Source organism: Vanessa atalanta, chromosome 11 (assembly GCF_905147765.1).
Source record: "Vanessa atalanta chromosome 11, ilVanAtal1.2, whole genome shotgun sequence".
Classification (NCBI taxonomy): domain Eukaryota; kingdom Metazoa; phylum Arthropoda; class Insecta; order Lepidoptera; family Nymphalidae; genus Vanessa; species Vanessa atalanta.
The window spans coordinates 5,050,943-5,195,121 of record NC_061881.1 but is presented as its reverse complement, the minus strand read 5'-3'; the positions used below and the strand labels follow the sequence as shown (position 1 = coordinate 5,195,121).

The window sequence follows — 144,179 nt, the reverse complement described above, 5'->3', positions numbered from 1 at the left end:
AGACGTGATGTTTCATAAAAATATATATGACGGTTTGTCCTCAAATTCTGACTAAGAAGAACTGAAGCAAAAGAATGGTAGGACAGAAATACATCCCGTGCCGGCCAAAAATAAACATTTTCATAAACCAGATCATTTCATTGTGTTCTCGACTACGAGACTCGATCTTGAAAAAAAAGAAATAATAATTGCAATATGTTTACAACAGAATATAGCGTCAAACGTAAAATATATTTGTAAAGGTGTTCAGGAAATGCAATTGTTTCTTACAATTTCATGAGAAGAATTGAGTTAAGTATTTAGTTTTATTCTATTCGTCTCTTTATTTTATTTTATGACTTTAACAAGTATTTTTTGTACTGACTGATTTAAAATATTCCTTTATTATGATTGATGATTATGTAATTTAAATTATAAATTAAAACATAATTGCAATAATTATTCTACTTATTGTGATCATTACATAGTATAAGACAAAGTCGCTTACCGCTGTCTGTCCCTGTGTATGCTTAAACCTTTAAAATTACACAACGGATTTTGATGCGGGTTTTTGTTTTTTTAATGGATAGATTGATTCAAGAGGAAGGTTTATGTATAATACATGCACAATATAGTAGAGAAACACTGATAATTTTAGAGATATCTAAAGTGATATAGAACGAGAGCATGTAATTTAAATGAATATTTTCGAAGATATTATTTAAAACGCAGGGACATGGCGGTTTGTATTGTCTAATGACTGAAAAACTGTGGACGTAGATATACTTTAGTATATTTAGTATAAGCATTTTACCCGTGCGAAGCCGGAGCGGGTCGCTATTAAAAAAGAAAAAGTAAAAATTGGAAGTCTCAAGCGAATCTGCTGAGTGTGATTTTTATTAATATTAAATTAAAAAAGGGTTATTTGTAATATATATATTTTTAATATAGTATTCTATTAATCTCAAATGAAAACTACTACTACCAACAAATAATACTTATTACTAACAGTATTTAAAACGGGATATTTACCACGAGACAGTCTCGTGAACAAGACATTCGTAGATAATGTCGAAATATCGAGCTCCAACAAATAAAAATAAAAAACATGGTAAATATCCCGTTCTAAATCCTGTTAGTAATAAAAAAAAAATAACCATGTTAATTTAAAATCTTAAATAATACTTATTTTTCATTTTTTTAGTTTATTAACGAAAATTGGTAGATTTCACAGGACAATTAAATTAATGGTAATAAACTGGCAAGTATAAGTGATTAATATTATCAAGGGAGGAGTGATAATCGACAAAGTTTTATCAAAAATAAGGTTTAAACAATTGTTTGAAAATAGATATAGACATGCTCGAAGCGTCAATAGAGCAATGGTTTATGGGCTGCCTAGCTAAATAAAAAGTCGCAGGATCGATGTTGACCCCTTGAGGGGTAAATTGGAATTAATTCATTTGGAGCATTGCTACTATTCTTTAAAAAAAAGGTGATAAATGTGATAAATCGAGAATTTGAGAGAAACAGGACGATCGCTATTAAGACAAAGGAATGTTTTGTCGTAATAGCATCTTGTATTTACAAATAACATCCCAACATTTCGACATTTATAATATTTTACAATTCTATGTATCTCCTTCGGTAGCCTCGAAACGACTAAATGAGACGAACGTAAGGTCAGTTCAAACGCATGTGAGGCGACACATGCCGCGTGCTAAAGACATATCCGAGATTTTAACCGTTCAAGGTCGGAACAATACATAGGTCAAAATATGTTAAGCGATATATATTTTTATTTCTTTTTATTTGATGACATACGTTGGCGAACGAGTAAATGGGCCACCTGTGGTAAGAGGTCACCATCACCCATAGACAACGGCGCTGTAAGTAATATTAACCATTCCTTATATCGCCAATACGCCACCGACCTTGGGAACTAAGATGTTATGTCCCTTGTGCCTGTAGTCACACTGGCTCACTTACCATTCAAACCGGAACACAACAATACTGAGTATTGCTGTTTGGCGGTATTTAAATTTAGTATGTTATGTTTTTAGTTAATGAAAAATGATCGAAACAAGTGTAGATAATTATAAATAAAATATATGACTAAATATTTCACTGTATTTTGTAGGAGGAAAAAAAATTCTATTTTATGAATCAAACAACTGGGACTTTTAAGAATATATTTTATTTAGTAAATAAAAATTTAAGTAGATAAGAAAAAGTATTGTAAATAAAGTACTCAGTGAAAATAAATAATATTATAAATTATTCAGATCTCCAAATATCGTTGAAAAATCTCCAAATCGCTATAAAACACGTGATCCAAATTTGTATCAAACAACAAAAGTTATATCGAATAGAAAACGGTAAAAAAACTTTATTCAAGATTACACTTTGCTCTTATTAAATTATGCCAATAACACAATTGAATGAATTTACCGGGATAATCGTTAAACAAGTAGAAATGCACCACATAACGTATTCATTTCATACATGGGCTACATAAATATGATCACGTATTTCAACATCGGAAGCAGTTGGGTTGGTTTTACTTATACTTTGACGTAGGAATCTGAATGCTTTTCTCTACTTTGTACGACTAACGGGATTTATTTATTTTGGTTCTTATAACGGAAATATTTAAATACATTCACAAACTATGATTTTTTTACAACATTATTCATTTTGTTTTCATACTCATAAATCTTGTTAATCCCAAAGAAAATTACTTTCATACATAATAATACAGCATTTTTTTTAATAATTACAATCTTTATACATAATATTGTTATTTTTTAACACAAAAAAGATCCAACCAATCAATAACGACGCGTCAATAGCGAAACGGCTTGTAGGCCGTCTATGCAATGTGCAAGTCGCTGGTTCGATACCTTTCCTTATTATCTTGTCTACTCTCAGCATTAGCTGTACTCTTGTACGGTGAGTAGGAATATTTGTAATTCCTTCCATAAATAAATTGCTAAATAGTAATTAGTAAAAACAAATTTTCATAATTATAGAGGTAAGTGTAGTAATCGCTACACTTATATAATTATGTAAATTTACTTAATGTAAATAGAATAACAGAATTGTGTGCTGGCTCTAAAATAAAAGAATAAGGTTTATATCATGAAATGCAATAAAACTTATTCGATTTTTGACTTTTAATTTTTCTGGCTTAAAAATGTAATTATTTTAATAATTATTAAATTCAATGATCAATGGAACTTTTATACCTATCAATAATAATGAGAAGAAATATTGCATTGTATTTACAGTAATTTTGATATAAAGTGTATTTGTCGGGACCGTAACCGTAAAGTGATGCCAATTAAAATTTTCCATTTGGTACGCGTTCAAATTTCGCGAAATGTCAACCTTCCGTGATAATGTTTGGTTCATCCGACGATGATGTTTGTACACACGTAACGATTGTTTGTTTCTTTGATTAAAATGTTATCGAAACAACACATAATTGCGTGTTCCTAATTATTTTTGTGCATTTATGTAGGTATTTGGTAATTTTCTTATGAAAACGGAAATGTTGATAAACAAATATTAGGGATGAGTTATTTATACAAACACATTTAAACTTTATAATTAAAAAGCTGCCAACTATATGGAATAACCAAAGTTAAATTTAAAAAAAAGTTTAATATTTACCTGAATTTTATTTTGTCTGCCTGCAATATCTGATACCAATCATCAACACAACCGTTGATGTTTTGGTAGTAATGTAAATAGGTAATAATATTTTTATTGCAATAATTACTAATTATCGTATATAAAAATAGCACATTATGACGTATGTAAGTTTGTAATAAAATCTTTATTTATTTACAGTAAATTCTAAACTAGTTTTTCGTTGTTTGTATTTAATCTATCCTCCGAATTAAAAACAGCTAAGCGTTGTCTAAAAGCGTTATAGGCTATAACACTTATAACCTACCTACGAGTTTATCATCTGTTTCAAATCAACGAGAAATAATAAATATTGTGCTAATTTTTATCTTGTAACTTTTTTTAAAAGTTGATATATGATTGAAATAATTCATACAACTTTTTTAATTTAATAGTTTTTGAACATAACCCAACTTTATATGAGAGTAATAAATTCTTAGATTTCAAATTTTGTTTTGTAAAGCGAGATACATTTGCGTTGTCAGAGAAAATGGTTCTGAAACTTTAAAGATTTAAAGGCCGTTTGTTCAGCAGACAAAAGAAAGAACAGCAAGATTTAGTGCCAGCAAGAGAGACGGTTGCAGCAAATGGTACCTTATAACTATCTAAGTCGGCACGATAACTTTTATGCTTACCTATTCTTCTTGGAAATACCACCGGGAATAGTCATAATAATAACCAAATTAATAATTACTTTTATATTTATTTTTTCAAATATCTAGAAGAAGACTTTCAAGATGACAAATCAGTACCTATAGATTTTTTGCGCTAAAAACTGATCATGAAATATAACACTAATTACAACTATTTAAAATTAATTAATTTTTAATAATAATTCTAATATATATTTACAGAAAGATTTATGCAAGTGTTTTTTAAGTAAATGTTTGAATTTGCCAGACATTACGATATCTACGCGTTGTGCAGTCACAAAATGAATCAGCAGCCCAGTGGTTGTACAAACGGCACGCAGCGGACCATAAATGTGGGCACCAGAACATTATCGCTTCCAACTGGATCGGCGCGAACACAAACTGTTAATAAACGTTTGGCTTTAACGCCTGCAAACATTGCAACAGAGCCGACAAACTCCCGATGGGCTCGAGAATACAGCTCCGTAAGATTTAAACGTTAACATATTTTCTAGTTTCTGAACCATTTAGCAAAAATATATATAAAACAGGATTGTGTGAAAGACGATATGGTTAGAAAGAATGTTACTTGTGAGATGACGTCTGACAGAGAAGTATGGAAGAAGAAGACATGCTGCGCCGACCCCAAGTAAAATTGGGATAAGGGCAGGAGGATGATGATGATATATAAAACAGTATAGACGTGAAACTATGGGTAATTTTTATAAATTTTTTTACACAATTGTATTAAAAACTGTAACAAACTGTTGTTTGGTTGACTAGTTCAAAATTGTGTAATTTTTTTGGAAAAGAGGTTTAAAATTAATTTACAATTAGTCCGAAGACTCATTGGACTCGTTTATATATATATATGTATTTAGAAAAATGTAGAAGAATCTGAAACCAATATTTTTTAACGTTTTTTTTTCAACTAAATAATTTAAACTAAAAACTTAAAAAGGGTTATAGTTTTTCCAAATAAATTAATATCTATTGACGTAAATATAAAAAACGCTATTTTAAAAAATGATTTTGTAAATGAGTTTTAATTATTATACTATTTTTATAAAACTTTATGAGATGTTCATTTTTTCAATGGTAATATTATAGTCAAAAAATATTTCAATGATTTTACTCTCGCCTTAAATCCATAATAGAAAAAAATCAAATCTTTAAAAAAAACTACTAAAATAACATGAATCAAACTTACACAAATATTAAACGACCAGTTAATATTAATAAATTATTGATTTAATGAATTATTAATTTACATAAAATTATTCTCACGTCAATTTTAATAAAGCCATTAAAGGATTAAAAGCACAAGAACAAAATATATAATAATAATAATAAGTTATTACTTACATACAAAATATCATAAATATGCGTTACGTTCAACTTCAACTAAATTTGCTATTAATACCCGTAAAAGTTCAACTAGTTAGCCTGCTATTGTATATATTTAATAAACTCCAATTCAAATCGGCTAATCTGACCCTTTTGAAGAAAAAGTATGTATTGGTATAAAATAAACATTAAAATAAATTTTAGGATATGTTTTCAAGAATCATTTAAATTTTACATATTAATTATTATAATATTTCGCGATAATATCTTGTTATTTGTTTATTTATATGAATAATATAAGTAGTTTTCCCGTTTGCGTTCAGTTTCAGTTAATAGTAATAGTTATAGAAACAATAATGAATCTAGATAACCTACCTGAATAGAACATGTCAATCTAAATCGAGTATTTCATGTACAAATTAGGACAAACACCACTGATACTTAAAATAAACTAGCTTCCAGTCTGTTAGGATTATATCATATTAGCACAACGAGTAAAAGTGTCTACGTCGAAATCTCATTGACTCTGGTTAGAGGCTATGTTGCATTTGGGTATATGCCGGGATCTGAAAATCTGGGTATACGTGTTTAATATGTGATTAAAATTTTACTGTCGCTTAATGGTAAACGAAAACATCCGTGAAGAATCTTCCATTCTGCTAAGTGTGTATAATATAACAACCGGCTCAAACCAGCTTTTTCTTCTCAAACTTTTGCCCAGCTCACAAAAATTGACTTATTTATCCCAGTTTATCCCCATTGCACAAAAAGTCGTTCCACGTGCATAAATATCGCAACTCTTTCCAGTAAAGCCGCTACACGACCAGTTAAGCTGTGTCCATGTCAGCCATGTACTAACACGATCCTACATGATAACAAAGTCTATCACATGTTTGCTTTCGCCAATGTTTTAGATGATTGCGTTTACAAACCAATTCCATTTTAAGTCTCCAGTTTACTTTTATCTGATTTTCCAGATTGATTATTATTATTTTCTTAGTTTTAGCAATTTATTACATATTTTATAGATATGGCAAGCTTACGAGGTTATATTCGCTCGGAATTTATCTAATCTGCTTTTTTGTAGGTATAATTTTATAAATAAACGCTGGTTTTTGTTATGTTCGTTAAACGGAAAACAGATACTCTCGATATTTAAATAAAGCGTCACTAGAACTTTTATAAATGTTCTAAAAAAGTATAACCGTACAAATCACAGTGCTGCTTTTATATTATACTTTAGTATTTTTAAATAAAGACTTTTACAAAAAAATAAGTTTCCAACAGATCCTACTAACAAACATCCAATAATCGAGCCGTTTTTGCTTTGTAGCTTAACAATGCAACCGGGATCGCAGGGTAAATGTACCCTCGGCACAAACTCGCTGACGCACGATTAATAACAACCGAGTTCTGTATGCACAAATCTGTGCAACTTGGCTTGTTAAGCCTTTGTGCTGAATACACGCCATCCACTCCATCATAATACCGTGCAGCTCCACAAAATGACTTGACTTACACGCTCAAAAGCACAAACGTTTTCTTAGTGTAAATATAATGTGATGTAAATAGGAGGAGAGAATCATCTGCCCAATTACGGAATACTCTTTATGATTTACTTTGCCATTATCCGTACAAGCAATATATAAGTGAATTGATCTTCTGAACTATTAGTTTCAAAGTCGTAAGTTAGTTGCTTCCATTTGCATAAGTTACACGTTTCATCTCGGTAATTACCAATTCGATCATTACCATTAATCTCGTGAATAAATTCAAGGCGGACGTCAGTCGCCTCTAATCACTGGATTTGCTTTGAATGTTCACATTCTTGAAGACCTTTTAGCGAATCCTTTGTAGAAAAAATGTAAAAATTAGGGACAAAAACAAAAGGAAATAGTCGGGGCGGTCTCCTGGGAGCCGTTGTTAACCCTGGGACGGTACTTAAATCAAATGTTCGCCATTCAAGGAAATTATAAGAACAGAGCACGGATTCGTCTTACCCTCTGAGTGTCTTGTAGGATAAAAAGCTTAAGTTTCATATAATTGTTTTTGCAAACAATTCCATTGCGAAACAAAATAACTATCTAATAAAAAAGGTAAAAACTTAAATAAAATTTATGAAGTATTTGCTATAACTAAAATAACAGTGAGTATAAAAAGAAAACTTTGTTTTCGGAATCGACGTAAATTTTTTAATATTCAGAAGGAAGTGCACGGTTAAAGATTTTTGTTTTTTGTTCCCTCGCGAATATTACTTGCTTCGCAACAAACTTAACGGACCTAATCCGCTTTTCAACTTCAGTTTTAACTTGCCTTATGACAACGAGCTTATAGATTCGGGCAACGGTAAAATGTTATTAATAAATACTTTTTTTTATGAACCTTTAAAAATAGGAAGATAGGCATATCACAAGTACAAGAAATGAAAATAACAAGTGAAGCTTACGAGTTTCCAACATATGTCCATGTGTTGAGATCTACTGAAACGGTCCCCTCTTTCCGGATATGAATAAAATTCTTAGATAAATTGAGAGTTCGTGAAAACGTGTCGATATCTTTATTTATTCAATACTTTTCTCCTTTGAACGTTTGCATGGATTTTCTATACTTATATTTATAATATTTGTTATCTACATCATCAATACATGAATTATTGTCAATCGTAATATTTTTATTTTATATGTGATTGGAATGTGATTCACTTCATCTTCATTCAATTCATGATTACTTAAATATACTAACGAGTGATACAAAATAAAATTTGATGTTAAATACTCACACAGTTTTAAATACTTCGTTAAGAATAATTTTTAGCGGTTATTTTATTGAGTCTCGTAATAAGTCACTGTAATATGTTTGTACCCCACCGTGTGTTAACCAAACCTCTAATGTGCCATATTACCAAATATCGAAAAGTTATTTTGATCCGTATGCTAACATGTTAAGGGATACATTCGGCTGTAAGTGTCTGAGATTAGCAAGCGACTATATGTATATAGGCGCTCTGCTATGCACTTGCTTAACCACAGCTACAGATTTACGACAGCCACAATTTCAGTTATCGCTCTACACACAGATTAAACAACAGATATATGTTAATATTTAAACAAAATAGTTTTAATATATTGCTCTTTGGTAGAATTTATTTCAGTGACAGTATTCCAATTATAAAAATTACCATTCGCGTAACTCGTGTTTCTAGTTTCTTTGAAAAGTAATGTTCGCATGGACACGTTTCCTTTCAAAAGCTTCTCAGGAGTTTTAAGTTGATGTAGCGCCACGAAGGAATTCAAGGAAGGCAGTAACACATACCATCCGCTTTGTATTTTCTTCACGGTTCCGTAAATTTGTCTCTTAAATGACATAAACAAGACAATAGACAAAGTATCTTAAAATACGTATATTTTGGAATATAGCCAAAAGATTTTTACAGATTCGAAACTATAAATTCGGCGTTGGAAACAGTTTTATTTACTAACAAGGAACTGATCGTTATCTCTGCGCCGATACTGGGTCAAGCACTTCACAGAGTATAAAGGCCAGAGCTTTTGCGGTACTAGTTACCTCTCGAGAGATATCTAGACACTTACCTCAAAAACATATTCATTCGCCAAAAGAGTATTTTATGAGATTAAATGTAGATACTACCTAAACAACTTTACAATTAGCTATTAGGTAAATGAAAAAAGAAATCCCATTTCGGTACAAATTAAAATTTTAATATAACTAATTAAATTGTCCGTGAAATTATGTACATACCGGATAAATACAGACGTTGTTACCAATTCCTGACATTTATAAATTCGATTAACATTCTAAAATTAAGATAAAGAGATTTGTAATTGTACAGGTTCAATACCACTGTTATTAGTAAGTTTATAATGTTTTTTCGATTAGCGCAACCGCTTATCAACCTTTTTCACGAGTTACTAATAAAAGTCTCACTGCTGAGCGAAGACCACCTCTATTCTCAAGAAAATAGTTTAATAATAATTCCATAACGATGCTTCAACGCGTTTTGGTAGATACACATTTGGCAGAATTTCCTTAACAACCGCGCACGAGATGGATTCTATAAACACAAGCAAATGAAACTAGGGAGTTATTTCAGCTTTATATTACACTATTCTATACTAAGTTTGCATGTCGTAAAATAGGAATTAAAAAAAAACATTGTATGCATATACTGACAGAGTATTAAATAAGCAGATTTAATATTTACTATATTACACAAATCAATACTGGCCAGTAATAGAAGAACTAAAAAAAAATATATTTATTTTTACACACATCTGCAAAAAAACATATATTTTTTAATATTTACACAATATGCTGATTCAAACTCTACACTTAACTAATTGCTGTCGGTACAAGTATTTATGTAGGTATGTTTTGCTTGGACTTTTAGTGGCCTATGTTTTTACAAAGCGAAAAATATAAATAAAATATTTTTTGTATAAACTATGTATAAATTACGTCCATCATTGTATAAATGTAAGAAATGCATCATTGTATAAATAAAATTTAACTACTAGATGTAATAAGTGTTTTTGCTAATGTTACATATGAAAACTAGCTGAATTAAAGTTACTTATGAAAACGCTTTTGGCTTTTGTATAGTCTGTTTATTTACATTTAACAAAATATATTTTTATAGTATTAATTATACGTCAAATGGGCGAAGGAAAATGTTAATAATAACATTTAAAAAATACAATTAATATATTTGTGATTTAATTACATAATTACATTAGAAAATATGTTAAGAATAAGTACTCAAACAAGCATAAATGTATTCCATATGTACAAACTCAATTAAAGTCCACTAGATTATATTGTCACCAGCACCAAAAGTGTGTGCAAAATTTGGGCTCAATTGGTTGGATTAACGGAGCTTAAAATTCAATTATAAGATTTGACACATACTAACAAATTCAGTTAAATAAAAGAAGCCACTTACAATATCCTATTCGTTTGTCAGCGTACGTTTAATAAACCCTGGAGTTAGGGCTTTGCACAAGCCCGTCTGGGTAGGTACCACCCACTCATCAGATATTCTACCGCCAAACAACAGTACTCAGTATTGTTGTGTTCCAGTTTGAAGGGTGAGTGAGTCAGTGTAACTAAAGCACAAGGGACATAACGTCTTAGTTCCCAAGGTTGGTGACGAATAGGCGATGTTGTTATAATATAATATTTCTTATAGCGCCATTGTCTATAGGCGGTGGTGACCACTTACCATCAATTGGCCCATTTACTACTACTACTACTACTACTACTACTACTACTACTACTACTACTACTACTACTACTACTACTACTACTACTACTACTACTACTTTGTAAACCTTCTCTTCAAAAGGCGAGGAGGCCTTAGTTACTTAGCTTTTACTAAACTACTAGTAATCGCCTACAACTTCGCCTGTGTGTGAATGGAGGATAAATTAGTTATTAGATCCTATATTTCTAACAACGTGCATGCAAAATTTCATGGTAATCAAATCAAATCAAATCATAATACTCTTTATTGTACACTAGTAAACACATAGTTTAGTCACTTTTAAGAAAGATAGCTTTTAAGATAAGAAGCACAAGAAGCGGCCTTATCGCTAAAACAGCGATCTCTTTCAGGCAACCTTAAGGTAGAAGAAAGAAACAGAGATAGAAAGAGGTAGGGATTTACAAAGCAGATATAAACATAATATATAAATCCATTACAGTGAAATAATAATATATTTAAAATAAAGTAGTGTACAGTACTTGATACTTGTTAGTAACATGCATACACATATGTATGTATATAATTAGATATAAATTATATATACAATTATACTCTTATACAGCATTAAAGTGCAAGACAGTATTGTTTCAAGATGGTTCTAAATGAAACAAGTGATTGTGCACGTCTAACTTCAATAGGAAGAAGGTTCCACAGACGAACAGCCTGTACAGTAAAATAATTTGTATAGAATGAAGTCGAATGAGGAGAAATTTATAAAAGTAAATTATCTTTAGAACGAAGAGTTCGATCATGAGTAGAACATAAAAATTTAAAACGCTCCTTTTAATAGAGCGGAGTTGAAGGATAAAAAGTATTAAGTAAAGTAGATGGAGAATATGAGTATTCCTGCGATAGTGAATTGGGAGCCACTTGAGCTTTTTGCGAAAGTCGGAGATGTGATCATATTTACGCAGACCAAATATGAATCGAATGCAAAGATTTTAAATATGTCAACATAGCAAGTGTCAGCATAATCGAGAATTGGTAATAGAAGCTCTGTTCAAGCGGAATTTTCGTGGGAATTGGTAGAAAGTTTCGCAACATTCGGAGCGATCCTACAGCAGAAAACATTTTTTTACTAACGTTACTTATCTGTGGTTCCCACGATAAATGTTGATGAAAAATAATCGCCAAATTCTTACAATTTGTACTAAACGGTATGTTAACACCATCCAAGCGAACAGTTGGTAATCAGAAAAAGAAATGCGCGATATTAATTTAGAACTCCCGATGGTTAAAACTTGACTTTTTGTAGGGTTTATTTTTAATCCAAAAGATTTTAACCATTCAGCAATTTTATCTAAATTGTCATTCACTGAATATACAGTTTTAGCTAAATCCGAAACTTTACTTAGTGAGTAGATTGGAAGATCGTCCACATACAAGTGGTAGGGAGATGTAATATGAAAGGAGATAGAATTGATAAATTTTGAAAACAAGAGAGGGGATAACACGCCACTCTGCGGGATGCCAGCAGTTATAGGAGACCAATTAGAGAAAGAACCGTTAACTCCAACACGCTGCCAACGCCCACGCAAATAAGAATGAAACCAATCAATTACTTATGGAGATATGTTAAGAGAACCAAAGACAGCAAGAAGGACATCAAAGTCCACGGTGTTGAAAGCATTACTAAATTCTAATAGTGTCATGTACACCGTAACCTGTTGATTATCCATTCCTAGCCTAATATCATCAGAAACCTTGATCAGAGCAGAAGTCGTACTGTGACCAGGTCGGAAGCCAGATTGTAAAGGATTCAGAAGGATATTTCTGGAAAGTAAATAATTTAATTGAGTATGGATGAGACGTTGAAGTACTTTCGAAAGAAAGGGAAGGATAGAAATGGGACGATAATCAAAAAAAAGAAGAAAGATTTGTTTTTTTTGGAAGTGGTATAATTTGACCGACCTTCTAGGAATCAGGATATTTACTAATCAATTGAATTTACAATATTAGTTATGTTAATTAATGCTTATGCCATCCTACGCAACCAAGCTTGCAGATGCTTGCAGTCAAAAATAAAAATAAAATAAACCTTTAACAAAAACAAAAAAGATAAAGATCAAAACACTTTTATTCCGAAAGCAATATATGACCTTTTAAAACAACACCTATCCGTGAGCGAAATTGTCTTCATAATGTGTGTTAGTGTTCAAAGATTCATGGTTCAGGTACGTAATATCATTTGTTTATACTTATATTATTTGCTTAGTGAGATATATAAAGGGAAAACGTTTCATATTCCATATGCGAACTTAGAAAATCCTTTGATAAAAAGCTTTTGAATATTTACTCTTCGTTACTAGAATTAATTAGTAGATAGTCTTTCTATGTCCGAGACTACGTTGGCAAAATTATTGTTTGGTTTATTATTACATATTAATTAACGAAAATGCGATAATGATTTATATTAGTCAACGAGCTGCTCTATCTATTTTCGCGTGGGAGTTGTTTACAAAAGTTGTTTTTTGTCGTCTCTCTTTAATTTTCAGGATAACAAAACATCTCTATCAGAAAGTTTCATTTAATAATATCTTGTATATTTAGGAAAATATATATATTGTGCTTGTAAACTTTTGGCAATGATAGAGTTATATACAGTTTTCCGAGCTTTCATTTATAGTCCGAATGATAACATAAAATTAAAGCTCATTTAATGTGACTCGAAGTAATTACTTAAGGAGCAACAGCTTTGATTTAATATGATATATTAATGTTTTTTTTATGTAGGGCGTCAAGTAGAAAATTAATAAAATGAGTAGACCAAAACGCATCACAAGAAGTAAATTCTTAAATATTGCATAAATGTACGTAAATATATCTATATATTATAAATTGGGGTCTCACCACCCAGTCTACTACTAATACTACTAAACTCAGAAACTACTTTAGGGATTTCCTGAGAGATTTCCGTTATATTTCAACCATTAGATAGGCTTAGGTATACTATTTGTAAATATTTTCTTCAATTGTTATTATAAAATTAGTCTTGTAAGTTGAAAATAACGTACTTCCTGTGAGCTTTCAAAACAAAGTCTGTTTAGTTTTGGCCGTACGGAGAAGAGTCTAGTTACATATAAAAGTAAAGGTAAAACATTCCAGCTTTCCTAATACAAATAAATTATATTTACCTATTTAGTATGCAAGTGTAGACATTGAGTATAAATTTTTTGATAAAACCACAATTAATACTCAATGTCTACACTTGCTTTGCTACTTATATCTCAATGAATTATAGTATGCAATCCTTATACATATTTTTCCATTTTATACATATAGACAATTAGAAAGATCTTTCGATCCTAATAAAGCCTCCTAAAGCTAAGGAGCAGAAAGCTATTCACTTTTTTGCGTCGCGTTCTCTCAAATTGGCTCCGGATCCATTCCTGTTGACAACTTTATCGAGCGGTTTTCGATAAATTGCGGCGAGGGAAAACTAAATAAATCCGAGAAGGACTTTAGATAAGGTAATGGCTTCAGTAATGTCTAGCGACTGCCGTCGCCATAATGCAATCGGAAACCAAGCGAACCGTGCACTACACACTGCTAAAACGTATCGAACTACGCTTGAGTTTTTCTTGACCCCGAACAAATAAAGTAGCTTGCCATTAACCCTCATTACCAAAATCACACAAAATAATTCAGAGACCGGTTCAGTAAGTAACAACTTGCAAACACAAAATCTTCTACCTCATTTTTCACAGAGGTATTGCTTGGATTAATATCAGCTGCTGAATTCACCTCTGGACACTGCGTCAGAATCCCAAATTTTATCCACACGACCTTGATGTCTAGAGAAATCCACGTCAGTCACGTCAAATATACACAGCTAACGTTAAAGTTTAGAAAACAAAATCCCCCAAATAATCGCATATAATCGAATAATGTTTAATCTAAAAATTCAAATCGGTAGCTTAATTTATCGTGTTTTTTTTTTACTAGTAGTAACATTTACATTATATTTCAAAAACACGGACACCTTTTAATTCATTATTTAACTCAAAAAACATTATTAAACTCATAAAAAGATATTTAAACGACAATTTCCATATATGAATAGAATAAAAAAGGTAAAATCTTTATCCCCAATTTTGAAAAATCATTTGTATCTCACTTCCGTTTAGAATTCGTGCGCAAAACTTCCATCATTTTACACCGACTGGCTTAAGCTGTGCGTTGTATTGTAGGTAGATAATTTGTATGAAACAAATCGCTATATATGCCTCTGTCTGTACCTCCACTTTTCTTATTTTCTTTTTCTTATTAGTCGTGTTGATATCAGTCAACTAATTTCAAATGGTATAATGGTTTAAAGAGCCGAGATGGCCAAGAGCCGAGATGGCCCAGTGGTTAGAACGCGTGCATCTTAACTGATGATTTCGGGTTCAAACCCAGGCAGGCACCACTGAATTTTCATGTGCTTAATTTGTGTTTATAATTCATCTCGTGCTCGGCGGTGAAGGAAAACATCGTGAGGAAACCTGCATGTGTCTAATTTCAACGAAATTCTGCCACATGTGTATTCCGCCAACCCGCATTGGAGCAGCGTGGTGGAATATGCTCCAAACCTTCTCCTCAAAGGGAGAGGAGGCCTTTATCCCAGCAGTGGGACATTTACGGGCTGCTAATGTAAAAAATGTAATGTAATGGTTTAAGCACCCATTATTTTATTATATTTGTTTTTAATAGCGAAATCTGTTCCTGTTGCTATACACACATGCTTAAATCTTAATTTAATATTGTATGCACATGTGTGCAATGAATTTGAATTATGTCAAATTCATTTTATATTTAAACCCTAATGTTAAACTATGTTAGTGCTATTTGTGTACCATATAGGAAGGTTATATTAAAAAAGTTTTGTTTTTTTACGTTGCTCGAGTGGTCTCTCACTTAAGAAGGAAAATTTATTCATACCATTTTATAAATATTTTATATAAAATAGCTTAACGATGGGGATGTTTATTCAATAACCTGTTTACTTGTTGTTTTCGTACGCATGTATGGCTAACACTGGCTAATTCTTGGGAGATGCATAAAACATTGTAGTAAAAAATGGTAAGTCTTATCGTAAGACATGTGTACAAAAAACTTTTCTATAGCATATACCTATCCGCTCATAATAACAATTATTATTATTAAAAACTATAAGTTATTTGCGAAGCAATTTTACTCGATTAATTATTGATCCTTCTTCAGATAAATATGTTTGTGACATTTAATATAGAAGAATATTATATAAAACACTATATCATTTAAATTAATACTTAAGAACAGTGTTATTCAAACGGTGCATCCCCTAAGGAACCGCGAAGCGTTACTCGGGGCGTCACGGGTTAAGAAACAGGCAAGTCTGTAGGTCCCATACCGCAATAAAAAATACAATCATATTGTGAACCTTATGTCTGCTTATTGTTAAATAATTTACCTTGAATATGATATGACATAAGACATAGATTTTTACAAACTTTTATGAACAGTTAAGTTTAAAAACCGTTCTTTAATAGATAGCACAATTTGATCTCCTTTTTTTAGAACGTCATCATCATCATCAGAAGCCTTGGTTTCCATATCTTGTAAAGAGAGGTGTCAACAGTAAGAAAATATGTCTCATTTATAACATACATATTAAAACTTATCTGTAAATAACCAATAAAAATAAATATTGATGATTTTTCCTTTTTTTTCACTCAACTATTTCCAGAAAACTTAATCAAGGTTTAGTTTAATAATGATGCCCAAATGAAGTTGATCACATATCGATAATATTATCTGAACACACAGATCGACATCCGTCTAAAAATCATTGCACTCATTCCAAACTCTAGAACTTAAAACATAGAAATACTTTAAAGTTGGGAGTAGAGAAAATCAGGGTAATGACATTAACTTCCTACTAAAAGGTTAAAAAATGATAATTTTTATTAATTAACAGAACACCATATTCCATTAACAAAACCTGTTTTCTACAAATAATAATCATACATTCCATACGTTACCTTCACATATCTATATACATATATATACTACTGTATATATGTGTCTAGATATATATCAAAACAACAACATTATGAACAATATAAAAAACAGCTAAACTCATATATATGTAATATATATATTTAATAATAACCGCATCGAACGAAAAAATGTGGCAACCACAAAAATTGAACTTTATAACTGGAAATGAAAAAAAAACCACGTACAGTTTACTGCACACGATTAGCAACCGGTATAAAAACGTTGATTTTTGAAGTTCCAAGCGGAATGAAACTGAACACATAACCAACACACGATCTTAAATCTTTATGATGTGAGTATGCCTTGTCTACGCTTCATGAAGCGCAGACAAGGCATACTATATATACCGCTATAATTTGTTTCTGCATTATACATATATTATATTATACATTATTTATATAAATAATGTATAATATAATATATATATATAATATTATTATATTATATATTATACATGTATAACTATACTGTATACATGTAAAACAAAGGATTCATCCTCTGATTGGACAAACCTTACTGCCGGTGTTCCTCAAGGTGGCGTTCTCTCACCTCTGCTCTTCTCTATTTTTATTAATAATATATCGCGTGTTATTTCTTCTCCCTTTCATCTGTATGCAGATGATTTGCAGTTGTATCGTCATTTTGAGTTGAGTGAGCTGTCTGACACTGTTAATTGCCTTAATGAAGATCTTTCGGCTGTTCAGTCCTGGGCTAAATCCTTTGGTTTATTGGTTAACCCCGACAAATCTCAGGCCATGATTGTTGGTAGCAGTAGATTAAGAAGTAAAATAGACTGGTCGTCTGTACCCTGTGTCATGTATGCTGGGGTTCCAATAGCATACCATGACAAAGTAAAAAATTTGGGCCTGATCATAGACTGCAACATGTCTTGGACTGCTCACCTCAACGATATCAGTAAGCGTTTTCATTACACTTTTCACTCTCTCAAACGTCTCCAATATTTTCTCCCCTTCAATACCAAAATTATGCTCGCTCAATCACTTCTTCTCCCAATTATTGACTACGCCGATGCCTGCTTTCTAGATGTGACGGAGGAGCAACTTAATAAGTTAGAGCGCCTACAAAACCTCGCTATTCGTTTTATTTTCGGGCTACGTAAGTATGACCATGTTTCTCATTTCCGCGCTCAACTTAAATGGCTCCCTATCTGATTTCGCCGAGATATGCACATCCTTTCAGTCCTTATCAACATACTCAATAACCCGCATACTCCTTCGTACCTTAGCTCCCGGATCAACCTCCTACCCACTCCCATACGCTCCAGGCGCTCTTGCATCACTTCGATGCTTGATGTGCCTAGGAGTAATACAAAATTTCGACTGCAATCGTTTACAGTACGAGCTCCGATACTGTGGAATAACCTGCCGAAATCCATCCAAAACAGTAGTAGTATTGATTTATTTAAAAGCCGCTTGAAACATTATTTTCTCTCACAAGCTAACCCTTCATCTTAACCTTACTTCTCCCCATGTCTTTTCTGTTTTATTTTGCATATTAAATTAACACTGATTTGTAAATATGTATGTATATGTATTTATATAGTATATATAAATAATATACGTAGTATATGTATTTTGTGTATTGTATTTTTATGTATGTTTATGTATTATATTTTTATTTATGTAAGTATTTATATTTTCATATTATTTTTTTTTATACTACAGTATGCACTATTTTGCCCGCTACATCACCCTGTCACTCACCTCCATAGGTTGACTGGAAGAAATCTCTTTTAGAGATAAGTCCACCTTTGCCTGTACATATATTACTGTACCATCTTTGTAACATTTTTTAGTGCAATAAAGAATATAATAATACTTGGTGGTAGGGCTTTATGCAGACCCGTCTACTCATATATAAATATATTTTACCGACAAACAGCAAAACTTAGTATTCCTGTGTTCTGGTTTAAAGGGTCAGTGAGCCAGTGTAACTTCAGGCACCAGGAACACAAGATCTTAGTTCCCAAGGCCGGTGACATATTGGCGATTTATAGGATGGCTCATATTTCTTAAAATGCCAATATATATGAGCGTTGGTTAACACTTACAATCAGGTGTGTCCCGTTTGCTAGGCTATCTACCCATTTAAAATTTTATAAAAATGCAGATTCAAAACTATAAAACTCTAGAAACGTCAAATTATGTTTATTTCAAATTGAAAATAAATGCGTTAAGACGAACATCTCATGGCCGTTTAAGCAGGCTAATTCGACGGCAATGCAGGCAGCTTGCCGGGATGAAGGTATATGGAGTCCGCGGCAAGTCGGATTAAACTTGTTTTTAAGTTTATCGTGGCTTTAATATTGTTCGCAAGGACTTAACGCTACGTCTAAGCTTTACTTTCCAGAACTTACAGAAAGACTATGACTCCACGATGGTAATACGAATTTTATCGCTCACGATGCAGTGAAACATTTTATAGTCTCGAGATTAACGCCGTTTTTTAAATTCCAATTCTAAACGAAATAGAATTACATATTTCATGTCTTATATTACTATTTGAAATATATATTATTATGGTTTTTAAAATTTACAGACTCAATAAAACATATATATACCTTAGCTTTAATCTATTATATATTATATGTATTTGTACATTCAATTTTGATACTTTACATAATCAATAAATAAATTCGTGTTAATATAAGATTCATACATTTATGCCTATATATGATGCGATTTTTTGTGTCCTGTATCCTCCATACCATCATTTCTTAGTCTGCTAACAAAAAAACATATTGGATGTCAACACATTATTACTAACGGAAAACATACAATACATACGTATAACTAAATTTTCGTTTGAAATTCACAAATTGCTGTAAAATATTTTTGTAATCAATTGAGTGATTAAGGAACACACATCAATGAATTGACGCGATCTTTTAATGCTAGGCTGTAAGAAATGCTCTCAACAAAAATAAAACAAAATTAACGAAGCCATTTCTAAAAATGGTCTCATATGTTATAGAATTAATAATATATTTATAAAATACTAATACTTCAGCCTAATTATTAAATTCATCTTCTTTTATTTGATAAATAACTAATAACCATACAAATGCTCAACGCATATTCAAAACTCTCAGTTAAAGGTTTTTTTTTTAATATCTATATTTTGTAGGGTTGAAGTGGCACGAAAGAGCCAGGTTTTGAAAAGCCACTTGCATTATTTTGGTAGTTTATCAACGGATTTGGTTGGTAATTTATTTTATAAGTGGTAATACTGATTTCCCGTCACCTACAAACATTTAATAGTCCGCAGAAACCAACTTTGATGCCGGCACATCCATTCAAAGTTTTTGGTACTGAAAAGAAAGTATTTTACTTCATTTAACTTGTTTTTGGATTAATTTTGTGAACAATTATATGTAAATGGATTATAGATTGAGTTGGTGCATATGTCTGGCCTTGCAGATGCGTAAAAACTGAGCCGCGAAAGTTATACAGATATTGTTATTATTTTAAGGGTTATATTTTTTTAAAGCATAAGTTATGAAAGAGCCGGGCTATGATTGGGCTTTGAAAGAGCTCTGGACTGGCTCTTTGATAACCAGCTCTTTCATAGCCTTGCATTTAATTTTGTAAATAAAATAAAATAATGATAATTATACTCTTTTCATATAAATATTAATTTATTTGCTTCAGATATTGCATTATGGAAATGATAAGACCGTTTACTTAAGCGGGGGCCAAGACAAAACACGACACACAATAATAGAAAATGTCATCTGACATCGGGACTGACATTCCCGAAAAGAAAAAATAGAAGAAAAAGATGTTAATATAAAGAAATCATTAAGAAAATGACCACAAAATAGTCCAAAAAATCCTAAATAGAAAATCATTTATTCAATAATATTACTATTTTAAAGTAATACTGCATGATCACTCTTTTTTTATAATTGTGTCGTATTGGCTGAAGTAAAAAAAAGGTTCGAAAACAAACTCCAAAATAAAAATAAAATTGTGATGATTACTTAGTTTGCAAAAGTCATATGAAAACAGCGATCAAGATTGGTTTCTTTACTATTAGAAGAATTACATCATGTATTCCAAAGTTCCTAAAATTAATTATTTGACTCATAATGTGTCAAAATTAAAGCGTTAGTTTGACTTTAAATAAATGACACGATTAAAAATTTCTTAAAAATATTACTTATAATATAGTTTAAAATTAAAGTTTCTAAAATAGATAGTCTTTATATAGATAATCTTTTGGTTTTTTTTTTAAATTGTCCTTATATTTTATTATTATTTTGCATTATTCACTATTGTTACTAGGCCTTTAGTTTTAACAAAAGCAGAAATACTGATTAACTTATTACTAACATCAAAAATGGTAAACTTTCTTCAACCTCTCATCTTCACTTACAACACCTTAAGTGATGAATTTATTAAAACGCTGTAACAGCTTTCCTTTACTAATAAACCTAATCATCAAATTCCATATTTCTTCTATTACTTTCAAAAATGACGAAGTGTTATGCTAAATTTTATCCTTAATTTCACGCAAATCAAAAATTCTTTATCAACTCTCTTTAAGTCATTAACAGAAGCCATACATACAGATATCCCTATTCCCAATAAAAGAAATGATGAATTTGCATTCATAATTTTCATCCCACATTTAACTCTCTTAGGAGCGTTCATATACGTTCCATAAGTTCAATTTCTGTGCAAAATTTCATCCCATTGGAGCAACCTGCACCGGCTAAGACTGTGCGCTGCATATATAGAAACTAATCCAAATAATATGTCTGTATAAAAATATGGATGTATGTAGGTATGAAAGTTTGTCCGTTTGTTAGATTTTTGTTCAATCAAAAAGTTGTGCAAAACATTTGAACGGATTTAAATAAAATTTGGAATAAACCTTAACCCTGCCTTAATGCATAATCTGACTAACATCAGTCGCTCAAGTGAAGGCGAAGCCGTAAGAATATTACATATTTTCAATTAGGATAGCGTATTAAAGCTTATTTGATTTATTTATAAAAATAAGTATTGTACAATTTATTTCATACGTAAAATAAAATATTGTTTAACCGAGACTAACTATCTGATAAAATATTTATCCTCTCAGGAATTTATCAATTTCACCAATTTGATTGACTAATATAAACAAACATGGTATGACAAAGAGAATATAATATTTTTTTCGCAGCAACAAATTTAATTGAGATGGAATTTTTCCATATTCGAAACCACGCCAGGATTACTTATACTATTTTATGAGTTTTGTATTGTTTCATAAAAAAAATTATAATAAAAATTCAGTTAGCGCTAGTTGATTCATGCTTGTCAACGGTATTAATGATTAAAATGGAAATAATAGAGTGACACTAACGCGCAAAGTACACAAACAATTCTTTTATATCATACTTTTTTTTTTAAACTAAGTAGTATATGTAATATAAAAATTACCAATTTATTTGACACACATATAGAACCTGTAACTTAGAATAATGTTCTTTATATAACCATCGACAGTATATATTGCGATATAATTTTAATTTTAAAGAAATGGCAAAATTCTTTCGGTTCGTAATTAACTTTTCACCTGTTTGTATTTCCCCTCTAAATTTGGGAAACGTCAGCGTGGACCGTAATTTGCTAAGACATATAACGTTTGATTTAATCCGGCACGCTGAACGGGCCCGGTCGGGGCCGTCGATTTACTTTTATTGCTATTTCGTTTTATTCACCAGTCCGATGCTGTCTGATGTGGTCCTGTTTTCGGGATCGTTAACGGCAAATGTGCTAATCTTTTTTACACAGTCGTAGAACACAATAATCGACTTTGATGGTTCCGACCAGCGCAAGTCGTAACTCTCGCTAATGGCACCGATTAAGCTTCAGTTTTTTATTACCATAGAGATTTATTCAGAACGTCCCGCTTAGGTCATAACGGAGACTGAAGTTATACAAAACGACTTTATACGTTGTGGGTGAAATCACACTTCGTTATCTTTTCATTTGGTTTGAAATAACTTAGTAACTGCTACTGGAACAATGGGGCGCGGAGCAAATGTTTATTCTCCATACAATCAAACTTCGTCATAACTAACTTTCACGTTAGCTGCGAGTAAATCTAAGAAGGACATTCGCCGACCCGCAATAAGTTTTTAACTTATGTATTTAAATGAATTAATGTAAGAGTACTTTTACTATTTATGAATAGCTGTTTAATATATTTTATCGCATATGGATTGGTGTGAAATTGTAAATTAGTTATTCTTAAATTTAAATTAAATTATATACAATGATACAATAAAGTTCCTTGAAAATTTTGTAGGTTTCCTCGTTTATAAGCTGACATAAAAAATCAGCTTATGACTACGAAAGATGCAATTCTGGAGAAAGGTAAGAATATAAAAAGGCACGTTTGTAATGGCTTACTAAAAAAGATTATAATATATAAAATGAATAAAACAATTTATATCTGAAAACTTTACATATACTAAGGGGTCTTTCTCGTCAGCGGATGTTAGCGCACAGAACAAAGTTGTGTCAGTGAGCGTTCAGTACAAAGTCCTTACCCGTCCATCATTCTGAACAGTTCATATCTTCACACTTGATCTAAAGACTGACGGGGGTCGCTTTGACATGTTTCTCTTTTTGCATTTGAAATGCATTTCATGCGGGTCTGGACATATAGAAATGGGAACACTATTATATTCCTTTTGTTAGACACGTACAATGCTTCGTTATCTAGCATTTTCGTGAACCAAATAACAAGAATCCCTTATCCTTTTATTTATCCTAAATCTCATTCAAAAGTGCTATTTCTATTATTTGATATGTAGGATGTAATTTTCATTCAGATTGCATTACTTTTTTCTTTTAATTACTTTGAATTAGGAATCGTTGTGCTAATTAAATGTCATATTCATTGTCAAAAGAAGGCAGTGAGCCGGGCAAACGGCCGAATTATATTAATGGATGATGTTCCAGCTCCTCTAGGGATAAATCTTTCGTGAATTTTGATAAATAGAATACCATTCAAGTTATAATTTAATGCTATGTGTATAAGTAATAATTGTACTGGCGACCCACCCCGGCTTCACCCGTATGCAATTCATTTGCAATGAAGAAAATGAGAAGTGGGCCTAAAATATTAATTTAAAGCGGATATGAATAATATGAAAACTAGATTGAATCGTTGTGAAATATAGCATAAAGTATATCCACGGCTCATACAGATTTAGGTCATTTTAACTGCCAAGGTCAAAATGTATTGTTACAGCCAGACCACCGAAATCCGACCACCCGTTTCGCAGCGAACGATTTCTTTGTACTATAATTTGAAATCGATGATATCTTCTAAAGTATTCATTCTGATGATATAGTATAACTTGACTATTTTAATATATATTAAATATCCACGGTGACTATCATTTTTATCTGAATAAGGATTAATAATGTATTGGAAAAAATTGCTTCGCATATCACCTGCTGCAGCCAATCTAAAGGAAGGCAGGCAAACTACGCATGACTGATTATATTGCACTCTCTGTCCTTTCGGTCTCATAATCCGCCACGTCCGGAAAGAGTTCAGGCGCAGGACGCACGACCAACGATTTACGTGTTTCCCGAGTCACGGGAGTGTACATATTTGCAATATACAGACTGTTGACTGCTATGAAGAATTTTTCGACATAAAAACTTAGTAACTTTTTATAGGCCCGACCTGAGGCTTAAGAACAGTACATCGGAATCGGCAGCCTTCTATCTAGCCAATAGACGAACGGAGCAGTCAATTGAAAGTAAGTAAATTTTGTCATATGTACATGAACTTATCATTGAGATTAAAATACATACTATATCTCTTAATATTTTAGTCATTCAAACTTCAACATTTGAATTTTTATAAAATATGTTATGTCACTTTTTATAAATAAAGTTACACGTATTATTATTTGCAGCAAGGCATAATTTATATTTAATCTCGAAAATCTAGTGATAACTATTGATACATTTACAGCTATTATTTTATTATTAGTACACTTATACTGCCTAATTATTGTTACCTTGACCGTTTTTTTTTTTAATATTTCACTAATGGCCGATTTCTGTGTGCAAGAGGACCATTCAGAAACGCATTTAGAGTTAACAGACATTTACCTATTACACAAATTTATTAAACCAATAGATAATAATAGCCAATGACATAGATAACTGTTTTAAGTACTAACTTTTAATAATTGAACCGTGTTTATCATTTAGATTTTATCTTCATATGAAATAAAATAAACTTATTCTTTAGCGACGGATTTATTGTACGTCCAAAAAAATTCAACATGAATTGCCTATTCTAACCTTCAACTTGACTTCGGTGAATCGAAGAAGTAAAGAATTGAGATGAAAATTGTATGGAGTATCGAAAACACACGTAACGATGAAGGTAGTGTAACAAAGGCCCGAAAATCGACAAACCGACTGTTTCATTTTGGTTATGGAAGCAATTTCGTTCTTTTGTGCGATAGTATTGCCCTTAAGTAGGCGGATTCCGGCGTCTCACTTCCCTATATAGGAAACTCTTCAGCTCACGCAAAATTCATGTGACGATTTGACGATAGGATGTTTGTACATAGTACGTATACAACTTTAATTTATTTGTTATATCTACGGCTGGATTTGTGCAATGTTTAAATATTTTTAGATATATCAAATAGTCTGTAGCTTGAGGTTACAACAGACAGTTTTCAAGAATTAATTCGTATAAAAACATTGAATGCATTGTATTTTGAAACATTAGTATGCTATCAGAGTAAATGCTCTTACTGAACATTAATTGTTTCTTTTGCCTTAAATGTTTAAAAAGGTATGGATTTTAGTCTGTGGCAATATAATTAAAAAAAATATATAATACCTTCGAGTTTAATTAGTATGTAACAATGTTTTTGCTTAGAACAAATTCAATGGTAAATTAATATCACTTCACAAATACTACAAAGTATGTATTCATCTTAAATAATTATATTTAAAGTTTTCTTCGTTTTTTACCTAGTATAGAAGATAAACTGATACCACTCATTATCGTTAATATTTTGCAGTAATCGTTGACCATAGATTGGTTTTGTATTCTAACCCATTGTTTAATAAAAATTGTATCCGTTAAATGAAAACCCGGTACGCGAAGCATACGTGGAAACGCTATATCTGATTAGTTTTGTTTTATATAATATGTAAAATAAGTTAAACGTATATAGTAAACATTTATTTCCTATAAATAAAATTTTATTCAATAGAAAAGATTGCTAAACAATTTTATGTTTTAAAATTACAATGAAAACTACAGAAAATACTTTTATTAGTTTTGCTATATGAAGTAATTTTATTCCATTCGATTACGCTCTCTAAACTCAGCAAAATGTGAACGAGTATCTACTTCCCATTCTATTTACATTGCACGGGCCGACGTTGTATATTTTACCATTCATTTAGTTTCATTCATTATATTTTATTGATTTACTTTACGGACACAAAATTAGTTATTATTTCATGTTATGTCATTTTACTTGATGGTAAGGCTTTATGCAAGCCAGTCTGGGTATGTACTCACTCATCAGATATTCTATCGCCAAACAACAGTACTCAGTATTGTTGTTGTCCAATTTAGAGGGTAAGTGAGGCAATGTACCTACAGGCACATGGGACAAACATCTTAGTTCCCAGGGTTGGTGGCACATTGCGAATGTAAGAAATGGTAAATATTTTTTATTACAGCGCCATTGTCTATGGGCGATGGTGACCACATACCATCAGGTAGACTATGTGCTCGTGCGCCAAACTACATCATTAAAAAAAAATTCAATTAAATTTCAATTCTTAAAACACCAAATAACATTGTAATAGAAAACAAACATAGCAATCGGCTGATACAACATTCAGATGCAAACTAACACGAATAAACTAGAGATGTTTGTTCGATTGAAACATACAATAGGCTCATCACTGTCCGGGTGACGGCGAAGCGTACCCTGTTTCGAGTTTATGTGATAGGAATTTATATTAATTTCCTGTGTCAGTCCGGCAACCAGTTGGTTGCAGTCGATGCAGCCAGCGCAAACTGCGGTTAGCCGGCTGTCCTGACCTGTTCCAGACACTGCAATGGACAAGCACGTATAAACTCACACGCTAATTTTACCTCAACCTCGGAATTTATATTCGCACTTTGAACTGGACATTGATAAAACAGAAATAGATCAAATATCAAATAGAACTTCTGACACAACAAACAAAGCTGATTTTCCATTCTATATTAAGATACGACTCTTCAAATATTGGATTTTCGCAAACAAATTGTCATTGTATTTAAACTATAAAGGACCGTAATGAATCGTCCCAATGAAACAATGTCCGTTAATCACCTGAATGTAGAGGCAACAGAGAGAGACATTGTATTATTGTACTATTATATAGTACGGCTTGTGATTTTATATTGGAAGATAATTATCATGTAATTTTCAGGTCAGTTTTTTCTTATTAATTGAACAATGTTTTTATATTATCTGACAAAATAAATTAAATATTATGTTATTATTTAATAGATAATTAAATAGTAAAAATAATATCGACGTAAAAGTTATCGGGTCTCAAGCTACGTGTTGATTTTATTTTTCTTATAATAATAATCGGACCATGAGCCATTTAATACAGGAACACGAAGAAACAAACAAGTTTTAACGCGTCGAAAGTTGCCGCGCACCTTTATCCTTCACGTGCCCTACCTTATAACAATAAAGTTATACTAACCCATCGGATTATTTCTTACATAATATTCGGAAAACATCATAATCGATATTACAAGTATAAAATTATAAAATGGAATATTAATTTAAGCTTTTATTTATTTATGTAATATTATAAATACATTTTTAGGCATTCTACGCATCGCTCGTAGCTCGAATGTAATTTAAGAAAAGAAGCATTATGAACAGAAAATTTGACGAAGCGAGAGTTTCATTACTAAAATTAAGCAAATAATTTAAAATTGAATGAATTTCACGCAATTTAATAAACAGTAATGTAATAAGTGAAATAAAATAAAATTTTAACTATCCAAAAAACATTAAAGTAAATCTCACGTTAAGTGTAGTAATCCCTATTAGCCGACACTTTATAGTGCAATGGGACGGTCCGGTGTTGCAGAGCCATTGAGGTTTACGACCAATGAAAACGGAGCCTGAACTGAGGTAATTATAGGATTACTTACACACTTATACATTACACGGTACGGTAAAGCATAATGTTGTATAACCTGCGGATCGTTACACGGGCCGAATTAACGCAAGACCCAGATGGTCCGAGGCACTATTTGTTTAAGTCGAACAAATTAGGTTTAAGTTTGTTACAGTTTTAATTTTTTGTTTTTTAAGAAATAAATATATTTTCAATTCATTTTTATCTTACTTAAATTAGTGATATTAAGATGTTTGTTTATAAGATCGATAAAGATAGAACTACGGAGAACCTATATTATAAATAAAGTTATGTATTTGCATAAAAACAACACGATTGCTTCAGATACGTAAAAGTAATAAATATCATACTGTATGTCGATCTTGTATCGCTGTAAAGTATATCTAATTGACGAGAATTCTCATTCCCTCGTACGGGTTTGTGAAAACGAAACAACACCGTCAAAATTAACAAATATGGTTCTCGTAAAACTGAAACTTTTATTAAATTTTAGAAAAAAGTCAAGATCTTGAATTTTAATATCCGGTAATTTGTACCCTTGTAAGGTAGCCCGATTAAGCTTAGCTCGAGCAATTAATCAAAATTAGTGCAGTAGACGCATTATCCCTGGGTGATATATTAATTAGGTCAAAACAGCGCAACAGAACCGTCTTCCCAGGCACATTGTAACGTAATATCACCAGTTAATGAAACTTCCCCAGGGACGCGATAATACCTACAGCCGTGAAACAGTCAAATCGCGTTTCTATCTATAGGTCCACTACTACGCTTTCAACTCACTAAGCTGATTATATTTATACTGAAACGCTTACAAGTTAATTGCACAGAAGATATATAAGCTTAAAATTTGATACCATAGAGACGATTTAGGTATAATGTTACAGTTATTTTATGTTAATAATTTTTTTTTTTTTTTTTTTTTATGTCATAAGGTGGCAAACGAGCAGGAGGCTCACCTGATGGAAAGTGACTACCACCGCCCATGGACATCTGCAACACCGGGGGGCTTGCAGGTGCGTTGCCGGCCTTTCAGGAAAGAGTACGCTCTTTTCTTGAAGGTTCCCAAGTCGTATCGGTTCGGAAAAACCGCCGGCGAAAGCTGGTTCCACAGAGTGGTTGTGCGAGGCAGAAAATGTCTTAAAAATCGCGCTGTTGTGGATTTTCGGACATCTAGGTGGTGCGGGTGATATTTGGAATTTTGACGAGATGTCCGAAGGTGAAATTCAGCAGCCGGGATTAATTCGAACAATTCCTCGGAACATTCCCCGTGATAAATTCTGTAGAAGATGCAGAGCGATCCAACATCTCTACGCAAAGCCAAAGGATCAAGCAGATCGGAAAGGGCTTGATCGTCGATAATTCGAGCCGCTCTACGTTGGATACGGTCAAATGGAAGGAGCTGGTACTGGGGAGCACCCGCCCAGAGGTGAGAGCAGTATTCCATGTGAGGCCGAATTTGCGCCTTGTATAGTCTTAGACGATGGGCCGACATGAAATACTGTCTTGCCTTGCTGAGCACACCAAGCTTTTTTGATGCCAATTTGGCTTTGCCTTCCAATTGACCGCGGAACTGAACGAGACTCGAAATATCAACGCCAAGTATTCCGATACTAGCTGTAGCGGCTAACGGAATGTTCTCGAATCGTGGAGATACGACAAATGGTGTTTTTTTAGCAGTTAACGCGCAAACTTGCGTCTTTTTGGGGTTGAAGTGAACTAGGTTTAGCCGACCCCAGTTCGAGACTTTGTTTAACGAAGACTCGATTTCAGATACAAGTTTGTTCCGGTTTTCTTCGACGTTTTCCCGAGAAATATTAGCACGGCCGGTGTATGAGGTGTCTACGGTGCTGTCGTCTGCATAGCAATGAATGTTACTGATTTGCAACAAGTCATTGATATGCAGAAGAAACAGAGTGGGTGATAGAACGCAGCCTTGTGGAACACCAGCATTGACGAATTTTAAGTCAGAGCATGCACCGTCGACAACGACCTTGATGCTCCGATCTGCCAAAAAACTGGTAATCCAATTGCATAATTTTCCGGGAAGCCCATAGGAAGGAAGCTTCGAAAGAAGCGCTTTGTGCCACACGCGATCGAAGGCCTTCGCTATGTCCAGACTGGCTGCTAATGCCTCCCCTTTGCTCTCAACTGCTTCCGCCCATCTATGAGTAAGGTAAACTAGAAGATCACCGGCTGAGCGACCCCGACGGAAACCGTACTGGCGGTCGCTAATCAGCTGGTACTCCTCTAGGTACCGCAGGAGCTGGCAGTTTATAATGGACTCCATTACCTTGGAGAACAAGGAGGTGATGGCTATAGGCCTATAATTGGACGGGTCTGAGCGGTTGCCCTTTTTAGGGATCGGATGCACCAAAGCAGTCTTCCAGGAGTTCGGGACGACGCCGAATGCATAGGATTGCCGGAAAAGACGCGTTAAGACCGGCGCCAACTCGGGAGCACAAGTCCGTAGCACGATTGGAGGGATGCCATCGGGTCCACTCGACTTATGAATATCCAAGGAAAGAAGTGCTTTACGAACTGCACTTTGCCGGAATTTAACCTCCGGCATCGTGGTATCACACCGCGGGATTGTTGGTGGTGACTTTCCTCGGTCATCCAGAGTCGAGTTCGCTGCGAAGAGAGAGCCTAAAAGATCAGCCTTCTCCTTCGCTGTATGGGCCAATGACTCACCGTCCTTGTGCAGAGATGGTAAGGAAGGCTGACAGAAATTCCCTAAGACAGCCTTGGCGAGAGACCAGAACGCACGTGTTCCTGAAGGGAGGCGCACCAGTCTCTCGCCAATTCTGCCAATGTACTCCGTCTTCGCCTTAGCAATCACGTTTTTGAAGGACCTAGAGGCAGAGTTATATTCCTTTCTGATTGCGCTGGTATTTACATCACGAGACGCTGATGCGTTAGCCCAGTCTTGGTAGCGTTCCCATTTTCTGCGTGAAGCCGTTTTGCAGAAACGACCAAACCAGGGCTGGGACTTGCCACCGATGGGGACCGCAGAATACGGAATGAATAGTTCCATACCCTGAAGTACCACATCGGCAACAGAGTCAGCAACAACACTCGGATCATCCGGCGAGAAACAAACCTGCCCCCATGGGTAGGATGCAAAGAAGGACCGCATCCCATCCCAATCTGCTGACCTGTAGTGCCACACTCGGCGGCAGCCCACGAAACGAGGTCATGAGTAACGCGCAACCGGCACTGTACTTCGGACGAGACAGTGGTCCGACGAGCCCAGAGGGGGTTCGACGATAACCTGGTAGCCATCCGGATGGGAAGTCAGCAGAAGGTCCAACAGGGAAGGTGTATGATCCTCCACGTCTGGTATTCGCGTTGGCGAGGGGACTAGTTGTGTCAAATCATATGCTAAAGCGAAGTCGAGAACAGATCTACCCGCATGATCGGTAGTGCGCGATCCAAGCCATTCGGCATGGTGGGCATTAAAATCGCCAAGAATAACGATCTCTGCGGATGGGATCTGCTGCAGTACGGAATCTGTAGCCATTTGGACGTGCTCAACCAGTCGGTCGGTTTCGGCATTACCGCTATGGGACCTATAAAGGCAAGCGTAGATTCGCGGATGGTCGTCACAATCTACACGCAGCCAGATAATTGATAGGTCCTGTCCTTCAAGGCTGCCGAGGCGTCGAGAGCAGATATCATCTCTGACGTAAACGCACACCCCAGCTCGTGGTACAAAGGAATGTTCCAATTTATACCCGGGGTAGGAAAGAAAAGTCGTATCGGCAGGAGAAGATATCTGAGTCTCGGTAAGAAAGAGCAAGGCCGGCTTCGCCGTCTCAAGGTGAAAGTGGACGGCGTTCAAGTTCGAGTTGAGTCCCCTTATGTTGCAGAAGTCCACAGTGAGGGTGGTAGGGGTTGCCTTATGATGCCTGCTCCGCTTGCCCCGAACAGTGGCGAGCGCAAAATTGCCCCCCCCAGAATTCGGAGGGCAGCCTGGGCATCCCTGCTCAGGTGGTGTATGTCCTGAGCATGGATGCCCAGAGAGGGATTCTCCACCGCAGTCGCTGATGGTACCCTCCTGGGGTAATGTAACCAAATTCTGCACAACCATCATGTTTAAGGGGGGGGGGGGGGGGGGTATCGGGCCTCCGGGACTCTCACATACCAGACGAAACGCGGTAACATAGCTACCACTTCACGCCGATTTTAAGTGAGAGAGTGGTACTTCCCCGGGCGTGCCGGCCCATTCGGCTGCAACCCGAAGGTATGCAGTGTGGCACTACCACTTACAATAATTAATTACATACATAATAATACAATAATTAATTATTTGTGTAACAAACTCATCTACTCCGGGTACTTAGGGCCAAAAATATTTTTATGTATGTTTTTTTTTAAATTAAAATAAATATACCCCATTCAATTTTATGATTATACTTTACTTTTTTATATGATAACCTTCACAATCACAATATATGTTTTTTGAATTGCGTTTTTATAGCGCTAACTATATAGACGCGATTTAGGGTATCCAGATAGAGCTAGATATAATAAACTTTCCTTAAATTTGTTATAATTGTATAATAAGTTCTTATTTTATGAAATTCTTATAGTAGTATCAACTTACCCCTTACTCAATTTCCAATGCATCAATAAAATGTCAGTACAATCTGTACTCTTCTAAGTGGCAAGATTAAGTTGAAAATGCCATTTAATCGACGTTTTCTTTGATAGTGAAGAGTATTTATACGGGAACTCGTATTTCCGAAGCAACTATTAATCCTTTGTGTTCGTTTACAATTCTTGTAAATTATTACTTTAATACTCGATAGATAAATCTCATTCTAAAATAAACCAAAACAAAATTAATTATTTTATCTGTAAAGATGGGATGAAATAAATTACATGAATTTTATTCTACAAATATAATATAGGCATAGTGACGTCAGATTATTAATTCGTAAAACCAAATGTGTTATGATAATTCATACATAAACCTCTGAGCATTACGTTTGAATTGACAAAATTTAATTCATGTACATTTATAGACGCATCAATTGTAACTCATTCATCTGTTAACGTGCTAATCTTATAAAGCGATGTCCATTTATAAATAAACTATAACCAACGTCGTATATCAGTTTCAGTAACCATGTGCCAACTGTACCGAGTGTGGAGTGTTCGATAAGCTGAGACCAGACTGACGAGACGAATTGCTACACCTCGCCTACCCCCACCATTTAAACTTGAACCCTCTACCACCCCTCTCATATGCCGACCTAAGTAATTCAATGCGAGTACGGAAGCTCTATTGACGTCCACCGGTCTCATTCAACTGGTCGTTTTAACTGTATAATGTGCACGTAATTTATACCTTTTCGTATGCGCATAAAATATCCTGCAGTGCCAGAAAACTTTTTGATACTCTGTAAAGTTATATTGACGTATAAAAATTAACTGCAATTTAACAATAAAAGTATTTTAGCTTCTTATTATACAAATTAACAAAGAAGTTGTAATGTATGGACCGGAACATAAAAACTCACAATCATTTAGTCACTTGATTAAAAATTTGATTGTAAAATTTTTCTCGAATTCGAGATCAAAATTTAAAGGCGAAATGGATTTAAGAAACTCGAGAAATCAAAATCTAGTTAGACGTACAAATTCGGTTTTAGTTCGAATAGTTCAGTAGTCAAATGACTCAATGCTGAAACTAGAGCAATACTGACTGTAATCGAACGTAAAATTGTTGCTAACAACTCCTCTTTGTGCTCGAAATCAAACTATATTGAATCTCAATTAATAGCAATCTTAATTCCAATATAAGCCCGGTGATTACTAGACAATATGTTTGTAATGAACATCATATTCTTGAAAGTATTCTAAATACTTTTAAGAATATGATGTTTTTGACAGCTTTAATTTTACTTAAAGTAACGAACCAATTAATACAATAATTAAAATATTCTAGGAGAGGCCAGCAGTGGACAACAAACATAAACATAAATATTGTAATAATTTAGAATACTTCAATATGGCAAGTATAATGTTTTAGTTATATTATTTTGAATACAAGAGCTTTACAATGATAATGAGATGCATTTTTGATAACATAGAATTGAATCAGTTCGCTTGAAGTGCATCGAGTACTGTACTGATGAGCGCAATGGGCTGTGGAAAACAACGATAGAGCTATAAAACAGAGTCGGACATGTGGCACAGATAAATCAGATACATTTGTACACGCGTGCCGACAGCCAGGCTTCACCAATTCACTGTTTTCATCATGTCCTCGTGAATTATGCTTTTAGTTTCTGAATATTTTAACGTGACGTACATATATATCATTTTATGATTTTAGTTTTTAAATATAGATTGCTTATTTTCCATATTTCAAATAAAATATTTTATTCATTAAAATTTCAAGCCCTTCAAATTTATTGTTATGTTGAAAATAAAATTTTGATTTATTATTTATTAAATATTGATAAATATACTCTGTTTATTTGAATTGTCGACCTTAATTGAAGATTTGATAAACTTCGTTTTTCTAAAATATTATTATTATTCTTGATATTAAAATGATATACTACTGCAATATAGAATACGTTCATTAATTTAAATGATTTAAATTACTATCTAGTTTGTAAAGCTATAATACATAGATCAGATACGCTTTATTGTGGTGTATAGAGAAATAGTAGTTGATATTGTGAATGTCGATAATCGGCGTAACTAACAAGGAGCCGTAGTATGAACTGATGAACTAACAATAGATTTGATTCTGACATATTGCGCTCGGCGTCAGTCGTTAGCCGACTCCATTATTTATAGGCAATCTTCGTCAACGTCAATGCTCCGTTCAAGCACCGCGTTTATTCAATGATGCCATATTGTGTTCGGAACTTGTGACATAATTTGAAATTAACTCCATGAAACTGAAAGGACGTACACTGCTGTGATAGTTTAATAGCTATATTTTTTGCTATAGCAACCTTTACAGAATTTTTATAATATTACTTAAAATTACTAAAATATGAGGTCAATCAGGAACTGTGCAGATGATACAATATAATATACGATAATTACACATCAAAGTAGGTAACCTAAATTAAAGGGACTTTACCGGCTAAATGATTCTAAATAAGAAAAAAATCCTTCACTATTTTTTTAAACATAATCGATCTCGTCAAATGATTTAATGCGACTGCGTAGGCCTTTTTGTCCTTTTTTAAATATATATCCGAAACTAATTGTAAAGTTTGAAAAGTGACATTTTCATAAGTTTTTAATCCATTTTAAAATCGATCGATAGTTTTACAACTTTCCATCTATTACTTAATACAATAAAGACTCAATTTATAAATTACGCGAAAAGCCTTTTTATTTATTAATATAAAGGCTTCGTATACATTCTTCCTGTTACTTCTTTCAGGCTTTTAAAATATTTTTGTTGAGCGCAAGAGTAATACCGTGTCTATAGAACTCTTGATGTTATTGTTTAGTATGGTTTAATTTAGATTTTGCTATTTTTGCACACTGTATTCAATCTCAAAAGCTTAAAATGTATATAAAATCTGTCCTTTCAGTCTCTTGTCCCATTTCAATGTCCCGAAGTTTCTTTGACCGGGGGATTAGCTAGCCAAAATAGATTTGAGTCGAGCATATTTACAGTATTTTTTTTTTATCATTTTGGTAGGCAAGTTCGCCATCTGATGGTAAGTGGTTACCACCGCCTATAGACATTGGCACTGTAAGAAATATTAACCAATCCTTACATCGCCAATGCGTCGTCAACCTTTTGAACTGAAATGTTACGTCCCTTGTGCAAATAATTGCACAGGGTCACTCTCACTCTAAACGAAAATACAACAATATCAAGTACTGCTTTTTGGCGGTACCTGCTAAGACAGGTTTGCATCAAGACTAGTGGTTTTCTCGGATTCCTTCGTCTAGCTATGGTATCGTGAGCTACCGAGTTTATGTGAAAATTTTCGCATGTCTAATAAGTTTTTTTTGCAATTGATCTAAAATAAAGAGGAATATGTTTAATTTATATTTAAGACGATTATTGAATAGCTCAGTAGACAAAATATATTTTAGAAAGTCATCTAAAAAGTTGTACACTTGTTGAATTACCTCGGTTGGAACTAGATACACAATAAATCAATTTTAAAAAACCAACAACAGAACTCAAATTCTTAGGTGTTTTTGGAATACAATCAACAATCAAAATTTTTTAAAAGATTCAAAAATATCGTGATTTACAATTTACAATGATGAATAAAACATCTGACCAGAAAAAGCAGAGATTCATCTTTTCGATCATTTCGAACTTTTTGATAAAATCAATCAACCAATTTCGGCTCAGTTGAACGTACTATTTTTATTTGGAGGTAGATTATAATGCCCGAAAAGCTGGCATACAAACCAATAAGAGATTCATGCAATCTACTGTGCCTCTATCAAATGCCATTTAAATTTTAATTCAGTCATAAAATCACTCATCAAGTACGACAGAAGAATCTGGGCAAAAGAACTGTGGAAACCAAGAAAATATTATTATTCACTTCATAACCCAACAGTACCTTGACCTTTAGATACGATAGCAGCGATTTCAACCCCAGAGAAAGCTCTTCCCGAATGACATTTGTTACCAGAGGCCTTTCTTTGACTCATGAGATATACCCGACTGACCGACGAGATCGATCGTTTCGCTGCCGATCAAGGTCTGATCCGACGAGCTATCCACTCTAAAGTATCAAGATCAAAGTGCAATTCACTACAATATCTTGAAAATATCACCTGAATATTTCCTCCACCATTATAATAATAATAATGTATCTTCAGGAAAGTAAATTGTAAGCTCATTGAAAGACCCGAGGTGAGAGAAAGCATGTTCTGGAGTGACTTGCACACACGATTCCTAAACAACCGCTGGTAACCCAAGATCTTCATCTCTATTTAATGGACACTAGAATAGGGTGACCTTTTCCAATCGATTAGTTCTGGTTCTACAAGACGTTTTTGAAATCAAGCTGAAGAAAAAATATTCTATCTTCCTATCGAATCTCTCTTGGTGTACATTAAATAGCATATCTTCACACAAGCCCAACCTTCTATATGACTTTCTTAGCTCATTTATATTCTAAAGAAAATCAATAGCATATTATATACAATAGCTAGAGTCAGATGTTTCCACTTTTTATGAATCTACGTACGAAAGAACCTTAACATGGATATTTTTGTTACACACGTTGAAGACAATTTCAAATGAGAAAACAAATATTTCAAAACACAAAGTTTTCTGATAATTGAATTCTTTAAGGCCGTACTTTTAACATCAGGCCGTATAGTTTACAAACTTACACTTTTGGGTTATATAATCTGATAAACGTTTAAATAATGATAGAACAAATATTATTTTCCCTTTATTTAGCCTGGAAAATTAAAGACTTTCCGTATAATCAAATTAATCAAGTTTTCAGCCAAGACTGCTACTCATATCATTATCAGTTCATAGATTGAATCTGTTCTCTAAGAGTCTGGTATAGCGATTAGGTACTCCGGGAAGAACAGGACGTGCGGTTCCTTCCTTTAATTGGATTCAAAATGTACATATTTGATATAATATTTTTATTAAATATATCATGTCTTACCGTATAGTCGAATGCGAATAAAATTATTTATTATAGTTTTGTTTTTGCGTAGTTTTATATACATATGTATTTGAAAAAAGTAGCTAATTTTTTTAAGTCTATTTGTTTTTTTTTTTTATGTGACTATAAATAATACCAAATAATATAATCTACAAGTAAAGTTAAATTGTTACCTTGTATTTTTCTCTTTTATAATTTATAAATAATCTCATATTATTTACTAAAACAATCGGATAATCCGAAATAATTTCGTATCCGTAACCGTACCTGAATCCAGTAAAATATTATTCCTATATCCGTATCTATATCCAGATTGAAAATTACATATCCATAACACAGCGAATAGTGATGTTCTGAATATGTAATTTATGATATGAATCGAAGTACTATTTAATTCAAAATTTAAATAAAATTACGGTATATCATTAAATCAAGAAACGCGATAGTGAGATTACAATTATTAAACATTGTTAAACACCGATATAGAATATTTTCATCCAAAAACTATATAGTACAGTAACGTTTATATGTATGTCTATATTATGCCAATCAGTTTATAGGTAGTGTAAATTAAAAAAATAAATAAAAATAAAAGTTACTTCTTTAAAATATTAGTATAATACACAACGTGTCATATATATGTGGGTAAGCGTTCAAAATACAAATGTTAAGCCACAAAATTATAGGAAGCTGTATTTACTGCAGATAGAAAAATGTTTCTGCTAGAAGATATTTTCTAAAAATGATAAAGTAATATTACAGAGTAAACAAATAACTATATATGCAAAAGCGAATTTCACATCGAATGATTTTATTACTGTATATTTAAAAAAATATATCAAAAATCAAAAAAAAAGAATATAGTTCTTATTTTTTATACGTAGATTATGTAATTTTAATAAATGTGGTAGACAATCTACTAATAGGCATTGTTTTAAGTAGCGTAATAGGTATTATACAAACAGAGAACCTCTATAATAATATACTAGATCACCCTTTCACCCGTTATAACCTTTAAAACAAAAATATTTAAAGGAATATTGTACATAATATACCTAATCAGTATCATTTCAAGCCATCTACCCGCACCGTGGTAATACATTTAACCGCAGGCCGCGCTTTTTCGTTCTTTGTATAGAAATATCTTGTCTTGTAAAAACTGGTCCAAAATGCAAACGGTAAAAGTCATTCCTTTTTTCGAGTTTGATTCTTTATATAAAATAAATTGAAGTAAGGTTTCAATTTATTTTGCTCCTTTTTTTAAACTCATTTTAGATACTTTTACTTCTTTATTGAAGAAAGATTCATCGCGGACTTCTCGGTAGACATTTCAAGGCCTACAATGCCGCAGAATATTAATTTGTTGTATATACATTTTATAAAAATGACCAAATATTTATAATATGTATTTTAAGCTACTTAACAATATTACGTAGATTATTCTCTATTATTTATAAATCGAATGTTTTAAACAATATGTATGTTATATATAATTTCTTCCATGAAATTACATAAATGGAGCAAAACCGCATTAAATTCTTATGCGTAGCTTAGAAGAACAAAGTGGACCCAACCAACGCGAATAGCACTTTATTTATGCGATATATGAATTATTAAAACATTTTTCTTTTTAATAAGTTGTTTTTGTTGCTTAAATGATTAATAATTAGTTTTTATTTAATATTAAAATGATAATAATCCTTGTCCATTTGTCTTTTTTCAATTATTAAAACTTTCCCAAACATTTATGGATATTAAAAAATATTCTTACACGATTTTACAAATATTTCTATAAATTAACTATTAATTTAAAACAATGTTTGTTTAACTTACAATTTGTTTATGGAATATTCTTTTCTTCCTTTTATTATGTATATTATGCATGAAATGGCTACAAAACAGAACCTCGGAACCTTTATAAGCTAACCGCTAGAACAAAGAGTTAGTTATGTAGAAAGGAATTGTACAGTAACAACTGCATTAAAAGTTTATAAAATAGAAGTAGAATAATACACATCATACTATGAATAACAAATTATTTATTGTTTAAAAGAAATATAATTTTATTACATTTTTAAATAAGGAGTTGTTAAAAAAATAGTGAGTAAAATTTTTAGCTTAACATGTATTTTTCATTTTCATTTCTTCCCATGCAGTAGAAATAACACAGATTTTTCTTTTATGGAAAATATGCTCGTCAAAGAGCCAATATTTTATAAAAGGTTTTTTACAAGCCAATGGTATTAATATCTACTTTAAAATATTAATCTCTTCAGCGCCGACATATGCATGGATTTGCCTATTCGATTTATTGCACCTGCCCTCGCTTTTTCATTTGCTCGGAAAAATTTGCTAAAAACAATAAATTAATGAAAAATAATCATTATGAATTTTAATCTGTATACCTTATCGTTTTGCGATTAAAAATATTGATAGACATTATTAATTAAGTGAAGGTTGAATAGAAACTTTAGATATATTGAGCCGATTTCACATAAAGTATAGTTGAGATCCTTTTTCGTTTATACTTGTACGCGATTTTATTATTTATTTTAATATAAATTAACTTAAAGCTCTAGTACGGTTAAATCTGAAGGGAAAATTCTACCTCCAGGGGTAGAAGACAGGTAGAAAAAGAAGATATTCGCGAAATATTGTTTTGAAACATTTGTAACGACACGTTATATTCTAAGCCGAGCCGAGTCCAACCGAGCCTATCCAAGCCAACCCAAGTCAAGTCAAGCCAATCCAAAGCCAAAGCCAACCCAAAGCCAAAATTGGCCTCCAAAGCCAAATCCAAGTCAAAGCTATGCCACGACAGTGGTAGTGCTAGAACTGTCCGCCAAGCCCGGCTGTGACTATCAGTGATGTCACATCCGATTATGCAGTAATAGGAATTGAATACCCGAATCATTATTTTCGGAACGTCATTCGCTAGTTTACCCAAGAGAGACTGTTGCGATTAGCAACCGAAGTAACAAAAAAGATAACAGAGTTGTAAAAATATAAACGATGAATAATAAAAAAATATATAACATAGTAGTTGTTATAGCCTTTTCGTTTCACACGTCAAAGTAAAGTTGAACATAGCAAATATAAAAACTTAACCATGTAGATTATCATTTATTACAGTCAACTAAGGAAATTATTTTACAAAACAATTATAAATAGAAAGCAACAAACTTTGACCTCACAATGTGTTTTCGACAGATATCTATGGCACACATTGGTTGCATTTACGGCGTCCCGAAGACATTACAAAAGCCATTCCCTTATCTAATGTTCTTCTTAAATTTATTTAACTTTTCCACGCCCTCACATCTTAGAAATCGTCCGATAAATATGTCAACAAGAAAAGGTCACCAAATCATGAGGGAATCGATTCCTATTCAGCTCCTTATTATGTAAACGAAAGTTTTGTGTTTATTTTGTATACTCAGAATTTCTCAGAATTTGCTTATTTATCTAATTCATTACGTGATTTTAATTCATTTATACGTAATAATATTCGATCATTACAACAGAGTCCAATATTTTTTTTTTTTAATTATGGTTATATTTTCGAATAAATACAATTAGGTCAAAAAACTATTCACGGTGAGTATCCACAAAGTCAATAGCAAGATATGAAATAATAAAAAGCCTTTATATAAGCCAAAAAGACAACGCAATACAAATCCATAAATTTAATATTATTTTCACATATTTTATACTTACCCAAAAAATAATATTTTACACTGTTCGGTTATTTTAAAATAATGAAATGATGAAAATTTTAATAAAACCACAACTCAATTGTTTTTAGTATAGGTACATTAAATATATTTATTTAATTTGAAAACTCAAGAACATAAGTTGAAAAAATATAAAAAATCGGACCATACAGTCGCGACGACAAAGGGCACAGCACAAATTTCCGAAATTAAATATCTAATTCAGTAAGTCCAGTCCATTAACTATGAAAAAATGGACGAATGAACAGTTAAAGAAAGAATAAAATTTTGTTGAGCTATAAATTAACCGGCCCCGAGGGTGAGCTTCGCAATCTGCATTAGCCGAGACGCACTTCTTTCCAGCGATTAAATGAAATTTCATGCCCGGTTGCCTACGGAAACTCACTGGACAAAGGTCCGAGATATTTAAATTGAATGCTTTTAATCCGACAAGATATCCTACTTTTTCTAGAATTACCTTCGCTAAGTCTATGATTGGATTCATATCGAACACTTTTATTGGAGTTAGAAACTATCGACTGTTCAGGAATTTAATCCTAGAATTTTCTAATTAACGTTTTCTCTATAAAGGTAAAAATTATGTTTATATTAATATGATTTTCACTTCATTTATAAAAGGAATTATGTCTGTATTAACTTAAATACCAATGTATGATTGTATTTAAACAGTAAAAATACATTTGGAACTGATATTTTGTAGCTCTTTTGTAATAGTGATTGTTCTGGCTATAGTAAATGAGAAGACCCAATCAAACCGTTATAATATTTGGTCTAACAAATATTATAAGGTTTCTATAAAATATCAAGTATCGAAGATTTACAATGGAGTTTCCTATAATAATATATATATCACTCAATCACTTCCTATATAACTCGTGTTATGTTGAAAACCGACTTATTCGAACGGTGATATGAGGGCTATTTGAATGCGCGAGACCCTTATAGGTTATAATTATCATAGTAAATCCTGACATGTCACGATCGTGATCGTGATTTTCGAGTCTGCTCTTACAGAATACCTCTACTTTTCTTTATATTATTAACCCTAACCCTAAGTTTGAACGCAATTTATATTTTGGAAAAGGATTATTATCTCCATTACTGACAATTGTTTGATATAATTACTTCCGAAACAAATCTAATTACCCATACAATATGTCAAATTTAATATTTAAAATCGATCCATGTAACTATGTAAGCTAAAATTAAGTTATTCTAGTAATCATTGCACAAGTAATCACAAAATCAAATAAAAGTTTCATAACTATATTAACCGCATTTTATTCTTAACCCTTGGCACTCCTGGTTGGATCTAATTACATAAATAATTTGTACAAAGCGCTTAGTACGTTGCATTACTTAACTCAGAGGTAACTTCCGAGGTAACTTTGCTTTCTAAGAAATCTCACGCTAAGAAAACGTGTGTAATGTGTGCCGCAATTCTGATAGACCCGACCAGGCATACGACATGACAGTTAATGTGTAAATATATTGCAACTACGTACTTGTTTAGTGATGTTAAATAATTAACGAACAAATTATATTTTTAAATAATATTGAATATAAATTTCTATTTACAGAAAATTGCCCTGTGCTGATATAAGCAGTGTTTTGGAATAGTCTTACGAATGATACATTGAGTTGAGTTTCTTCATTTCAATGTTAAAAGCTAAAAGAAGTAAACGAATTGGACAATCTTGGCTTCAGATATTATAGAAAAAATAAATCAGCCATTAGCAAATTTTGCTACAAGGACCATTTATGAAGGAAAAGGTAATGTGATATAACCACAGAACCTCGTTCACAAAAGAAGGAACTATATTGTCTTTGGCACACCTCAAAATATTAACTCTTTTTTTTTATCTAATTAATGTTGTTTATGTAATCTTCATATCTTTTTAAGCTTTAAGTACAAAAAAAACGTATTGTTATCATACACAATCAGTGTAAACCAATAATTGTTTTAAAATGTACAATGTACATAACATATGCTTAGCTAACCAAAAATCTTAACGTAGATATTTGCAATATTTGACAGATAATTAATTATTGAGAAATAATTCCAAAAACCCATGCAATCTTTGAAATACTATTACGCCTTTGGAACACTTTAGTCTGTGGAAAAAGAAAGAGTTTAATTTTACTACACTTTAATAAATCACATAATTATAATAAGCTGTGATTTGTATTACCTTTAAGCTCACATTAAATACTGCAAAATCATTAAACCAAATATAGTTCAGAAAAGGGAAATGTATCGTCACATTGATGGATTTAAATTTTTAAAGAGAACTCGAAAGCTTGTTGAGCACTCCATTTCTGTGAGATGCTTCCTTTTTTTCCGAATTTTAAATTTCTTTATGTACTCCGATTTGAAAACGGAACACAAATTTAGTGCTAAGTAATTACAATTACGTATTTAGAAATAAAAAGTCTTATCACATTTTATTTATCACTGTATTTGTGGCTCTGTGCATGTCGATCTGGAAAAATTATAATTAAAAATATCCGATTAAAAGTATACACTGTTAGCGCATTTAAATGTACAAGGTATAGAATCCTTTGGCCAAATCCTTTGGCGCAATTAGTGTAAGGTGTGGTTTATGTTCTTGCTGTGTTCTACGGGGTATTTCCACTATTCCACTACTATTAGGTAGACTAATTGTACTATCCTAATATAAAAATAGGTTGTATATTTCTTTATTATAGCGGATTCATAAAAACAAAAACTATAGTAAGTAATATGAAGAAAATAAGATTAAACTAAAAATACCTGAGCACGCTTAGCCCGGATTTACGTATCGCAATCGAAAGCTCGGATCTATCCCCTTCTGCACTAATCGAGCAATTTCTCCCATGTTATTAAGGGAAAATGGGAATATTTGCAGGCCGTTGCGTTCTTAAAACGAGTTCCTTATAGGCGGCATTGAATCTTTAAACAAATTTTTCGACCTACCAACCCGAGAAGCCACTTTATGGTATGGGATAAAAACGCTTTTTACACCATTCAACTTTGCATTAGTTATTTTTACATGAAATTTAGGAATTTAATTACTTGTGGCTCATAAATTACGTTAAATTGACCTATCAGATTACTAAGATGGAAACGTAAGTGATAATTTAAAATACTATGAAACACAAACGATATTTCCCCGGGGCAACGTTAATGTTCCGGTGGTAGCGTTCGTCCATTCGACCGAATCTCTGGAAATTAAGGCAGGAAAAAAGTCAATAAATCCAAGCAAGCTGGGGCAGATAACGAATGTCTCTAGAGCGACACAACTCGGCTGGAAAATCGTAGGAGCTCGCTTGCGTTAATGTGACCTTAAGACCTTCAATATTCTACTTTATTTTAACTACGAACCAAGGTATTGATCTACTATCATTTCTAAATTTTAAGATCTATTTTCTAATAAATATGTAAGTTATTAAAAGTTTGAGTACCTTCACTCATGATTCATAACTTCTTGAAGATTTTCAAATGTTATAAAGTAATTAAATTGTAGAGCAAAGTTAGCGCGTCGCGAATGCCGACCGGACCACTAGTAGAAGTTGGTCAACTAATCCAAGTTTTCCCGTACGGACTAATGAGACGAGTTTGATTTGAATTCCCTGCACACTAAGAATATAGGCACTCACCTTTAATGGTGTTTTCTTACTATTCTTTTTAGATGCCTTAAGTATAAAAGATTGCTAAATAGTTCTTGATAATTTATCTTATCGAATTTAATATTTTTTCTCGTTTCTAATTTCTTGTTTGCAATTCATGGTTCATGGGCGGTAGAAGGTCATTTCCATTAGGTGAGCCTCAAGCGCGTTTGCCACATGTACCGTAAAAAAAATATTTATGCAATACATTTTAGTAACACAACAATTACGTTGATGACATATTAAGATTTAATATTTATTTAAATAAGTACTGATACAAGCAAACACTACTTTTTAAATCAATTTAAGAAAATTATGACACTTTGTTGATTTAGGTTAAATAATATGTTTATTGTAAAATCGCAAGAAAATTAGATATCTAAACGCGTGAGGGTTCGCCTGAAGCGTTATTTAGATACTGAAACTAAGAACGGAGTTTGAAAATTATCGTAGAGGCATGTTATCTCTTATGTTAGTAATAGTGAACATACAAACTTACTAGTGCTTGGAACCTGTGATGAATATTACAGAATATAAACATAATTTAACGTTTGGGTGATTTCTCTTATCAATGAATATATAATACTGTATTAAAATCCAATTAAACGCAATTATTGAAACAATACATTCACATAAAAATGATATAGAATGTCTCGTTGCTTAAAAATATTAGTTTAAAATGCATAATACATACATTAAAATCATAATGAAAACATTTAAATTTATAAACTTCCTAGGGAAATCAATGAACTCATTTTCTCTTAAAGGGAATTCAGGAAGTTTCTTAACTAATTGATATAACAGTTCTACGAGCTTTATTGCTCCTCACGTCGACAAACAAAGCGTTTTGCCTTCGTAATGGAAATTACATACCCTGAGGTCGGAAATCAAATTGACAGAAGAGGTTAAACAAACGATGTGGTCAGGGAGCCCAGACCGTGGTCCGCCGAATATTAATCGGTTGGTAAATGCGCTTTTATTTGTTTTTCCTTTACCGCGTTAGCACGCCAGACGTCTGGCCAATGGATCAAGCCAACACTCCCGACTCGGGTAATCGAATGGCGGCAAATCGAATTGATGCCCCTAATACTGAATCTCGAAATTAAGAAATTCTTCAGTTTTCTTATATATTTTTGTGCTTTTGAACATTAATGAAAATATTCAATCTTAAAAAGCTTTTATTTTATGTAATACAACTGAACAGAGTTTTTTGAAAATCTTCGTATTATTAATATTTACTTGTAAAGCTGCTGGCATCCTCGTCTTTGAGAGATTGATTAATGATGTTCTCGTGCAGAATTTTTTTACAGTGTGATATCATCTAAAATGTAGTGAAATAAACAGAAATTATTATAATTTCGGTAGATACATATTGAACTATTTGCTCACAATCATTATTTAATAGTATACATAGTATCATTATTACATAGCATCTATAATTCTATAATTACCAAGTAATAAAAAAAGAAGTATAAGAAAAATATATATATAAAAAAAATAGACTTATATTACGAAGATAATAATTAAATTTATTAAAATTATTCATTCAAGTAAATTCATAGGATAACATTTGCATCAATAAAATAAATCATAGCTCGTTTGATTTACTTATAAAGTTCTAAGTAAAACTGAGGATTTAAGTTTTGTAATGTATACGACTTCTTCTAGACAAAATTATTGCCAATGTTCTAAGCGTGACATGATTTCAATGACTTTTTAACTACCTAGTTTTGCAAAAGTAGTTAAAACTAGTATTGGTAACAAAAATTTTTATAAACACTGTTGAAATTGCTGGATATTATATTAATTTATAAATATTCTTTAATAAAATTGACTTAAAAGAGTATAAGCGTTTGTTGGTCGTAACCCAATAGGCACGCTTAATCTGTCTTATGTACATTAAAAAAACATATCACAAAATGACAAATCTTTAATGACTAAGAAATCTTGAGAGATAAAGTCGACTTTTAAAGTAATTAATCATATAATAATAACCTCCCGATGGCGTTTTGTGACTTCTTGATTCATTCTTTTTATTTCCTGCTTCAGATGAATATCATTTTCAAATTGCTTATTAACCGACCAGGAGCCATTGCTAAATACCACTGGCAAAACATAGGCATATCCTGTAAGGATGATAAATTCTTATTGCTGTTCGGACATATTTATCAACATATTCGTATAGAAAAACATTTTAAATAAGTACTTATAGAATATGATTCTATCAATGTGTGTATAATTTCAGCTCAACCAGCATAGAACTTGACCATAGAATTTGAACCACACATACTAACAGGACCAACCAAGCAGCTAGTTTTCATGTAAGACATAATTTATTTTCAGAAAAGGAAATAAAAAAGCTTTTATTACAGTAAACATGAATAGGCGTTCGTTAAAATAATACAAGTATTCTTGAAAAAAATAATAAAGTAAGTCTTGAAAAAAATAATAAATTATCGTGTTTATAATAATATGTGAATAAGTTCTTCTAATCCTTCTAGTAACTCTTCTCCGTTCTTCTAGAGAGAAACTACATTCTAAACCGTCGATAGTTTTGCGTTTATGTCCGTTTTCTGAAGTTCCCAGTTATATTGTCATTAGCTATCGGTTTAATAAAGTTGTTTGTCGGTTAACGATAATTGTGTTTCTGATTACATATCTTGCCGTTTAATATTAGATGGACTTGTAAAAAAAAAAATCTGTCTGAAATTCATTTTATTTTCTTATTAAATATAAGCTTGTACTATTCTTTTTTCGAATCAACTTATTAAAAGTTGCCAAAAATAATTATAATATTAAATTACCACTTAACTCAAATCAACTATTTCTTTCTTCTATTTATAAAATTTATAAAAAATATATAATATTATTTGTTATTCTTTAGCGGGTTGTGTTGCATAGTATACTTATCAAGAAATATCTCGTATTTCAGGGTACTAATACATTAGAAATAAACTCTGATACTTTAGAATCAGACTCTGATGAGTTATACTCACACACACTCGTAATATGAATATTGAGTTTTTACTGTTAATTTACTGAGAATATAAACAAAGAGCGCGCATATATCTAAGAGTTCATTTAGTTTGACATAAAATAAAACGTTTAATAAAGTTATTGAATCGATAAACGTAGAATATCTTACGTAGAGTTGCTCGGAAACGCACTTTTAAAAGTTATCAAACCGATAGCGCTAACGAATGGATAGACTATCAATATAAATAATTGACAACCGGAAATTACCACGTATTATGACCATTCAAAGGTAATTTATTAGAGTCTACTTAAATAAAGCATATAATATCTCCAAAGGTCTTAAGTACAGAGATAAAAGTGGATCAGGTAAATACCATATAAGTGGGAGTATTGCAGCAGCGAGTTACAATATAGCGAGTAAAAATTATTTACTTCTCCGTGAATGATTACATACTCACATATGCCAACTTTCATAGCAATCACATAAACAATCTTAATAAAAGCACAGTAAAACGCTAAACAATAAGCCAGCTGAAACTCGAATTTCGACAAATCGCTATTCAAATAGACGTAATTTCTTCCGCGTTACCTTTAATAGTTCCAAGTGAGCCGTCACTAATGACGCCCATGTTGTTATAAACTTTCTTGCCATCGTCGTGGATACGCGTTAACCAAATGTCTCTCAAAGTTTTGCTGAATTCCACAGCCCTATAAATACATCCATACGGATTCTTCGACGCAGATGACGCCACCTTTTTACATAACTTTATTGAGATATTAACCTTGCTTTATAATTTAATGTCTTACATTATTAAAAAGTTAATAATTGTCTCCTTTATATTATTTAGTGCAAAAAATCTGAACTTTAAATCAGTCAACTCAAGGTATGTAGTTTCTGTAATATACGTAATGCTTTATAAAAATAATAAATTATTCATATACCTTTTCTATGAGTTCTTTCTTCAACCATGAGGCGCTAAACTGGGTCGAATCTAAGTTTAATGATTCCAAAAGATCTTTTCCAATTATATTATTCTCATTACAATGCGAGCCACCATCAACCTCATCATGGATAATTAAAGGCCTCTCAACTTCAATATGAAACACATCATCATTCGCAGCCCAAACAAGCACGTCATTAATGACGTTACAATGCACCTAAGAGTTTATTTTGTATTTACATTTTATTTACTTTATATTAAACTTGGAGCCTTTGACTTAGTTGGAGTATTAAATTAATTAGTATTACATTAAAGTTAAGAATATTTATAAGGTATACAAAACAAGATGAAAGTAAAATTAATCATACGATATTTATTTTATACTATTAATTCTTTTAAAATAATTAATTCGAATTAAACGAAAATTAATTTAAGGAGGAGGAAGTGGCAATAAGAATATTTTATCAAAGCAATACATTAATTGTTGTCAAGTTTGTTTACATTAAAATGATTCCCTCGTTTTAATTATTGCCTATTTCGATACAGGGTGACAATATTATTATGATTTAATATACCCATATAATTATATGGGTCATAATATATCCACTAGTATCTAATGATGATGTCGTATTGACCGATTTCAGCTCTAAAGCCTATTTCAAGAGAGGCCAGCCAACTACATAAGACATATTATAGTGTGTACACAAACACAGGGACACTGTCAAATCGGACACGACCGGAAAGAATTCAGGGGCATGACTAACGTATTTAAGTGCTTTCAAAAGCAAAGGCGTGTACACATTTCCATCTTCCAGACTCCGGGCTATTATTGAAATTCTTTCGACAGATAAACCCAATAACTTTTCATAGGCCCGATTCGAGGTTTGAACCCAGAACCTCGAAATCTGCGGCCTTATATTTAGCCACTAGACCAAGAAGTCAATCAGTTAACCAAATATACATCCATTGTTAACCCCGTGATGCGCTAACAATGTTAAAAATAATATATATGTTATCAAAAACAATTACGTTTAAGTAATCACCCAATACAGACTTTGCAATAGCCGTAATGGGAGTTGGACAAAAATATATATCCGAGGGCATATTTGACGACATTGAATAAAGAATATCAATAGCCACAAGACCATCAGTTAAAAATATAGGCTTTCTCTCTTTAGCGGGTAGAGCTTTTTCTGTTTTTGCATGTTTAATATTTTTTTTCTCATGATTAATTTTTTTTATTGTTTCTTCTTCTTTATCTAGTTCACTGGGCCAACTAAAACTATTTGCCAATTTTATTATTAAATATAAAGCATTAAATTGATCTTCTACATTTTCCTCATTAAATAAAATTAAGTTTGGATTGTCAAAATCAGTCATGAAACAAAAAACATCACCGTCTGTTACTCTGCAACAAAATCAATTACAATATATGAATAGTAAAGTACGACAATCATAAATCTACTTGATACAATTGTAAAATAAGTGACTGGCATACAACCCACCGCCTAAACCGGTGAATCTAAAAAGATTTTTGAATAACCTCACTTAAGGAAGTGAAACTTATGACGTATGTTTATAAGGGAATTCGCCATGTTTTAATAGTCGTACATATATAAATCGTTAATTAGGATCACGCTTATGAAAAATGTGAAAAAATATTTATTAAGGAGTTAAGTTGAAAATCAAAGATTATATGGAAGTTCGTCATTTTATAAGTTATAAACATGGTTAGGTTTCTGTTTATCAGAAAAAAAACCAATACTGTATCCGTAAATTCACTTACACAAGGCCAAAGAATCAAGGATTTAATTATACAAGTTACAGAAATTTTACTAATTATACTCTCAAGAAATCATAATTTTCATACTGCGTACCTAAGCAAAATGATGCAATAGCTATTTCAACTGAACTGAATAGAACTATTAAAAGGACTTGTCATTTATATTACCTCGGTATATCTGAGGACACTTTGATGGAATTATTGCATGAAAAGGCACAGGATTCTATCTCCAATATAAAAGCTTCTGCAGCCCTGATATTATTAGTATACACTATTAGATACATATCGATCAATTGATTTTCACCAAACACGACACCAGACATCATTTTCACTATAAACAATTGTGACGCCGGTGCAAGTGGATTTACCACAAAAACTTTTAAAGGTTCTAACAAAGGCTGACTGATTTCCGATGAAGTCATTTAGTTAATTTATTTGTTCCGTATAATAAAAAATCTTGAGAATATTTTGCTATGTAATTCCTTCCTCTTGGAATACGTATTTATTTTTTTAAATTATGAAACTTCATGCAGATAACTAAAATAAATGAACATACATGAAAGGAGTATATACTAACGCAGTTCTAATTAAAAATAAAAATAAATGACCTTCTTACTGAATGATACAACTTCAAGAAAAACCCCGGAGGTTTTCTTTATTAGTTGCATATTTAATATACTAAAAGCAGTTATAAAAAAAACTTGCGACCCGCTCCGGCTCCGCACGAGTGCAATGCTGATACTAAATATACTACAGTATATCTTACAACGTGAAATGGTGGCAAGAATGCTAGCAGCATTTCCCCGTTGAATCGCAAATAGGTACTTAATTGGATAATGATTAATGCTGTATTGCTTAATCTCGCTTCGAAAATAAGCTATCATTTCTCGTAGAAAGTAAGGGATAAAAAAAGGTTAATAGCGAGATAATTCCTAAGAGATAGGCAAACCGCATCAAAATCCATTGTGTAATTTGAAAGATCTAAGCATACATAGGGGCAGACAGCGGTAAGCGACTTTGTTTTATACTATGTAATAATAATGATGATTACGTAATGATATTGATAAGAAAAATAATAGAAAAGCTGTCTATGCTAAAGTAAACATGTAAGCTTTGTGTTGTTGACAAAAGTTTGTCTAACTATCTTATGACAACATCATATCAATTTCTTATACAATAAGAATTTCCAAAATTTTAAGACGTTATTTGCAAAATTGACGTGATGGAGTAAGCTCTAAAATCCTTCTCTGTAAAAAAAGACCTTTGCCCAGTTTTGAGCCAAACAATGGCAATAGTGAAAAACCTAAATAAATATTCCAAACCTATTTATAAGTCCAAAAAGTAGGTACGGGCCTCCTCTCCATATAGCAGAGATAGACCACCAAGCTGGGCCCGTAGGTACCTTTAGAAAACGGTGAAAGTTTGCTAACAACATTTTTTTTATTTTAACAACAGAGCGCTAGCGATACTTTTTAACAAAATGATATGTCGATGTTGATCATTTTGAAAACGAAGAAAAACCAAGAAAGTAATAGGTAAATCGATAAAAATAAAATCCTATTAAATAAATACCCTATTTCTTGCTCTAGTTGCGCTCATTTGATTCATATGACAATCTGATTCTCTTGTGATTCTGAGTTGAACTACTTTTTAAAATTCGTAAGATTAGACTTGGTTTATGAATCCATATCGAAATTATATCATTACTACCTACTACCCATCCCGGTTTCTCACGAATCCTTATTTCGTCATATTCAAAATCATCGCGATATGAATCCATAGGAACATTTACATTTACCTTCTGAAAATCCATTCTGTACTTTTTGTCCCGTTCCAACAAACAGTTACACATAACAGACAGATAGTAATATTTGCTAATCCGACGGATGTGGAACTTTCATATAATTTTCATTTATATCGAGCCAGATATAGAACATAATACATTAATATGTTATTTTTTTTTAGTTATGCTTAGCTTAATTTCCGAAAGCTGACGAAGATAAATTTGATGATCTAGTATTTTTGAAACGTACGCTACCAAAACTATAATAGATAATAAAAACTTAATACATATGTGATATTTGTAGTTCTTCAAATTTTGTTTAAATTCTGGATGGAATCGTTCCGTTCTCAAGATAGATCTGTCAAGTCATTAGTTTTATTGATTAACAGCTTTACCATTCGATTATAAAACAAATGTTTTATAATATAAGGTTATTAGGTTCATAAACATGTAAAATCACAATAAACTTAATAACTATATTCTATACGTTGCTTAAGGATAGGAGAGCTGATCCATGCTTCACTCAGAGAATAGGAATTCGGCAATTCAACAGAAAAATTCGGCTAACAGTCACGATCTCACGTGGTCATGATTTGTAAAATATTTATTTGAAATTTGATTTTTATATTATAATTATATTGAGTACTTAACTGAATAAATATCTGTACTTATTATTGTAGTGATATTTACAAATGCACAAGATGACTGACATTCTTCATGACAACGTTATAGTGACAGTTGCTGATAACGGACGACACTTTGACACGTCAATTGTCAATAATTTGTTTGGAAAAAGAAATGTTTCGTTTAATAATTAATAGATAATATTAGCCATGGCCTCATCAAAAGATAAACACTCTGAAGTGTCCCCAGCCACTTCAACAACATCAGTTAGATCTCAGATCCTTGAACGATCTCCATCGGTTTCGTCGAATAGAGAGGACAAATGGCCGGAACTATTGTTATCCAGACCAGAGAAATCTTATTTTTACAGTACAAAATGTAAGTAAAATTATTCATATATTCGTAATTTATAAACATATGTAAGGTATCATCAAGAAGTATATTAGAGGAAGGAAAAAAATCTATCTTTGATAATTTTAAACATATTCATATCAATAATTCTTTTTGTGTTGTTGTTTGTTTATCAAAGTAAAGTATTTAAACAGCTCGTAACTTTTCCAATGTTAGTATAAAATGGAAATGCTTGTGGAAACTGCAATGATCTCCTTCTTCGGATATTAAATTTACCGTGGGGTGGACCATGTGAAGTCTACTTTAATAAAATTATTATATGTGTTCAATATTTTTATCCAACAATTTATTGTTGAAATAAATTTTAAAAAATGTAATAAACATAGGTTTAGATTACATCTTCCTTAAATGACAAAAAATGTTCTATTTTATTGCATTAGGTACCATTTTAAAAAAAAAAATTGTATTCTGACAAAACTTTTTTTTGTATTCTGACAAACTGTTGTGCTCAAAAATAGTAAACTCATTTTATTCATTATATTTAAATTAGGTTACTTATCATTCTTAAATAACTAATGAATTTGTCTTACATAAAAAGTATTATGATGTAATATATTAATTAAATTGTAAGACAGTGAATTGCACAACTTATTTTTCTTTTAAAACTAAATTTTCTTAAAATATATCTGCAAATTTGAATGATATTGTTGTTAAAGAATATTTCTAATGAATACCTATGATGCAGCTATATTTGTATGTGGAAGACTTATTTCTTAATGTTGTAGTGCTTCTTTAGTAATTTTAGCCTTGGAAGTGTATCTCTACTTTTGAGAAATAAGTCCTTTTATATAATAATACACATTTTGATACCTATTGGATTATCTGTGTTTGTAATTTTTAGATAAAAAAATGGATAACACTTTTCTAAACTTGTCCTTATTTTTGCCAACAGTTTTTTTTTAATTGTTTCTTGTCACTCTTTTAAATGACACTCAGATCATACATGGCTGGAAACACAGAAAATGAATATATTCACTTGGTGGTAGGACTTTGTGCTAGCCCATCTGGATAGGTACCACCCAGATAGGTACCATCAGATATTCTATGACTAAACAGCACTACCCAGTGGTTAGTTCCCGTTTGAAGGGTGAGCGAGCCAATGTAACTACAGGCACAAGGGACATAACATCTTAGTTCCCTAGGTTGGTGACACATTGGCTATGTAAGGAATGGTTAATATTTCTTACAGCACCATTATCTATGCAGTGGCTACCACTTACCATCAGATGGCCCATTTGCTAGCCCGCCCACCCATTTCAAAATGAAAGAAAAAAAACTCTAAATATAAATGAAATACCACTGACTGATAGATAGATACTCTTTTTGCGACATAGATGCTCACTAAAAATTTTTAGGGAAGACATGGAGGGAATGGAACTTTGTATGGATTTTATTCATACCAAGATAGGACAGACAACTAATATACCATATGCATATTTCTAAAGTATTTTTTTGTTATAGTGATTCCAATTCTTGGATTGAATTCCAATACAACTTGTAAAGATTGATGTCAACTTCCGAAAAATCTTAACACTATATAAACATATTTTAGAGAGCAAAGTTCCAACCACAGAAACTGAAAACTGTAACTCATGGTTCCGGTTGAATCCTGCCTTCTCCATTTATTTTATTTTATTTAACTTACATCAAATAGGCATAATAATTTTATAATACAGCTAAATTCAAGTTTAAAATATTTATTTGTGGCACTTTCTTTGTTTCATTCTTTCCGCCTATTTTAAAGTTAACCTAGGATTAACTGGAACAGTATTTTTGCATTAGGTGTATCTTAATTAGTGTGAATTTACTTCAGATATCAAAAGTAATTTCTGCGTAAAGTAAATAGACAATGTAATCTAATGTTTTTAGAATGATCACTCTTATTTAACTTTTATAAACTTCGAAAAAATTCAAACAACACTGGAAAATAATAATTTATCAAATTTAGGGTCACAATTATCTTTTATTATTATACAAAAATAAATTTTATTTACTGTGAGAAAAAATACATTTCGTTTTATTATGCAGATAAAATATTATTCGTTTAAATAAACAACATTACATGTAAATTGCATATATAATAAAAAAACTCCATCTCTGAAATGTTTAGTGTATGAAACTGAAATTAATCAGCATTTGTATTTGGGTCTATGAAACCGAAAATTCTCTTATAAAACGTTGTCTACGTTTCGAAACAGATGGCAGCACTGTTACGAAGTATTGATTTTCTCCGCAACACATGCTTCGTGCGAAATCAATATACTTTCTGAGCTCACTGGAAAAACCATTCGAGTGACATTATCCTTCGAGGTGCTTTCTTGTGATCAAAATAAATAATCTTCTGCGATCTCTAATCAGTTCTTAGATACAACAGTAGTATATTCATCAATATTTCTATTAAAAACTGGTTAAAATGTACATAAAAGAGTGATCAAGATTCTCGCGTCTGTGTTAATTGTTTTGCTTCATAGTTTTTTTGCTGCATTATTATGCGTTCTTTAACCGCGGTCCATGGGGTGGATCCCTTGCCTGATTTAGGCATAACATCTCGAATACAAGGTGACGATAATCCCGATGCCGACATGGCCGGAGCGCAGGACACAATTTACCTTTGCAATTTTCGCGTTTCTGTCGATGGAGAGTGGCTTTGTTTAAAAGAATTGCACGACATGGAAATGCAAGATTCCTTTACTCGACAATCTGATAACGGTGCCGTAACATCGCCGGACGATCCGATGCATTCTTTAATGGGTAATAATTGCGTTTCTTATAAAGATATTTGAGTTTCGAGTTTTTATAACGTTTACATATGTGTAAGTTACAACGATCAATGCAATCGGTATACAAAATTTAGATTGCGAATTCATCACCTACACAAGTAATCATAATTTAACGTTAATTTTATTGCTCTTAAATTATGATACATATAAAATAATATGTTTTCTTATTGTAATTTCAATTATTATGATTAGTTACGATTTTTCTTGTAGCTCGAGACCCCGTAGTGATAGAACGCAGCAATCTCGTGAACATCTCGAAACTAATCGTTAAGGAGTTGATTGAGCAATCTCTTCGTTTTGGCCGGATGCTAGACAGTGACCACTTGCCGTTACATCATTTCTTCATTGTTCTCGAACATGTCATGCGTCATGGACTTAAACCCAAGAAGGTAAGTTTAGTGCCTACATCATGTGAAGATTGTTCTACATTTAAAAAAAGATATTACATAACTTAACATTTTGATCAGGGTCTTCTTGGTCCGAAAAAGGAATTATGGGATATACTTCAGATGGTTGAGAAGTATTCACCGGAGGCTGCTGACATAACAGCCAGTATCAGGGATTTGCCGACTGTCAAGTAAGTTTATTAAGTGAAGGTCAAGGCCGCTAGAGTTCATACGAGCAGAATTACTACTCGCGAGATTGTATTACATAATTAACCGGAAACTGTTAACATTGACAATTTTCATTGTAAATATACTATGAACGTCCATCTTTGTTGTGTTGTGTTAGTTATTGTTGTTAGTTTATTAATACTAACTCCCATTATTTTGTAATGACCGACATTCGCAGCTCACACCCACATACTTTTTACAGTTTCGAATTAATCTTTATAAAAATAGAAAATACAATTCAGATAACGTTTATATTAAATTATTAATCTGTGGTTTTACCAGATTTAAATGTGGAGTGTTTTATTTAGTATTTTCTTTCATTTATATAAGTTAGTAAATTGCACCGGCTAATAGTAAAATTAAGTATTATCAAAATACTATATTTAATATTTTGAATTTATTTACAATAAGGACTGCCATGGGACGCGCACGGGCTTGGCTTCGATTAGCACTAATGCAAAAGAGACTCGCAGACTACCTCAGAATTTTATTAGAGCATCGTGAAGAAACTCTTGAAGAATATTTTGAACCGCATGCATTAATGTTAAACGAGGAAGCTGTTATTATTACTGGATTGTTAGTGGGCCTCAATGTTGTTGACTGCAATTTGTGTGTGAAGGTAATTTACGTCAGACTTTTAAAACGACTTAAACTTAACGGCTTTGTTGCGGGTCCGAAAACACTTAATATAACAGAACTATCAAACCCAGAACAAACTTACGTTTGACTGGTGCATAAGAAAATTGTAGTAATCTAAAATAAAGAAATCAAAGATCATAATGATAGCCAAATAAATAAATAAATGGATCTTTGAAGATCTTTATCAATTGTTCAAAATAATATCAATGTTCAATTTGAACTCAACAAATCATTACACTAGGATAAACCGTGACTATTTTCATAAATCGAACATACTTTGAATCTACGTCAAAAGTGTGAAGATGATTTACAGAATCTATCTTCAAAAGATTTAGATAAGGAAAATATAGAATATGCGTTCCAACTAAAACATCGTATTTTTCTCCATTTATGAGTCATTTTAAACCGATGTTATGATATTTTTAAACGATTTTAAAAAGGAAAATGTCGCAAAGTATTTTTTAAATTGAAAGAAAGATAACATACAACAACTTCGGGGTGGTCCCATATAAAGTCAAGATATGATAATAGGAATCTTAAGAAAATCAAACTTAACAAAGGCATCTGCGTAACATATGGGCAAATTATTTACCACCTCAACCGATTTCTATTATTGTATTTTTATTGAAAAAAGAGATAGAGGTTTTGTCAAGATCTAACGACGTCCATTTTCCTTATATACTCAAGTTGAATATTTTTAGGAGGAAGACTTGGATAGCCAACAAGGCGTGATCGATTTCTCGTTATATCTCCGTGGCAGTAATTCCTCAAACGATCTGTCCGGCAACGGTAATGGTAATAATGAACCGAAACAACGTCACATCAACACAATGTTGGACCAGAAGAACTACATCGAAGAGTTGAATAGACACCTCAAGTGAGTGCTTTTGTTATTGTTATAAGATTCACACGAGTTCAACAATGGCAACTTTGTTTTATTTTCACATTTTATAATTCATTTAAACAGATAATACAAGATGCATAACCAAAAATATAAGTCACCGAACTACTGATGAAATTCTTTCTGTTTGTTCTTATAATATATTTTAAACAAATTCTTGTAATTGCCTTGTTAGCATATTTTTCTTGTTAACCTCGAGTGCTATTGATATTAAAGTTTATTTTAACTTCATCTGTGCTTGTGTGCGACAAATTGAACAATTCGATTTTTATTAATAACATGTATTAAAATAAAATATATGAGATAAAAATTGGTACAATGGATAAAACTATTCAACCAAAACCAGGGTTGAATTTAAATATTTAGCTAAGATATTGCACAAACTTAACGAGTGCCATCGACAATACAATTTTATTTGTTTTAATACATGTTTTTTTTGTTAATAAAGTTGCTTAGGCATATTTTTTTTTAATGTAGCATTTTTTAACTTGTCTTAACATCTTATGTTAGTGCCACGGTCGCGAACCTTCAATCGAAAGTGGAAAGTTTGACCACAACAAACGCCCTAATGAAGGAAGACTTGGCGATCGCCAAGAACACAATGATTCAACTGGTCGAAGAAAACAATCAACTTAAACATGCTCTAGGTAATTCCCCCGTTAATATTCTAATGACCTACATATTTTTTAAATATTATAATATGAATAGTCGTTAAAATGATTAACAGTCATCTTCAATATTAAATAATTGAAATACAATTAAATCGATTTCATATTGTTTTGTTTATATAAAACTTGAGGATAAAAGATTTCATACGATAGTAACGATAAGCTTAAAACACTCGTGTGAAAATTCTTCGCAATACTAGAGTCTGCATTAGATAAGACACCTTGCAATGAGTCACTGTCTTTTGTATCGCTTAGTAGGCATTAGTATGCCGGTAACGTCGCACGTCGTTATATTGTCCAAATAATATATATTTATATATTAACAAAAACCGTTATGCGCTATCGAACGATGGGTAATTCTACAGCAAAGAGTCAAAGGAAAACGTACTGGATGAAAAACTGTGAGCTATTCCGAGATCTGTCTATTTGTGTGCATGTTTATTTATAACGAAATGTAGACGTCTGTTTTTATTATGTTCAGGTCAGGACATTACCAAAGATAGCAGGATGAAAGTGATGGAGATGCAAGCTGAGGAGGAGGTGAGTTTGATTGTCTTCTTATATAGGGTGTTGCGGAAATGTTAATTATATTTTTGTTACGAAAAATTGATTCCTTTATTTTATTTTTTTTTTCGATTTTCTAATTGGTTGCTAGTTTCAGTGTTTTTATGTACACTATAGTTTCAATGTGTTGTGCGTAATATGTAAATATATTAATTTTATTGATTCGTAACCGGTTTTACAACTGTTTAATGACAATCGTACAGTTAGTATAGGTTTCCTCTAATACATTTGTGCTATCGAGTTAATGTTAAAACATTATAGTGTCATTATTTCGTTATGACATCATCGAAAATATTGTATACTATCTTAGATTATTTCTGTTGAAAAATACGTCGCAATCAAAATTTATTTTTAATTAACCTTAATTTGTGAGTGTACAAAATTGAATGATGATTGGTTGAGTAGTTACGTGAAAGCACAATAAACGAATAAAATAACTATCTTTAGCATTTTTCATATGAATTATGTATTTTATTATTTGTTAATTATACATTAATATATTGAATGTTTCCTTGATAATTAACGTACGAAAAAAGTAGATTTCCCAAAAAAAGGTTTTATGTTGTAATTATAAAATGTATCATAATATTATATATATAAGTGTATTAATAAGACAGAAACACGGCATATATGACTTATAAACATGAATACGTCATAAAGAAAAAAATATTTACATAGATCATTGACTTCTAGGAGAAGAGAAGTGTCAAGAGTAACACTTCCGATAAATTTAAGAATGAGAAGGATTCGGAAATTGGTAAGGTACTGGAGGAGGAAAGGAAGAAGAATGCTGAGCTACAAAAAGAACTTGATTTGCAGGTATTTAAATTGTGTTTTTATTGGATGATATTGTTTGTTACAAAGCAGATAAAAAGATTAATGAAATGGCGAAACAAATTTGGTTGGCCTTCTGTAATACGTCAACTTTCTAAACAGTTAAACCTTCAATAGACTATCTTTGATTAATAACTGCTCTATTACAATTTTAATTTTTAAAGATATTTAGAGTTTTGTTAAATTATATTACATATACTAAACTAATATGATGTTAAATTAAAATTATACACAATATTAAGTAAAATGATAACGATACATGTACAACTTAAATAGAAACCTTTTCTCTTATACATGTAAACGTCTATGTTGTTCTCAGAAATACCATAATAAAAACATGAGTGAAACCAAAATCATAAGCAATTAATTTGCAATTATATCTAAAGAGCCGATATAGCTTAGTAGACAAAACAAGCACGTCTGAACAGATTTTACAAAGTTCAAATCCTGGCCACCACCATCGAAGTCTCACTCTATTGATGATTTGTGTTTACGATCAATTACACAATACAGAAAGGCGTTACGTATGAAAATTACAAGTTACTTTACTTGTTTTTAAAATATATTAACAGATATCGTTGAAAGCGGAAATGGAAGTTGCTATGAAGCTGCTCGAAAAAGATATCCACGACAAGCAAGACACTATTATATCACTGAGGCGTCAGTTGGACGATATTAAACTGATCAACCTGGAAATGTACAAAAAGTTGCAGGTAAGGCTTACATGTGGCATGCTTGTGTGTGATTTTGTACCCTTTACAGTCGAAACACGTTGTGTCACACCTTGAAACTTCGATGACCTTGAACCGGTTGTAATTTTTCATTGAGCCTCTTTTCATGGTTCGTATCTTTTTATAACATTGGCGACCAAAGTACTAGTCAAACCAGTTAATAGTTGACCTGTGACTACTTGACTACTCGAAAAGGTCGCAAAAAGACTGACCTAGAACTTAATATAAAATAATTAGCTGTCACCCGCTCATTATAACTTTAAAATATCTCCCATCTCGTCTATTTCGAAATTTAAAATATCGTCCAACTACAATTTTCTACTAAATATATTAATGAATTCGTTTGTTGATACGATTTCGTGATGCATTGCCCATATTTATAATCTCTAATTTTGGATCCAATCGATCAAATCGTCTTCAGTTTTTATTGAGTTTCATTCCGCAAGTCATTTAATATGCACGTCGTTTATTTTATTGAAAATGATCTTTGTATTAAAAGTCATTGGCCCATGAAGGTCTGCTACACGGCGTGGGTGCCAAATTATTATTACCCGCCCATGCATTTTCGTTACCTCTTCGCCTTATATCATTTCGTTTGACCTTTTTGCATTGTTTTATTTGCTCTAATACAATGTTCTGTACCTTTGAGGCTTTTTGACCCAGCGCATTCTGTCTCGGCACATTCGTAGTGTAGTAGTAAATGTCGTCAGTGAGTTACGCTTGATCATTTAGCTAGTCATAATATATCTATTACTAACTTAATGCTGTATTCGTCAATGCCGCATTTATCGTATGGAAGGAATGCGAGATGGAACTGACGCAGAAAGGCGAAATGGTCTCCAGGCTCCAAGGGAAAGCTGAGCAAATTGGCAAAATTCTTCACAACCTCGAAAAATATAACCACTTCCTAGGACCGGACCATGACTTAGTCAAAGCTTTAAAGTCACCCTCTAATGATAATTTAGGAGAGAAATTAGAAATGCTTAAAGCACATAGTAGCCACCAAAAGGGTACAAAGTCGAAAGACGAAGGTCCACCGAATAAAAAGTTGAACTTGCAGGAAATACCACCGTTCCGTAAAACTAACAGCACCGACAAAACCGTAGCGCACTCGGGAAATTGATACTGTTCCTTTTAGACGATTGTAAATAACGTTCTAACAAAGTCCACGAGGTGGTGTTTCCTCTTAGCGAATAGATTCTCATGATAATAACTAACACTTATTCCTCTAATGTTTCCATAAATTCTACATTATAAATAAGAAAAAAATAATATCATTAAATTAATATCATAAATAGCCCTCTTAACCAGCACCCATCTAATTCTCAGGTGACATTTAGTACAACATAATTACGCTTAGTGAAATGCGCATTTATGCTTACTAACGTTATTGTAACTTTTTCAAGACCCGAGTTGTAAATTCCGGCTTTGTTTTAGGAATGTGAAAGTTCCTTGAAACATAAAACAGAGCTAATTGCCAAATTGGAAGCAAAGACTGAGTCAATGGGCAGCACGATACATCAGCTCGATGAGAAGTAGGTTTTATATGTTTTCTTAAGCCTCAAATCGCTCGACGAACAGTGCCTACTTTAATTATATGTTTAATGGGGTAATTGACTTTTGTTAATTTACGTGAAAAGTTATCCCGTTGATACAGTATCAGCTGAAATATAAAAGTAATTGACCTCGTTGTTTTACAATTTCTAGTCAGAGTTCAATTATTATAAATCAACAAAATTTTCGACGATTTTTACTACTTCAAATGAATTTCACGAAAAAATTCACATTCGACTTTTCTAAGAATTCTCATTTTTATATGCGAAGACAAAAATAGTCAATTACCCCGTTCAAAATAAAGTGTATTGCTTGACATATCAATTTATCGGAAACGCACTTAGGTGTGAGCGATGCACCGCTTGCTGGGATTTGTAACGAAACCATCTTGATATTTATTCGATATTGGCAAACCCTCACAATGAAACAGCGATATTTTGATAAAATATATTTTTCGACATATAATAGACCACAAAATGAACAAGGCAAGGCGCTACTGTTGCTTTAGCTTGACTTTGCTGTGGTTTTTATTATTAAAATACTAGTTATAATATTTATTGGATTATGTTAAGTTTACGTCAGGTTTATTTAGCTTTTACTGAAATCAAATATTGTCATTTATAGAAATATTTTTTTCCAAATATAATCGATATGGAAAAATGGACATGTTATATTTTTTGTCATAGCTTTAACGAATAGTACATTCGAATCATATTCTTATATCGATAGAAAGATTATTTCTTAAGATCTTTAGCAATTAAAACACAATGTATTCTGGAAATTTTTAGATGATACTACAAAGATTCTTAGATGTTTTATATTTTTCAATGATATTAAAATATTATAGCAATGCATGTGATAAAATCCATAGACTTGTATTATTTGAAAATAATATTATTTATTGATCTCAATTGATGTATTCTATATTTAAAATTATAAAAATAAATTATATCTTATTGATTATAATGCGCAATAAAGTTTTATCTGTAATAGCATTTAAAACCAAATGTATTAAACGTAAATATTTGTCGTTTTTTTTTTATAGTTTTGTAATTTTAAAGCTCTAGTTGTAAAGCCTTCTTTGTAATAAATGATATTCAGTCGCATACCGTATTTTATTTATAAAACCACAGTTTATTTTTTTTAATTTAATTTTATGTTTATTGTGCAGGTTTGCCATTATCAATTTAAATTATGTTTGCATGTTTTACTAATATCTTTTTTACTAACAAACAGCAATGATGCTTCTCATAATAATATTATAGAACACTTTTTTCATAATATTTTTTTTTATATAGATAATGATACTAGAGACAAAAAATAAACAACGAAAAAAAAATGCTTTGAAAAAATTACTATTTTTATTTATTTATTTTATTTAAAAAAAAATTAAACAATATAATAATCAAAATGAAAATAAACGATGAAATACAACATAAGGTTTTTAGGCTATAATAGGATAATAGATTACAGGAAGATAAGTCAGCTCGAAAGAATTTAGAAGAAAGTTCAAGATGTCTGGGGCAGAAAACAGCTGCCGCAGAAACTCGGGCCGTAGCTGCGGAGAGCGATCTTAGGATAGAACGGGAATGGAGGGTATCTTTACAGGTAAATACTTGAAAAGTTCATAGATAATAAATATTTAAAAAATTACTTTATTACCTGCAATCATAATCCATTACATTATATTTAAAAAAAGAATGAACGAAGTTGCAAAATGGTTTTTAAAAATTCCGTGTAAATTCAAAAAAAAATAGATTTAAATAAAATTCTACAAAACCATATAAAATTGAAAGAGAAAAAGATGGAGTTGTCGTGTGGATGGGGCATAACGCTTTTTCCTTACGTCACGATTTCTGCCAGTTCACTGTAAACCGTGTAAAGAATTTTGGGTCCAAAAAGTAATCAGTATTAATTATCTTTTAAATCTTAGAACTTTTATCAATGTTTCTTCAATATATATTTAGCTTGTGTGTATATAAAGTATAATACACAACAACATTATATAATGAGGAATAAGTTACGTCTTACAGGAACGTTATGCTGCTTCGGTAGTGAGTAGTTGGAAATTATGATATGGTTTTAAAGCCCGTTACACAATTTTCGAGCGAACAAACACGCAGCTATGATTGTATTAGTGACATCACCAATCTATACCATAATTTATATTGCATTTTACTATATACTATATTACGGTCTAACTACTCTTATTGAAATCATAATAACTGTATTTTGAAATCAAAACACCTTTATTACCAGATACGTCCTAACTCTAGGTCGACCGTCAATGGAATAAAGTCACTATATTATAGCATCGTCTCCGTCTGTGGTAGGTCGTCTGCTATTATTTATATTCAAGTATGTATGTAAATTAAAAATAAAAAAGTTTTTGGTATAAGATTTAGCATTTAAAGTCTTTAGCATTGTTAAACATTAATTAAATTTTTATAGAAACAAAAAACTCCTACAACAAACAATAGTATCTGATAAACAAATGATTAATCGTTCATCTTGATCAATTTACTACAATGGTATTGTAACAGGCCATTTTATATATAGCCTACATAGGATATAACTATTTTTGTATACCGTTTAGTCCTGTTACCTACTCTAGAATCAGAAGGCATAACATCTGTGGTCTAAATAAAGATTATTATTATACATATTACATTAAAATTAAATTAAAAAACATGTAAAGAGGTTGTGATATCAAAGATAACTTTGGTTTTAGTATAATATCTGTTTTGAAAACGTTGTTAGCAAAAAATTTTTTGTGCCAGATTTGGGAGTCAGTCCGTTATTGTATAACGGAAACTAACAAAAAAGTTTACTAAAATCCCATACCAAAGTTCGCAAATAGTCATTCACATTTACGGGAAAATTTGTTAATCAAATAATAAAAGAAACACTATTTCATAACAGTTTACTTTGATACTAATTTAAATATTTAGAAATAGTACCAAAAGTTTAATAGTTTACAAATTATTGCAAACTATATAAATAGTTCAAAACATGGGTATATACCCAGGTGTTACCCGTGTGATTAAGCAAACCGGCCTTAAACAAAATATATCATACAATTTTGGAATAACAGTAAATGTATTTAATATAAATAAACATAATTTGTTCATCACTCATTTAAGCATCGTAAGGCCTGTATTTTCAAAAACACTATGCTATCATTAGTTTAAAAATAGGTGCCTAAACACCGATTTTCATGTTTCAAACATCGAAAAAAGGCGAACATCTATACAAATGTTCATCCCCATTTTCACCCTCTTGGGTAGTAAATATTCAAAACGTTATATCTCTTCTCCTGTCTTCCTCTCATTAGCGTAAGCCTAAATAATGTTTTGCCATATTTTTAACATCAGAAATGACGATTTTCTATTTAAATAATCATCTCCTCTTTAACCTTCTTTGGAGATGAATTTTGAAGCCGTTCATAGTGCTCACCAAGGTTACATAAAAAAATCCTTCAGAAGCCCATTACATCTTATAAATTATAAATGACATAATACAAACTCACTGACATTGCCTCTAATCAGAGATAGTTTAACATTAGACAACTTTCTCCTTGAGAATATAAAACTACATATAGAAAAGACATTTGACCTTGAAATTGTTCTCTAATCAATACCATTTTTGTACAGGAATCAATGATGCGGGATCGAGACAAAATATCAATTCTGACTCAAGAAGTGGAGTCTCTAAAAGCAATCGGACAGGTATTTAAAAAATATATATATATATATATACAGTTAAACGTAAACTAATATCATGTCAACATAAAACTTGTATTTAGTGTGTTAATACAGATATTTGTTATTATAACTTATGTGTAGTCTTTAAATACTTCTAGTATTTATGTTTAAAACGTTTCAGAAATATATGGCATTACAAGAAGAACAGCACCAACTCAAAATCCAATACAATGAAGCTCAAAAAACCTTAGAAGAAGTTGGAGCGACACTTAGCGAAAATAAATTGCAGCTCGCAGAGTTGTTAGAGAAAGAAGCTAGAACGTCAGATGATACTCCAAACTGGACGAGCGATAAAGATGCGGTAGCCTGTGCTGCTTGTGCTAAAGAATTTACTATCGCGAGACGAAAGGTAGATAAATACATTTGGTCGTTTGTTTCCTCATACCTATTTATTTATGTATTGATTGACTGATTTCTGTTATGGTGGCTAATTTCAAAAGACTGTATTCTGCTGACTGTGTGTGCAGGAGATATTAATATGCACAAATGTGTGGGCAAACACAAGTGTACTCTCCATTTTTCTAAATATGAAATCGTATATGTTTCTCATCACACTCTTGCGAATTAATTTAATATTTATTTGCAAAAGCAGTTATGCATATTTCAACTGTTCTAATTCAATAAGATTACCGTAATAACCATGTTCCAACTTCTTTAAAAAAATATTAAGAATATTTTATTTTACAAACTATTTTACTCTTGCAGCACCATTGCCGAAGATGTGGTCACATATTCTGCGGAGCGTGCAGTGAAAAAACAGTCGCTTTAGCTGGCAACACCAAACCTGTTCGTGTGTGTGACGCCTGTTTCACAGAAGTTAGACTAACGTAACACTGAATATAATATATTCAAGACTGAACCATGTTGACTATGTTTATTAAATAAATGAAATTCAATTTTTATCCCGTATCTTAAAATTGTTTTTGAACAAACTTACAAAACTATGTAACTACTACGTAAGTTAATGCCTAAGATGTTGTATAGTTCATGTTTTTAGGAAAAAGTTCTAAGTGATCTTGTAGTTGTGAATTACATGATTTACACAATCTCCAAACTAATTTAACAGGATTTAAAAACATTTATTTGGCACATATAATTAATTACAAGTCTTTAAAAACAATACATTATGATACAAAAACAAAACTAGGAGTATAATATTTCACAATACGTGCACAGACAGCGTAAGTAGACAACATTAACTGGTTACTTAGACTCTTTAAATTAAAAAATAAATATAGATTTCGTGAGTAATTCAGAAAACAAAAATGAAAAATATTCATGAATATTTATATATTAAAAATGGCTCCAATGTTCTTTTTAAAACCGTAATAATTACATCCCATTCTTATTGTTAAAAGGATAACGAGTCGTTTAATCATCTTAAATTAGTTTAGTGATTGTTTATATAACAATCAGCACCAATATAGACATTGCTTTTAGTTTTAGTAGTGTTATATAATGTATTAAGTTTTATTTCATAACTAAATATTTTTAAATCACATAAAATGTTGCGTTAGGCCCATTTATTATACCTTATATTTATAAAGTTACGGTTTCAAATATGAAATAGACATCGAATATCAAACGGTTAATAAGGTGTTTCGGGGATCAAATGACAATTATTTTTATCGCAAAAATTAATTTATTATTAATTAACGCCTACTTTCCACTAGTCTGTATATAATGTCGATAGATTGGAGCATCTATCGTTTCACAGGTTGCCTCACAAAACATATAAATGGTATGAAAAATAAAGTGAAGCTATACTCTACTTCAGAGCAACCTCTCATTTTATACCGAAGCTCAGAGTAATCTTTGCAAAATATCAGCTTGAATTCACGACAATCCATTGTGGATTGTCGTGCCATAAGAGTCATCCTCGATATATCGTTACCCCAGGCTATGATCTTTATAATGAGTATCGTAAGATAGTTGGTGCTCATGTATTACTTTATATCCTTAACCGTTTTATCATCGGACCTGCTGAGAATTTACTAACCTTCGCGTTAATGACATTTAGAATGAAGCTATTTAAATTCCGAATGTCGGATACGAAAAGCCAAAGTGTAGAACACTCGTCCGGCGTCTGCTGGTTTTCCTAAGTTATACGAACCGGCTATATTAAAGGAATGAGTAAATAAATATGTTCTGCCTAATAGCGTTAACAATATACTGTTAAAAAAAATGCGATGGCATTTTATTCCTTGTCCTTTTTGTGTCGTATTATTGTTGTGTCATCGTAATATTAAAGCTTGTTTCTGTATATTTATTAAATGATATGTCTAATTTATTCTACAATATTTAATGATTTTCCATTAAACTAAAAACATCATTAAGATTGTGTTCAAAATTATATCAATTTAATAAAATGTTTATTGATGAAAACGCAATATTCACTCATACATCAACATTCTATTGATTCAATGAAAAATAAATAACTACATTTGTCTCGATAATATAGTGGAAAAATTAAAACAAATGAGAAATCGGAAGTGCATTGTACCCCCTCAATTTAGACGGCAGCGATGTTATCAATTCTCAGCGTTACAGCCTTGCGTAATGTATTGGAAAGCGAATCGGGAGATAGCAGGAAACTAAACATACCGGCAAAACTTTAGTGCAAATATTCATGTAAATGTTCGTGAATCGATATGAATCTTTGCCCTTTTACGTTGTCGTTGCCTTTATCGTATATTAGCGTTGTGTTTGCAGTTTCGTGATTACTATCGGGGTTATTTTTAACAATATTTTAGCGCGTTCATATAAAACAGTATGTATATAAAGTAATACAAAAAGATGGCCCTTTCAAACTGTGGCAAGTATGAGTTCCAAATAATTAATGTATGCTTGTCTAAATATGGTCTCGAACTTATTTCTATTTGATAATAGATTCGCTATATAATTAATTAAAAACTGTATAGTTTATCAATTTTAAATTTTTACGTTGATTTGACGTACTGAATCTAATCTCTATTGTATTTTTTTATTAGTTTTGTTTTAATTTACTAATTACAATACGTTTTAAAATAATCTATACTTGCAACATAATAAATTAATTATGATTATCGTTTTAATTATGTTAATTATGATTCTTAATTTATCTATTTAATGTATATTTAAATTAATATAAATAAAAGATACTTATATTTCATTTCGTAATAATATATTTTATAAAATAAAAAAACATTAAATACTCTTATCTTATAGATTGATTGCAATCGAATTTCGAATCTATAACATTCGTTAAGGCGCTCTTCGGGACGATCTATATTATAATTTATGACTGTATAATATAATTTATAAACAATTTAAGATTAAACTTTGGACCATACAATTTAATAGCAAAATCCACATGATTTTTTCGATAAAGAAATATATTGGTGCTTCAAAACGATGATTTTGTAATTTGTTATTCAATTATTATTAATGTAAATAAATATTTTTTCTTTTGTATATCAACTATTATGTAAAGAATTATACTTGTCTTGAACATATACTTGTAGTTTTACTTAATCCCTATATGTAACTGTATCTTATGTAAAAATATTTATTGCTATAAAAACATTAATCAGTCTTACAAAACAAATAACTACCAATGCAAGTTGAGATTCAAATTGTCATCGTCCATCATATACTGCAAAATATGCTCCATTGCCTCAGGATTGTCTTCTGGGACCTATTAGATGAAAATTATTGAACATAAATATAGAGAGTTTATAATTATCTTATGATTGAGGCCGTCATATATATTCGTTTGGTACATAATAATAAGTATAGACTGATGAAACAAAATAAGAATCCGGTGTACTGTCTATCGTAAATGTTAGATAAAATCAGTTTCAAGTAGATAACAGTAATATTTTGTTCTTAAAATATACTAGACAAAATCATAACAAGTAAATAATACGATGGTAGATATAAACACATACCTACGAAAACCTAATAAAAGTTTTGGTAGCTCTAAAAATAAATAAGGCGTAAGTAATAAATAAATAATTATTATATACCATAAAATTTAGAAGCAATATTCATACCTAAATATTTCGGTTTCAACTTATTAATTTTCTTTTACTAAAACGTTAAATTTTCAAATTATGCACTCACCCAATGTCCTGAGCCGAAAACTGCCCAAAAACTGAGCTGTTTTGCGACTTTGAAAAACCCATTTCTATTTCCTCGAATAGGTACACGTTTAGCATTCATGAATTCTTGAGCGCCGTGCCACCTAAGCGCGTGCACCCAATTTGTAGCACCTAAACAAAAAAATATATAAAAACTGCTATCATTATACTAGTTCCATATTGTTTAATTATAACTGTATAATTTTCACTATTGAGTTCTTGTTTAGTTATTATTTACACTATGTACTGATTATTACTACAGAGCCCTCCGGCATAGGCTCTATTAGAGTAATCAAAGACAATGCGATTTAGACATAAACTATTTATATATAAAATGATTAATTTTTGCTAATATGATAAATTCTTACCAAAAATTTCTTGTAAAGACCTATTAAAATTAGCTTTAAGATATTTTTATAATAAGAAGATCATTTATAGGTATATTTATAGGTAGGTACTGCTTAGACACCGATAAGTTTCAAATTTGTATTAATATTAATAAATAATCAATTTATTTATTTAGTAGGAATTGATCGTAATAAACATCGCTATACATGCAAATATTCGAAATTAAATCACAACCATATCATATCCAGGTTCTTGGTCCTTTATTATTTAAGATGTACGCCTGCATAGTACAAATAGTCAGAAACAAAATATTATATACCTATCTTTTGAATATTAATTAACATTAATAAATATTTTTTTAAGATTAAATTATTTTTTTCATCACTAAAAAGATCTTTATTATTGAGGAAACTATGTTCAGATACTTAATACATTAATAAATATTATTATCCTATGTATATTTTTATTCTTATATAAATATACCCAAAGAAGTGGTTTCTCTCCTCTTACGTGGAACATAAAAGGTCATTTGACTCAATGATTCAACCACACGAAATGGCCCGGTTTCCACTGTCGTAAACATAATTACACGCAAGAAATGAATGTAACAAAGTTTAATATTTTTGACGTACCTAATTGTATTTTCCATGCCGTAAATAAATCCTAGAAGTATTATTTTTCCTTATATTTCAAGCGTATACATCAAAACAAAATGAAAAATAAGGTAACAATTTGCGATGAAAAAATCAGGACTATGCATGCAATGCAGAGTAATTGACTAAATATAGTCATAAGAATACATGGATCTAATGTAAAAATATAAAGTAATTAAAATAGGGGTTTATCACTGCTGCACATGCATCCAGTATTATGGATACTTACCAGCGAGTGGAGTAACAACGTCCAAATTTCCATTATATACAGCGATTTTGAGACTTGTATGATTCAGGAGTGTTTCTACTGAAAAATAAGTATCAATTAATTTTATTATTATTATGATCTACAGGGATGAATTATGCATTAGTCAGTGCAGCCAACTGCCTAGATTCCCCGCAGCGATTACGAGCCTAGAGGCAGGCTTAAATTGGGGAATAAGGATTTAAAATTAACTTTCAATGAAATTACTGAGGAAAATTGTTTTTCATGGATAATAAATGTGTGATATATACATATAATTTTTTTTAATACTACGCACAGTTTTGAAAATGTCTTTATGTCAATATTAAATTTTTTTTTTAAATATATTTAATCAAATAATCCTAAATTTATTTTAAACTAAAATATAGTCAATAATTATATAAAAAATATAACTTACAAAATTTAGTAGACGGAACCAAGAAACTATCATTCAAACTTTGGAAAACATCATCCGAAATATAATTCCAGTCGAAAGTCTGATTAACTTCCAACAACGTTGGTTTTACATATTTGTTAACTTTCGTTACCAACTCGTCTAACGCTCTGTACGGGCTCGGTTGGTTGATGTTATTGAAGTTAATCTCCATCCCAGCTTCAACATTCAAAATGTTAAACATCAGGGCATCCAGTTTTCCAGCGGTAATGTATTCTCGTTTCTCTATTAAGTAACTCATTTTTTTCGCAATTTTCATTGTTTTTGCATATGTGTGAAGATCGATAACGCCCTTAAATTTAAAATATTAAACAGTATTTTAATTATTGTGACGTATATACATAAAACGAAATTGATCAAATTATATTTATATTCCGTGTATCTAGTGTAGTCACAATGACTTTCGTGCGTAATATTAATGGTGCTTTTGTAAACAGTTTTAATGTAAACGACATAAGTCGTATGCTAATTCAATGTATTTATAAAGTAAAAACAAGGATTTTTTGTGTTACTAATATTATGAATTATTATTTAAAAAAAAAAACAGTTTTGTAAAGATACTCCGTCATTTGTTATCAAAAAAATATTCGCTGATTTTTTTTCCAAGTAGGTACAATAACTGCTAGTATATTTTAAATTTTAATGATGATTATTCCAAACCACAACCAAACCACAATCTCAAAAACTTCACAAAAGATTTTTCATAATTTTACAAAGATGTGCTTAAGCATAATTGCAATTTTTATTCCCTTTTTCTTATAGACCCATAAGGTTTAGACGAATTCGACACGATCAAGAGACAAAAGACGCATTACTAAAGGCTTTCTGAGGTAGGGAAATGGACCGCTACCTATTTATATATCTACATATAAATATATACACTTGATTGCTATGGAAAATTTGTGACAGGAATACCCAACGTTTTTTTATTTATCCAACACGTGATTTATACCCATGGTCTCGGAATTTGGAGCCTTGCATGCTCGACTACGAGGATAATAAGGCCAGATATAAAAATATCCATAGTAAAAACAAAATTAATGACAAAAAACAACATAATTTCTACTAATAACATCAAAAGAATCAAGTAACATATTCGTTTAAGCCTTTTTAAATTAGATATAGTATTTTTCAATATATGCATATTACTATCTTCAAGCTTTATTAAGGTTGAGTGTCGGAATTTAGAACCGTCAGATGTGCTAAATTCAATACATTATGTACGTATATGTTGTACTGACCATATTATATAAAAACTCTGGTTGTACTAAGGAACTATGTTTTGGGTCGACCCATCCACTTCCAATTCCAATGCCTTTAAAGTTCATTTTCAAACGTTTATTTTTTATTGCCTGAAATAAAAAAAGTTTTTAGTAATATACTGAAAAAAGTATACTAAAAGACTAAAATTTGCTAAATTTAGTTTTTTTTTAATTCTCTCGAAAATATTATGACAATCTGAAAAATATTTGCTTCATCGAAGAAAAACTCTTAACCTCCAAGTTTAAATGAAGAATTCTTAATAGAGTATGAAATGAACGTATTACTTACCGTCTGTAAATAATAACCCAATCTTGGACATAATTTACCTCCATAACTCTGACCAAATAGATACGTCGGTGTCTTGCGAAACTCTTTATGTTTTTTAAAAAAATCTTTTATAACTCGTAAGAGATCTTTCGCTGAAATTTGAAACGATAGTTATTAAAATTATAGTTATTTATTTAAAAATTCTCGTATTTTTACTTAAAAGTCATAAAAATGTCACATTCCCAACTCTGATAGCCAAAATTCTCACGTATTTAATTTCTATACAATAGTAATATTTCGATTGTACATTTTTACAATGGTTTCTGTCTACCTTGAGGCGACTAAATAACAAGTCAAAACATTTGATATGCAAACAATACATCATAATTATGCAATTAAGTGCATGATAATTTTACTGATGTATTTAATTGTACCTCATATTAAAATTATGTTACGTTAAGTATACATAAAGAATATATTCGTTACTTTGTTGTACTAGACATAGTATTAATACAATATATTGTATTTACTAATAATATAAACGCGAAAGTAACTCTTTCTGTCTGTTTTTTATCTCATCACGACTAAACGTGGAATTTAACTTAAGCTGTATCTTATATACGTACCCTGGATCTTAGATAGGAAGTTTAATCATTACCGAATTGAGAAAAATATGAGATCTAAATAGGTATATGAAAAATAAACTAGACGCAGACAAAGTCAAAGGTACAATTAGTAACTAATAAATAATTAAACTAAATATAGTGTCTAATAAATAGCCAATTATACCAAGAAAAAATTATAAGAAAAATAAATAAAAGAAAATACTAACCGGCATCCTTATCTGTTTTTACAAGTAACGATTTATTCAACGCATAACTAAACCCAGTACCGACTGGATGATCTATTAGCAATAAGTTTCTTCCATTTACCTTAAAAAGAAAATTGTTTAATATAATACGAACAAAACAAACTATGAAATACTAACAGTATACTTCTAAAGATATTTTCAACGGACAAGTAAACTTACCTACCCATGTATGGTTTCGAGGCCTCATATCCATAGTTAGCGGTCCAATTTCAGCGAAATTAGCTATTCCAGTAGCCGCAAGCCCTGGTCCGCCCTGAATCCATATAATAAGTGGTTTTTGGTAAGCCTCAACTATGCTACCATCGGCGTAATAAAACCAATAAAAAAGATGCGCACCAGGACGAACTTCAACATATTTATGAATACTTTTCCAAGATTTATTTCGGAGAGCTTCTAAGTACGGATTTTGTCCTAAAAAGACTTATGTAGGTAATGTTACACTATTATTACAAGTAAAATAATATTATGAAAAAAAAAACACAAATATTTGACATGCGAAAATACTGGCTCTAATTAACGATTTAAATTAAACCTACACTTATGTCGAAACTGCAAAACTTACCTTCACATTTCATTTGTTTCAAAGAAAACAACAACGTGAAAAAATAAATAGAAAATAAATTCATTTTAAATAAGATTAAATTCACTTCGCACTAATGTCTAATGGCACAATAACCGAATTCACATGTGTGCTTTGGAGTCGCTCCAAATCATTTAACCGCACGTCTAGTAAAACACCATACGCTGATGTCATCACATATTTAATTAAATGTGTAAATTAGATAAACGAACAAAAAATATGTCCATATATCCAGAAGCTCATTAAACTAATGTTTGTCACGCGCTACCTATTACAGGATAAGTACCTACGTAGGTGGATATCCCATTCAGAATAATTCACTTCACTTGTCAACATGTGCAGTACGTTCCAATTGTATTGTCGTCTTTTATATTTTTATTTTTATTTTAAAGACATGAGGAGACACCACAATGTAAAGAGTTACAGATTAAAGCGCGACGTTTCAATAGTAAACATCAACTACCAAGGCTATGGAATCTAGGTGGAGCACGAATGAATGACGACACAAAAGAAACAAAAGGTCTTTACACCTTTCACATAATCTTATATTAAGCTCAACATATAAATAAAATAGGTTTAATTTAAAAATAATATATTTGATTACAGTAACAAATCGATAAAAGATCTTATTATTCCACCGTCAGCGTTCCTCGGTCTGTGTGACTTATAAGTATTCATATAGGATTGCGTACTCGTTCGTATATGACTATGATTTACGATGTTTGATTTTTTATGTGTCGTTGACTCTGAATAATGCCTCGTGGGCTTAACTTGGGGTAATCCCACTACATGACCGATCGGAGCCCCAACCAAACCAGGTCGATACGTCACGTGCGGCTCATGCCCATCTTCATGAACCGGCTTTACGTAATCTGCAAAAAATATAATAGTTTGATATTGCAGCGGAAGTTTTAACATTTTTCGCATTTAAGTATACTTGTTTATATAATATGAACCTTTTTAATTAACTTAAGTTTTTAAAAAATAAACTTTTCGTCAGTAAAATAATTCTTTTACCATTGCAATATTTATTTATAAAATAGTTTGTTACGTTATATTTTATATAAATATCTAGACAACTTCCAAAGACAATAGATTGTTATTTAATGTGTTATTACAAATTCAAAGGCAACTACTATAGACCCAGATATACCTTGAAAGTTTCAGTTCCGGAATTATAAATACACTATGACCAGGTCAGAGAATATTAATATATCCGGACACCTGTAGTTAGTTTTACTAATGTCAATTATACAAAAACCTGTGGGTTCCAAGGGTTTTGGCTGCCTATATGGGTTGTGTCCAAAATATCCTCCAGCTGGCGGACGGGTAGGTCTTTGGGAAGGTATCATAGGTCTAATAACACCATGATTAAAACCAAACAGCTGTTGATTAAACAGGTGTTGTGAACTGTGCAAACGATTGCTTTTGTGTCCTTGCCTTCTTAATGAATGTGGCGTGACTGTACAAATAAAATAATAACGTATTAGTAAGTTATTCTCACAGATATTGATATATATCACTCAAATAAAGTGCTTTAATAACTCTAACTTAAGAGCTGGATTTACAATGGCTCTAAATAAATATTACTATATTATAAAAATAAACATGCTTCCGTATTAACATTTAATTGAAATTGTGTTTTTTTTTAAGGACCATAAAGGATGTTTAGATTTTTTGCACGTTATTTTTACTTGAAATAATAACGTCATAGCATTATTTTACAGTCTTTTACAATTTAAAGTTAAGACGACTTAATTAAATATTCTGACTCGTAATATTGCGAAATACATTAATAAAATATATTACGATAAACTAGTAGATGAAGTACCTATATTTGTATGGAGACGAAAGCACAATAGTTGGTTTACGATAACTTTTAAAAAATCTTATATCGAAAATAATAACCATGTATAGAAATTATATAATTATGTGTGTAAAAAATCGTGTAAAAATTTAATTTTAATGCCATAATTCTCATTGTATTGTTTGGGGTGTTTCGTAATTAAAGCAGAGTATTGCTGGCTCTTCTCGATAGAATCCATATTCGAAAACAGTGATAGGTCTACCGTTAATTTAATCTTGTAATTTTGGTATGTTTAAATTCAACACTTTTATTTGAAACTCCGTTACCCATTTTATGTCGTTAATGAAATAAATAATAATCATTCCAACTTTACATGAAGCGAACAAACCTAAACACATATAATATTTCCTTTATATAATTAAAACAACTCATTAAAAATTATCATATAAAATTACAACACGAAACAAATTCAAGAATTGTGATAGACAATTAAAATTTAAAAGAATATCTTGATATTAAAAGGTACAAAAAAAAACCTACAAAAAATTAAATAATAAGTGTTGTAAAATTACATAATTATTAAAAAAAAATCTATCCAAAAAAAATTAAAAATACCTGAACTAAGATCGTTTTCATCATAATCTTCGATTTCACCACAATCAGCGGGGTCATCTTCTTGCGGTTTTTCCTGAAGACCGCTAGGCGCATCATACAAGTTGTCAGGCTTTAACAAATTATAAAATTCGCCGAAGGTTCGCGGGTTACTGTTATCATAGCGAGCAACCCTTTTATGAGGAGCGATTTTATTCGTTGGACACAATGGATTCACTGTTACTGCTTTCGTTTGTAAAGCAAAACTTATAACCTGAACAAAAATTGGAAATCAATCAATTTTCACTGGAAAACATACTATATATTTATTCAAAAAGTATTCCACTTACAAAAATCAGACCGGTTATTAAATAATACGAAGATTTTAACATTTTTCTTTTATATCTATAACAACTACACTAACAACGACGTTTGTTTAATACGAATGTCCTGTTGTTATCTGAACGTAAAGTTATAAGGTATCTGTTGCTAAAGCTCGAGGTCTCCCACGCGCCCGAAATGAATGTGTAAATCCTTGGGCAATGACCGCTTATACGACAAATGACCAAATGAAACTAAACTGACCTAAACAGAAAACTTCCAATTAATGAATGATTATTGATGGAAAATTAACACTTAATATCATCCATAATTAGCCTGGAAGGGACACAATGTGTTAATTTCGTTCTGGCTTGTTTTAAAAAGAAATTAAAATTAAAATACAGATATCATGCATAGTAATGCTATGTACATATAAGCGTTTTCTTTTACCCCCAAAAATAATTTAATTTTAAATATAATTACTATGCATTGATCGAAGCTACAAAAAGTTTCCATATAAAATTTAATATTAAGCAATTGTATCCTTAATATACATTTAATCCGCTAAAAAGGTTTGTTTTCGTAATATATCTTTAAAATTAAAATAACGTGGGACGTAAATTTGGTGGTACGAAGCATCCTAAAATAAATGTTAAAAGAGTATTACCTAATATTCATATTATTTGGAGAAGATTGCATAATTTACGTTTGTCTAATTCAAGTTATAATAGCGTATAGTCTGTCTAAGTTCAATTTAATTTATATGCTTTACTTTGAGTCCAAGATCCCAAAGCCCCTAGACCTACGTAATTTTAGCAAAGCTGATATTTTGAGCATTTCTAGTCTACTATGTAGTAACTAACTACTTGTTTTTTTAAGAATATTATCAAACTTGATATTTATTATTGCCAGACCATTTCTGTGGGCCATTACTTCCGCCAGACGTATTTCCATGTATTCGACGATGTACCCAATTTCATAAGTGTATATAATTTATTACCCTAAACTATAAACTATTCCTACATATAAATAGGTACCATAAACAATTTAAACCATTCTTGACATCGCCAATGCGCCATCAACCTTGAAATTGTGCCATGAAGGCAGTAAAACTACAGGCACAACGCCTGTAGTTTTACTGCCTTCAAACCGGAACACAACAATACCAAGTATTACTGCTTTTCTTTTTTGTGCATTATAACTAGGAACTACACCCTTTTTTTCACATCTTTATATATTCGTACTGCATAATAAGATTTAACTAAAAAACAAATCATTTTTTAAACAATTTATTAACGGAGAAGGTTAAAAATATTTGCGGAATTATATTTTACGAACGATACGTAGCCCCAGGTATTAAATTTGTAAAGTCGGAAACTTGGTGTTCTAAGTTTATCAATATATTCAAAATATTTCCTTTGAGAAACAGCATATCGAAATATTGAAATGAGTTATTCTCGTTATATTCACAGCTTCTTGTGAAATTATATGATAATATATGTATATCTGCAAGCGAACCATTTCCTTTATCTACACAACAGGATGACTCAACTTTTACCAGTAATGAAAAACTAATACTATTGACGTTTTATTATATACCTATGTATGGTCTCTATCGCAGTTTTACAAATAACTTTAAATAAATTTGTTAGCATTTAGCAAAAACTTTTAATACATATTAGTGGTCATACTATTGCCACCAAAGACTTGCTTTTTCACACTTTATAATACGCCTAATTAGCTATTACCACATATCGCTTATTGGATTATTATTTATTATTTTTATAAATTGTTTGGCGTTTTAATTTACAAGTTGACAGTCTTAATTAAATATCCTACATTGTAGTCACCAACTGCGAGACTGGTATACAAAGTCAAGGTCGCTCAACATGCTATAGAATAGAATATGCTCGGAGTATTTGTGAAGGCTAAAATCTGAATTGAGATTTTTCGGAAAAGAACCGGAGTTACAGTAATGCCTAGTCATGTATGTGAAAGAACTAACGGCAGTTGGAGCAGACAAATCGAGACGGCAGAGCAAGAGCAGTGTAAAGTTCTCAAACCTAGCTAAGGGGAACGATGACCTGAAGAATAATGTTTGTGGACACCATCTTCTTCCACAGAATGTGAACGGAGATTTGGTGCACCATGTCATGTTAAAGGTAATGATGATGATGAATTTTTGCATTGTCAAACTACTCGAGTTTCAATTGTCTGGAAGAGATGGCTAATTAGCCATAAGTCCGCCCATTGTACAACACTCGTAATCAACATTTATTTTACGTTTTTTTTTTTTTTTGCTAATTTTGTTTTTCTTTTTTTCTGTGTGTTTCGTGTTGTTTGTGGTATACAATAAAGTAAATTTCAATTCAATATTTTATGTTAAATTTCAAATTCATTTACTCTGTAAGAAATATTTATCAACCCGTACATCGCTAATGCGCCTGGCTCATTCGCTCTTAAAACACAACAATGCTGAATATTGCTGTATGGCGGTAAAATATATATCTGTCGGACGTCCTATATATATCTGTTGTTATACGATGACGTCCTATGAAAATATTTTTGAAATATAGCCATGAAATGAAAATGTGCACAGTCTAAGTAAATCTGATTTTAACAATACTTTTTCTTTAATATAGTTTTAATGAAATTATTTTGTTAGTCTAGTTAGATCAAAACATTTTTTTATGAATTAATAGTCATTTTATAATTATGGAACTAAAATAGGTAGAAACTGTTATTCACAAATATTGTTTTGGACTAGAGAGAGTCTATAACATAAAATCTCTTGCATGAAACGATTTTATATATCATCGGTCGTTCGTCATGGCTGCCATAATTCCGAAGAGTACTTCCTGACCATGTTCAGGGTACACCACCAGGAATTGAATCCTCGCCCACAAATATTGACTCAATGTGTAATGGATACTTTATAGCCATATGTCAAATACAATTGCTAGACTGCAAGTGGCAAATGTCTAATGTCAAATTGTCAATTGAACACGGTTAAGTTGACTGTTGAACAATTTCCACAAAAAAATCAATTGAATATTTTTTGAATGTGCGAAAAGTGAAATGTTAATGAAAAATACCCTAGATTATAATAAATAATTTATGTTAAAATGGCGAAAAGCCAAAGCAAAGTCTACCTTGGTTACGAAGAAGAAATAATCAATGAAAGGAATAAATTGCAGTTAAACTATACAATTAATAAAATTGGTGGACTGCCTGTACGGATACTTTTTTGTTTAAATTAAATAATAAACAATAATATTACTAATACTTTAAAAAAAATTAACTAGTTATTTAATATATATAAAGTAAATTAATATTATATATTAAGGAAATAGATATTGTAAACGAGTTTTATGTAATAAATTTAATATTGTGTCAGATAATTGAAAAGCCTTTATTTTTCAGAATTGGCCCCCGTTAGAAAACATTCAGTTTTCTACTAAATGTCCACTGTGCAATTTACACAGACTTTTGGTAGTTCAATGCTATGCCCCCTTAGATGACTCTGTTTATCATCGTACATTATATGTATTTGCCTGTATAAATCCTTCCTGTTGGGTTCAGTCTGAAAGGTAACTCATTAAAAGAAAAACAGAATGTTTTTTTTTAAATCAAATTTACAAAGTAACGTGTCAGATATGGTACCATTTATTTGAAATGTTTTAATTTAGTGTCTGTTAATAAATTTTGTGCAAGTTGACTTTTAATTTACTAAATTTATATTTTATTTATTTTACGAAAAGTACAATCATTAAATTTTTTATTAATTTTTTTAGTTGGACATGTGTACGAAGTCAGATGCAAGATGCACCGAGTAAGACTAGTTCAGTTGTAGTTATGCCAAATGCAGAAACAAACTTGAGCTGGTGCAGGGGCTCAGATGATTGGGAGGAAAATGACAATGGTGATTCGTCAAATGGAAATGTTATGAATATTGATAATAATGGCATGCAAAGGTGAAACAACACATATTATTTATATTTTAAAAAGGAATCTGTTTGCTTTATAAAAATTAAAACAAATTAAATTGTAAAAAAAATCCAAATTTTGCTGAAATTATATATTTATAAATATTCTTGTTTATAGTGTGAATCCTACAAGGAAACAATAAGTGATTTAAAGAGTTATTTTTTAATATATATCTTTATTGTCGACTAGCCATGTACCTGATAGGATATCCCATCGCAAGACACTGCAACATTGATCTCATACATATAATCTTCTGATTAACACGGATTTCTGTACTACTAACTTTCAAAAATGATAAACTTCCATACAAAATTTCATCCTAAGTTTCAAAATCTTAATCTATTTTTATATGCTTTTAAATATTTAAACCCCCTAGGAGACAATTTTTTGAAATTCTTTCTCAGTCCTGCAATATATGCAATCTATTAGGAATACCTAAAAATTTCATTCGAGTAGACTCTTTAGTTTAGGTTGTGCATTCTATGTTAGTCAGTCATTTTAAAATTATAGTAATGTAGAAAGACATTGATCTATAAATTTATATTAAGTGTTCACCTCCACCATAGATATTGGAATGACCATAATTATCTAAATCACATGTGATTTGACCTACTGCTCAAACTAGGACTCAATAATACAAAGTATGTTTAGCAGGAGAATAAATTATTATTAAATTATACTTCTATCCAGACAGACTTACACCAAGTTCTACCACCACATATATTTATAAATATTCTTTATACACAAATGAGCTATTAACTAGAGTCTATGCAAAAATTGATAACATTAATCTTATTCTTACTGGTACAGAAATTCTGATGAGGAAGATGAAAGCAATTCATTTGAATTGGAAACAGTTGAACAAGGTCTTGAAAATTTGCAAATTGATTCAAATAATGCTAATATGTCTCCAGTTCAAGGTAATTTTCAAAAAACATGGTATTTTTAATTTATAATAAAAAGTTATATATGAGCATATTTGGACTTCTTTTTTATAAATAATGTCGAGTTAAATTACTTTATGGGTAGTTTTACTTATTTCTTAAGTATTTTTTTTATTTTTAACTATATTTTGTAAATATATCATACTACTACAATATTAGGTGCTGTCGGTGAAGTGGCAGCCCCGGTTCCGGCTGCTGAGCTGGAAGAGGAAGATGAATCAGGTCTTGTTATTGCAGAAACACCTACTGTACCAATGAACAATATGGCATCTCTGTTTACCCAGGTTAGTTGAGATATTTAACACTAACTTCACTGTGGCTACTATTAAGACAAGAAAACAAATTTTGAAACACAACAATTTGAGTTTACCAAAAGCAACCAAATATACAGATTTTTCTAGTCTTACTAGATTTGATATTTGTCTCATTTTTATTAAAAACAGTTAACAATTACTTTCAAAAACTTTTTGACTTGGTCCAATATCTGAAGGTTAAATAATATTTTAGTTTGTTGACAAGAATTCTCTTGTAAGTCATCTTAATATATGTATATATATTTGAAATCAAATAAATCTTGATTTTAATATAACAGACGGCAGAACTACCATCAGATATTCGAAGTCGCCTTGTAAGTGGCCCACTGCAATTTGTTTCTAAATATATTTATGTAGAAGAAGAATGGAACAAGGCATCAAATGATGATGATAAAGTAACTGAATTGCTCAACAAATACAAACGTGACAACGGTAATAACCATTTAATGCAAATTTATAATATTAAAAAATTTACTGTAAGTTTTTAACTAAAATTATTATGAAAATTATAAACTGTTATTTAACTATGAGTATGTGTGGGTAAAATCTTACAACTTAAAACTAAACCAGTTCCATCGAACCAATTAAACTGAAATTTTGCATACTCTATTTCCAAGATACAAAATCTTGTTACACAATAGTATTGATTTAGTTTTAATAATAATAATTGTTGATTTTTTTATTACATTAAATAATTTAAAATATTAAATGAATCCATCCAGTAATCTTTTCTAATGCATTATGGGTATTGACACATGACATGAAAATTTATTTCTTATTAAATTAACAGAAATAGAAGTCGGCAGTGTAGCTGATCGTGTGGCTGGTGCACCAAGTGAAGATGAAGCATACGAAGACGCGACGCCTCTTCATGGTGACCGGCTGTTCCACGCCTTTCTTACACGTCTCCACGCACAGCCGGGACAGATTCTACGGTATGTATCTAATATTAAAAATCATTTTAATATTTACTTGGTCCATCTTTGATTACGAAAGCCAATTTCAGAGTAGTAGCCATCTTCGGGGGACATATATATTATAGTTGGGCAAAAACAAGAATTAGTCCATTGTACTAATGGCTGTATGTGCTTTACAACTTCCCAAAAAAATATAAAAATTACTTTAATATACATACTACTAGTATAACTGTAATTTGTAAATTTTAGAAAGTCATTTTAATTCAAGTTTATTTCCTAAATCTTCAATAAATTGCATCCGAAGTGAGTTGCTAATATACTAAATAGTTAAATAATGTTATATTTTCAGATACACCCGAGATGCACCGCCCCTTCTGGGAGCACCATTACCAATATCAGAAAATGCGTCGAATTCTCCATACAAACCAAGTATTTGTACGCGCTGCGGTTCAAGACTGATCTGCGAACTTCAACTCGTTCCTGGATTTGCAGATACATTATGCTTATTTCCAAACCATGTAACCCTGTCACACCTACACTTTCTATCTGTACTGATATTTACATGTTCCCAAAGTTGCTGGCAACAAAATGATAGATTAGTTGAAGAGATGGTCATATTACAACCAGAAGTCATTTAAATATTGCAACTGTTTCTCTCTAAGCCAAACCTTAGTATGAGCATGTTCTTTACAAGCATTTATGACATCTTAAATAATATTTTGAAGGATAGAGACTGCTACAATCATAGCCCTCCTTTGGCTTTGCCGTAGTTATAAATAAGACTTAAGAGTAATTATCTTATTTTATTATGATAATTATAATTATAAATAGCATTTATCTTTCAATAGTCTCTACAAATTATATTCAAATGTGTATCATAACTATGCACAATATTACGTAGTAAACATTTAACGTCCTCAAGTTAAGCCTTATATTATTAGTGTGTCCTGTAAATTAATCTTTTTTTTTATTTTGTTTCACTCTTGTTAATGTAATATTATATTGTTATTTTTTTACAAATTTCATCTGTGATTTTAATATCTTATTATATATTACTTTATTGTTGTATATAAATCATAGTTTGATCAGTCTTACATGGAAAGGCAGCACATATCTTGACTTAATTTTTTGCCTTTGATATCGACGTAACAATCGAAAGGTAGACGAAGACATGAATTTGCATTATTTGCCATATTTGTGCCAAAAATGGGACAATAGCCCAAAGGCACGAACACGCTACGCCAAGTGCAGTGCCACCATAAGAGTAAGGCGATGATCTTATAGCAAATATATTTACATGTTAAAAATATCGTGAAAGAAGGTTCGATATCCATTAAAAACTGGTGTAGTATAAATAAGTACCATGTATGTGATGTGAAACATTGTCTATGCATTTAATAATATTACATTTTGTCCATAGATCTTAGATTTAAAGAAATACATAATTATAATAGATATGCTATCTATTTATATTGAACAAACTTCAGCTTATTTTATGAAACAACATTATATTTTCTTGCATATTTAAATAATTAAATTTTTAATATATTGTGCAAAAATTGCTTAGAATTTTCTGATTACATGATACCATAATTTAAGCCGTTCCATTTAGAAATATAAATATTCATAATTAAAAACATGAAATACATCAATAAATGAATATTATTAGACCTAATATTTTTTTATCCCAATAATGCATAGTCATACTATTTACCCTTTACTGAAGTTACTGCAAATGACGTCACAGTAAATACTATCTTATATATTAATAGCGTAAGCCTATTTTTGTCCCTGTGGTTATAGGACTGCATATAAAAAATCGGTTATAGTCTCATTTTGAAGAGCTCCAGTCGTAGATGTTCAGAAAATTAAAGAGGATTCTTGATTGTAATTTACTAAATTGTTACGATTTAAAAATAATTAATTTTAGAATTTTAGAGAGCGGAAAAATGTTACTGGCCGGCTAGAGAGCGGTACTACGGCTACATAAGAAAAAAATGAAAAACATAATCAATATTAAAGTTCATTGTTTTCGACATACTTCAATTCTAACTGAACTAATGATTTTTAATACTATTTGGTATAAAAAAATTAATTTAAAAGTTTTGCTCATTTTGACGCCAAATGTAGATGAGTGACTTGCAGTTTATAATGAAAGAAAATCGAAACAAAACCTAAAATCATAGGTTTCGAATTTACTATAAACAATACTTGGTGTATTGTATTATTTGCTGATCATGTATACATACTTGACAGACATTCTCAAAACTAAGAACGAAGTAAATAATACAGTATTAAAAGCAGAAGTTTATTAGGTAGCAATTTAGTACAATATACATTTTTTTTTTATAATATTTACGATGACAAGAAAAAAAAATCGCTTTAATTTGCAAAATAATGATATATAACTCCAACCAAATTTTTGGGAGTAATCTTGGATACTAAAGTCCAGTTCTCGGTATCAGGTAGAATAATTGTTTTTTTTTTTTACTTAATAATATTTAAAAAAAAAACGAAATAATTATCAATAAAGGAGTGATCTTTAAAATATTGAAGTTTAAAGTTAAATATAGTGTTTTATAATATTAGTACCGCAATTTTCGCACTTGGTAAATACTGCCTTAGTTTTTTTTGTATGAAAAAATTTTCATTTAGGCTTTTTAAGACAAAGCATTTAATCAATTTATTTTTTAAACGTCTGTGTTAAGCCTACACATTATTATTTTAAAGCTATTGCATTATTATTATCTAAATATCTTTGAGACGTTAGTAGTGTTGCTAGATATAATTTAATAAATACATTATAAAAAAAAAACAAAAAGAAGATTCTAGTAACTTTGGTAATTTAAAATTTTAAAACGTAATTCAGTCTGTGGTTTAATGTTGTCTTAGATTTTCGCGATTATTACACATTGAAATAAAACTAGTTTTTAACGGATTTAATCGCGTATATTAATTGCAGTGTTATAATTTGCACGAACACTGCAAAGTGTCCGTGCAAATTATAACACTGCAATCCTTTAAAAACTAGTTTAATTTCAGTCTGTGGTTTGTTTTATACAATTTAACGACGTTGTGTATAATGAATAATATTTTTAGTAATAATTAAATTAGCATTACAATTGAATACATTTTTCTAACGGAAATTAAATTGTAATGACATTATAATGGTATTATTTTTTATTTTTTCTATGGTAACCCTGTTTTCCATAAATGAATCGGCGAGTCTGTGACTGGTCCTTAGAATTTCAATCATCGCAATTTGAATCGTGATATCTAGTGTAGTTCGCGTTTGATCAATTTTTCACGTGGTGAATATTTTGTGAGCTTTAATTTGTGTGGGTTAAAAATGTCGGGAGATACACCAGTTCCTCCACCTGTATTATGGGCACAACGAAAGGAAGACATTTTACTCACATTTAGCGTCGAATCCAAAGACCCAGCTATTAAAATAGAAAAAGACTCTGTTTATTTTAAAGGCATTAATGTCCCAGATAAAAAGGTCCACGAGGTAACAATTCCATTATTCGATGCCGTGGTTCCTGAAAACAGCGGCTTTGAAAATAAAGGTCGCTGTATAGAAATGGTGCTGCGAAAAGAAAAGAAGGATGCTCCTTATTGGCCTTCATTAACGAAAGACAAGAAAAAACCACATTACCTTAAAATAGACTTTAACAAATGGAAAGATGAAGATGACGAAAACGAGGATGGCGGTGGTAACGCTCATGATATTGAGGAAATGCTGCGGTCAATGGGTGGCGGCGCCGGCGATAAAGGCGATAAGCCCTCATTTGACGATCTAGAAAGCGATTCAGATGATGAAAACCTGCCTGATCTTGAATGAGAACTATTGTAGTGCTAATGATTATGTTTAAATATTCAGTACATTATGTACCTATATTAAGATTTTTACAGTTATAATAAAATCATAAAAAAAATATACTTTTTCATTTATAGTAATGATTGTATAGAATTAAAAAAAAATACGTCAATGATAAAATGAATTATAATTTTCCATTTTTGAACACTTAAGAATGTTTAGGTATACTTAATTTAATAGGTTAACCTTAGTTGTGTTGTAGATGACTTAAATATATTATTGCATACTGTTTCTTTTAAACAAGATTTTTAATGATGTTTTATTTTAATATAATTGTCATTTAAGCATAGTTGACTAATATTATGTGCCTTTAAATAATTTACTGGTAGATAATATCAAATTATTGAGCTGTTTCACTGCATATAGTGACTAAATACCGTTTAATATATGCGATTCTCTTAATAATCTTTTGCTTAAATTAAATATAAATGCATAATAAATAGCATTTATATTTGTACAAAAGAGGTGATCGCAGACTGATAGATAATAAGAATTCTTATATTATTTTTAAAAAAAAATTGTCGAATATAAAGTTAAATAAAAAAAATATGGTGGACTTATCAGAAAGTAAACTTTTATTAAATTACATTTCCAATTTAATAAATTAGTACTTCATAAAAAATCAATCAATTCTTTTCCAACTTTTTAGTTAAAATGTATATGTACAATATAACATTATATTATACATTGCTTGCTTCTTGAATATGTTGTGTAACAAATTAAAATACTAAAAATTCATATTTTTATAATCAGTAACTATCCCTAACAGATTAATGTGACGACACCACGGTTTCTAAGAAAATAACTCGCTCATGTTATTTTTTGGAGTAAAAAATACAAAATTAACTTTAAAAATTAATGATATTGTTTAATAGAACCAACAGTTTTCAGCAAATTTAAACATTTCATAATCTTGAGTATCTAAAACAAGTAAATAATATAAGAAAAACTCTAGAGGGACTTAGTTTTTTTTTATTTTAACAGAATGCTGTGTAATTGTAAAGTGTGGTTCAATGTATACAAATAATGATATATATAATATTAGATATTAACTCCAAAATAATTTAATCTGATGCAAAACAGTGTACAGTTGGACAGAGAAAGATTTAAGTATTTATAAAATTAGATTCAATTCAATAGTTTTTTAAAAGACTTTTACTGCTTTATTATTGTAAAACTAAAAACCTAGTTGAAAGTATTTTTGCTAAGGTCTACCTTCCTTTTGAGGAAAATATTTATTACACCATGCTGCATCAATATGAATTGATGAATACAAATGTAACAGAATATATTTTTTAACTCATGCAGGTTCCCTCATGACGTTATCCCTTTTGATGTGAATAATTATAAACACAAACACATGCAGATTAAATTATGTTTGCTCAGATTTGCAGTTTTGAACTAGCTACCTCTGGTTAAGATACACGTGTTTTAACCACTGAATCCTAAAACTTAAAAAAACACGAGTTTTTATTAGGTACAACTAAATAAATTGTGACCATTGTGCACATCACGAGATCCATCTACTTTCGAGTTACTCAAAATCATGCCAATATTTCTAGAGGTAAAGTTAGTTTTTTTTTTTTATAAAATCTACTAATCTCATTGTAATTGAACTTTAATTTTATTTTTATAGTACTAAGATATTGACATGGGCTTAAAAGTATGTTTATATCATTTACTTATATGTATCATATAAGTCATACAAAATATGAACCATGTGGTGTAGTTCATTATGTTAACGTACTCGCAATATCTTTTTTTTGGTATTATTAGGGTCCTATGCGCTTTCGAAGCGAATACTGCCCTAACTCAGGGCCGCCGTAAGCGGGCGTGCAAAGCGTGCACCGCACACGGGCAGCACGCCCAGGGGGCGGCAAACTGAGCAATATATCACGTACCTAAATTAAGTCATTGTCATAATACCCACCAATCCTTAAGTATAAAAATTTATTCATAGCATGGAAAAATACCGTACCGAATGAAGTTAACACACCCACCTATTGGCAACCGTTGAAATTAAGACGCATTCGTAAACGTCCGGCGTCTGTTATCCTATGAAAAATAGTACTGGCGAAGTTAGGGGAATCCCCTATAAGCTTCCTTCTTGATTGGTAGGTACCCAGTTACTAGTACGCATTCTGACAGTGTTTTGGTACATAAACAGTAACGATGACAAATTGAATTGCAATTATTTTGTTCATAGTTATTTTGACGTGTGTTTCGGGTATAATTATAATTCAATCATAATAATCATAATAAGTACTTAATAATTGTTTATCTTCGTTAATTTTTATTTTATTCCCCACCATAATAAGGAAACATTATTTATCCTTTTTTTTTGACAAAACTCAATGCAGTCGTAGGGCGGCTTATCGCGGCGGGTATCGCGCAGTCAGGTATACTGGTGGTGGTGGTGGTCGTCCGAAATAGCAGAGCTAAGGGCGACGTCAAACCGGACGCAGAGGGCATACGTTCGCTGTCGCAGGCGAAGCGGCCTCAACGCAAACTTAGAGGGACAGCTGTGGGCCACATATCGCCAGTGGAAAAAGGAGTTACAAAAGGCGATAAGTTGTATCAAACAGAGAGCAACGGTCCTCCTTTCAGGCCCATTAGAAGCTCCTGCTTCTAATGGGCCTGAACAGGGATCCGTGGGGGCACGTACCTATCGTGGTTTGCAAGGGAAGCTCTGGACACACGGAGCTCCTGTTATGGAATCGCTACCACCAGATCTCCTCCTGCGACTGATCGAGGAACTATTTCCTCACTCAGCATGTGCGCATGCCCCATCAAATATGGCCATTCGCTCCGTGCCGGTTAACAATGTTACTCCACCACATATCACGGAGTAAGAGATTGAGATGACCCTGGATCGATTGAGGGCCAGAACTACAGGTCCAGACGGAGTTCTAAGACGTGTTCTGCGTGACGCCCTGAAACACCTAGGAAGGAGGCTTTGGGAACAGTGGACAGTTCCCGAAGCCTTGGAAAGAGGGAAAGTTGGTCCTGTTGCCGAGGGTGGGGCGTCCACAACTCTTCTTCGGTATACAGGCCGATTGTGCTGCTGAATGGGACGGGCAAACTCGGCCTGACACACCCTGATTGAGTGTGCAGCATGGGGGCCTCAGCGTCATTACCTGGCGGCCATTGTATGATAAACGCTATGATCGACAGCGAATGTTGCTGGAAGGAAATCTGGAAAGGTCTCGTTCTGTGAAATCGTTATGGCACAGATGGAGGCCACGAAGCGGGAGCGTGACAACAGTGCTGCTGACCCGTTCCGCCGAAGAAGACCGGGAAGAAGGCGTCTTCGCTATGGACGTCTTCTCCTCCCGCCATAAGTGTCGCCGGGGCTTGAGATCTCTGTACCCTGAGAACCCCCTAGGATGTGGAGGCCCGCAGAGGTGAGGTATGCGCAAGCAATCCCGTGACGTCCCCCGAAAAGATGGAGTGGGTACCGTTGGTTTTACAGTGAGTATTCCGGCGCCTTCAGCGCCGGCCAGCCCCACATACACCCCACATCATGTGCGGGAAACGCGTTACGCGTTTTACCAGCGAAAAAAAAACAAGGGCGGCATAATCGGTATTGCACGCGGGCGACGAAACAGCTAGCGGCGGGCCTGCCCTAACTGTTATCGATACATGAAAAACACAAGAAAAATTTGTAAATCTCTAAAATCGCTATAGTCGGCGATGTTTTACACATATGCATGTGTTTACAGTATGATGTACTGAACATACTTGATAGATCAATTAACGAATATTTATGTCTCCGTTTCAATTTTCATGCCATTTTTGAGTTTTCAGAGAATCTAAATTTATCGTGTAAATGTGCATGAGCAAATACACGTAACTTAGTAAAAGTATGTACTACATACGTGTTTTATTCGACATTTTCACATAGATTTACTTCTTTTTAAGATACTTTCAGTCATGCTATTTCTAGACTAAACGAGCAAATATATTTTACAAATTATATTCAATAACTTTCTTAAAAGTTTATTAAATTGACACACCAATGATGATGGGGCGAAATGTTTTATGTTTTGAAATTAACTTAAAAAATGTGACTACAACTGGCTCGGAATAATTCCCATTTAATGTTTTATAATTTCTTGGTCCTAGCATAATTAACACAAATAGAATGATTTACAAGTACCTATAAGTCCAGAACATAAAAGATCCATTTCTAAATTTTATATTGACAAAGTAAATAAAAACAAAATTCAATAATTTTATGTTTATTTCGATTTTTCAGCAAGGGTCACGTTTACACTAAACAAATGGAATTGCTGACCGTGTCGCCTAATGTTCAAGGTTACAGCAATGCAGTATATCAATCTGTTGAGGCTTTCACATTTTAATATATACGAGGCGCCTTGGCTCGGACTGAATATTGGTAGTCCGTAGCTTTGACAATCGAACATAAAATACGATTGATTTGTCTTCCCGAACGCTAAGTTTTTCGCGGGGCTCACTAGTATGCCTAAAGTATTTTTCTCGAAGAAGAAAATTAAAGCCTTGCTTAGATTGAATCTATCAGGATAAATATTATACACGAAACCAAATATAACTTTATCGAATTTAACTGTGAACGAATACGGATACATGTCATATTGGGATTCCAAGTCATCGAGACTAATTTCGTGATTTTGGTTTCCACCAATTTTATCGTGACATTTTATATGATAACTATTACCTGCTTCGACAATGCCATCTAAAAAGCTACTAGTCCAGGCACTTAGGTCACACGCTCTTGTCATAACAAGCGCAATGACGCATGTAGCCAGGTATTGTTTGCCCCGATGCAATTCGTTAAATTTCATATCCAGAGGATGTAACGTTCCCCAAAGTGAATAAAGATCTCCAGGAAATTCAATATCCCAATCTTTCCACATTGTCTTAGGAGTTTTTCTCTCAAGCCCTAAATCGTTTACGGTGTTCATACGAGACCAAGGAACGGTCTCAATATTTAACCAGTAAATTTTTTCATCCACATTAGGACGAATTCTTCTTCGCTTCAGGTATGGCAAGTTCGGATTAACGTCTGGCTTGAAAAGAGGACTGAGCCTGTAGTTGAGTGCCGAATGGCGTGGAGCAGTTTTTATAGAAGTTAATTCAAAAGTATAAAATTCTGGCGAATTTGGCGCGGAAACAGCTCTGTTTATTCTATTTATTAGCGAATTAATTGAATCATACAATGTCCAGCCAGCAACAGCACCCAACTTTTGGGGCACTGCCGGTGCAGCAGAATCTTTTTTCTTCTTAATATCTTTCATCATCTGGTCTGGGTTATTTTCATCGGGTGGTGGGTATGGATCAAAGATGTGATAATAGCCATCGGATTTACAGATAACCATGCTACAAGAAGGGAATCTAATGATAACATACCTAAGCCTGTTTAACACAGCTTTCAAATACTGATCTAATCTCTTTTCTTGATTTTCATTAACAACTATAATTTTCTTTATATTAACATTAACGAATTTGCCATCTAATATGACATTTTTTATTACCCTCTTCTCGCAAACGCTTAAATTAGTAGCTTTTGCATGAATTTCCAACCCTTTTTCTATGCACGTATCTACCATAACATGGTCCCATGTCCGGATGGGATGCATTGTTGCCATTAGCATTGCTATTAAACTCACAAAATGACAAGATTTTATGTCGGAACTAGCTTTTCTGTCTTTAAGTGCTGTTGTTCCTTCTATTCTGTATATTCCGGTAATTTGTTGATATCCAATTACGGTTTCACTCTTTATGTTGGATGACGCAATAGATGATTTTTTTCTTTCGGATCCTTTGCCGGAATCTGCTATCGAATATCTTGACTTATTGGATTTCGGTGCTCCAGTAGCGAAGTCATAGTCTTCCGGTAATTTTAACCTTGGCTCTGTCAAAAGTCTTCTAACTATTATTCTGCTTAGTATAAACTGTTGATCTTCATTTTTCCCATCTTTATTGTACAAAACCCTGTAAACCAATGTAATATTAACGTAATTTTTTTCCCTTGAAATTCTTGGATTAATTTAATATTGCATTTTCAAATAGCATATGCCTTTCATTAAAATTCAATTATACTTCTAAAAAATTAAGCTTTCGAAAATAATAACTTCGTTACAATATTCCCATAAAAGCCCAAAAAACAACGAATTAAATTGTCTATTATAACAAACATAATATATCTTACCTTGCCACGAGATCATGTAACGAGCGAAATCGAAGAAAACATGCCTTTCCTTTGACATTACCTTCTCTCAAGCCCATCGCGTTGCAAGAGCTGCCGTCAAATAGATAATAGAGATTGTTTTTTCTAAAAAATGCAGAGCTATATGACGCTGTTGTTATCATTCCTCTGTCATATTTAGGTAAAAATTTTCTAATCAAAACATCCTCTAATTGCCATGTTGCTCCCTCTCCTACTACGTCTATAGTAGCGTGATATGCCTGTAAATAAAGGAAACAAAAATTATTTATCAACAATTAACTTACTTCGTATTACATAATTACTTAAATTAATGAGGGCTAAATGTATATTTAGTATTTCATGATACGCAATTCTGTCGTTTTCATTTCATTAAAATGTCTAGAAATTAACAGTTATTTGCAAAAACTTACTTGATGACCAATGGCAATCTTCGGTATAATATGAACTGGAGCAAGTTGAAATTTTTCTTTTTTATTCTGATATAATTTATTAGCGGTGTCCACTACAAAGTTCACTAAGCCTGTCGTCCACGTGTTTACTGCATATTTGTAGGAGGTTACGATGGCCATGATTGCCGCAAATGGTAAAACATCAATAGCACTTCCATCCGATATGGCAGATGTTCCTCTTATTATTTGCGTATTATCGGGCAAATTTTTAAAGTTACTTGGTTTTGCGAGTTCTTCTTCTGCCGTTAGATCGAAATCGGTTTCTAATAATGGCGGCGTCATTTTTTTGCGAAGTTGTCTCAATTTAAATCGATACTGCGCATCTTCTGTAAGTAAAATTTCTCGATCCACCTTAACCGGTGACATAGTTTGAATTTCATCTTCAACTACTTGTATCGGTTGCGCCAACTGAAAATTTAGAAAACATTTTTCCCTAAATTTTATTAAAAATATGAACCCACACATTGTTTTGATAAATTAACTCATATAAATGGGATATTTTAAATACCATTTTTAAACGACTTCAAAGAAGTATGTATGTATGTACTTTTTGATACTTTTTTCATTGGTTACTATAGGTAATTTAGTCCCATATCAATTTAATTGATATTGGTCATATTTCAGTTTTTATTTGATACGTAGATTAGTCCAAATCTTGTAAAATCGTTTTTATTTATTTTATTTAAAAGATAAAGTACCGGTACTTCTGGTTCAGGCTGTGGCGAAGGCGGTGGCGGTGGTAATGGGGGAGGAAGTTCTTCAGCTTTTCTTCGAGCTTCTTCTTCAGCCCTCTTTCTTTCTTCTTCTTCTCTCTTTTTTTTTGACATATGTTCCTCCTCTTCTTCGTCGCCTTCTTCTTCCTCCTAAAACATATTTACGAATAGAAAATGAAAGAAAGTCATAATTTATATATCTCTTTATAACGAAAGATGTATTGTTTAGCTTACCTCTTCTAGGCCTCCTTCTGGTGGCTGCAAAATACATCATTAAATTAGTTATATATAACGAGATCGAGCAAAATGAGAAATCGTTACATTCTAAATAGCAGATAAAGCGAGAATAAGTAACAAATATATTTACGAACGGTATTCAAATAAAGTTATTTCAAATATCGAAAATATTTATTTATTATTGCATGAAAGCTATTATTGTAGAAAATATCAAAAATATCTCGTTGCGTTTCTTTCGCCGGTTCTTCTCAGGTCCGAGGTGTAGATCCGAACCGGTGGTAGATTTTAAAACCAAATAGATTATTTTTAATGATCGGTAATGCGTATTTCGTAATAGCGTAATTATAATTAGAAACATATATTAGACATTAGGTTTAAAAAAAAACTTCAGTTTGTGTTTTGGTGCGAAAACTATCATTAATATTGAAAATGCGTAAAATACAATAGTATTAACCTAATGTTTGACATATTTTTCTTATTACACAACGATACAAAACTCCGACCGAGTAAATGTGCAGTAGTTAGTTGCAGTGGCAATACCGGCGAGGGCGGCGGGGTGGGCGGCGGCGTGGGCTCGGGCTCGGGGTCGGGCTCGGGCCGCTCGTGCGTTTTGTCGCGCGGCCGCGGCCACGGCGGGACCACCTGCGTCACCGACACCGTCGGCGAGTCCAGGTTCACTGCCGCACGAGGAATACTTTCTAACTTACGACATCACATCATAAACTTCCTTGTACCCAGGTATCCCAGTTCACTACCGCGATGATCTGGTGGCCACTTATCCTGAGGTCCTGGGTTCAAGCTCCGGGTCGGTCCGATAATAGGTTATTGGGTATTTCTGTCGTAAAATCATCTGTAGCAGCCTCGAAAAGCACGTAAATCTGTTGATCCTGCTCCTACGCCTGAAATCTTTCCGGTCGTGTTGGATTTGCCGTCCCATTGGATTATAAGAGCGAAGCAGTAGAAAGTACACTTGTGTTTGCGGACACACTTGTGCTCTGTAACATCTCTTGCGTAGTTGGTTTTTCTCCCATTCAATTGGCGGCCGTGACCGAAATAGGTCAGTCGACTTCATCATACAACTTCCGCACCGAGTGCTTAACTTATTAGGCTACAGATCACGAGGGCCCAGGTTCAAATCTGGGTCGCATTGGACTATTTTGACAATAAAACTCCAATCCGACAATTATCTCCAGTGTTGTTAGATTGCGAATGAAATTAAAAAGGTCGCTGCCTATTCCATGACATAACTATTTTATAAAAACCGCCTACCTGTTCTAGCGTCACAATTTCACATTCATGATATTAGTACCGAATACAGATACAATACAATTTACCTATTTTTTCCTGCAGTGGTTCAGGTGGCATATTTTTGTATCTTAAAGGTATTGGAGGAAGATAATCTTCTTGAATGCTGTCGACTAAAGAAATAATATCTCCCATTTGTTCTTCATCAACTTGTGGCTAAAATATTTCAATACTTGGATTTTAATAAAATTCTTTATATAACAAATATCCTATTTCAGTTCAAAAGTACACTCATTCATATTGATCAATTCAATGACCTATACCAACCCCGGCCAGGCTTTCTTTAAAATCTTCCGTAGGAAAGACATCATGGATTATCTCTTTACCGCCATCTCCTCGAGATTGACTCATAGGGAGGACTTTGCGCTTTATTTTCTTCATACCAGGTAACTGTTCGTCACTCAGTGTACAAACTATTTGAGCCTGAAATTATTCATTAATATAATTAAATGTCATATTCAGTCAAAATACCTTATCACAATATCTCTTGAAGATTTATTGGAAGCGCTACTTTTTAACTAATTCAAATACGTTATTTAAATAAGATATTTAATTTCATTTTTGTGACATTTTTGTATTTTCTTCTATTATTACCTTAGGTTCTCTTTTTTTTAATTTAAGCACTTTAAATGCGTGAATGAGGAACTGCGTCGTGGCTGGTAAGTAGTCCCAATTTTTTGTAAATACTTCTGCTATTGTCTCTGGATTCAAAAGCATAAAACAACAAGCTTTACCAGCTGAAAATGATCTTAACCCGTCATTTGTTCTTGGATATGGATCAAATAAATAGTACATATCTTTTTGTCTCCATACTGCTAGTACATAATTATTGAACTCTAAAATACCACTATTATACTCGTGGCTAAATATTTCTTCTAACCCTGTCCGTATATTTAGTAAGCATTCTTTTGTAGTGAATAATTGTCCTTTTACCCTCTCTCGATATATGATTATTTCACATGCATATGGACCAACAATGATTTCGTTGGGTATGTTATCAATAGTTATATCTATCATTACCTTTGGGTACACACAATCGACGTACAATTTATTGCCTAACCGTAATATTTTATCTAGCGTCTTTGAAAACCATGTATTCGGAGGTGATATTTTCGCGTATGTCATTGCTACTATCGCTATTGACAACGCTTGACGATATTTGGCATCTTCAAAACATCTATCACCCAAGTGCATATTCGCGTTTACGATGGCACAATTTTCATTCAAAATTCTGTACCCCATCATTGCTTTTTCCACTTGTGTAAGTTCCTTGTCTGATTCGAAATCTTCATCGCATTTTTCATCAACCATTTTTAAAACTTTAAGAGAAGCTAGCACAAATTTTTGGTCTTCCAATACACTTCGTGCCAGAAGAACTTCAGCTACTGATTCTAAGTCTTTCACATTAATAAGAGCAGCGCAACCATTAGAAAAATTGGAATATGCCCTTGAGTCCCGTCCGGCTGGATCAAATATGTAATAACATATTCTATCCTTCCATATAACCACTTTAAGTACCCTAAAAAGTTTTATCATTAATTAAAACCAATAAATAAGAATATAAAAGGGTATTATATAATGATATAAATACCTCGTTAACAATATTCCGGCACGATTGTCCTTAAAGAACGCTTTAAGACCTCTACACAAATTATAAACAGTTGGGTCTAATGACATTGAATAGCCTACAATATCGGGCTCGCCTAGAAGGACCTGCATGCGTTTCCCATTTAACACTAACGTTTGTTTTTTTCCGAAAGGTAGAACTTCGCACATTCCTTGAACTGCAGAATGATCATGCACTTTTTCCAAGCATTGTATATACCTGTGATGAGAAGTGGATAAGAAGTCCTGCTTTTAAAATGTTTAGTCTTTGCAGCTCAAATATAAAATAAATTACCATTGATCACCAGCATCGATCAAATTGTCCACTAATTTCATAGTCCATTGTTTTGGATGATAATGAAATGCTAAACAATATGCCATTACACTCATTGTAAGAGCTTGTCTTCCTTTAGACCTACCACCTAGGAACAATTGTATTGTATTTCACTCAAATGTGTGCAATAAATAACAAGTTTAACTTTTGATAATCTGTGATGTGATGAAATTCTGGGCAAAACAATTACGTGGCTGTGAAACCAACTTACTAAATTTAACATCGTACATGTTGAAGGATCCAGTCAGAATTCCATAATGAATTTCTGGTTTACGTTCTTTGGTACAAGGTAGCACGGTTAAGGAATGCGTCTGTAGTGTGCCTCGTTTCAGATTAGCTGGTATATGGACCTATAATCATGACACGGGTACTTTGAGGATTATTAAAAGTGCCTAATCGCTTATTTAGCATTCTATATCATAATATGTATGTCCTTTAATGCTAACATGAACCAGAATGCTGCTGTTAAATTTGATATACGTTTAATTTATGGCACAATACACACTATTTAATGTTTTATATTGCAACATACTCAAATAAAGTATTTCATTTAATATCTAATTGAGATGACATAACAGTTCTTACATTCTACATGACAAAAACTTACATTAATTTATGTTATAATTTTAAGTAATGATTTTATAATGATACAAATCGTAGGTGAAATCTAAATGACGAAACTCACATGTTCAGGTCTTGGTATATCGTCAAGACCACAAACGGAATCGTCATCCTTTAAATGTCTCTGAGTACTTCTAGACCTTGCCTTTCCACTTTGAATCTCCCTGAAAGATCTCAAATGAATTATTGTTATGTAAACGATAAATCAAAATGAAGCAATATTTTAGACTCCGATGTTTGAGTGATTTCCAATGACGATGTAATCGAGCAAAATAGGTGATGAACATGAAGAAAACTAATTCTGGCGAAGACAAGACCACAGTGCTTAACAATGCTCCTTTTTATTTTTTTTACTCGCACAGCTTCATTTATGTTATTAGCATATTATATTACTACTTGTTTATAATTATATTTATAGTACCTATCGCATTTATAAAAAATTCTAGAAACCTAGAAAAAAAAAATCTTCATTAAACTAAATTAATAAGTTTATAATATATGTGTTTTACCTTCTAGATTGTCTTTTACTTTTACGATTTCTTAAAGCTGCATATTTTCTGTAAATGCACGCACAATATATAATAATACATTAAATGCTAAAATATTAATTTTGATTTTAAAGTACTTATAACTATATATCAGGGATGGTCAATTTTTTTACGACTACAAATTTAAAACTTAAAGCAAAAAGTGACACTCACCGACATTTCTTTTTATGACATGTTTTTCTATAACATATTCTGGAAATAAATGCATAAAAAATATTAAGATGTGAATAATGTGAATATCATAAAATTATTTACAAAATATGACATGAACTGACCCGCCTTTACGACACGGCTTACTTTTTTCTTTATAGCTGTAAAAATAAAAAAATTAAATGTTAGCACCAAGCAGTGGCGTAGCTAGTTGGGTAAGGGCCCCGGTGCATAGAAAAAGAATCGGGCCCTCGCCCCCTCTTTAACGTATATTGGCCCTACGATAACTACGCTACTAGCACCAAGATAACTTCATCCAAATAATTTGTCCTACTTTTTTAAATTTACAGAATTCCTTATTGACAAGTTTATGTTGAATCTTAACGTTTCGTTATGTGAACTGATTTATCGGGATGGTATTTAATTGGCCTTACCTTGCTATGGTTCTTGGACCGGGCATGAATACTACGTCGGGCGCGAAAGATTTTTCTTTGTTTACTATTATCCCGCTATGTGGTTTGAACAATCTAAAAATTAAAAACACAAAAGTTTAGAAGAAAAACAATCCTTAAAACCGAAAACATAACTTTTTCCTAAATTGTTATATTTATACGTCTAATGACTTATAAATATAACAATTTAAGTAACTACGACTACGTATACTTGTAAAACATGAAAACAAAGGCCTTATTCTAGTGTTAACCATGTCACACATACTAAGCCATCTTGATAGCACGAATGTCACTCAATACTAATTAACGCCGCTACTAATTAATTTTACGTGGTAAGGGGCGCACTTTTGTGGGTGAACTTATATAATAAGGTGGTAAATAGAAAAAGATTATAATGAATTGAATGGTCTTCTATAAAAAAATGACAAACTGCACGTTATTTTTGCCGTTTTTGAACCAATTTCAAAACGTAACGAAATCCATCAAGCCCGCAAATTCTTAAAATAATAATGATATACGTTTAAATAAAATTTAAGCTTACGGTATGTTTTATCTCTGAAAATGTGGCCATCTTACATTTTCGCCCTGTATTACGATTAAAATTTTTGAAGAATCTTTAATTTAACAAGATACAGAGGAATAATCCTGCCAATAATTCATATCTCAGAAAGTATTAGAAAAAAATCGGCCGAAGACTTACTCGTAACCAGATGCAGGTGGTATAGGTGGTTTATAATCTTCCGAAGTTACAGTAGCTTTCTGGGCTTGGATTACTTCACCGCTGGTTTTAGGACTCGGCACCTTTTGGGTAATAAACCAAAAAATATTTGTCGTGTTAAATTAAGGTTATTGGTTGCCTTCAAAATTGTATATTTTTGTATATTATTGTTTATTGGAAGTCCAAACGACATATTTAAGCGGTACATTGTAGGGTCAGTCTTTTCTTTTAAGGTTCTACTCCGAAGCTTAAAAGAGGGCGTGACTCTGGTGCCCTGAGAGGGACCGCAGCCGGGGTGGCCTCGCGCTGCCGTAAGCTTTAGCAAGGAATGCGGGGAGGCGATATTTCCGGGATGCTTTATATATTAACACGATCCAGCAGCAGCCTCTCCGATCCGTGACGAAGACGACCAAAACAGTGGTTTTAGTGGGTAAAAATCCCTTGAAACCCATTCATTTGTTTCATTCATTAATTTGCTTTCACATTTTGAAAATTATATTAGTCTAATAAAAAATTCTATAATGAAAATAAATCACATGCTTACATTAAAAATTGACTTATCAGATGCTGAATGTTTTATCACAGGAACGGGTGTGGGGAGCATCACATCACCAGGCAAAAGGTCGAAATACCGGACCTTCTTTTTGTATCTTTCCTTCTTTTTTTTTTTCTTTAGAATGCCGCCTGCGTCTTCCTCTTCTGACGACTCGAAATCATATGCCCGTCTGCAACCCAACATATTTTTAATGCCTTATAATGTTCGCACACACATATATATGTGTGTGTATATTTTTGTGAAGGAATCGGACTTTTACTATTATATATATTTGATTTGTTTTATGAAAACATCTTTTGTATACTAAAATTATAAGGAATACTCTCGGTCTTGGATACGTTACATCATTGTCAATATGAGTCATAATAAGCAATACATATACATAATGGCATAGTGTCGTGCAAGTCTTCTTTTTTAAACAAAACTGCATCCACGGGCTCGCAGTTACCCGTGCTTTTTAAAATTTTCAGTTTATTAGGTTCTTAGGAGCTTATTCCACCACGCTGCTACAACGCGGGTTAGTGGATACACATGTGGCAGAATTTCATCGAAATTAGACACATGCAGATTTTCTCACAATGTTTTCCTTCACCGACAAGCACGATATGAATTATAAACACAAATTAAGCTTTCGCTTTCCTGGGTTTGGCCCTCGCGACTTATTTTATTTATTCACTTTTTTATTAATATTATATTATTTAATACATTCGGATATATTTAATTCCTGTTTGAAATATACACGGTGTCCCAAAAGTCGACGTCAAGCCGAAATTTCCTGACAGGTAATGCCACACCAGTTATCAGAAAAATTAAAAAAAAATTTAAGTCATGTATTTTTGAAGTTATGGAAATTTTTCTTTTATTCCAGTAAATGTACACCATGTGACCGTTTTTTCATTCCTGTTGTTACAAATATTTACTTTTTGCCAATTTTTTTCTCTTACGTCATCCCGAATAGTGCTTTATGTAACCTATGATCCTAAACCCTGTGCCGATCACTCCAACTTGTAGGAAAATGTCATTTAATACCGTACCAAGTTTTCAAAATTAATTTTTCGCTCCACTTCAACTGATCGTCCTGAAAAAAAAATGTACTACTGCAGTTTAGCAAGCAGCTTTAAAAGTTAGCGCATTTAATAAGGATTCTAACGTGGTATAACACTTACTCCTTTATTTCTTAGATCGGCCATAAAAATTTTTTTTGTTAAACACAGTCTGTTTTCAACAATCTCTTTGAAATTACAAAAAACGATTCTAGTGCACTCAAAGCGTTCCTAATGACCACAGCGTGGTTTAAATAAGATGGAGAGAGACATTCCATAAAGTGTGAGCGAGACAGATAGTGACGCTTGTGACATACGGACGCAAATAAGTGAACGAGACAGAGAGATAGAGAGTCACGTTAAGTTTGAGCAAGACAGGCAGAGACGCTACTTATTGGTATTGATACACGCACTACAGATCAGTACGCAACGCTCCTTCGTTTACTACGCATCTTTTCGTAATCGCTGGTGTTATTTTGTGTTCTAACTACTTTGGCTTCGTTTACAGACTTATTTGCTTGTGATTTGGATTTGGACATTTTTGATCTACGACGACCTTTGCTTTTCCCTGGACTTACGTGTTATTGTGTATTTGTACCATACCATGGCTACGTACACTACACAGGAATATGCCAACATGCACCTCATTTATGGAGAATGTTTATGTAATGCCAGTGAAGCCGCGAGACGGTATCGCGAGAGATACCCTAATGCAGATCGCTATCCGGATCACAGAGTTTTTACCAATGTGCACCGTCTACTGTTCTCTGAGGGCCGATTGCCAAACCAAGTGCATGGTGAAGGTAGAATTTCACTACCCTACGAGGCAGTTGTCCTTCAAGCAGTTGATGAGGACCCAAGTTGTTCGGTACGTGGAATTGAGGCTAGCACAGGTGTGCCCAAAAAAACCTCGGGTTGCTTTTTGCCAAACAATGATTCAAAAACACCGAGAAGACCTACAATTCTTAGAAAAAAATTTGTGGTCGGATGAATCAACCTATAAAAAAGACGGCTACATGAACCTACACAATCTACACGAGTGGCACGTCGAAAATCCACGATTGATGAGACAAGATAGATCACAGTACCGTTTCAAAGTTAATATGTGGACTGGAATTTTGAACGGAAAAGTCATAGGGCCTTTTGAGTTACCAGAAGTTTTAAATGCTGAAATTTATTTGGATTTCTTACAAAATCATTTACCTAATTTGCTGGAGGACGTGCCGCTTACTATTTTAAGAGATATGTGGTTCCAGCAAGATGGTTGTCCTGCGCATTACAGCCGCTTAGTTCGAGACCACCTTAACGAGGAATATCCAGACAGATGGATAGAGCGGGCTGGTACAATCTCATGGCCCGCCCGCTCACCCGATTTAAATCCTCTAGATTTTTTTTACTGGGGAGCAGTAAAGGAAAAAGTCTATTCCAAGTCGATTGAAAATGTAGAAGAGCTTAGACAGAGAATAGCGGAAGTAGTAGAATTTGTAAATAATGGAAGATTTGCCCGCCTCATTTCGCGATCTTTTTTAAGGAGATGTCGAGCTTGCATTGCTGCTGAAGGACGGCAATTTGAACATCTTTTATAAAAAAAAAGTAATAAAAATCATAAAAAAGAAACTGTCTATTTTACTCTAGTTTACTTATTTGCGTCCGTATGTCATAAGCGTCACTATCTGTCTCGCTCACACTTTATGGAATGCCTCTCTCCATCTTATTTAAACCACGCTGTGGTCATTAGGAACGCTTTGAGTGCACTAGAATCGTTTTTTGTAATTTCAAAGAGATTGTTGAAAACAGACTTTGTTTAACAAAAAAAAATTTTATGGCCGATCTAAGAAATAAAGGAGTAAGTGTTATACCACGTTAGAATCCTTATTAAATGCGCTAACTTTTAAAGCTGCTTGCCAAACTGCAGTAGTACATTTTTTTTTCAGGACGATCAGTTGAAGTAGAGCGAAAAATTAATTTTGAAAACTTGGTACGGTATAAAATGTCATTTTCCTACAAGTTGGAGTGATCGGCACAGGGTTTAGGATCATAGGTTACATAAAGCACTATTCGGGATGACGTAAGAGAAAAAAAATTGGCAAAAAGTAAATATTTGTAACAACAGGAATGAAAAAACGGTCACATGGTGTACATTTTCTGGAATAAAAGAAAAATTTCCATAACTTCAAAAATACATGACTTAAATTTTTTTTTAAATTTTTCTGATAACTGGTGTAGCATTACCTGTCAGGAAATTTCGGCTTGACGTCGACTTTTTTTTTTTTTATAGCCCGGGAGGGCAAATGACTCTGCTCCACCTGATGGTAAGTGGTAGTAATCTGCTCTAGCCGCCCCCGCCTTGCCGGCCCGCAAGATGCCTCTTCACGCCTCGTTTGAAGGAACCCAGGTCATAAGAGGAGGGGAATACGTGCGCTGGTAAAGAATTCCATGTTTTGGAAGTGTGACAAAGAAAAGAGTTGCCAAATTTCTTTGTACGCGATGGAATTGATGTCACAGTTAGGCGGTGACATCGAGAACCAGCACGCGTGGACTTGTGAAGGAAAGGGGAAGCAGGAATAAGGGAGAATAGTTCCTCTGAGCACTCGCCGTGACACATTCGATAGAAAGCGCTGAGTGCCGCTATCTCTCGACGCAATTGTAAAGGCTCGAGGGTGTTGGTGACCTTTACATCGCCAATAATTCATCGAAAAAACGCCGCACCTTGTTCAGGACTCCGAGTTTACGTGAGGCTGTTTTTATAACAGCCTCGATGTGATCCTTTGGATTGAGGTCGCACCGAACGTCGATTCCCAGTATGGCGACTTTGCTATGTATCTCCAGCGTAGTGCCACAGAGGGCACTTTTGGGACACCCTGTATACGTGGGATCATTTTTTTTTTTAGCATTAGCAGCCTGTAAATTTCCCACTGCTGGGCTAAAGGCCTCCTCTCCCTTTGAGGAGAAGGTTTGGAGCATATTCCACCACGCTGCTCCAATGCGGGTTGGCGGAATACACATGTGGCAGAATTTGAATGAAATTAGACACATGCAGGTTTCCTCACGATGTTTTCCTTCACCGCCGAGCACGAGATGAATTATAAACACAAATTAAGCACATGAGAATTCAGTGGTGCCTGCCTGGGTTTGAACCCGAAATCATCGGTTAAGATGCACGCGTTCTAACCACTGGGCCATCTCGGATCCGTGGAATCATAGAGAGCACAATTTCAGCGACCGTGATGTCGCGTTGGTGGATAAACATTTTATGGCTGTGCTCTGAGATGGTCGTCGCTAAAAAACACTTTCGTGAGGAACACTTTTGTGTATTCGGAACCTCGCGCACCTAGTAACGCGTAACCCTTCATCTTTTCCATATCCCTGGTCCATCAGTAAGGGTGAGTATAAATACAAGAACAAGGGACACTAAGCACTGGCACTGCAATGTCAATGTCTTTGGGCGTAGGTGACCAAACACCATCAGGTGGCGTTTATCATTTACTAACTAGAGTTATTATAAGTTAGAACTTAAGTTTATTTATAAATATTTTATTTAATTACCTCGATTTATTATCTGAATCCTTTTGCGGTTCAATGGAACAATGACCAATATACTTTAATCTGAAATTAATAAATCAAAATAAGTACCAAAAAATAATCCCTAGTTTATTAAAGGTGTATAACATATAAACAATTATTAAATTATGCTTTACCTCGTATGCATTGATGGAACCATTGGAACACAGGTATCCTTATAATGTCGTGGCTTGAACGGTTTGGTTTTGAAATGCGGAGTTTTTACTTTCTGGTATTTCTTTGAACCTGAAGCAGACAATGTAAGTTAAGAATTATTGACTTTTGCATTTATAATGGAGTTTTCGATTATAAAAGTAGCTATACATTACCATAAAATAAAATAAATCTGTACTTTCTCATTTCTTGCCGAAGCAATTTTGAGCCGGAGTAAAAGTACCTACGATATAATAGTAACGCGTTGGACTCGGATAAAAATAACATTGACATATTGTCTGACCAAGACACAGCGATCGTGTCTTACTTATTTTTCGTTAAGACGTAATCATCCACGATAACATAGGTAATTAAATTCTATTATTTTATTTATAGTTGACAAATAAATTGTTATATTATATTAATTAATACACTTAACTATGTACTTAATATACACTGGACTTGAGATAATCATTGATACATAATAAAACCAATTATATATGTAATGATGACTCAAACTGTAATTATAAAAATAACTGCAAAAATAAATTAAGCGAGATAATAAAACAATTTATAACATCAAATTAATGCATCCGAATACTTACCTTTTGATTGAAATTATTTTTAATTGAAAAGTACTTGCAGGAATAATTTAAGGAAGGTTTTAAGGAACTAAATAAAAAGTATTATGTGGTCCTTCTATTCGAAATGAGGCCAACAACAATGTTACAATCCTATTAAAATAAATAGATCACCGACGGGCAAAGATATCGCGTTACAAAAGAATTAAAAACCTCCCCTTCTAAAAGTAAATCGATTTCAGATTAGGTAATATAAGTAGGTACACAAAACGAAACATTTCCTTGTAGGGTTAAGAATATGTGAATGCTCTGATTATACAGTATTATTTATGTTATAACATATTATAAGTCTTTTTTAAATTTACTATCATTGGAAAGGTTTTGCCTAAATTTGTGCCTTTTCAAGGTAGGTATCGCGTGGTATTCAGCGATGGACTTTTTATTGCGATACGTTTTCGGAGTAGTTCGCGGCGGTTATATAGTATTTGTTGGTTGGTAGAGTTACTATAAAAAGTACTATTTACTTTCAGCCTGATAAGTTAGAGCTTCAATTATTTCTGATACATCTTTACACTCAGTTATTTTAGCGTGCTTGCAAACTTGTTGTAGCCTTGGAGGACACTTGCATATTCTGAAAAATATAAATTAATATGTGAATTTTGATAACATAAAATAATTTGTATGTTTTGCACCCATAATTAATTGAAGAGTATTATCATAAAAAGCATACCTTTTATTGCGATTCATTTTTAGTTTTTTTTATACTTTTACAAATAATTTTCCTTTCACTTTTAAATTGTCAAAACTAGTTCGAAATATGACATTATTTTGAGTTAAATGTCTAGTGATTTTAAATTTAGTTGGTTATGGATTAAGTTAAATTCACACTAGAATCTATTTGAATATATATATCTGGATTATCTGGTCTCTAATCAGATTTGTGCAGGCGCGATTCTGCAATTTTTTTTGTTATTTCTGTCATTTAATGTCTGGCACCAAAAAAGCCTAAATACCAACAATTTTGAATAAAAGTAAGACACATTTCTCATTTGCCAGAGCATTTCAAAATTATAAATTTTATTTGTGTTATATCGGCATATTCTTAAGATCAATAATACCAACAATATTATAGATAACGACATATCTTTACTAATATTATATTGAAACGCGAAAGTAACTTTATTTGTGTGTTACACTGATGTTAAACCACTGAACCAAATATTGTATGAATTTTGGATGAAAATTTGTATGAAGCAAGCTTTAATCCCCTTGAATACCTAACTAACACGCGGGCGAAAACTAATTTTATATAAATCAAACATCTTCATTGTTTCTATTCTGATAACTCAGAGTAAGTTTTATTGATAGTAGTAATTTTAGCAGCCGAATTGAGGCCACATATTTAAAACCAGAAATATAAATTTAGTCAATGATAAATTACATATATCAAAACAAGAGCTTCTTAGCCAACTTGTTTTCTAAAATAGAAATACTATTAGACAAAAAAAAGACAATTTATAAATGTTATCATTTAAAAATATTGAGTTAATAACAGTAACCATGCCTTAAACTAAAAATATTTATTCCATGTACCTTTAATAAATAACACATCAATGATTATTTAATTCTTGCAAATTAGGCAGATTTTACAAGCTTATTTAGAAATAAATACTGAGATATCTAATAAATAACATATTATATTCATTCTTAATTAATTAAAGAAACATTTTTTTTAATAGAAAAAAAATAATGTAAAACTACTTAAGTGTACATTTAAATAAAAAAATCAGGTATGTTTTCTGGAATTTTAACAGCTAGTATATTAAACCACACCAATTAATAATTAAAAATTAGCATATTACTCATATACGAATTTCATAATTAACTAAACATGGAATTGTGAAGAGTCTCTATATTCTCCTTCCTTTGCTCTGCTCTCTTCTTTTCTTTTTTGAATGCTTCATAACCTTCATCATCTGTTGGCAACTCATAACGGCAAAATGGACAAGAATTTGTCTGAAATAACATAATTAATGTTTTATATATACATATAATAATAATAATAATAATACTTTAAAAATATTGTATAACTTATCATAGTAATGGTAATTCAAAGGAGACATGAAAATGATGGCTCTTAATGGACTAAAGGTTAAAGAGTAGAGTGAACAGGTTTCTTTTGGATGGGCATGTACCTCCTTCGTCTTCATCTACCATCAGGTGAGATGGAAGACAAACACCTGTTCCATTACAAGTATTAAAAAAAAAAGTTATTTTGCTTGAGTTTTGGCATTCAAAATTATTAGAATCTTTCTAATTAGTATATAATTGTTCCTCGAGTAATTCTTAAATTTTATACATTCAGTATAATGTTTTTTATCTAAAGTATTTAAATTACTGTTATATGCATATAATAAAAAACATAAAGATAAATAATAATAATCACTTATTGATATAAGGATATAAATTTGTATCAATGTATAGAATAGGTCACTGATTCATCAAATATCTTATGGTGTTTTGTAGCATACTGTAGCTGTTTAATAAGATATTCTCTGTTATCTGCTGTTTGTAACCTGCTTTATTTTAAACTGAGGATGTACAAATTACCATTTATTTGGTACCTCATTGGTATCATAATCATATTCACTTTTAATGTTTTATATCACCAAAACTCGAACTTCTAGCAAGAAATAAAACCGTGCAAAAAATCACTAATACCTTCATAATATACAAGTTGTTTTTTCAATGTCTCATGTCTCATGTTTCAATGTCAAATTTAGAGCCAAGTTTGTATGGTCCCATTGCACATCTCTTTTAATCGATTATTTGATGACTTTATTCATATAAATATTTTTTTTTCATTAGTTATAATTTATTTTTAACTAATTTTTATCAATGCATACCTGATTTAGCCATGTCATAATGCATTTTTCATGAAATAAATGCTGACATGGCATTTCCTTAGCTTTCTCATTTATGCAGAATTTCTTTAGGCATATTGGACAGTTATTTTCATTAACTTCTTCTATCATAACCTGTTTTAAATTCTTAACAGCCTCTTTTGATGCAGCTGGTGGTAATCTAGAAAAAAAATATTAAAAAAAATCATAAGAGTTGAAAGATAGTTAGTAGAGCAAAAATTAAAGATTTATAATTCATTTATTTAAAATAAATATTTTAATTTTAATTTTTGATAAAGATTTGAATTTTAAATAAATAATACCCAATAACTGATCAATATTAAGTGATATACAAGCCTGCAAATTACATCTCAGATATTGTTCAAATTTGTGTAAGATCAAGCTACTAGGGTGTGTGTATAGCACAGGTTTTGCTAGTAAATCATAAGCATTTACTTGCCATTATGGTCAACATGATAAAATAAAAAAAAAATTAAAATAAAAATACCTAGGCCATTCTCCTGAAAAATTAACCTCATATAGCCCACAATCAATCAAGAACCTTGCCATATGAAGTAGATGATTAGGATGTTCACCATCTCCTAGTTCTCTCCATCCCATCTCGTGATAATAATCAGCCATCATAAATTTATATTGTTAAGAAGTATTTTTTGAAAAATATCTTTGTAAATAAATTATATTATTATGACATTTCAATTTTCATAATATTTTTACATTTGAAGTACAATACGATAGTGCTGGGAGTTTTTTTCAGAAACGGTTTTAAGAACTAGTTCTTTAATAAAGAACGAACGAACTGTTTCTTGATCGTAGAACATATAGCTATAAAACGAACGAGACGACACTCGGCACCGGTCGTCGTTTGGTACTGCTTCGCAAAACCTTTTCGATCACGTGAAACTAACTAAACACTCTATTTTAATCGCCGAAAGGACTATTATTGTGTGAATATTAAACCAGTTCTAAGGAACTACTTTGGATTTGAAGAAACGAATATGCTACAATGAATCTTATTCCTAAAGAAATACAATACAAATTTGGCTGTAGAAGAATGAACTACATCGAAAAACCATTTTGTTGGTACTGCTGCGCGAACCGGTTCTTATCACGTGTAACTGACTAAACACTTTATTTTGATGGTCGTAAGGACTATTATTGTATGAATATTAAACCAGTTCTAAAGAACTACTTTGGATTTGAAGTAACGAATATGCTACAATGAATCTTATTTCTAAAGAAATACAATACAAATTTGGCTGTAGAAGAATGAACTACATCGAAAAACCATTTTGTTGGTACTGCTGCGCGAACCGGTTCCTATCACGTGTAACTGACTAAACACTTTATTTTGATGGCTGTAAGGACTATTATTGTATGAATATTAAACCAGTTCTAAAGAACTACTTTGGATTTGAAGTAACGAATATGCTACAATGAATCTTATTTTCAAAGAAATACAATACAAATTTGGCTGTAGAAGAATGAACAAAAACGAAAAGAAAAGAACCTGTTTTTTGTAGGCTCCTGTTAAAGATGGATATAAAGGCTTAAAACTATAAACAAACTTATTTGTTGAAATATTCATTTTTAACAACTGCTTATATGATTGTTATTATTTTTGCGCTTAAAATCTTTGTTAAGACTAAGTTATTAAATTTATAATATTGACTAATTTACAAGAAAATATAATGTTTATAATTATTGTAGTAGAAATATACAAATTATATTTATTTATTTTTATCACTTGATTAGAATTGACTGCTTATTAATATTTTTAATCAGCTAATCCTCAGCTGGAACAAAAATAATTCAAATTTATATTACGAATTATACATTATTTTATAATCTTTATAAGATATATAAATCTTGTGTCCGTGTATATGTAACTGTGCTCCTTCTAAAGGGACGCCGTTGGACCAATTTTGATAAAAAAAATGATATCTGTTAAATATTATGGGTCCCGGAATTGTTCAGATTTGACCTGGTAGTTTACGTTGTAATCGGGTTTCAGGTTTTTTAAAAAATCATGACGGGATATTGGGTTACACATAAAATTACAAATAACCAGAAAAATATATCAAAATAGAAAATACCAAACAATTCTTCCTCCAATACGTAAAAAATCTTATTAAGGAATAAATAGTTGAATATACAAATAAATTAAAAATATTTCTTAACTTTTTTTTTTCAATATGCAAATAAGCAAACAACGGAGAATTAAACCAAATTAAAAAAAAAAATTATAAAAAAAAAAAGAATATTATATATTAATAGTGTACGTGTAGTTTGCTGCACATAAAAAATCGTTTAACTGTTAAGGTCTCATTTTGAAGAGCTCCAGCCGTAGATGTGCAAATAAATAAAGAGGTTCTTTTTTGCAATTTACTAAATTGTTACAATTTGACAAAGAATATTTTTTAAAGAGCGGAAGAAGTTACTACGGCTGTATAAGCAAAAAAAATTAAAACCGTAAACAAAATTACAGAAAATTGTTATCACAAACCCAAATTCCAACTGAACTAATGTAAACTACTTGAGATTAAAAAAAGATTTCTTAATTTTGGCGCCAAATGTAGATAGCGACTTTAAAATGAAATGAAATCAAAACAAAACCTGTGATAGGTTTCGAAAGTCCTAAAAAGTCTGTTGAATAAACGCGAAGTTAGTTAGCTAGCGACTTACTAAGTTACTAGTAATTGTTATTATTTAAAATTAATTTAATAAACAAATAAGCAAATAAATTTTGCGGATAAATTACATAAATCGAATATTTTAAGCATCTTGTATGACATTGAGACATATTCAACACGGTAGGTTTATTTCTACGAAATATGACTGAACCACTAAAACTGCGTATTCAATTTTAAATCTTATAGTTATATAATTAGGGCTAGACTTAGCATTTATCGGGCCGGGTTTGATTTGACGTTTTTAATATTTAAATGTTTCGAAGCATTTTTAATTTTAAACAAATAATAATAGCTTAAAACATTAACGCCTTTATTTTAAAAATTCTGTTTCGTTCATTTCCGCTTAAATTCTTTCTAGTTATTTTTGTTATATTTTTTTGAATTTTGAATCAGTTGATGCTAGGCGCTAGCTAATGCGTGCGTATGCATTACTGCTGGTTTGCAAAAAATCTTACATGTTTCTTGCGTTTTTTCGTAAATACTGTAAAGTTTGTAAATATATATATCATAGTTTTGTAAATAAAACCTTAGTACTAGCTTAGTTTAGTATTTGAACTTAGTGTTAGAGTGGTGTTTTGTATTGTAAGTATTTATTTTTTGTATTATTGAAATAATTAATTAAAACCGTTATTAGTTTAATTTAGTATTTGAATTTTGTTTAATATTGTGTATTTCGTACATAAGTATTTATTTTTAAATAATTAAACAAAACCGTTATTAGTTTAGTTTAGTATTTGAATTTTGTTTAATATTGTGTATTTCGTACATAACTATTTATTTTTAAATAATTAAACAAAACCGTTATTAGTTTAGTTTAGTATTTGAATTTTGTTTAATATTGTGTATTTCGTACATAACTATTTATTTTTAAATAATTAAACAAAACCGTTATTAGTTTAGTTTAGTATTTGAATTTTGTTTAATATTGTGTATTTCGTACATAACTATTTATTTTTAAATAATTAAATAAAACCGTTATTAGTTTAGTATTTGAATTTTGTTTAATATTGTGTATTTCGTACGTATTTATTTTTAAATTATTAAATAAAACCGTTATTAGCTTAGTATTTGAATTTTGTTTAATATTGTGTATTTCGTACGTATTTATTTTTAAATTATTAAATAAAACCGTTATTAGCTTAGTATTTGAATTTTGTTTAATATTGTGTATTTCGTACGTATTTATTTTTAAATAATTAAATAAAACCGTTATTAGCTTAGTATTTGAATTTTGTTTAATATTGTGTATTTCGTACATAAGTATTTATTTTTAAATAATTAAACAAAACCGTTATTAGTTTAGTTTAGTATTTGAATTTTGTTTAATATTGTGTATTTCGTACATAACTATTTATTTTTAAATAATTAAATAAAACCGTTATTAGTTTAGTATTTGAATTTTGTTTAATATTGTGTATTTCGTACGTATTTATTTTTAAATTATTAAATAAAACCGTTATTAGCTTAGTATTTGAATTTTGTTTAATATTGTGTATTTCGTACGTATTTATTTTTAAATTATTAAATAAAACCGTTATTAGCTTAGTATTTGAATTTTGTTTAATATTGTGTATTTCGTACATAAGTATTTATTTTTAAATAATTAAACAAAACCGTTATTAGTTTAGTTTAGTATTTGAATTTTGTTTAATATTGTGTATTTCGTACATAACTATTTATTTTTAAATAATTAAATAAAACCGTTATTAGTTTAGTATTTGAATTTTGTTTAATATTGTGTATTTCGTACGTATTTATTTTTAAATTATTAAATAAAACCGTTATTAGCTTAGTATTTGAATTTTGTTTAATATTGTGTATTTCGTACATAAGTATTTATTTTTAAATAATTAAACAAAACCGTTATTAGTTTAGTTTAGTATTTGAATTTTGTTTAATATTGTGTATTTCGTACATAACTATTTATTTTTAAATAATTAAACAAAACCGTTATTAGTTTAGTTTAGTATTTGAATTTTGTTTAATATTGTGTATTTCGTACATAACTATTTATTTTTAAATAATTAAATAAAACCGTTATTAGTTTAGTATTTGAATTTTGTTTAATATTGTGTATTTCGTACGTATTTATTTTTAAATTATTAAATAAAACCGTTATTAGCTTAGTATTTGAATTTTGTTTAATATTGTGTATTTCGTACGTATTTATTTTTAAATTATTAAATAAAACCGTTATTAGCTTAGTATTTGAATTTTGTTTAATATTGTGTATTTCGTACATAAGTATTTATTTTTAAATAATTAAACAAAACCGTTATTAGTTTAGTTTAGTATTTGAATTTTGTTTAATATTGTGTATTTCGTACATAACTATTTATTTTTAAATAATTAAATAAAACCGTTATTAGTTTAGTATTTGAATTTTGTTTAATATTGTGTATTTCGTACGTATTTATTTTTAAATTATTAAATAAAACCGTTATTAGCTTAGTATTTGAATTTTGTTTAATATTGTGTATTTCGTACGTATTTATTTTTAAATAATTAAATAAAACCGTTATTAGCTTAGTATTTGAATTTTGTTTAATATTGTGTATTTCGTACATAAGTATTTATTTTTAAATAATTAAATAAAACCGTTATTAGTTTAGTATTTGAATTTTGTTTAATATTGTGTATTTCGTACATAAGTATTTATTTTTAAATAATTAAACAAAACCGTTATTAGTTTAGTTTAGTATTTGAATTTTGTTTAATATTGTGTATTTCGTACATAACTATTTATTTTTAAATAATTAAATAAAACCGTTATTAGTTTAGTATTTGAATTTTGTTTAATATTGTATATTTCGTACATAACTATTTATTTTTAAATTATTAAATAAAACCGTTATTATATTAGTATTTGAATTTTATGTTAGATAATTTGTGAATTAATTCAAAATGTCGCAAAGGAAAAATTTTAGCGAAGTATGGGATCATTTTGATAAAGTAGAAAATGTAGGAAAGGCTGTCTGCAAAGTGTGTAGGGAAAGCTACAGCTATAAATCCACGATAGCTAACTTAAAAAATCATTTAAAAAGAAAACATTTAAGCACATATCTTTCGCTTTCTTCCCAAGTGCAAAAGTGTGAGTCCGAATTGCATCATATTCCGATGACCTCTCAGCCGGCTTCGGGCAGTACGGAACCGATACCGTCAACGAGTGCTGCCGCAGCTTCAGCAATTGAACCTTTACCTGCACCACAGGTATTTCTTAACTCGGGAATAAAGCGAAAGAGGCAAAATGTGATTGACAGTTATGTTCCAAAAAAAATATCTAAAGATCAAAAGCAGCTAATTGACCGCGATGTATTAGAATTATGTATAGACTCATTTCATACTTTTAGCATAGTAGAAGAACGATCATTCATCAAATTGATGCGTTGGATACCTGGTTACACTTTGCCGTCCCGGAAAACATTATCGAATAGCCATTTAAATTTATTATACAATAGTACGAAACAAAAACTAAAGCCACAATTAGACGCAGATTGTGATACAATTTGTATCACATTAGATTTTTGGACTTCACGTAAAACTGAATCATACCTTGCTGTAACTGGTCATTACATAAATCGCGAATTCGAGTTAAAAACTATTCTTTTAGATTGCTGTAGTTTTCCTGGACACCACACAGCGGTTAACATAGCTGCCGAATTAAGGCTCATTTTAGACGACTATAATTTGGCACATAAGGTGAATTTTGCAGTTTCGGATAATGCTGCAAATGTCACTAATGCCGTTAAAGACCATTTAGGCTGGAAACATTACGGTTGTTACGCCCATTCTCTCAATTTGGTCCTTCAGGACTCTGTGGAAATTTTTAATGATTCTTTAACGAAAGTTAAAAAAATCGTTGCCTTTTTCCATAAAAGTACTTCTGCTTCAGAAAAACTTAACCAACAACAGGTTTTAAAAAATAAAACACCAAAACGGCTTATCCAATCAGTAGACACTCGATGGAATTCCACATATTTCATGATCAAAAGAATCATTGAATTAAAAGATGAAGTGAAAATTACCATGGCTCTTCTTAATAATAATTTACCGATAATATCTGAAGAAGAGTGGTCATTATTTTCTGATTTGAACTGCATTCTAAAGCCTTTTGATGAAATTACTGCCTGCATGAGTGGTGAAAAATATGTTACTGCAAGCGACGTGATTGTGGTGACAAGAATTTTAAAACATTCTTTAGAAAATTTTTGTGGATCAATTAATTTTAATAACGAAAAAATACAACAATTTCTCCATACTCTGCAGCATAATTTTAATAGACGGCTAGGGAATGTGGAAAAAAGCGGTACTTTTTCTTTATGTACTTTTTTGGATCCGCGTTATAAGATGGCCGCTTTTTCGGACCAAACTAACGCGGAAAATACCAAGCGCCGCGTACTGACTTATGTCCAGGAGCTGATTGCACGAAAGTGGCAGCCACCAACAGCTGAGATTAACCCATCTTCCTCAAGTAGCAATAATGACACTGCTTGGAATATATTTGATAAGTTTATGTCCAGTACAGTTACAAATCAACAAGGCACACCTCTCTCTAAAGCCATCAAAGAGGTTCAAATGTTTGTCGACGATGACATTTTACCACGCAAGGACCCTTCGGGTAAATTTAATAACCCTCAAGCCTGGTGGTATTGTCATCGTCACATTTACCCAAATTTAGCAGATATATATCGCACCAACTGCAATATGGTCGCAACATCTGTCTCCTGTGAGCGTATCTTTAGTAAAACTGGACAAATAATTTCAGATAGGAGAGCTAGTTTAAAAACGGATAAAGTGAGGCAGCTTATGTTTCTGAACGTTAATTTAGACCAAAACCGTTTTAACTTGTAAAAAATATTTTTTGTAATTTGTAGTATATAGAGTAAATTTTAATTACAATTTAGGAGGAGAATGGAGGAGAGAGAGAGAGCCCTGAGTCTCGTTCGACGTTCGTTACGTTCGAGCCCCGCGTAGAGGTAGAAATTTGTGAATAGTACGTCGCTAGCGAGTAGTGTTGTAAGTATCTATAATTTAAAGAAATTACGAGTATTTTTTAGAAAACAGTTCTTTTCAGAGCTAATATCATGTTTCAAATTACACCGCATGCGACCATGTTTCAAATAAAACAGTTCTTTTAAGAACTAATCAATGTTTCAAACGATAACGTCATATAGTGGCATGTCCTTGTTGTTGTTAGTGGTATAACGACGTATTGCTACAACAACATGTACATAGATAAACTTTTAAATACGCCTGAAACATAAGTATTTCAGCCAGTCCTAAGCCTGGAAAAAGTATGAAGGGAAGTTTATTATAATATTTTTTTTTATAAAAAAATATAGTATGTATGTTGTTAGTTAACGAGTTCATTAGTTAGCATAGTTCAGTTAACCTGTGAAAAAAAACCGGTTTTTTTTATAACCGTTTCAAAGAACGGTTTTGTGAATGGAAAAAACTGGTTCGTTTCGTTTTACGAAAAATATGAAATGACCCAGCACTACAATACGAAGACAAACATCAATGTCAAAATGAAAAATGCTTGTCACTACATATATGACGTAACGTACGATAGATACCTTTTATAGGAAAATTTATTGAGAACACAATAACAAGTCATTAAAACTAAGAATTGAATTGAATATAATGACGAGACTTTATTGTGGAAATTAGAAAACGCCATGAAAACACCTTTTAAAATAATTTTTCTTTTCCTTTTTTATTTCTTATTCTGAAAAAAGAGTGGGCAACCCTGCGATAATCACCAAGTGTGTAACTACTTTGCAGTTAGCTTGAATTTCACACATCAAAGAGTCTGCCCAGTGGGCAGACTCTTTGATGTGTGAAAGTGCCCACTATACCGTCTCATACTATCAGATACGGAAACAAATACGACACGGACTGCTATGCCCACTAGAACGTATCAACAGCGAGACGAACAACGAACGTATCAAGGCCATATGTATTTTAAATTAGGAATTGACACCACAAAAATAAAGTTTAAAAAAATGCATTGTTAGTGAAAATATTGAAGCCAAATATTACTATTTGTTCGCGCCTACGACAACTAATTTATCTGTATTTATAATACAGATCATTGATTTAATTTTAAATTGCTTTATTTTCTATATAATCAACCTTTTTTTACAACATTTTTATAAAAAAAGAATGTGTCAAAGAGAGTGTGTTGTTTTCCTTCTTTTGTTTTTTTTTACTTACATATAAACCATCTTAAGAGCAACGATACAAGCTGTACTAGATTACAATAACATATTATACAAGTTTTTCAAGCAAATTTTGTTTTATTGAGTTCGGTATCGGACTCCAGTGTCTAAGTAATAGACATAATTGGCGACCGTGACAGGACAAAATCTGTCGAAGACAATATCGATTCAAGCATTTTGATTGTGGAAGCTTGGAGTCCTGCTGGAATTGGTCAGCAACAGCGCCGTAGCAATCAGCTATCGGGCAGCACCGCACCGAGTCCAGTCAAGTATTGAGGAACGAGCCCACGGAACATTTGTGCACATTTGAAAGGAACCACGGAGTTAGCACTGCCGGTCGTTGGACATTGGACTACTCACAGCGCAGCAGACTATAATTGCAGCTAAGTGTCCCTTTCAGTGCCCTAATCCCTCTTCTATCATTTTTTGAACATCCTCTAATGGTGTTAACTTGTGCAAACATAATAGATAATACGTAATTATATTTTTGCCTTTGCGAATAAGCTATGGTAGGTATTGCGTCATTCGATTTTATTGTCGAGTTCTCTCTAGAAAATAAGTAATCTCTCCGTTTACTTGTTATATTTAAACAATATCAGGCAGAGATTAATATCAAATATAGTTGTTAAATCTTAAATTGGCCTTTTTTAGTACTTTTAAGGCTGCCGTTAGTAAATTTTATCGTCGATATAGCGACCGTAACTAAATTTACCATTGCTTAGGTGTCTCTTTAATTTTGTTTATTTGTGAAGCCCTAAACGCCGTCATTCTTGTGTCCCACGTGACTTTCTGTGTGGTGATTATTCCACCGAATATTCCAGAGGTGCCGTGATAGTGAGCGGGACCGATACTTCCCGCCACCGCCGCCGCGCCGTAGCGCCGCACCGCCACGTCGTCGCGCTGTTTGTGCCCGCTAAGGCATCTCCTCGACCTCCAGTGCGGTAGATGCCACCGGAAAGGGGCGTTAGCATTTTCATTCGTTATTTTTAGTTTTAAACTTTAATTTGATTTCTTCCTCACGAATTTTGCTATAATCTTTAACATTTTACGATGGGAATCGAGGACGACGTAAAAAAATTGGCGGAACTAATTACCAAGCGTAGTTCTATTAAGGGACAAATAACCAAGTTTAAAAATTATGTTGATAGATTCGATAAGTTGGAAACGCTTACTACGACGGAAAGGGCCGAACTTACTCTTAAGCTTAGTAGATTTGAAGCGTTATCTTCTAAATTTGATGATTTACAAAGCAACATTGAGGTTATTAATTATAATAAGTTAGACGAGGAGCTCGCGGAACGAGAAATCATTGAGAGGGCCTTTATTAGCAATATTGTGGCAGCTCAAACCCTGTTGCAGGTGCAGAGTCACGTTGACAGTGACCACGAATCTAGTAACTATCATAATGTAAGCCATTGTGGGCTCGACCATAATGAAACCGGTATTAGGCTTCCGTTAATTAACATTGCTAAGTTTGATGGTTCGCATCTTAAGTGGATGGAATTTCGAGATACATTTAAATCTCTAGTTCATCAAAATAGTCGAATTAGCCCCGTGAATAAGTTTCATTATTTACTGTCATATTTGGAGGGGGAACCAGCTCGTACTGTTGCGAATCTCGAAGTTTCTTCCAATAATTATGCGGAGGCTTGGAGCCTGCTATTACAGCGTTATGACAACAAACGTTTATTAATAGATCATCACCTCAGTTCGCTTTTTAATATTACCGCTCTACAAAAAGAATCTGAAAAGTCGCTGCGCTTCCTAGTCGATCACGTGACTAAGAATTTGCGTGCACTGTCCAATCTAGGACAGGCAACTGAGCATTGGGACGTTATTGTCATACATTTGGTTTCGTCTAAGCTAGATAGCAACACATTCATGAGATGGGAAGAACACCGTAATACGATGTCAACTGATACACCCACGTTTAAAGATTTTCACAAGTTTCTGAACGATCGTGCATCCATTCTAGAATCAGTACACCGCAGTAGGGCTGAGAGCTCTTCTAAAGCTCATGGTCAGCAGCGAGCCGCGACTACTACTAATGCTAAACCGGAACGTTCACACTTGAAGTTATATGCGTGCACTAGTAACAGCAACACTAATAGTAATCAACAACAAAGACCGTCTCCTTCTAATTTATGTGCTTGTTGTAATTCCACTGAGCATAGGATATTTGATTGTCCATCATTTAAGGCGATGAGCGTTAGTGATCGTATAACCAAGACGACTAAATTGAAACTATGTAAGAATTGTTTGAAGCCTGGTCATTTTTCTTGTCAATGTGGCTTCGGTCCTTGCCGAGAGTGTAAAAAAAGGCACAACTCACTCCTGCACCTTACTACAAATATCGAAGGCAATACAACTAGTGCTGTAAGCAATATTAGCCCCGTCGACACACTAGCTAACTTTTGTAATGAGAATATTAGTCAAGTCCTACTGTCGACGGCTCTGATTGAGGCTGTCAATCCAAGGACGCGTAAATCGGTAACCGTGCGTGCCTTATTAGATTGTGGTAGCCAAACCTCATTTTTAACTTTAAATTTGAAAGGAAAATTGTCTCTAGATGTCACTCCTTTAAGCTCTACGAATGTCATTGGCATTGGTAATAATTATTCACTATCACAGAATGTTGTGCTGTTCAAATTAAATCATTTAATACGTCTTTTAATGTTACATCCAACTTTTATGTCATGAACCAACTTACTAGTTCGCTACCTAATTCTAGTTTTGATATTAGTTCACTTAAAATTCCTAGCAATATTATCCTAGCGGATCCCAAGTTCTATGAACCGTCTCAAATTGATATGCTCATCGGTTCGGATCTGTTTTGGGACATAATCGGCTCTGAGCAACAGTCATTGGGCCCAGGGTGTCCTAGATTACACAGTTCAAAGTTGGGCTGGCTTATTGGTGGTCCTGTGCCTTTGTATAGCAAGGAAACTAATAATAATGTAAAGTGTAATACTGTTTTTACTAATTTTGCACAAGGTAATGATGATCCTTATACTAAAATGAGTAGGTTTTGGGAATTAGAGGAGATTCCTTCTAAAGTTCATTTAAATGACAGCGAGCAGGCATGTGAAAGGCATTTCGTGCAACACACCCGTCGCTTGTCCAATGGTAGATTCTGTGTGAGACTTCCTTTGTTTAAATCACCCGACTGTCTTGGTGATTCACATACCATGGCCAAGAAAAGATTTTATAATTTAGAGAAGCGCTTTAAGAGACAGCCTGAGGTCAAATCTCAGTATATAGCGTTTATCCGGGAATACGCAGAATTGGGTCATCTCTCGGAAGTAACACTCGATAGTCCTACATTGAATTTATGTTACTACTTGCCTCATCATCCGGTGTTCAAAGAGAACAGTGAGTCAACCAAAATAAGGGTGGTGTTTGACGCATCTGCTCGCACCTCTTCCGGCGTATCTGTCAATGACATACAGATGGTTGGGCCTCAAATTCAAGACTCTTTGTTTTCCATATTAGTTCGGGCTCGCCTGTACAAGTACATCCTGACCGCGGATATAGAAAAGATGTACCGGCAAGTTGTGATAGATGAGTCTGATCGCAATTTACAACTTATCTTATGGAGAGAAGATGAGCGTGAGCCTCTCAAAACACTGAGACTTAATACTATTACTTACGGTTTCGCAAGTGCTAGCTATTTGAGCACGAGTTGTCTTTGGCAGCTGGGGGAGGAGTGCGAGGATCCACTCACGAAAACTATTTTACAACATGACCTTTACGTGGATGATCTAATTACTGGCTGCAATGACGAATATGAATTGAAATGCATTCAACAATCTGTCTCGGAGGCCTTAAAGGCAGGATGCTTTAATTTACGCAAATATAAATCGAACTCTCTTTTAGTTCTGCAGTCCTGTTCTTCAAGCTCTTCTGATAAACTGGTTTTAAGTGAGTCTGCCAGCGCTCTCGGTTTAGGGTGGGACTCAGCAACAGATTGCTTATTTTATTCTTTTGACATGCCTCCTAGTACTCAGAAAATAACTAAGCGATTTATATTATCGACATCTTTTAAAATCTTTGACCCACTAGGTTTTGTGTCCCCCTGTATAATTATCCCTAAATTAATTATGCAGCAGTTATGGCTAGATAAAGTTGATTAATGGCCGGCGCCTCGCGAGAAGTACTGTGCACAATTGTTTACAGTGTAGGAAGGTGCAAGGCAAGACTTTGACTCCGTTGATGGGAAACTTGCCCTCACAGCGTATTACGGTGGACTTCCCGTTTCGTAGTGTTGGTGTGGATATGGCTGGTCCTTTCCTTATCCTAAATCGAAAGGGACGCGGAGCAAAAACAACAAAATGTTATTTATGTATCTTTGTTTGTTTGAGGTTTAAATGCTTGCACTTGGAAGCTGTCAGCGACCTTTCAAGAGAAGCTTTCATTTTAACTTTACGTAGATTTGTGGCCCGTCGCGGAAGGCCTACAGAGATTTTTTGTGATAACGGCCGAAATTTTGTAGCCGCCTCGAAAGAAATAGGCAATTTTTTAAAATCTAATAAGAATTCCATACATTCCTTTTGTAGTGAGGAAGAAATTAAATTTGTATTTTCTCCTACCTGTGCTCCCCATTTTGGTGGCATCTGGGAGGCTGGAGTGAAATCCGCAAAGTTTCACATCAGGCGTGTTATGGGCAATTCGCATTTAACATACGAGGAGATAGGCCATACTAAATAGCCGTCCCATCTGTCCTATGTCTTCGTCTCCAAATGACCTTCGATTCCTCACCCCGGGGCACTTTCTGCTTGGTCGGCCGCTAACCGCATTGCCATCACCGAATCTCGTCGACTGCAAGGCTTCTAGTCTCCGACGTTACCAACGGCTCGAACAAATTCGACAACATTTTTGGAGAAGATGGCAGCACGAGTACTTGGCAGAGCTACAACAGAGAACAAAGTGGCGCGTTCCTGACATCCCTTTGAGGCTTGGAGACCTGGTGCTATTGCAAGAGGAAAATATGCCACCACTGTGTTGGCGTGTAGGGCGCATCAGTAAGCTGTTCCCTGGCGCTGACGGTGTATGTCGCGTGGCGGACGTTCAAACGACTCGAGGGACCTTTCGAAGACCTTTCACACGACTAAGCCCTCTACCAGTAACAGAGAATCAAACTAAGGGTTAAAATCTGGTGATTTTAACGGCGGGGATGATGTTCGCGCCTACGACAACTAATTTATCTGTATTTATAATACAGATCATTGATTTAATTTTAAATTGCTTTATTTTCTATATAATCAACCTTTTTTTACAACATTTTTATAAAAAAAGAATGTGTCAAAGAGAGTGTGTTGTTTTCCTTCTTTTGTTTTTTTTTACTTACATATAAACCATCTTAAGAGCAACGATACAAGCTAGATTACAATAACATATTATACAAGTTTTTCAAGCAAATTTTGTTTTATTGAGTTCGGTATCGGACTCCAGTGTCTAAGTAATAGACACTATTATTTGACTATTAAAATAAAATCAATATTTATTATAATTTATACCTATGATGATGAATAATCTTATACGTTGTAATACAACACCAAGTATCAACAACAACACATCGTATTTATGAATAAATTGATTCGTGGCACAATAGTATATATTAGGAAACTAGAAAAAGGTAAAGGGACCCCAGATGTGAATTGTCTAGGGACATGGTTCATACGGCCCTGCAACAGCCGTGCATAACTGTTTTAGCGATCGTAGCATTGGCGTGTCATATCCGTCCTCGGTATGGTTTCCGTTCTCGCAGTAATAGAAAAAATATTATTTGTATTGAGAACGTCATGCATCCAGGGAACGGCACCACCAAAATATTCTAGATAGACAATTGGTGATACAAAACCACGAACAATACAAACGCTAACGCGAAACTAGCTGCATGCGGTGGCATTTGAAACATTATTAAGGCTCTGAAAAGAACTATTCTTCACAATAAAATATCTTCCCTTCAGTTCTATCTCACAACACTGCTTACTTAAGACGTACAGCCACACACATGTTGACTTACCGCGTCGCTCGAAAAAAATTAACGAGATAACGAAACGGCGCGCTATAATTACTACATATTTATAAAAGTGGTGAATAAACGAACAAGGAAGAAATGGCCTTTTAATGTAGTCGTTTTAACTGAATGTTCATTTTATATTTTTACAATATATTATTTTCTTATTGGTTAATTATTATTTTATTATTTTTTATATGTACAACAAGAAGTTTCACTATATTGCCACTTGCCCCTAAAACTTCCTTCACGTTTCTTCCTCTACCAGGAAGAAGAAACCTAAAAACAGGCGATTTATTCAATAAACAAAAATTCATCCTTAAATTCAAGTTAATGCACAACAAGGTGCGAATCCCTAAAACCAAAATGAAGACTGCTAATAATCCGCCCCCAACGATTTCCGATGTAAAATTCCTATTTTTTTTATATTATATTTTACCTCTCACATACATGTTGTCCTTGTCTTTAGTGTATCTAATTTTTCAATTTGTATTTTTTTTATTTATTGTGCCTCCATATAATCCAAAATAAATAGTGGAGTCAGTAGGTTCACTTTGCAGTGGGGACGTATGAAACCGATTTTAAGAACCAAGTCTATAATCTTCCTAGGAGTACTACTAATAACATATAGGTGAGTAGTTCTAGTGAGAAATTTCCCAATGACTTATGATGAAGAAATGACATCACGATAGCGTATGAATAAATCTATGATAAGATATAAAGTACCAATGTTTATTTATTTATTTATCCTTTATTGCACCCAAAATAAAACAAAAAATTACATTATTGCTACACAAAGTTGCATGAGGTGCAACAGGCGGCCTTATCGCTCAGCAGCGATCTCTTCCAGGCAACCTTTGGGCAGAGGATCATAATATTTACATATATGGGAAGGGTACAGTAATTTATATATAAAAAAGGAGATATAACATAACAACAAATTAACAACGACAACACGACTGCTTAATGCAACAAGTAAAAGTCCTTAACCATTCTTTTAAAAACGGCTAACGACTGTGCGCGTTTAATAGCTAAGGGTAGTGAGTTCCAAATTCGAGAAGCTTCAACAGTGAAGGACTTAGAATAATAAGAAGAAGAGTGGGAAGGAATGTTTATAAATAACATATAAAGATAGTTGCTCATTAGTGAGTTTTAGAGTTAATTTTGGACAGTAACTGATAATGTTATTATGTTATTGACATTATTAATTAATGCTTTCCTTAATGATTTCATAAAATGTATATTTTATAAAATTAGGAGCACAACTTATTACCTCTTCTTGTAATATGGTGGATTATGACAATATTATCATAATAAATAATTTTATATTTAATAAAAGTATGTTTGGATGTTTATTCTGCATTCACGCTCGCTTGCTGGATGGAAATACTACTAATGACATTTGGGACAGCTGTTAATTAATAATAAAAATTACTTGGGGGTCGGGCTATATACACGTCTGTCTTGACTACTCTCTCATGACGTATTCAAAGTTAAAGTCAAAGTCAAAAATCTTTATTCAATATAGAAGTGTTTACACTTGCTTATTGATTGTCAATAATCTACCACCGGTTCGGAATTTAGTACCTCAGACCTGAGAAGAACCGGCGAAAGAAACTCAGCGGGATATATTTTTTTATTTTATTCTAAGATAAAACGGAAATACTTAGTACTGTACAGTTTCGGATTTAAAAGAGTTAATTAATTAAGTTAATTATTACAGTCAATCAATGAAAAAAATATTTACGCCCTACGTTGTTACGAATACATCAAATAAATAAAAAGTAGTAATATTGTCTGTGTCCAAATCTCAATGTTTTTGATTAATTTAGTAATAGTTAAATAAGACAATAACTTAGTTGTGTTAATGAAACATCACCCCAAATATAAACTCGTATATATCTTACTCGTCTTGTTTACCTCTAATTTCAAACGTTTACAATCTCGACTCCCTAGTTTCTTATAATAAACTTTATTGGCTTAATGCACACACAGATTACGTTGCAGCATTCTTGTTAATATTGCAAACGTAGTACCATACATTATAAATATACCTTCGTAGTATATTCGCCATCTTCTTGTCACAGAGCTGAGATGGCCCAGTGGTTAGAACGCGTGCATCTTAACCGATGATTTCGGGTTCAAACCCAGGCAGGCACCACTGAATTTTCATGTGCTTAATTTGTGTTTATAATTCATCTCGTGCTCGGCGGTGAAGGAAAACATCGTGAGGAAACCTGCATGTGTCTAATTTCAACGAAATTCTGCCACATGTGTATTCCGCCAACCCGCATTGGAGCAGCGTGGTGTAATATGCTCCAAACCTTCTCCTCAAAGGGAGAAGAGGCCTTTATCCCAGCAGTGGGACATTTACGGGCTGCTAATGCTAATGCTTCTTGTCACATAATAAATTTCAGTCAGCTGTGTAGATCATCAATTTCTATGGCCTAATTTCTTGTTTTCAATTCCCGTGTACGTTAATTTTAAACAATAGGCTTACATTGGACATGTTATTTATTATCATATGTCAAGATATTTTTTATAGTGCCAATAGACATTAGCATTGTAAGAAACCATCCCTAACATCGTCAATGTGTCGCTAGATTTGGGTACTAAGATGTTAAGTCCCTTGTATCTGTAGTTACAAATGTTACAATGGCTCACTCACTAATTATCAGATCTTTTATATAATACTAGATGCTAGCCGCGGCTTTGCTCGCGTAGAATATGAATATATTTACAAATTAACTTAAAATATTACGTTAATGTAAGAACTCTTTATCTTTGGGTAGTATATTTTATTTTTTTATTTATTTTATTTATTACATAGGTCGCTAACAGAGCATACATTCATACAATTGTACATGCTAATAAACAAAAGAAGATCTAGACTAAATGATGCCCTAATTATAAGCAACACTGCATTCTAATAAGACAACAACATAATACTTAGTACTAATAGTTTAGTGAGCAACAAAAAATTTTTTAAATAAAAGTTTTTAAATAAAAATATCCAGAAACATTTTTCATCGGTAGCAAAAAAATAAAATTTCGAGCTTCTAATTTTAAAATGTTTCTAATTTTAAAAAAAAATAATTGTAAAATGACGGACTTCCAGAATAACCTGTATACGAAATGTCAACCCCTACTTTTTCCCTTTAGGTCTAAAATATCAAAAAATGCTTAAATAAGTATCTACTCATTTTTAATCGGTAGCCCAAAAATTAAGTTTCATGCTTCTAACTTAAAAAATGACGGATTTCCAGACTAACCTATATAAGAAATGTCCACCCCTATTAAACCCCTTAGAGGTAGAATATCTAGAAACACTTAAATACGTATTTAATCAGTATTTCAAAAATAAAGTTTCATATTTTTAACATATCAAAATAATGGACTTTTATAAAAACTTGCATCCCGTATTTCACCCCCTCAGAGGTAAAATATCAACAAACGCCTAAATACGTATTTACTTATTTTTAATCAGTGTCACAAAAATAAAGTTTCCAGTTTCTATCTTAAAAAATTACAGACTTCCATACAAACGTTCAACCCCTATTTCACCCCTTTAGGGGTAGAAGTTCCAAAATTCGCTCCGTAGTGAGTGTCATGATATGTCAGTTTACAAGGTACAGCCTAAAATATAAGTTTTATGCTTCTAGTTATAAAATGACAATACTTTCAACAACTTACAACCTTTAATCCCCCTTTTTAACCCTTAATAGAATTTTTTTTTTTTCAAATAAAAAGTAGCCTATGTTTTTCTCAGGCTCTAGACTATTTGTGTACCAAATTTCATTTAAATCGGTCCAGTAGTTTTGGCATGAAAGCGAGACGGTCAGACAGACAGAGTTACTTCCGCATTTATAATATTAAGTATTAAGTATGGAAGTATGGATTTTAAGGATCATTGCAATCCTATATTTTGTGCTACACATACTTTTGTTTTTTTTATATTAGACTTATTGCATACTGCATAATATGAAAATAACAATGGGAATAAAAAAACTTTCATTCTTAACTTTGTTATCATAAGGTAGATGTTGTATTGTAAATGACTCATTGGTTATTAGTACGTTAAGTAGGTAGTAGTTTTACGTTCGGAGACCGCCCGAGTAAACGACCAAACGCAGTTAGTTTTCAAAGCGTCGTACGCACGGACGGTATCACGTACCTACTGTTCGTTTTGTTTTGTTTGTGTTTTGGAAACTGTTATTAAACAGATATCGGTAAGTTTAGCTAGTACGCATATTTTTTAAATATTTTGTCATATTACTTAATATTAAATATACTAATTAGTGTAGTATTTTATCTTACAGCATCAATCAGTTAGTAAGCATAGATAAATAAAAGATTATATTATGATGTCACAAAGTGATATTTTTAATCGGGTTGGCCTGTTAATAAAGTTTGTAATGGTTTATTATAGTAGCAGAGATAACCTAATGCATCATAAAATTAAATATAAATTATGTAGGTATATAAAATAACATCGTTTCGAACTGATAGGTAAACCAACCTAAGTTTAATATTTATAGAATTACAACATAAAAAATACGTGACCAAATGGTTTTAATTATTTTAATCATTTAATAAACTATATAACCTGTGCGTTGTTTTTACATATATCATTATTGAATTTAGAATAAAAGGCGAAACTCTACGTATTCAGCTATTAACATTTTGTAACACTAAAAACGTTCAAGAAGTAGGCAAGTATGCATCAGTTTCCACAACACGCTCATAAACATACTAGATGAGTTGACACGATACCGGTTTGAATATAAAATATGTTGACACTATATAAGAAAAGTGTACACATTCTTCGATCTGTGAATGAATATTCAAAGCTATCACGTTCAGTTCTTCCTATTATTTAACCGTTTCATAGCTAGCCTAATTTAATTGAATACAAAATGAAACAAAATAACTTTATTACTTTTTTATTAGTATTCACTTATATATTATAAAAGATAAGTACTTATTTTATTATTAGGCTTTTTATTATTAACATTAGAATGTTCACTTCATCGTCTGTAGGTATTTCTCATAATTAATTCACAACTATGTTAATTTTTGAGTATTTCTGGTTTTTAAAATGTATTGAACCTCAATATAGGTATAACTTAATATTTAGAGGTATCTCATGATTAGTATTTTTTTTCAATATTAATTAACTTAGAGATTAATACGTTGGTATATCTAAGATAAAACGAATATTTGTTGGTTATTTTATGAAACGCATAATCTAGAGACGATCTAATTTTATTTTTCGATTATATTAAAAATAACCTACCTATTGCTTTACCTTATATGCTTTACGCTTTATTAACGCATTTTATATTTTCCAAATCTACTGGACGAAACTCGAACTTATCATTCCCCAATTGATTTATTGACCTTTTGTAAACACTTTTTGTGGCGATGCAATCTAATACCTACAAGTTCTTTAGTAGATGGAGCAAGATTTGAAAATTAAAAAAGATGTTTTTTTTTGCATAATTATTTTTGTACATTTCTTACATTTTAAGACTTTTCTTTATTAAATTTTACTTTAAGCCTGTACATCTTTTGCGCTGTAAGAATTAATATTAACCGTTCCTTACATTGCCACCACAATTATAAGTTAATAATTATTGTCATATTTTTTTTGGGTCGACAAATTTTATTATAATTATAATATATTTTTTTATTACAGATAATGGGTAATATAATTTACTCGCTACTATGGTTCATAATCTTAATATTCTTCGCTCTCTGGGTCGCTGGAATCTCTGCTGGATTTTACATCCTACTACATCCGTTGACAGTTTGCATTGAACCTTTGTCGGTAAGTGTGAGGAAGACTATAATTGTAGTTAATTTTGTTGTATACAAAATGTTCAACTAATTTAACAAAATTAAAAGACTATTGCTATCTTTATTAACCTCATACATGAGTCAGAGTTAGCTGAATTTTGATTAATTATTCATACTTCTAACTACAAACACTTATCTATATTGTATTATTGTGCTTTCGGCTTTATATTCGTTTTAGTTGGATGTTTTGATAAATGGATTTTACAAGTATTAAAACATTTTACTACTTAAACGTTTTTAATCATTACGTAAGTAATTCCTGTAGGAATCAACACCATTGATTAGTATATTTAAATATATAAAATAGTATATTCAAATCGGAAATCGTTGTGCATGTTAGTAAATCTACATGACAACATTTATACTGTATCTACTTAGATAACTAAGTACTGCGTACGATAACTAAGAACGTAAGATATCGTTCTTAGTTATCGTACGCAATATATTTTTATAATCATGATTGATATTCGTGCTACAAAGTACCTATATAGATATATTTAAAAAATAATGTGTACTTATAATATACTTTTCACCAAAAAGTAATTAATTTAAAGGCAATTATAATAGCCATTTATTAAAGCTACCGACTTAGATTCATAAATATAATATATTATGTTTAATTTTAATACCAAGATAATTAAATTTTAGTATTACTTCAAAAATACAAATAAATGTTTGCTTGTTTGTCTTTTATGTGTTCTAAACCAATAATACGATTGTGAGGAAAATTTAGTGAGTTGTTCTACGTACCTGCGAGGTCCTGGTTTAAAAAAAAAACAACGATTTTTATATGATTGTCCTTCAAAATAAACGTTTCATGTTGACTCTTATTCTAACCGTGCGAGGTAGAAGGGCTTTAAAGTTACACTAAATGCAAATATTATACCTACTTACTAATTTATTTAATTATTGTATTTCAGGGCCTGACAGACTTTTTATTAACAGTTATTCAGTTCCCCAAGTACTGTGCTCAAGCAATGATGGATGGAAGAGGATTTAGATGAATTTATGATATATCATTATTGACCTACTTATTTAATTGTTATTATATGTTATATTATTAATAATGATAACATAATTGAATGGTATAATCGTTGCATTGGCAGTTCATGTGCCATAATTATAATAATGACTGTATAATAATAAAAATAATTTATGGTTTTTTATCTTAATTTATTAAAAGACTAGTTAAAAATATAAATTGTTTATCATTTAAGAACAGTTTGTCGAAATATAAAAATAATTGCTAACATTCTTCACATTAATCGAGAGAATAACAGGTTTCATTTAAACAGATAAAATAATGCATTATGTTATATATTAACATATTGTTCTCTTAATTAAACTCACAACAATCGATAAAAATTTAATTCATACACTTTCCGTAAAAAAAACAAGCATATATAGGTGTTAAAATTAACCAAATTAATTTACTCTCTGGTAGCTTCTACTATTAGTTTGACAGATTCCTTTAAAATGCTGCCTTGTTCTAAGCATTGGGTGATGAACTTCCTAAAAATTAAAATGAATAATTAGAATTCTGCTACAAATTACCTAATTACCAGTACGAAACACAGTAATATGGATTGCAACTAGCTACACAATATATGTAAACTTTCTCTATGTATATTGTGTGAAATAAGGTCCTCTACTCCATGCTACATCTTTTTAGGACTTCATTTACATAAAATATAATAAATTAAAAAATAGCATTTTTGTTTTGTGAATATTAAATCGTGCATTTTAATATATACTTGCAAGAATATCAATAATCTTATGAATCACATTTACAATAAATATAATTATTGTATAAATATGAATAAAATTAATTATAAAACATTACAGTATAAATTATTAGTTATGGTAGCTTTATTAAGTAATAATAATATTGACATACCTATAACCTTCTAAATCTCCATCTTCGACTATAATATCTTTAAATTCTTCAACCTTTAATAATTCCTGCATTTTGTAAACGGAATTGCTGGTTTCTCGGGTTAAAACGCTATATTGAAATGCATACACTATTAATACAAACAATAAAACCTATCTTAATAAAAAACGATTTTTTTTTAAATATATATTATACATTATGTTTGTAAGATTTGGTTGGCCGAAAACTACAATATGGCTTCACAATTTTTAACTCTGATTGGGATACAGAGACTAAGACCGAAGAAGTTTAGCCGCGAAGAGTAAGCCGGCAATTACTGGTAAAACGGCGTCGAAAGGTCATGATATTGAACTTGTCGGTCCCTTTGAGCGTCACTTATGCCCGTCCAGGAAACGTTGATTAAGATGCAAAGTCTTTTGAGCCTGCTTTTGGATAGAATATTTGAAACAGCCAGTCGGCGCCTAGATTTGCACCCAGTGTAGTACACTCCATGGCACTGTACGGTGCATCCTTATGGGTTGACGCTCTGACCGCTCAGAGCAGGACCCTTCTGCGCAGTTCTCAGAGGATCATAGTAGTGAGCCAGTCAACATGGTAGAATGCATAAGGGATCCCGTGATTCTCCAATATGAGACGAAGTGGTTACCGCTGGTTTTTGGTTGTGGGTATGCGCTCCAGGAGTTCTAAATTAAAAAAGGAAAAGGAAGCTTTTCTTAATAAAAACATACCTAGTTAGTGCATCGCATAAGTCATTCAAATATGAATATGTCCTCTCTGCTAAATTTTGAATGTCATTCTTTTCAAAATTACTTCCATCTGAACTCAATGTAGAGTAACATTTTTCACTGAAACAAAATATTTCAAATTAATTAAATATTACATGTTCAAGATCACAATTTTAAAAAAAACTATTTTAAAAAAGTGTTTTAATTACCAAAATCCATGAACTGATGAAAACGCTTCTTTGATATTATGTTGTATTTTTTGTATAATAGCCTTGAAATTTATATTCTGAATTTTCATGGAAGTATTTAAATTTCCTTCTCCATCTTTATCAAGATTATCTCCGGATACTTCTTCTCCATCAATTGATTCATATTCATAATCATAATCATTACCACAATAATATTCGTCTGCCAGGAACTCGTAATCATTTTGTTCATTTTCTGAGTAGTCCATTTCACTTTGGTTTTCATTTTTATTTGTCCAACTATCAAAGACTAAATTAGATTTGTTTTTTATTTTCTCTTCAAATTCAGGGCACCTAATAAAATTTCGAATAACTTTTGGTTCGTTACTAACAAGATCTTTTTCATACATTGTATCTATTTTGTCATTTTCTTTAACATTTACTAAATTATTTTCAGAATTTGCGATTTCACCATCTACTTGATCCTTCATGTCTTCATTAGCCAAGTCATTTACTTTAGTTCCAATATCTTTGTTTGCCTTTTTTAAATGTAAACTCGTAAAAAATGACGATTCTAAATCTATGTTTCGAATGAAGGATACGTTTTCAACGAAGTCGTTTTTCTGAAAATCGTTTGTTAATTCAAATACTATTAAATTTTATTTTCATAAAAGGGGAAAATATCTAAACAAAATTTAAAAAAATGGTCATTACGTAACTTTTAACGTAAATCTAATATTTGGATATTTTTGAATTTTAGTGTTCAGAGTGAAAAGTTACTATAAAAATTTAATCATGTCACATGAAATTTTACGTAAGCTGATCAATTACCTGTAATAACTTCTTTTTATGCGATCTTAAATGATATTTCCCGGGTGAGCTAAAAAGAGTATTTGATTTGGAAGGACTTGAATTACTAACTATTTGAATATTTTCACCTCCATTGTATTTCACAGAATCAACTTTGTCAGAATTCTCATTACTCGCAATTTCAGTATCTATAAAATCAACACAACCTATGATTACTATAAAATATTTTTTAACAGTACTTTTTGGATCAAAGTTCCGACTTTTTAATTTTCAATAAGTATTTTTACTTACTATTACACATTTGTTCTTTAGTTTCTTTAACTCTATGTTCAGGTAAAATAATTTTGATTGCCTTATCTTGATTATTAATATGTTCATCAGTTAAGAAATCTTGATTACCTGGATTTAAGTGTGAGTCTTGTATGTCAATCAATAGCTTTGATAGGGATTCGGCGGCAATCTGAAGATCTTCACTATTAATTAGTAGGCCCTGTATGAAATTGAGTTAGGACACAATTTTGAGGATAAGACTTGCAAAGCAAATAGTTATAACATTTAGAAGAGCCATTAATATACTTTAAAAATAATTTGAAGAAATTTTTCTAACAAATAAAATAACCATAACAAAACTTTCGTTTGATAGACATAGAGATTTATAGATTCCAAAACAAACAATTATTTTTTATATTCGACGAATTAACATTTTTTCATATATAACTAACTATATATCAAGACTAACCTGTAAAGCATCTATAAGGTACACCCCGTAGCTGTACATTTCCATGTATTTATTAGGATTAATATCGACTTTAATTTTTCCTGCAATAAAAAAAAAATCAATATGGTAAATATTAAATGTTTAACTTTTTCTTGTTCGTTTTATTTAACAATTGTACCTCTCAAACCACCAATCTCAAACAAGACATTTAATAGTTTGTTGGCCGCATCAACGGTATCATTATCGTTAGAAAATTTACGTTTAATACATTCTGTTGCTTCATATATTGTCCATGGGGGGAGCATAGTGTCTAGGATAAATGGTGGATCTTGTTGTAGGACTTGCGTACTAGCCTCTTCTATTATTTGAACGAAACGCGAAATCCACTCATCACATTTTATTTTTAAAATATCTTCCATAGCCTTACTGGTTACTTCAAACATTACATTTTCGTTTTTATTGTCACAACTTTTAGAGACACATGGTTCTTTAACGACTTTGCTTGGTCTCTCTGATAAACTTTGATCGTTTTCGTTTTCCATATCAACAATATGACGTATATGTGATGTTTCCGATGCAGATGTTTCATCAATAATACTACCTACCCTGCAATTTTTATGTACGATGACACTACTGGATTCACTACTTTCTTCGTAACTATAACGTCGAAAAGATTCGATTGATTCCAGAGATAAATCACCACATGACTTTTGACAATTAGGCTGAAAACTTTCTTTAGTCATTGTACCAATATCTATTTGGTCACTTTCGCTTACTTTAGAATGACACAAATTGTTTGAGAGACTAGTTTTTGATCTACGCTTATTCCATTTAAATGTTTTTGTTCCAGTTTTATTAGATGAGTTGAATTCATGTGACAAACTACGCTTTAAATGTATTCTTTTAGCTTTCAAATCCGTATTGTTAGAAGGAAAACTATCTGCTCTTTGGTCATTATTTTTATGTATTGCATCCAATTCAGAAGAATTTGCCTGAACAGCTACATTATCAGTTTTCTTTTGAATATTATTTGACTGGGCAAAATCTTCAACTGGTAATTGTATAGATTCATCATCTTCAGGTAAACTGTTTTTATCAAAACTTGCTTCAGAGACCAATGCTGGACCAATTTCGTGCCTGTTTTGTTGAATAGGATCATAACTTATTTTATTTAAATCGTTTGAAATCGTAATTTTTATATTTCTTTCCTTTGAATTAATACTGACTGAGCCATGTGCTTCGGTTTTAATCAATATTTTTTTAATTTCTCTAACAGTAAATACTAGAAAACGTGTATTTTCTAAATTATGCAATTCTACGTCATCAGTTATAAGGACCTTAAAAAAATTACATTCATAATTTAGTTGTTATTTTTTTATGAGGAACTCGTTGAATCTAACGTTACTTAGTACTTACCACTTCGTAGTCTTGATCCACTAATTTTGCACAACAGTTTATTATAGCATCTCTATCATCATTATAATTTAAATTCGGTTCATCTGTAAAAATAATTGCACTTTGAAAAAATATGGTAATCGTATTCATAAAATCTACCTTTTTTAAAAAAATTTAACAATAAATTGCCTACAGTTCTTCAGCATATTCAGCAGTTATACCTAGAAAAAAAAATTAAAATCCCACTCTTCTGGTACTCAAGCCATATATATTTTTTTATTATTATTATTACCTATATACGAGTACTATTACCTATCGAACAGAAAATGAATAAACCACTCATTGATTTTAATGAAATTGAGGTAGCCTGTTGGTCGAGTTAAATAGGTATATATACGGAGAGTCAAATTCTGGGTCAGGAGATTAGACGAAATCTCTCGCTTTAAGTAATCGTCTTGACGATGCTTCGCAGGGAACCAGCATAGAGGGCCGTAGGGTTCTGTGAGATCGTCATAGTCCAAAAGAAGACAGTAAAGCGGTAACAGGAACGGGCCGATCCCATTCAGCAGAAACGACAAGGGTGTTGTCTTAGCCCTCCCATAGTTCCGACGCCCGGGATTTAAAAGTTAGGCCGTGACCCTGGAGCCGTGGACGCATAAGTTAGGCCGCCTCAAGGATCCTATCTCTTTCAGATGGCCCTGAGGAGAACGGCAACCTGGATGGCCTTGCGATGCCGTACGTACAAGAGTGCAAGTACAAGTTAGAAGCGTACGTGCCATGGATTGAGTGGGTACGAATCTCACATTTCGCGGGTCCCGGAAATCTTTCTGAAAGACTCAAATGCATGAAAAGAAATAGACAGGAAGTGCCGAGGACCAATAGTTAATAACTAAAAAAGTAATGACTTACCAATTGCTGCAATATTGGCATCAATTTGTTGGGAAATAAAATAAGCAGCTCTGTGTGCATTCGTCCGAAAACGGGAATTTGTTGCCATTTGTATTTTCTCCATAACAATATGAGGAACCATCAAACGACATTGATTATCTAAAATATAACAAGTTACTGTGACTTTTTACCTTTGTCTACCATAAAATATTTCTAAAGTTAGTGTTGCTTGATAAATTTTGATTAAATTACCTGAATTTAACAAGATGTTTAAAAAATTTATATTATTTAACATAACATTTGAATCAGTAACAATATACCAGACTTTAAAATTATCTTCTACTCGCAGGACTTTCTTTAAAGAAGATATATCTAAAGATTCATTAGAACTTTGAGTTCTCAAATTTGCCTGAAAATACAATAAATAATCATCTACATTTTTATGAAGCGAAGAGACATAAGCAATGATTTCCTAAAATTTTTCATTTTTCCTTTTAGTTCTTATTTACAAATTAAAAACAAATATATTGGAATAATATCTTAAACAAAAACATTATTGCATCATTGCATCACATAACATTAGGTCATATTAGATAAGTTATAAAAGTGCCTTCTGAATCAATCAAATATGTACATATTTTTATACCTTGGTAATTATTTTAGTTCTTACCTCTAACCACATTTCATCATCATCATCACAAGAAATTAACTGATAGTTGTTTCTTTTCTCTTCATTTAAAATATTACTACCTGCAAAATTCTCTCATTGAACCATCACTCCAAACATAATATCCTTAATGTTAGTTACATGAAATATATCTTTAAAGCTAGAAAAAGTAACTTGAGAAACTCTTGTTTTGAAGATATAGATAATAAGAGACAACCAGATGCTGGATTTATTTATTTCTTTAGTATACTTATAACATAATCTATCATAGTTTAACTTGGTTATATGATGAAAATCCAACTCTGAACTATAACTTTAAAATGATAATTCTTACTCTCAGGTTTTCTTTTCTTAGATGATAAAAGTAGTCGTAAATCCTTTTTATTGCTCCAATTATGAAATCTGTTTCTGAAATGATTTTTCCTGACTCCAGATGTATTTCCAGTGTTAAGCTGGAATTTCCTTTGTAATGGTTTTGTTTTCTTGTAAATTTCATCTAAGCTTGTAAAACGATTTGTTAAAGAGAGTGCAGTATTTGTAACTGGCACATAATCATAATTATTTAAGCTGTTACTTAATATGGGTTGTTGACTGATAGCATTTGGTGTAATAAACATAGGGTGAGAGGGGACATTCCATATGCCAGGTGTTGGGGTAATGGGTATATTAAATTGGATGGGGCTTAAAGAACTTATGTTTGAAAATTGGGCAGCAATTTGATAAGGTAGCTTTGGAAATTGATTATTGATAATTTGGTTATTAAACACTTTGAATGGGACATTATGTGTGGGTATATGATGTTTAGAATGTGGAGGCATTTCACTTGGGTAATCTTGAGGTGAATCCATTGGTTCAGGGCAGTTATCAACTGGAAAACCTGTTTGATTTTCAAGCATTGATGTTCTTTTCTTTGCTTTTTCGATCTGCAATAGTTTGGAAAAATACAAAACAAATAGTAAATAAATAATAATTATATATGCTAGACTATTACATATATTTAAATACAAATTTATATAGATTTTAATTTCCACCTCAGATTCGCTTAAATTCCATGCTGCTTCTCCAGTTAACGTATTGAAATAATAAATACGACCAGCGTATGATTTAGAACGGCAAATAATCCAGGAATTTCCTACTGCTTGAACTACTTCACCAGTAACAGACATGTTATAAAAGTGTGATAAAATATTTCAACCTATAATGGAAATGTTCATTGCTAATCAAAACAGTTTCGAACTTTTAAATCAAGTAGTATCAACTTCAAGTAAATTAATAATAATAACAATAAATGAAGGTTACTGTCAACTGTCAGCTGTCAATAAAGACAATTCGTTCATTTGGACGAAAAAATAGTCGAATAGTTTCAATAAAAAATATATATATTAAAAAAATATAAAAATAAGTAATGCCAGGCAAAGTATAGGCGGGAAATGTCTTATCGGAAAAGTCGAAGGAAACCATGGTAATGTTTTTCTTTTTTAATAATATAGATCAACTTCACATATCAATGTTATTGATATACTTACTTCTGATCATATAATATATCCTGCTAAATATAAATTTATTAACATAAGAATTGATAATATTAAGTGCTTGAATATATACAAATATGAATTAAAAATAGTAACTGTATAAATCTTGACCCCCTGGAGTGGTGGTAAGAATGCTAGCAACATTTAGCTGTTGAATCGCAATGAAGAATGTTAACTAATTTTGATTAATGGCACTCCATATTTTCTGTCAAAAATAAAAAATAATAGCGAAAGAATTAATTCGATACGTCAATTAGTTTCCGATTTATAAGTAAAACAAGCTGCAACCGCACGACGCGGGCTGCGGGTGACGGTGTGACGTCATTGTACAACACGCTTGTGTAGATCTAAAGCAAGTTGACCTGCTAGATTCAGTAGTGATTTCTGCATGGGGAATAGTTAATCTTCAAAGCAGTCTGTTTAATTTAGAGTAGCTTCCTAGTGTTTTAAGCAAAATACATTTAAGTTTATTTTATTGTATTAAAAATATAAAATATTGAGGTAACGTACATTCCATTTTCCATTAATGTTTGTGTTATTTATAGAGTTTTAATAAAACTATCTTACATTAGGATAATGTTATTTTATTAATTTATCAAAAATATTTTCCTTCCAAAACTTAATACATTTTTCAAACATATCATCACAATATTTTTTATTATAAACTACTTCATGCACCTTCCTTGAGCTTTCAAAGTCAACATGTGCAATACAAAATAGGGCTTTCCTTTTTCCGGTCATTTGCATTTGTGTTTGTATCTGAGCATAATATTTTTTGCCTAGTTTACCTTTACTACAATACGTAGTAAAAGTGTTTGCCTTGGTTGGACACTTTACTTCTAGAACGCAGTCATCAGTATGTCCGTCAGGCGAGGCACCAATCATAGGCCACTCATTCTTTAAAAAAAGACCAGTATCCACTATCTTAATACTATGTAGCTTCGAGACTTCTTTTATGACATCCTTTTCTAATTTTTTTCCTCTTTTGATAGCATTCGTTTGATTAAAAGTTACAGCACCAAATATTTCCTCAACTAAAGAGCCATCTTTTGTTGTGCACTGAGCAGCTTCGTGCATTTTTGAAGCTGTTATACGTCCGTAGCGCATCTCAAACCACAAATTTGAATCTGATTGAGCTGTTGTACCCTCTTTTACTTGATGACATCTTGATTCCGTCATTTCGTTTTTACAAAATGTTATAAAACTTTCAACGTGAAAATCAACACAGGATTTTTTGAAACGATTAATTAAATAATGAATGGACATCTTTTCAACTTCTTTTTTTTCACATATAAAATGTGAAAGAGAACATTGTATTTGAAGCTCTCTAAGTTTTAATGCTACTTGGTCAAAAAAAATATTTCCATTCTGGCCGACTGAATGAAGTGTTATACCACTTGTACCGAAATCTTTAGCTTTAATCATTTTCAGTGTGGTACCAATACCTGAGAGCTTAGATTTTTTCCAATAACACTTGGTAGCAGTCGTTGAAGGCTCCTCGCTTCGACGATGTAGCCACATTAAAAATGCTATAGTATGCTTACAGCCACCTCTGCTGGCGGCACAATCTTCGCAGGTTACATTTAAAACTTCTTCATCCTTTTCATTACATTCTAAGCTGCAATGATAAGGTGTGGTACGTACGCGGTATTCTGGCGTGATTCTACATTTAACCGTACATACATCACCTACTCTTTTTACTTGAACATAACCAATAGCATCATCGCCATAGCTGTCTCTTGCCGATCTGAAATAAGTTTTCAATAAAAATAAATGGTCTTACGTATTTTGTTACTAAAAAAATACAAATAAATAAAAAAGGTTTAGTACAACTGTCCAAACATCTATATTTGCAATAAAAATTGAGTAAAATAAAATAAAATGACCTTACGTATTTTACATTTAATGATAGGTAGGTACTTCTACTATTTGAGTTTGTAGCAATACGTCGTCGCATTATCAACAGAAACCAAAACTTATGTCAAGTATGTAAGTAACTAATAATAAACTTAACTTATTTGAACCGCATGCCACACCTATTACACGACCCCTTTGAAACAATGAAAAGCTTTCAGATTTTGTTATTGGAATTTGAAGTAGCACGCGCTCGTTTGTAACTTATTTCTCCGAAAATAATTATTTATTGCGACGTCTGTTTTTTGTATAAAAACTTGTGCATTCGTTTGAAACAAGTGTGCATTGCAATAAGTTAGCTCTGTCTATGCCCACTCCTATGCTTGTATATATACTCGTGCATTTTTAAATAAATTCATTAATTCTGGAAAGTTTACTTTCCTTTGCATTTCTATCCCTCGCATTTCGGTGGCAACAAAATCACTATTTGTTGATAAATAATGAGCAACCATTAATCCATCTATTTTAGGTAGATTATCCGATTGCCCTTTTTCGAATCCTTCGTCCATTTTATTAATATAAATAATCGAATAATATTTACTATTATTAGACTATTAACGTAATACGCGAACGAAAACACGACAAAATACTGCGCAAGCTATTACAACTACTATAAGTGCTGGCGACTTGATACTAAGCGGTACGCTGCCCGCGCGACGCGTTGTGATATGACGTCACAGGTACTCAAGCGGCTGTTAGCGGGACACGATATTTTTCGAAACTTTGAATGCCTATAAAATCAAAACTACTAGGTATTTTTGACTACAACAAAAACTAGTGTATTTGTATACATACAGGCTTTACTGAGAAAAAAATTCAAGCGATTTGGCATACCTAGTAACATTCTTCATTCCGATCCTCTGGGCTAAAAACGAACCAGCCCTCGTGTCACCAGTAGAGGCAAACTTCTGAACTAGTTCAGCCTTATTTCCACTTTGAGGACGACCATGACAGTTTGGCCATTGTCGTAACTGAACGCAGTTAACATCCATTAATTTATAATTTCATAGTACTAGTACTTACTAATAGTATAATTTCATAGCAGTATTTTATATTTGAACCGTTTACTAATACGGCTTATTTTTTAAATATTTTTAAGTAATAAGCACTTCAATCTAAAGTTTAAAAGGACTTTCAAAATAAACTTAAGACTATTTTACTTATAAGTTGTACCTATAAGGACGACGAATATGCTAAGAGAACTCGTGCTTTTTTATTTTATATAAATATACGGTTATAATGTTACTTGGATTGGTCCATTAGCTATAGATACTTATTGTCCTTTACACAAATTATATACCCAAAAAATAGATTAAACGGAGTGAGTTATGCAAGCCGACGTCACAGCACAGCACCACGTTAAAAAAATATTATATTTTTGCTAGCGTTAGAAAACCTATATTTAGGTTTATAATAAACGCTAACAAGATCTGTCTACAGAAAATCAACTTTAATTAACATTTTTAATACTTTTTAATAAATATACACAATAATAATACATTCATTTATAATTAATATTTTTTATAACTCATACTTTTTAAATCATTTATTACTGACTTTGTATCTATTGAGGCATATACTGAAAAAGAGGTCGAACTTTTTAGTACATTTTGATTTCAGCATGCCGAAGCCTGCTAGGGCTGCTAGTCATTACCGTCTTTAACATAAAGGCAAAAGGGGCACGTGCCCATCCTGAGGGAGTCCAGAAGAACCAACAATTCCTCTCACACGTTGACTGCTATGTATATTTTCAAAACTTCCACATTTGTAAGAAATAACTAACATAATGATCAAAATGCTAGTAACGATAGTCGATTAAAAGTTGAAAGCTATAGACTTGCCATAAGATTTTATCACCGATCAGATTCCTAATAATTTACTAAAATTACTGCACCGTTTATTTAAAATTAAACTGACTATAAGTTACTAAATTATTTCTACATGGTAAACGAATTTTTAAAGTTAAATATAAGTTGTTTCATTGTTATTTTGTTAAATATTTTGCAAGATATTTAATTTTAGTAAATAGCCGAGATGGCCCAGTGGTTAGAACGCGTACATCTTAACCGATGATTTCGGGTTCAAACCCAGGCAGGCACCACTGAAATTTCATGTGCTTAATTTGTGTTTATAATTCATCTCGTGCTCGGCGGTGAAGGAAAACA

The 144,179-nt window shown here is 31.9% G+C and overlaps 11 protein-coding genes across 16 annotated transcripts; 5 read left to right on the top strand and 6 right to left on the bottom strand.

Moving 5' to 3' along the window:
* Positions 1 to 46,435: 46,435 nt before the first annotated feature.
* Positions 46,436 to 51,329, bottom strand: LOC125067522 (putative malate dehydrogenase 1B). The gene is made up of 6 exons (XM_047676181.1): positions 51,076 to 51,329; positions 50,154 to 50,532; positions 49,126 to 49,341; positions 48,773 to 48,935; positions 47,203 to 47,333; positions 46,436 to 46,528 (listed from the first exon to the last, which is right to left on the bottom strand). Exons 1-6 carry the CDS (start codon positions 51,327 to 51,329, stop codon positions 46,436 to 46,438), a joined length of 1,236 nt encoding a protein of 411 aa, XP_047532137.1.
* Positions 51,330 to 53,446: 2,117 nt separating this feature from the next.
* On the top strand, positions 53,447 to 69,808 carry LOC125067168 (RUN and FYVE domain-containing protein 2). Of its 3 annotated transcripts, none has more exons than XM_047675581.1 (14): positions 53,447 to 53,692; positions 56,716 to 56,894; positions 56,973 to 57,082; positions 57,531 to 57,738; positions 58,460 to 58,635; positions 59,170 to 59,306; positions 59,809 to 59,867; positions 60,585 to 60,710; positions 61,298 to 61,438; positions 62,894 to 62,991; positions 64,477 to 64,618; positions 66,664 to 66,738; positions 66,896 to 67,123; positions 67,480 to 69,808. In XM_047675581.1, the coding sequence occupies exons 1-14, from the start codon at positions 53,524 to 53,526 to the stop codon at positions 67,603 to 67,605; spliced, it is 1,974 nt and encodes a 657-aa protein (XP_047531537.1). In that variant the 5' UTR covers positions 53,447 to 53,523; the 3' UTR covers positions 67,606 to 69,808. The 3 variants fall into 3 exon arrangements, with proteins under 3 accessions (XP_047531537.1, XP_047531536.1, XP_047531538.1); XM_047675580.1 differs by lacking the exon at positions 53,447 to 53,692 and adding an exon at positions 56,000 to 56,476; XM_047675582.1 differs by lacking the exons at positions 53,447 to 53,692; positions 64,477 to 64,618; positions 66,664 to 66,738; positions 66,896 to 67,123; positions 67,480 to 69,808 and adding an exon at positions 56,000 to 56,476 and having other exon boundaries at positions 62,256 to 63,917.
* Positions 69,809 to 69,939: 131 nt separating this feature from the next.
* LOC125067287 (retinoid-inducible serine carboxypeptidase-like) lies at positions 69,940 to 75,866 on the bottom strand. Of its 2 annotated transcripts, none has more exons than XM_047675787.1 (9): positions 75,558 to 75,866; positions 75,159 to 75,406; positions 74,957 to 75,056; positions 74,146 to 74,276; positions 73,836 to 73,946; positions 72,559 to 72,886; positions 72,126 to 72,203; positions 70,879 to 71,027; positions 69,940 to 70,450 (listed from the first exon to the last, which is right to left on the bottom strand). In XM_047675787.1, the coding sequence occupies exons 1-9, from the start codon at positions 75,619 to 75,621 to the stop codon at positions 70,364 to 70,366; spliced, it is 1,296 nt and encodes a 431-aa protein (XP_047531743.1). In that variant the 5' UTR covers positions 75,622 to 75,866; the 3' UTR covers positions 69,940 to 70,363. The 2 variants fall into 2 exon arrangements, with proteins under 2 accessions (XP_047531743.1, XP_047531744.1); XM_047675788.1 differs by having other exon boundaries at positions 75,159 to 75,415; positions 75,558 to 75,574.
* A 309-nt stretch (positions 75,867 to 76,175) lies between these two features.
* Positions 76,176 to 80,449, bottom strand: LOC125067521. The gene is made up of 4 exons (XM_047676180.1): positions 80,300 to 80,449; positions 77,998 to 78,247; positions 76,837 to 77,037; positions 76,176 to 76,447 (listed from the first exon to the last, which is right to left on the bottom strand). Exons 1-4 carry the CDS (start codon positions 80,447 to 80,449, stop codon positions 76,176 to 76,178), a joined length of 873 nt encoding a protein of 290 aa, XP_047532136.1.
* An 849-nt stretch (positions 80,450 to 81,298) lies between these two features.
* LOC125067212 (programmed cell death protein 2-like) lies at positions 81,299 to 86,055 on the top strand. The gene is made up of 8 exons (XM_047675670.1): positions 81,299 to 81,527; positions 81,718 to 81,884; positions 82,089 to 82,268; positions 83,092 to 83,201; positions 83,385 to 83,509; positions 83,818 to 83,971; positions 84,330 to 84,474; positions 84,806 to 86,055. Exons 1-8 carry the CDS (start codon positions 81,420 to 81,422, stop codon positions 85,092 to 85,094), a joined length of 1,278 nt encoding a protein of 425 aa, XP_047531626.1. The 5' UTR covers positions 81,299 to 81,419; the 3' UTR covers positions 85,095 to 86,055.
* Positions 86,056 to 87,657: 1,602 nt separating this feature from the next.
* Positions 87,658 to 88,347, top strand: LOC125067260 (uncharacterized protein CG16817-like). Its single transcript, XM_047675744.1, has one exon. The coding sequence runs from the start codon at positions 87,806 to 87,808 to the stop codon at positions 88,298 to 88,300; it is 495 nt and encodes a 164-aa protein (XP_047531700.1). The 5' UTR covers positions 87,658 to 87,805; the 3' UTR covers positions 88,301 to 88,347.
* A 4,223-nt stretch (positions 88,348 to 92,570) lies between these two features.
* LOC125067346 lies at positions 92,571 to 108,327 on the bottom strand. 2 transcript variants are annotated; one of them, XM_047675893.1, is made up of 23 exons: positions 108,304 to 108,327; positions 108,098 to 108,204; positions 106,977 to 107,085; positions 106,825 to 106,884; positions 102,224 to 102,404; positions 101,662 to 101,762; positions 100,944 to 101,036; positions 100,635 to 100,670; positions 100,513 to 100,551; positions 100,321 to 100,368; positions 99,876 to 99,975; positions 99,402 to 99,540; positions 99,152 to 99,278; positions 98,843 to 99,076; positions 97,846 to 98,770; positions 97,519 to 97,674; positions 97,281 to 97,407; positions 96,487 to 96,623; positions 95,944 to 95,967; positions 95,695 to 95,859; positions 94,958 to 95,404; positions 94,530 to 94,786; positions 92,571 to 94,312 (listed from the first exon to the last, which is right to left on the bottom strand). In XM_047675893.1, exons 1-23 carry the CDS (start codon positions 108,318 to 108,320, stop codon positions 92,578 to 92,580), a joined length of 5,364 nt encoding a protein of 1,787 aa, XP_047531849.1. In that variant the 5' UTR covers positions 108,321 to 108,327; the 3' UTR covers positions 92,571 to 92,577. The 2 variants fall into 2 exon arrangements, with proteins under 2 accessions (XP_047531849.1, XP_047531850.1); XM_047675894.1 differs by lacking the exon at positions 100,513 to 100,551.
* A 573-nt stretch (positions 108,328 to 108,900) lies between these two features.
* On the bottom strand, positions 108,901 to 111,223 carry LOC125067266 (E3 ubiquitin-protein ligase RNF181-like). The gene is made up of 3 exons (XM_047675753.1): positions 110,985 to 111,223; positions 110,480 to 110,657; positions 108,901 to 109,589 (listed from the first exon to the last, which is right to left on the bottom strand). Exons 1-3 carry the CDS (start codon positions 111,119 to 111,121, stop codon positions 109,455 to 109,457), a joined length of 450 nt encoding a protein of 149 aa, XP_047531709.1. The 5' UTR covers positions 111,122 to 111,223; the 3' UTR covers positions 108,901 to 109,454.
* Positions 111,224 to 116,091: 4,868 nt separating this feature from the next.
* LOC125067520 (E3 SUMO-protein ligase ZBED1-like) lies at positions 116,092 to 120,353 on the top strand. The gene is made up of 4 exons (XM_047676179.1): positions 116,092 to 117,981; positions 118,092 to 118,144; positions 119,549 to 119,677; positions 120,230 to 120,353. The coding sequence occupies exons 1-4, from the start codon at positions 116,092 to 116,094 to the stop codon at positions 120,351 to 120,353; spliced, it is 2,196 nt and encodes a 731-aa protein (XP_047532135.1).
* Positions 120,354 to 122,104: 1,751 nt separating this feature from the next.
* LOC125067519 lies at positions 122,105 to 123,541 on the top strand. Its single transcript, XM_047676178.1, has one exon. The coding sequence runs from the start codon at positions 122,105 to 122,107 to the stop codon at positions 123,539 to 123,541; it is 1,437 nt and encodes a 478-aa protein (XP_047532134.1).
* Positions 123,542 to 132,314: 8,773 nt separating this feature from the next.
* On the bottom strand, positions 132,315 to 139,820 carry LOC125067331. 2 transcript variants are annotated; one of them, XM_047675871.1, is made up of 14 exons: positions 139,600 to 139,820; positions 138,903 to 139,491; positions 138,572 to 138,651; positions 138,154 to 138,310; positions 137,923 to 138,060; positions 137,035 to 137,117; positions 135,797 to 136,955; positions 135,640 to 135,719; positions 135,192 to 135,390; positions 134,922 to 135,088; positions 134,115 to 134,713; positions 133,909 to 134,025; positions 133,184 to 133,291; positions 132,315 to 132,798 (listed from the first exon to the last, which is right to left on the bottom strand). In XM_047675871.1, exons 1-14 carry the CDS (start codon positions 139,732 to 139,734, stop codon positions 132,717 to 132,719), a joined length of 3,693 nt encoding a protein of 1,230 aa, XP_047531827.1. In that variant the 5' UTR covers positions 139,735 to 139,820; the 3' UTR covers positions 132,315 to 132,716. The 2 variants fall into 2 exon arrangements, with proteins under 2 accessions (XP_047531827.1, XP_047531828.1); XM_047675872.1 differs by having other exon boundaries at positions 135,300 to 135,390.
* Positions 139,821 to 144,179: the final 4,359 nt, after the last annotated feature.

Coding starts and splice junctions, on each gene's coding strand:
- LOC125067522 (XM_047676181.1), bottom strand. CDS start 51,329: ATGACTTCATCGGAAATCAGTCAGCCTTTGTTAGAACCTTTAAAAGTT. Junction 49,342..50,153: donor TATTGGGTGATTACTTAAAC/GTAATTGTTTTT, acceptor ATAAACTCTTAG/GTGCATTGTAACGTCATTAA. Junction 47,334..48,772: donor CTCACTTGGAACTATTAAAG/GTAACGCGGAAG, acceptor TCATCCTTACAG/GATATGCCTATGTTTTGCCA.
- LOC125067168 (XM_047675580.1), top strand. CDS start 56,215: ATGCGTTCTTTAACCGCGGTCCATGGGGTGGATCCCTTGCCTGATTTA. Junction 59,868..60,584: donor AGATGCAAGCTGAGGAGGAG/GTGAGTTTGATT, acceptor ATTGACTTCTAG/GAGAAGAGAAGTGTCAAGAG. Junction 64,619..66,663: donor AATGGAGGGTATCTTTACAG/GTAAATACTTGA, acceptor ATTTTTGTACAG/GAATCAATGATGCGGGATCG.
- LOC125067287 (XM_047675787.1), bottom strand. CDS start 75,621: ATGAATTTATTTTCTATTTATTTTTTCACGTTGTTGTTTTCTTTGAAA. Junction 74,277..74,956: donor AAAAACAGATAAGGATGCCG/GTTAGTATTTTC, acceptor TTCAAATTTCAG/CGAAAGATCTCTTACGAGTT. Junction 73,947..74,145: donor TGGGTTATTATTTACAGACG/GTAAGTAATACG, acceptor TTTTTATTTCAG/GCAATAAAAAATAAACGTTT.
- LOC125067521 (XM_047676180.1), bottom strand. CDS start 80,449: ATGACATGGTGCACCAAATCTCCGTTCACATTCTGTGGAAGAAGATGG. Junction 78,248..80,299: donor ATTTGTCTGCTCCAACTGCC/GTTAGTTCTTTC, acceptor ATTTTTGTTCAG/GTTATAAGTTTTGCTTTACA. Junction 77,038..77,997: donor TGAAAACGATCTTAGTTCAG/GTATTTTTAATT, acceptor TTATTTGTACAG/TCACGCCACATTCATTAAGA.
- LOC125067212 (XM_047675670.1), top strand. CDS start 81,420: ATGGCGAAAAGCCAAAGCAAAGTCTACCTTGGTTACGAAGAAGAAATA. Junction 81,885..82,088: donor TGTTGGGTTCAGTCTGAAAG/GTAACTCATTAA, acceptor TAATTTTTTTAG/TTGGACATGTGTACGAAGTC. Junction 83,202..83,384: donor TAATATGTCTCCAGTTCAAG/GTAATTTTCAAA, acceptor CTACAATATTAG/GTGCTGTCGGTGAAGTGGCA.
- LOC125067260 (XM_047675744.1), top strand. CDS start 87,806: ATGTCGGGAGATACACCAGTTCCTCCACCTGTATTATGGGCACAACGA.
- LOC125067346 (XM_047675893.1), bottom strand. Junction 102,405..106,824: donor GATTCAGATAATAAATCGAG/GTAATTAAATAA, acceptor GTTGGGTTGCAG/ACGGGCATATGATTTCGAGT. Junction 100,369..100,512: donor TGTCATAAAAAGAAATGTCG/GTGAGTGTCACT, acceptor GTGCATTTACAG/AAAATATGCAGCTTTAAGAA.
- LOC125067266 (XM_047675753.1), bottom strand. CDS start 111,121: ATGATGGCTGATTATTATCACGAGATGGGATGGAGAGAACTAGGAGAT. Junction 110,658..110,984: donor TTTTCAGGAGAATGGCCTAG/GTATTTTTATTT, acceptor TTTTTTTTCTAG/ATTACCACCAGCTGCATCAA. Junction 109,590..110,479: donor TTATGACATGGCTAAATCAG/GTATGCATTGAT, acceptor ATGTTATTTCAG/ACAAATTCTTGTCCATTTTG.
- LOC125067520 (XM_047676179.1), top strand. CDS start 116,092: ATGTCGCAAAGGAAAAATTTTAGCGAAGTATGGGATCATTTTGATAAA. Junction 117,982..118,091: donor CTAGTTTAAAAACGGATAAA/GTGAGGCAGCTT, acceptor ATTACAATTTAG/GAGGAGAATGGAGGAGAGAG. Junction 119,678..120,229: donor ACCGCACCGAGTCCAGTCAA/GTATTGAGGAAC, acceptor CGAATATTCCAG/AGGTGCCGTGATAGTGAGCG.
- LOC125067519 (XM_047676178.1), top strand. CDS start 122,105: ATGAACCAACTTACTAGTTCGCTACCTAATTCTAGTTTTGATATTAGT.
- LOC125067331 (XM_047675871.1), bottom strand. CDS start 139,734: ATGTCTGTTACTGGTGAAGTAGTTCAAGCAGTAGGAAATTCCTGGATT. Junction 135,720..135,796: donor TGAGATTGGTGGTTTGAGAG/GTACAATTGTTA, acceptor TTTTTATTGCAG/GAAAAATTAAAGTCGATATT. Junction 132,799..133,183: donor GGAGATTTAGAAGGTTATAG/GTATGTCAATAT, acceptor TTTAATTTTTAG/GAAGTTCATCACCCAATGCT.